The sequence below is a fragment of the Megascapheus bottae genome, chromosome 18, assembly GCF_031878675.1.
Source record: "Megascapheus bottae isolate mThoBot1 chromosome 18, mThoBot2.hap1, whole genome shotgun sequence".
NCBI lineage: Eukaryota > Metazoa > Chordata > Mammalia > Rodentia > Geomyidae > Megascapheus > Megascapheus bottae.
Window position 1 is genome coordinate 25,435,731 of NC_143526.1, and position 143,233 is coordinate 25,578,963.

The 143,233-nt window shown below is 43.9% G+C and overlaps 3 protein-coding genes across 6 annotated transcripts; 2 read left to right on the top strand and 1 right to left on the bottom strand.

Annotated features, from left to right (window-relative positions):
• Positions 1 to 19,890: 19,890 nt before the first annotated feature.
• Cds2 (CDP-diacylglycerol synthase 2) lies at positions 19,891 to 60,965 on the bottom strand. Its single transcript, XM_090352030.1, has 13 exons — positions 60,897 to 60,965; positions 37,379 to 37,515; positions 36,008 to 36,104; positions 35,283 to 35,380; positions 32,870 to 33,009; positions 31,476 to 31,534; positions 29,600 to 29,682; positions 27,205 to 27,292; positions 26,293 to 26,361; positions 25,346 to 25,498; positions 23,343 to 23,462; positions 22,587 to 22,690; positions 19,891 to 22,329 (listed from the first exon to the last, which is right to left on the bottom strand). The coding sequence occupies exons 1-13, from the start codon at positions 60,951 to 60,953 to the stop codon at positions 22,197 to 22,199; spliced, it is 1,338 nt and encodes a 445-aa protein (XP_090208156.1). The 5' UTR covers positions 60,954 to 60,965; the 3' UTR covers positions 19,891 to 22,196.
• A 7,506-nt stretch (positions 60,966 to 68,471) lies between these two features.
• Pcna (proliferating cell nuclear antigen) lies at positions 68,472 to 73,365 on the top strand. Its single transcript, XM_090352031.1, has 6 exons — positions 68,472 to 68,850; positions 69,887 to 69,984; positions 70,109 to 70,176; positions 71,378 to 71,572; positions 72,780 to 72,903; positions 72,988 to 73,365. The coding sequence occupies exons 1-6, from the start codon at positions 68,630 to 68,632 to the stop codon at positions 73,065 to 73,067; spliced, it is 786 nt and encodes a 261-aa protein (XP_090208157.1). The 5' UTR covers positions 68,472 to 68,629; the 3' UTR covers positions 73,068 to 73,365.
• A 1,545-nt stretch (positions 73,366 to 74,910) lies between these two features.
• Tmem230 (transmembrane protein 230) lies at positions 74,911 to 84,575 on the top strand. 4 transcript variants are annotated; one of them, XM_090352034.1, is made up of 5 exons: positions 74,924 to 75,179; positions 75,214 to 75,255; positions 78,313 to 78,429; positions 80,319 to 80,441; positions 82,926 to 84,575. In XM_090352034.1, exons 3-5 carry the CDS (start codon positions 78,331 to 78,333, stop codon positions 83,064 to 83,066), a joined length of 363 nt encoding a protein of 120 aa, XP_090208160.1. In that variant the 5' UTR covers positions 74,924 to 75,179; positions 75,214 to 75,255; positions 78,313 to 78,330; the 3' UTR covers positions 83,067 to 84,575. The 4 variants fall into 4 exon arrangements, with proteins under 4 accessions (XP_090208161.1, XP_090208160.1, XP_090208159.1 ...); XM_090352033.1 differs by having other exon boundaries at positions 74,925 to 75,179; positions 78,309 to 78,429; XM_090352035.1 differs by lacking the exon at positions 75,214 to 75,255 and having other exon boundaries at positions 74,911 to 75,016; positions 78,309 to 78,429.
• The last annotated feature ends 58,658 nt before the right edge of the window (positions 84,576 to 143,233 follow it).

The window sequence follows — 143,233 nt, forward strand, 5'->3', positions numbered from 1 at the left end:
CCCTCCAAAAAGAGAAAGCTTAACTGCAAATGAAAATCGGTTGGGAATTAGAATTGATTCTAATCTCTTGAGTTCAAACCTTGTTTGTCCTAAGCCATCACTTAGGACACTAGCTGAATAAAACCATATGGTCTGAGATTTAAATTGGCCAACCTTTCACTCCTTACAGCATCTTTGCCACCCCTCCTTCCTACCCGAGTCTGCCACTTTGACATACACTGAAGCCCCTATGAAAGGAAGGTCTGCCATGGCACACACGCGTTCTAACCAAACCACACTTTCTGGGAAACATATGTCTCTGCGGAATAGCTCTTTCCCCTCATTTCAAAGCCTGAAAGCTACAGCTCATCTGCTCTACGGAGTTGCTACCATTAGAAGAAAACCACCCATTCTTCCACACTGCAGACTAAAAAAGAGAATTGCCCCTTGGCTAAGACTAATTGAGCCTTTATGTGGCAATTTCAAAGCCTTTCAAAGGGACCTAGCTTTGCAGAACCGAGGGAACTGTTACTCAAAAGCACTGTTAGTTTCTTCTTTCCCCAACCCCAGAGTGTACAACATGAGCCAGAGGATTGGGACAAAAAAAAAGAAAGAAGAAAGAAAAGAAAAGAAAAGAAGAGATCACTCACATAAAGTGGAAAGTTCAACTCCACTGAGAAAACGTCTTGAGAATCATGAGCCTGAAGGAAAATGTTATTCTGCCTCCTGTAGGTTTTGGACTGTCTCTGACAATTACCGGCTAGTCCTTGGAGAGAGAGAGAGACGTAAGGGAGAAGGAGGAGGTTAGAAGAGAGGGAAAGAGGGGGCCAGAGGAGGGAGAAGACCGGACAGTAAGACAGTCACATGGTTTTCCATTTGATCCAACCTCACTCCTTGGAAACCATGAAAGACTACTTCACTTTGAGGCTTGATCCCTGGGTCTTGCTCTTATATGGCCCTCATTTATTCCCTCTCCTTCTGCCTCTACCACCTCCATCCCCACTGTCTCAGCAAACCAAACCACCATGTTAGGATCCCCATTGTCTTCATTTTTTCTCCAAGTGACAGACACAGTCTTAGTAAGAAATGAATTCAGAGAGGAGCCCATGTCACATGCCTGTAATACTAGCTATTCAAGAAGCTGAGATCTAAGTCAGCCTGGGCAGGAAAGTCCAGGAGCCTCTTATCTCCAATGATAAAGACAAGTGAAAAAGATAAATAAAGAGTTGTGACTCCAGTGGTAGAGTGCCACCTTTGCGCAAAAAAGTTAATGGACAGTACCCAGGTACTAAGTTGAAGGCCCAGGACTGGCCTCACTTGGTTCAAATGAGAAGACCTGAGTGAAGGTACTTTTTCTGATGGTGTGGGTGGGCTTAAAGGAACCAACAATGAGTGATCTGACTTTCAAATACTGACAGAGGCCAGTATTACTGCCATTGTGACTGTGTAGTAGGGGATGGGGGTACAGGAGCCATCCTAGAAGAATAGACCACCATCAGGTAAGTGGTAGAAAGTGTTCCTCCCCCTCCATTTGCCCTTCATCCTTGAATAACACTCATTGGTCCAAACCAAATAGAGTCCTTGTCAGGACAGCCATCCATAGAGTCATCCTCTAGGGTAGATCAGGACAGAGAATGCGCCTGAGTCAGAAGAGAGGTGGCAGACACAGCAAACAACCCTTACCTTAGGGCTGGCCCTTCATTTCATCTCCCCCAAATCCAGACTCAGGCTGTCTGGCCTCCCCATAGAGAAGGTTCTCTTAAATCTTCATGAGATGCCCATCTGGTCTCATGATGTCTCAGAGAACACGTTGTTATTCCACGTACTTAGGTGTGTGAGTTACACATTCCATTCCTCAGAGTGGTGAGATGGACAAAAATGGGGTTTTCTGGCACTTGTCCAGTGCCAAGAGCTATGGAGAAAGGACCGAGAGCTCATGTTTCCTCGATCCCCACCCATGGGAGATTCCCAGGGGAGACTCAGGTGGATGAGACAGGAAAGGGAAGAAAGAGCACAGGAATGCCGGGCCTCCGATGCTGGGGACAGAAGGAGATGATCTCTTCTCTCCTTACAGAGGGTTCTCAACAGAGCTGAATGGCTCTGCAGCATTGATAAGAAGAGCTACAGTCAAGACCATGAAACCACACCAGCCAGGCTCACACTTCTCATCTGTCCAGGCCAGCACAGGATGCCAGCCCTGCCTGAACTCATGATTACTCAGACTTTCATGTGTTCTTTAATGCTTCCTGTATTCTTGGCTCCACCCTTTGTATTATTTATTTATTTATTTATTTATTTGCCAGTCCTGGGCTTGAGCTCAGGGCCTGAGCAGCACTGTCCTTGGACTTTCTCAAGGCTAGAGCTCTACCACTTGAGTCTCAGCACCACTTCCAGCTTTTTTCTATGTATATGGTACCGAGGAATCAAACCCGGGTCTTCATGCATGCTAGGCAAGCACTTTAACCACTAGGCCAAACTCCCGGCCCCTGTATTGTTTATTTTTATAGGTTTATTTATGTCATTCCCATGGGTCCTTGTTATCCCATAGTCCCAATTTCATGTTCATTGCCAATTTAGTGACTTTCAAAAATACAATTACCATAACAACTCTTACACACACACACACACACACACACACAAAATCACAGGCTGGCCTCATTGTTGAACAGTACCAACTGCCAAGTGTCCTTCCTTAAAAGACACCCTGGTAAAGAAGGGGACAGCTTGCTTGTGTGTTAACGCTGAGACTCAAGCCCAAGACTCAACTCACTTACCATACTCAAATTATATATAGGCTCAGATAGGCCTCTGGCTGGCCTTCTGAGGCATAACTCACTCCTAGTCCCATTTTGAACACCTGGACACTAGTCATATGACTAAGTAAAGGGTCAAAAGTGGGACCTCTGAATATACAGACATGGTGACCAAGCCTAGAGCAAAAATGAGTGCCGTAGGTCACAGGACAAAAAGTTACAGTTAGGTAAGATGAATCAATCTATAGATCTTCCACCCAGCAATATGATTATAGTTAACAATAGTGCATCATATGGTGAAAATCTATGGAATACGTTTTAAATGCTCATATAACACACATACACAGGCAAAATGGTACCCATTTTTAAGAATCTTTTCACCATGTCTATGTGTATTAAAACCTCATGTACTGGCTCACTCTTGCCTGTAATGGCTAGCTATTATGGAAGGTTGATATCTGAGGATTGCAGTTTGAAGCCAGGCTGGACTGGAAAGTCCCTGAGACTTTTATTTTCAATTACCCACTATAAGCCAGAAAATGGCCTTGTAGCTCAAGTGGTAGAGTGATAGCCTTGAGCAAAACAGCTCAGGAACAGTGCCCAGTCCTTGAATTCAAGCCCCAGGACAAGTATACACACACACACACACACACACACACACACACACACACACACACACCACAAACATGTTCAAGCTGAGTGGCAGAAAATGCTTGTAATTGCAGCACTAAGGAATCTGAGGCAGGAGGATGCTGAGTTTGAAGTCAGTCTAGGCTACATAGTGAGATCCTTGCTCTAAAACCAATCAAGCTGGACACAGTAGCTCACGCCTGTAATCCTAGCTACTCAGGAGGCTGAGATCTGAGGATAAGGTTCAAAGCCAGCCCAGGCACAAAAGGACCTGAGACTCTTATCTCCAATTAACTTCTAGAAAACAGGATGTGGGGCTTGGCTCAAGGGTAGGGCGGTAGCCTTGAGCTAAAGAGCTCAGAGACAGTGCCCAAGCCGAGTTCAAGCCCCATAACTCTCTCAAAAAAAGAAAAAAAAAAAAAGAAGAAAACCTCTCAAGTATATCTAAGTATATCTTAAATGTACACAATTTTTTAAAAGGTGAGACATGAACCCAGAGTTATCTGATTCTAAAATACACGAGTAGCTTAATAATAAATTTAGAGTCTGTTATGAAAATCACTTTAAAAAATCTCCAGGTAACTGAGTGCTGGTGGCTCATGCCTATAATCCTAGCTAACTACTCAGGAGGCTGAGATATGAAGATCAGGGTTCAAAGCAGCCCAGGCAGAAAAGTCCATGAGACTCTTAGTTTTAATTAATCACCAAAAAAGCAGGAAGTAGAGCTGTGGCTTCAATGGTAGGACCCTAGCCATAAGCAAAATAGTTGAGGGACAATGCCCAGGCCCTGAGTTCAAGCCCTAAACACACACACACACACACACACACACACACACACACACCAAATATAGAAACATTGGAGATCACCATACCAATCTCCAGGGAAACATGCTCTGATAGATTCTTCCCACCCCAACAAGAAATCTGAGGTCATGGGCATATCTTCCTGAGATTCAAAATGAGCTTGGCCAGCCAGGAGCCAATGGCTTATGCCTGTAATCCTAGCTACTCAGGAGGCTGAGAGCTGAGGATCAAGGTTCAAAGCCAGCCCGAGCACTAAAGTCCATGAGACTCTTATCTCCAATTAACCACCAGAAAACTGGACACAGCACTGTGGCTTAATTCGGCAGTAGCCTGGAAGAGGCGGAAGAGCTCAGAGACAGCGCCCAGGCCCAGAGTTCAAGTCCTACAACTGACAAAAAAAAGAAAGAAAGAAAGAAAGAAAGAAAGAAAGAAAGAAAGAAAGAAAGAAAGAAAGAAAGAAAGAAAGAAGAAGGAGGGAGGAGGGAGGGAGGGAGGGAGGGAGGAGGAGAAAAAGAAAGAAAGAAGGAAAGGAAGGAAGGAAGGAAGGAAGAAGGAAGGAAGGAAGGAAGGAAGAATACAAATTCAATACACTATTTACCTAGTTTTCTCCAATGATAATTTTATTTTTTTCCAATGATAATTTTAATTTTTAAAATTTATTTATTGGCAGTACTGGGATTTAAACTAAGGTCCTTGTGCTTGGTAGGTTGGCAACTCCACTACTTGAGCCACACCTCCAGCCCTTTTTTCTTTGGTTCTTCCACTTGAGACAAACCTCTGCTTCTGGCTATTCTGGTAGTGTATTGGAGATAAGAGTCTCAGGAACTTTGCTGCCTGGGCTGGCTTGAACCATGATCCTCAGCTCTTAGCCTCCTGAGTAGTTAGGATTACAGGCATGAGCCACCAGCGCCCGGCTTTCCTCCAGCCCTTTTGCCTTTTGGCTTAGGCAATGTTCCTGAGCTTCTTTGGCTCAAGGCTAGTGCTCTACAACTTGAGTCCATGTCCAGCTTTTTTGGTGGTTTTTGTTGGAGATAAGAGTCTTATGGACTTTCCTGCTTGGGCTGGGCTTTGAACCTCAATCCTCAGATGTCAACATCTTAAGAAGCTAGGATGATAGGGGTGAGGCCACCAATGCCAGATAATTCTCTCTCTCTCTCTGTCTCTCTCTGTCTCTGTGTCTCTCTCTGTGTCTCTGTCTCTGTCTCTCTGTCTGTCTGTGTCTGTCTCTCTCTCTCTCTCTCTCTCTCTCTCTCTCTCTCTCTCTCTCTCTCTCTCTCTCTCTCTCTCTCTCTCTCTCTCTCTCTCTCTCTCTCTCTCTCTCTCTCTCTCTCTCTCTCTCTCTCTCTCTCTCTGTCTGCCTAGAATGCTTGGACCATGAACCATCTGGGATGCTTCCCACCTAGCTAGGGTGATGTGTCAATCAGCATACTTGGCTTTTGCTGTCAAGATAGGAGTCTCCCAAACGTTTCCCCTCAGAGCTCCTGGAAGTCTCATTGTTTCTCTGGCACCAGATTTCTGCATGGGAACTAGGAGTGCCTTGGAGCTTCTGATTACACATGCTATTACAGCTGCCAGTTTATACACACACACACACACACACACACACACACACACACACACACACACACACACACATCAGGTCACCTCCTTCCCTGACCTAACACAGTCTCATCCAAATATATCCTCAGCCCCCAGTTTAAGTAATATCTTAATAGAACGTTTAAGTCCCTTTTATTCAGTCATCACTGACATGGCTGGCTGCTCTGGGAGATCCAGTGCTCACAGTTAGCACCCAGTTCAAATTCCCAGTCTCCTTTCAGTGAGTTTCAACTACCTCCACCAACCGCCTTGATTTCCTTGGGTGTTTTGCTTCTGGACTTCCTTCCCCTTTGAATCCTTTCTGTCATTGATCAATTCTAGTCCCAGCCTCTGCACTCTTTTCACAGAAGTTGCAACATTTGCCTTATTTATAAAGGGAAACAGTGTAACCCATCTTTAAGTTAGAAGTTCTTGTAAGAACTTTGCCAGAAAAGTAGTCCCTGGTCTATGACCCAACGGAGAGTGCCTTTTCTACCATATAGTCTCACCCCTACCTCCTCTCGGCTCCCCCGCCCAAAGCAGGTGACCCTGCATAGCCCCTGAAGCTTTGCTTTGTTTTCATTTTGTTCCTTCATTTTGTGTTTTATCAGACACTGGGTTTTTTTTTTTTGTTCTGGAAGTTATTACCGTGGAGACTAATCTTATCTCATTCATCTTTCCCTTTCATGGCTCATTAAAAATTAGTCTTTCATCTTAGGACTGGCATGAACTACAATAAATACCCTGAGCTTGGGTATGTTAGGAACATCTGTTCTCAAACTACCTGTATGATTTGCTTCAATGTTTGCTTAATCCCCAGCAGTATCTTCTAGTACCTTCCACCAGATATAAAATTGTAGCTGCATTTAATGTAGCCACTTCCTTGCTTCCAGCAGATGCAGACAAGTCTTACAGAGTACTGTGTGGCTTTCCAGCATTCACCCTCAAATCTCAAGAGACAGCGAGGATTACAGGCTTAAGCCGCCATGACTACCTTTAATTTTTTTAAATAGGTTAAAGAACTGTAAAGTAAGCACTCAGGACTCCCTGGGGGAGGAGAAGGTGAGATCCACCCACCACAGCGCAGAACTAGTCCGTGTACACTACAGGTGTGGCAGGCTGCATTTCCTTCCAGAGCCCAGATGGTGGCGTGCAGATGTGAAGCCTGCTGAATGCAGGCCAAGCTTTGAGCTAGTGTGAAGTGGGGCCAGGGCACATCCTTGCCTGAAGATTAGAATACCAAATCACCGCACAGCCATGCTGCAGAGGCTTGTAATCATTTTCTGGGGCTGCCACACCAAGTACCACAGACAGACCAGGTGCCTTATAACAAGAACTTGCTCATAGTCTTGGAGGCTGCAAGTGGAAATGGAGGTGTGGGGTCCCCCATCCCTCACCTCTCCCCTCCTCCCTGGGTGCTGGTTATGGTGATCCTTGGTGTTCTTGGACTTGCAGATGCGCCACTCTCTCTTCTCACAAGGACACCTGTCACATCAGAGTCAACATATCAGCTTCTAGTATGCCCTCCTCCTATCTAACTACATCTGCAATCAATCACCAGATTTCAGATACAGTCATGTGATTACTCTTTATTGGGGAGGGATGAAGCAGTACTGAGATTTGAACTCAGGGCCTCCCACTTGGTAGGCAGATGCTCTATCATTTGAGCCATTAGGGGCCTCACATTTTACCTGGATCAGACTCAGATCACAAGCTTTTCCACAAGCTCCAAACCTCCCACAGAGCTTGGATTACGGGTATGTAACCCACACCTCAGTTATTGCTTGAGATGGGGATTCATGATTCATTCACATTTTTTTTTTGCCTATGCTGGCCTCAAACTGAGATCCTCCTTATCTCTACCTCCTGATTAGCTGGGAGTGTAGATATGAATCACTAAGACCACATCCGTTAAGTTCCAAGTGGTTGAACTTCAGTCAAGCTTGTGGGGGAAGACGATTCAACCCATGATTCCTTGTGGGAGGTGTGACTAAGGCCTTTCCGAGAACTTACATTTTATGTGTCAATGAATGAGGCATGCAACCAGAAAGACAATAAAACCAAGAAGAGACTCCTGTGTGTCATATGGCTTTGTCACGTGGCTGTCCATGGGGAGGATGTTGACTGGAGATGTCATCCTGACTTCCCATTCTGCTGTCAGATTTTTCTTCATTTATAGCCATGGTACGTGCTGGGTTCCAGGCTGTTGTAAAGTCAGAATTGTGTGAATGCAAATCTGCCACCAAACAGCTTGAAGAAGTGATGGATGTTCACAAGAGAATCAACCAAGAACTGAAAAGGGTTCCTGATGAGTGCATTGGGTGACTTCTTTGATATGCACAGGATTGGGTGAAATCCCTTGAAAGCAGAGAGTGAGGGGGCTTGGGGTACTTATGATTTACTGAGGGGGATGAGGGAAGGAGCTGAGCAAGACTATGGTAGCAGCAGGGTTCTTGGGAAGGGAGGAGGATGCTCTCGAGTTGTACTGCAGAGTTGTGGGGCGCTGTGAGCCTCAGTAAATGAGAGAGGCCTGTTCATCCACATTCTATCCATACCATTCATCTAATCAATGACACCAAGGCTAACAATGTGTATGCAGGAGAATAAAAAACAAACTGTCAAGTTCAAGTGAATGCTTACGTTGACTGGCAATTTGAAATACAATAATTTTTGTTCAATCCTGAGGCTTGAACTCAGAGCTTGGGCACTGGGCCTGAACTTGTTTTTGTTCAAGGCTAGTGCTCTACCACTTGTGCCATAGCCCTACCTTTGGCTTTTTGTGGTTAGAGATCAGAGTCTCATGAATTTTCCTACTCCAGCCATCCTGGAACTGCCATCCTTAGATCTCAGCCTCTGTAGCTAGGATTATAGGCATGAACCACCAGTGCCCCCACATAAGCCAATTTTTAAAATAAGAAGAGTCTGCATCCTATCCTTTAGGGAAATTTCCAGGCAGAATGAGGGTTTTTTTGGTCTTTTTTTTTTGTCTTGTATCTCTGTCATGATTCATGTGATCAACCGAGTATGATTTGCCCCAAATGCAAAAGCACTTTTCAGTGCTGGCACTCAGCTTTCTTAGTGAGTCATGAGTGGATGGAACCCAATGTGCTGTGGAAATCACACTTTAACTGCTCGCAGTCTGAATAATTGCTCAAACTCAGAGGAGTGTTTCTCCAAGTGTCTTGATAAATTGGGTTGGTAAAGAATGTGAAGAGCTTTGTGGGCACAGCTAAGAGAGAGAGTGCCATGAGAACGCTGAGGAGAAAAGAAACAATTCAAGCTTTCTGCATAGGAATTTTGGCATTGTCTGCTGGGCCATAGGGGACAAACGGTGAAGGTTGATGAAAAGGAAGCAGGAGGAAAGGGGTGCCAGCCACGTGAGGAATGAAATGATTGGTAGGACATGTCTAGTTATGGATGGGAGGATAAGGTAAGATCTTCTACCCATCCCAAATGAGAGGAAGCTAACCAGGAAATGAGATCCTTACTAGGTGACTGTGCCGAAATCCTGGAGGCTGCCTCTTAGATGACTTCCCCAAAAGCTGAGCCTGAGCTGGTCATTTGCATATATGCAAAGTGTGATACCAGAAGCACTGGGATATGAATGACAGGAAGTCAACTGAATGACAAGGAGAAATAAAGAGGACTCTGGCAACTGCGGTCCAATCTTGCTAGGTTAATTCTGGGAGCTAGTGTAGAACATATCAGCTCCAAGGCCCCTCTCCTGGTTCATGGTTGAATTTTTGTGTGTATGCAAGTCCTGGGGCTTGAACTCAGGGCTGAGGAGCTGTGTCTGTTTTTTATTGTGGTGTTATTGTTGTTGTTTACTCAAGGTTAGTGCTCTACCACTTGAACCACAGATCCACTTCTGGCTTTTTTGGTGATTAGATAGAGATAAGAGACTCAGGGGTTTGTCTGCTGGGCTGGCTTTGAACTGTGATTCTCAGATCTCAACTTCCTGAGTAGCTAAGATTATAGATAGCTGGCTCACAAGAGAACATTGGTTTTTGCCCATTTTTCTATATTTGTTGACATGATAGTAAAGTTTAATATATTCATTGATGTATCTGTTAATAAACCAAACTTATATTCCAGGGCTCATCCTACCAATAGTACACCATCATCAATGTTAAATATTTTTGAACAGGGGCCGGGAGTTTGGCTTAGTGGTAGAGTGCTTGCCTTGCACGAAGACCTGGGTTCAATTCCTTGGTACCCCACATACATAGCAAAAAGCTGGAAGTGGTGCTCAGGCTCAAGGGGTAGCCTTGAGAAAGCCCAAGGATAGTGCTCAAGCCCTGAGCCCAAGCCCAGGACTGGCAAAAAAATATATTTTTGAACATATGAGTTATATAAATGATTCTGGTATATTAAGATTACCTTGCCTAGTGATGCTGTAGTGATCTTAGTTTGTGTCTGTGTATTTTAAGATCTTCACATATCATCTAACAAGACATTCTGCAGAACTTATGGCCACTGTTAAGCAATGAGTGATTTATATGTGTATACACACATACATATATATGTACACTTGCACTCTAATGGATTTTGTTTGAAGGTATTTTTGTTAGGGTTTTTTGTGTTTCTATAGATGAGCTACTGGTTTAGTTTGCCTGTGATGCATATGTCTGGTTTGGGGTTTTTTTTTGTGTGTGTTTTGTTTTGTTTTGTTTTTTGCCAGTCCTGGGCTTGAGCTCAAGGCCTAAGCACTATCCTTGGACTTTCTCAAGGCTAGAGCTCTACCACTTGAGCCTCAGCACCATTTCCGGCTTTTTTTTTTTCTATGTATGTGGTACCGAGGAATCGAACCCAGGTCTTCGTGCATGCTAGGCAAGCACTCTACCACTAGGCCAAACTCCCGGCCCCCCATATGTCTGGTTTTAAGATCAGCACCATACTAGCATTTGTGAATGCACTGTAAATTCTCATTCTCTTCCTCTCTCTTCTCCTTCTTGATAGTACTGGGGTTTCAATTCAAGGCTTTTACACTTCCTAGGTAAGTGCTTGACCATTTGATCCACAGTTTTCTATTTTCTAGAAACATTTGTAAAGAATTATTAGTAGTTTTTCATTATGTATTTAGGATACATAAAAAGTTCTAGGATGGCAGTTATTTGGGAAGTATATCACTAATTTAATTGTCAGATTTTCTGTTTCTTCAATAGTAAATTTCAGTAGTTTGTTCCTTTCTAGGACTTCGTGTACTTTATGCTAACTCACTAGCTTCCAGTTGTTTGAAAATTCCCTTACAGATCTTTTTATATCTGCAAATGTGGTCATAGTCATGATGTTCTCTCTCTCATGACTGTAGCGATTTAAATCTTGCCTTTTTTATAGTTATTCTAGCTAAAAGCCTTACTTTTTAGATGATCTTTTTAAAGAACTAAACTTTCAGTTTTATGAGGCTAGAGACATGGTTCAGAGAGTAGAGTACCAACTTTGGAAGAAAAGTGTCACATCTTGAGTTCAAGTCTCCATTCTAGAAGGAAAAGCCACCAAACTTCATGTTGCTAATTTTCTCTTATGTTCTTTATTCTGTCTCATTGATTTCTTCTCTCTCTTTCCCTCCCTCCCTCCCCCTCCACATGTGCTACTTGGAATTGACTATTCTAATGGTAGTAATATAATACTGCAAAATTATATTTCTAAAATACCATTTCATTTTTGCTAGCTTACATAATTGCACAAGGGGAGGGGAGTTTATTGTGATATTCCATGTGGTCAACTCTTTTAAGTCTCAGGCTTCAGGTAACTTAAAAGACAACCTGATAATGAAGTAAGTTATTGCCAAGACAGGCATGGTGGGGCTTGCTTGTAATTCCAGCACAAAGAAAGCAGTGGTAGAAGGCTGGAGAGTTTAAGGCCAGCCAGGGCTACAGAGTGACTTCAGGGGCATGCTGAGCTACATAGTAAGGTTCTGTATCAGGAAATAGGGTGAGGGAAAAGAGGGAAGGAAGGAGGAGAGAGGAGGGGAGAAAGGGAGCGAGAGTGGGAGGAAGAAAAGTGGGGAGGAAGGAAACTGGAACTGTAGTTCAAGTGGTATAGTACCAGCCTACCAAATCCAAAGTCTTGAACTCAAATCTCATTACTATCAAAAATAAAAAGCATTGGGGCCAGGTGTGATGGCTCATGCCCATAATTCTAGCTACTCAGGAGGCTAAGATCTGAGGATCAAGGTTCAAAGCCAGCCTGGACACTAAACTCCATGAGACTCTTATCTCCAATTAACCATCAGAAAACTGGAAGTGGCGCTGTGGCTCAAGGGGCAGTAGCCTTGAACTGAAGAGCTCAGGGACAGCGTCCTGGCCCAGAGTTCAAGCCCCATGATCAATAATAAAAATAAAAATAAAATAAAAAAAGGTCAGGAGTTTGGACTAGTGGTAGAGTGCTGGCCTAGCATACACAAAGACCCAGGTTCAATTCCTCGGTACCACATACACAGATAAAGCCGGAAATGGTGCTGTGACTCAAGTGGCAGAGCTCTAGCCTTGAGAAAGCCCAAGGACAGTGCTCAGGCCCTGAGTGCAAACCCCAGGACTGGCAAAATAAATAAATAAATAAATAAATAAATAAATAAAATAATTACCAAGGTTGCTAGTTTGCTCATCTTTATGGAGCAAGTATTTACACTCAGGACACAGTTTGTCAGAAAAGGAAGGACACATGCTGTTTCTTCAGCATTCTTTGCAATAGGCATGTACTAGCAGTCTTCAGGGTGATCAGTGGTAATTTGGTATCATTATGAATTCACATATTTCAAAATAATTGCTATTTTTGAATTCATTACAGTTATTACCCTTATTGATATTCCAAGTGTCTTGTCTTTGGGAGCAACTCCTGATTGGGTCTGAATCATTTTGACAAGATCTGCTGAATTATTTTTAATAGTTTTCCTTGCAGTTGTTTGAGTGTGTCTACAGTAACAGATAACAGCCCTTGATCTGATAAAAATTCCCCAAGGTTTGACTGGTAGCTGTGGAGTGTTTGGAGTGCACAGCTAGTTGTGTAATGGCTCAGAGACAGTGAGGCCCAAAGCCATGGCTTCCTCCCCACACATAATGAAAGCATCTAGGAAGTGGTAGGAAAAGCGCACGTGCACTTGTGTATACGAACACACACAGACACACACACACACACACACACACACACACACACAATCAGGCCAGAGGGTGAATGAAGTTGGGGGAAAGGATATTGACAACAGTTATTTAAAGATGTAAGAAGCTTTATCTCAGTCCTTCATAAACTAACTTATTTAATCTACAATAATTACATAGGATAAGTACTGTATTTTTTTACCCTTCTTTTTTCACAACTGTAGACACTGAAACACAGAAAGGTTAATTAACCTGCCCAAGGCCACACAGCCAGATAGTGGTAAGAAGTCTGGAACTGGCCTCCGATACTTCCCCAGCCAAAGCTGAATAGAACCATTCATCACTTGTGGGTTTGTTAGGGGTCCCAGAACCTGTTGGGACTCTGAGCAAAGCCAGAAATACTCAGCCAGCATTCCAGTGCCCAAGGTAAGTAAACTCAACCATGGTTAAACTATATTCCTTCCCCCTTTGTTCGTAAGCACACCCTGGCTTTGTTGATGCCCATTCCCCCACAGTCCTGAGAAATTCACTTCCCTCACAAGACAGCAAGCACCAGGAACTTTGCACATTTCCTCTTTTCTGTTCTCTGGTCAGTCCTGTGGCTTGAACTCTGGGCCTGGGTCCCTGAGCTCTTGTAGCGCTCTACTTGAACCACAGTGCCACTTCCAGTTTCCATTATTCCTACTTCATTCACCAACGAAGAGGTTGAGCAATTATTGTGTCCAAGGTCACATTAAGAATGATGAACCAGGAGCCACAGTCATCTCCCTCACTCTTGATCCACCACTGCCCCCTGCTGGACCTATAGTAGCACTGCCTCCTGGCTGTGCGGGGCAGGACATTTTACCTAAGCTTTTGAAACTCAGGACTTGGGAGTAGGGAGGTTTCCATTCTCTGTTGGATGGAAGGCAGAGAAGACAGGAGGATGGATAGTTCTTGCTCTCTAAGACTCTCCAAGGTTATTCAAATGTCACCAGTCAAAAATACATACATTAAGGTAGGCACTAGTGGCTCACACCTATAATGGCCTCTCTGGAGGCTGAGATATGAGGACTGAAGTTGAAAGTCATCCTGCACATAAAAGTCCATAAGACTGTGCATGTGTGTGTGTGTGTGCATGTGTGTGTACACGCGCACATGCACATGTGCACGCCAGTCCTGGGGCTTGAACTCAGGACCTTGAGCTTCTTTTTGCTCAAGGCTAGCACTCTACTACTTGAGCCACAGTGCATTTCTAGCTTTTTCCATTTATGTGGTACTGGGGAACCAAACCCAAGAATTCATGCATGCTAGGCAAGCACTCTATCACTAAGCCACATTCCCGGCCCACCCTTAAGAATCTTATCTCCAATAACTACCCAAAAAGCAAGATGTGAAGCTGTGATTCAAGTGCTAGAGTACTATCCCTAGCAAGAAAAGGCTTAGGGACAGTTGTCAGGTTCCAGAACTAGGGTGCATATGCATACATACACACACACACACACACACACACACACACACACACACACACACACACACACACACAGCCAAGCAACAGTAGGTCTCACACCTGTAATTCTATTTCAAGGTCTGCAACTACACTGAATCAAGGTATGCCCATGTATACACAAGAGACCCCATCTCAACCAAAGCAGAGCAGGATGGTTCTGTCATCCTACCTGCATGTGAAGCTGAGATTGGGGATCACCATTTCAAGGGTAGATATACAAGGACCCAGTAGGAGTTACACAGGCTGAGAGAGAGAGCTGGAAAAAAGAAATCAAGCAGGAAAACGTCCAATGCTAAAGCCAGGGAATGAGGGCAGACACAAACAAAGAAGGAATGGGCACAATGAGAACATGGTTGATTGTGGGGGTCAGATACCCTACCCATCTCATGATGGCATCAGAAATGACATTAAGAGTCTGAACTTTAACCTAAATGCTAGGATTACAGGCAGGCACCTCCAGCCTCCAAAACATGGCACCTATCTTTAATCCTAGCACTTGGGAGGCAGGGGCAGTAGAATTAGGAGTTTGAGACCAGCCTGAGCTGCAGAGTGAAAACTTACTTTGCTATGCCCAAGTCTCAGGATGACCACCAAGAGACCACCGAGAGTCAGACATTCCGAAATGCAAAAGCAAGGCTTTTTTCAGGCGGGCTGTCAGCTCGGGCCTCTGTCCTACCCTCTCATACAGCAGGAGCCTAGGAGAAGCCCCGAACAGCTTTTCTACAGGTCTTTTAAAGACAAAGACTACAGATTTACATCAACACAGCAATCAGCTACTGGAGTGAGATAAGGTAGGGGTTAGGGACAGTTCAGGGCAGTGGAAGCTAACGGGAGGTTCCCATGCCAGTAGAGTCCTAATTAACTGTCTGAGGGTAGTTTTATGGCTTTAGAAAACAAATGCCATCCCTTAATTTTATTTTTTTTATTTTTTTTTGCCAGTCCTGGGCTTGAGCACAGGGCCTGAGCACTGTCCTTGGACTTTCTCAAGGCTAGAGCTCTACCACTTGAGCCTCAACACCACTTCTGGCTTTTTTCTATGTATGTGGTGCCGAGGAATCGAACCCGGGTCTTCGTGCATGCTAGGAAGGCACTCTACTACTAGTCCAAACTCCCGGCCCCATCCCTTAATTTTAACACAGACAGGTCAGTTCCTGGGACTTAATGGCACCACAGTTCTGTTTCTTTAATTTGTGCACTTTTGGGTCATTCATAGTTTATATAAACAACAAGATGGTTGCTGCTTCAGAATGGGGGCGCTTTTTAGCTCTTCAACCTTAGACAAAAACTTCCCCTCCTACCATTAGAAAAACAAATCAACACTCAGTACCTAGAATTTAATGTTTATTTGTATATTAGGAACATTCAGGTATATAAATAAGGTAAATACTTTCCAATGTACAATGTAACACATTCTTACACTGCATTGAAAAAGCTGCATGTGTTGCTCAGCACTAATCAGAAGACTACAGAGAAAGATCAGCTGTGGCAAACACCAATTTAGTGAAACACCAAGTTAGAGAGATGGCACAACAGGAGGGTCCAAGTACAGGGAAGACCAGAAAGGCAGAAGGAATCCACACTCTCAGGAATTGCTTCCAGGTCACCTATGCCCTGTCAGTGAGAGAACAGCTGAATTCATCATGTCCCCTCCACAAAAAAAAAAGGGCAGGGGGGTTGGGGGGGAGGGAAATGGGTACCAAGACATGTGAAAGGGTATCAATGTATGTGAATTAATGCACCTTCTATCTGGCAAATCTCATGTAACCCTTTTACTAATTACAATAAAAAAAAAAAAAGGCAGAGAAATCACCCATCACCCGGATGCCCTGACCTGTGTGCCCCACAGCGCCCCTCTCTGCTTTTTTTTGGAAGGGATTAAGCATAAATAAAAATTAAAGTTTGGTAACCGCATCAATTCCTAGAAAATAATTCACAAGCCTCCAATCTCCCAGGATGGGATTGGAGCTATTTCTTGGTCCCCACATCCACATGAGATTTGGACCAGCAAGCCCTCAGCTCTGAGTCTGTCTTGGGCTATAGGACTCCTGGTCCCCTCCTCTGCCCATTCCTTCCTCCTGGTGCACGGCCCACATGCCCTTCTGGTTTCTCAGGCCTTCATTGGACAACTGCTGCCTCTATTCTCTGACTAGCTCTCTTGCCTCAAAGTCCTTTGGTTTGGGGTCCCTGATGCCTGTGCAGCTCATTTCCTTTGTAGTCCACCCCACACACTCAGTGTGGCAGGCACAGAAATGCATGTGCACATTCTGTCCACTCAAAAAAATCATTTTGAACTCTGCTTCCACCTCTATATTGGTGTTCCTTCGAGAAAAGCCAGCAAAACCAGTACATGAACTGAAGAAGGGAGACAAAGGTGCTCCAGTAGCCAAGGCTGGCAATGGCTGTGCGGAGGAATGCAGCAATTTCACATGGTATACATTACCAAGTGACAAAATCTTCATGGTGAGGGGCACAAACTAAGCCCTCTGGCAGCAGAGCCCCTGCCTAAGCAGCGGCAGTGCCAGCCAGTCTCATGTGTAGAATCCCCACCCAGTGTAGAGATTCCCCATCTCCAGATAAAGTCTGGCCTGGGTCTACTGGGTGGCACAGCAAGGAAGTGCCAGGGCTGGCAAACTCAGGTCCAGAAGGGCAAAAGGAAGTCCAGAGCAGGGCCAAGCTTGGGCTCTCACAGCTGATGCTTATTAAAATTGCCCACCATTGCTGGACGCGGCGGCTCAGGCCTATAATCCTAGCTACTCCGGAGGCTGAGATCTGAGGATAAAGGCTCAAAAGGGCCTGAGACTCTTATCTCCAATTAACCTCTAGAAAACAGGAAGTGGGGCTTGGCTCAAGGGTAGGGCAGTAGCCTTGAGCTGAAGAACTCAGGGACAGCGCCCCATGACCCACCAAAAAAAAAAAAAATCCTACCATCCCCTTACTCACTTCCTTATCTCTATCTTCTAAAGGAACTGAAGGGGAGAGTGGCGTTTTAATTCTAGCAATGGACCTTTCAGACTTGCTACTTCCCAGGAAATAGAGCAGTAGTTCTAATCTACTGGTACTCCAACTGACCTAAGAATTCGTGCGTCTTTCAGCAGAAGGAAGAATCCGTGTGTGTGTGTGTGTGTGTGTGTGTGTGTGTGTGTGTGTGTGTGTATTCTCCAAGTCCAATCTCTGTTCAACCGAGTTATAAATGAATGATCTATTATTCACCCCTCACTCGGCAATCACCCATCTCATCTGTGCTGACCTGGAACCGGATAGACAGTACTCACATCATCTGTCCTCCACGGGCACCTGATATAACCTGTTCACACTTGGAAGCAAACAGCATCCAGTGCAAGGTTGTGGGCAGAGCTTTTAGGCTTCTGGTTGCTGTGCTCATTTCAGAGCAGGTCTGTTCTTGGCATCTGAAAACTTTCACCTGTTAAGTGAAGCTGCTGGTTTCTGAAACCATGCACATATGTAAGGTACCATGTGTGGTCTATGGTGTGTGTGTGGGGGTACAGTTTGTCCCAAGGAAAAGTCACAAGTAGCCCTCACTGACCACAGGGCAGAGGCACCACCAAGCAAGAGAAGCAGCAACCTCCTTCCTGTGGGTGGTCCAGACCATGGACACACAAAGTGGGCAAGACTCAGGTAAGGCCCTCCCTCTGTACAGAGAATTTCCCAGCATCCTCCTGCCCTCTCCCCTTTGGTCAGGCTGGCCTATAGGTAGATGGTCTCTCAGAATACTGTGGCTGTTTTCCAAACTATGAACACTGGGCTGTGTGCAGGGCATTGGCAGTGTAGCAGCTGAGACCCAGTCTCTGGCATTTCACCAGTGTGGGTCAAACTACCAGCTGAGTTCAACAGAAATAACAAATCATTTATTGAGTGCTTACTATGTGCCAGACATTGTGCTAAACATCTCCATTATCTCATGAGTGCTTATGCCCAGCTGAAGCACAGCTGGAAGCTAACAGTAGCCTTGTAATGCCACCCAGAACTAGGGCATTCTAAGCCTGCAGCCTGTCTTCTTAACCATTGCCTTTAGCCTCCTTCCTAGAACCTCACTTTCCTCATCTATAATATCAGGATGATACCCCATATCAAAGATGTTTTCCAGATTAAAAAGGGTACCATACGCAAACCCTTAGCACTATGCCTGGCACATATTAAGCACTGTATGATTGCAGTCATTACTGAACACACTGCTGGTATGTCGTTGGTAGAGTAGATAAAGATCCTGCAGACACAGCTGAAGAAGGGGAGTTGGTGGCTTCAAACAACCAATGTATTTGAAACTCACTGGCCATAAAACTCCAGAGTTCACATATTCTCACTATTTCACAAACCATCCACCTCCTAAAACCTACACAGTATACTCCTGCACTGCCCACTACACTAAGAGTTTGTACCAGCTGCTCTTTGAAGCCCCATGCTCCTAACAGGTTAAGAATCCACCGGCGCTGTCTTGTGAAGCTTCTGTAAGACAGTGACCTGGGCATGTTCCCCTCCTTGGTCCTTCCTCCTCATCCTGACCTGTCAAGAGCAGGCACCTGTTCAAGTGAAGTCACCCTCTCATCTCCATGCCCACGTTATTAAGCACATGTGCAAAAAGTACTCGGATGTGAGTTTCTCTGAAAGACAAAAGTCAAGAGTGCCGGGATATTGATGACACAAGGAGAGGTTACAGCAGTGATCTACGACACTACCTTGGGTAGTGAGATGAAAATCCCCGCCGCTAGCTGTGTTAGGAACCCAGTCCCTGCAGTAGTGTCCTATGTAGGACTCTATACCCCTGGGTCATTCACAACCTCCCCAACCCAATTCTGTCAACAGCACAGGTAGACTTGAGACTGCCAGGGGCTCACTGGACTCACTCCAGATAACCAAGGGAATTAGACTCCTGTCAATCTAGCAGCTCTCCTAGATCCAATCACAGAACCTATGTAGTTTCCCTTAAAATATACTTCTAGCAATATCCTGCATAATACAGGGTGTTTCAGGGAAGGAAAGAAAAGCCCAGTGGTGGTAAAATACCATAAAAATAACTTCCAAGTCTAACTGTAAAAGGTTAGAAGTTACATTTCACCCTTCTGAAGATAGACTAGTTCACATATTTTATAGAACTACATTTTAAATGTGGTGAGATGAGAATGAGTACAAGATTCAGAATCTGGGACCAGCAAAACTAATGAACATAAGAGCCAGCAGCTCTGGGTGGAGTCTCTTTCAGACGTCAAACACAGATGTGCACTTTCTGATGCCAGAGGTGTTTAAGAAGGGAAGACCTGATGCCTTGTGAGTAGTCATGAGCAGATCTCAGCAGAGGCGCCGGGGCTCCCCACACTTCCATGACCAGCTGTGGTCTCCGGGACCCCTTTGTTTAGCTCCAGTTCTAACAGCAACTGAAGATCCAACCTGGCTGACTCCTGAGCTGAGGGGGTGTGAGCTCTCACTACCTCACCCGCCCTAGGAAAGCTCTCTCTAAAGAAGGATCGCCCCGTATCTCTGAAAACACAAACAGGAAACATAAAGCCATGTTTGGAAGTAAACTAAATTCATGACAAAAGAGGGCACAAGGTTTCAGTCATATTTTATTTCTGACCAAAAGAAGGGGTGGGGGAAGGCTTCCTAAAGGAAGATATGCAGATTACTAAGGTGTGCATGGGTGCATGTCAGGAATCTCGTTTCAGGACTGCAAATGGTGAACACTGCTGTACGGACACAAGGTGGTGCTGCTCTCCTGTCTATTTGACTAGCATATTATTCTTTTCTTCGGGAGAAAGCATTCCAGATCAAAATAATAAAATCCAAGCTGCTTCTCTGACCTCTTACTGGTAGCTCTAATGAGCATCCAGTTTAGTTTCCCAAGATACCCTGCCACCAATCACTTCCACAAAAGATCACAAATCTCAGAGGCTACTGCTAGACTCCTCCCTCTTACACGTAGCCCTGTTCAGGTTTAGGTACGCTACTAGTCCCTAGAAGACCTGTTCTCAAGGATCCCATTAGATGGGGGAGCAGGTGCCCATCTGGGTCAAGTTGGTGAGCCAAGTTCATTCTCTCGTCAGAAAATTATAGTCCCATGGTTAATCACTGTTTAAGGATTCTTGATGAGACACTGACTCATCCTGGCGATGACACATGGAAAAGGGTTTCCTTTTAGGGTTCCCCCTTAAGGAGCTCCAAATCACAGAAATTTGTTCTGCAGGATCATGGACTACTAAAATTAAAAGACAGCCCAGAACAGGGGACCCTGAAAAGGATGCTTTCTCCCCAAGCCGAACGGAAACCCTTGGCAATCATGTGTGTTTTTAGGGGCCTTGGACCTGAAAAGCAAAGCTATGAGGCTGAAATGGAAGTAAAGACTCAGAGGAAAAGAAGCTGTTTCCATTCCCACCTGTGCAGGAAATTGTGCAGGGACAGGAAAGCCGGGGTCCTGCCAGGCTCAGCCCTCTGAGGAGGCTTCCCCAGTCCAAGCTGACGGTGACCTTTCAAAGAGGCTAACGTAAAACAAAAACACCACAAAGCAGCGCTTGACCAAGGTGCTCAATCAAGTATTTACACCTTCACTGACCACAGAAACACCTGTGGCATGGTGGGTGAACATGTTTGGGCTCCAGGTTCTCTCTCCCATGCTCAGCTGCTCACTGGCCAAAGAATGATTCTGTGTTCCCAAGTCAACTGCCCCCTACAATTAGGAAGGAAGGAAAATAAATCACAGCTTACACAAACAACATAACCAGGTCCCCCAGTAAGATACAAACTACATTTAAACTAATCACATTATATAAAAAGTATACATTTAATTTTCTGAATAACCAAGCCTCTTCTAAGGTTGGGTTGGCCAAAGTTTTAAGCAGGATTTGTAGATTCAGTGGAGAAATCATGGTACAACTGAAATTCACTGTAAGAAATAAATGACTTTTAAAACAAAACATACAGACACATACTCGCCTTGAGAGCAATATACACAAACACAGCAGCGACATGGATGTTCAGGCAAAGGGTACGTGAACAAAAAGCCCCCTGTTCCTTGCCCCCTGGGGAAAGCCCCCAAAGGCATCCACAGCAGCATGTCTACAGCACAAATGCAAACGGCCTCCAGCCTCATCCCTGAAAAACACAGTTCACTGGACTGCCCTCCAGGAGACCAGGGTGCCTAAACCATGGGAAAGGGTTTGGGTACAGTGCACTCCACTGGATACCTTTGAAATATTACAGTCTTTTCCTCCAGACTATTATAAATATTTCTTCGTGCTTTCTGAAAACTTTCAGTCTGCGAGGAAAGAAGATGAAATCATACTAAGAAGGCAGAGCGAATGCACCCTGTGCAGGATTTCAGTGTGGACAGTACCCACCTGCTTACTAAACCTCCACCCTCGAGCCTTCACGAGGCCACCCTCCCTAGCTTCTGGGAGAAGCTGCTGAGCGCAGCAAAGACATGGAACCCCTGTATTCCAGCACAGGGGGAGAGCCCCAGAACAAGCGGAACACAGATGAACATCCACTCTGATACAATGGATGTGGGCTCAAACCACCAAGCAGACACCCTGAGCTAGACAACAATCTTATATAGGTTGCTCGATGATAGTTTAAAAAATCCAAATAGTTTTTACCTCCGTGACTTCTTTCCAAATTAGAGCTATAGTTGACTCACAATTCAAATCATGAACACATACATATATTGTATATACAGGGTTTTCTTTTTAAACCCACAAATAAAAAACACCCTACCAAAAAAAAAAAAAAAGAAAGAAAGAAAGAAAGAAAAGAAAAAGATGAGTTGAAGCTTGCTGTCTAAGAAACCGCAGCTGGGCTTGCCTGGGGGCCTGGCCCCACACTCAGTCCTGCCCCTGCTCCGCTGGCCTTGCATGGCCCCTACTCGTCCTCGGTGGTGGCTGTCAGAATCCCCTTATCGGTCAGATGAGACTTGAGTGTGTTGAAGATGTGGAGCTGCTGGTCTGGCCGCAAAGTGAGGAACTGCTGGATCAGTTTGCTGGGGTTAGGGCCCCTATAACAGAACATAAAGAAACAGCCCTGAGCGGGGTCCAGAGACGTCAAGGGCCTGACTAGCCAAGCAGCTCTCTCATCTTTGGATTCTCTACTAGTGAAGGGCAGAAGGGGACAGCCTATAAGCAGTAACAACTGAGAACCACCATGTTCAGTATCTGAGATGGTTGTCACTTGAAGTTGCATGTAGATACCAATTCTAGAATTGTATCATACTTCAACGTCTACCAAGTTGGGTCAGGTGGAAAAAAATTATACCTGATAAAACTGGCGATGTACACATTGACAAAGGTGGCCATCAGATACTGGCAATCAAAGCGGTCCATGATGCCTCCATGTCCAGGAATGGTATTGGCGAAGTCCTATTGGAGACAAGAGGAAGAAGTGAGCCTGGGCTCAGCCAATGACCAAATCACAACCTGTTGGGGTGTCCAGCTGCTGTGCTGGGAAGCTGAAGGCAATTCAAAACACTGAATCAAAGCCAGGCACGGTGGCTCATGCCTGTAATCCTAGCTACTCGGAAGGATAAGATCTGAGGATCAAGGTTCAAGGCACAAAAGGACCTGAGACTCTCCAATTAACCACCAGAAAATGGGAAGTAGAGCTTGGCTCAGGGGTAGGGAGTAGCCTAGAGCTGAAGACCTCAGGGACAACACCCAGGTCCAGGGGTAGGGTGGTAGCCTTGAGCTGAAGAACTCAAGGACAGCACCCAGGCCAAGTTCAAGCCCCATGACTCACAAAAACAAAACAAAACACTGAATCAAACGGATAAGGCTTATGGCAGGACATGAACTTAATATACTACAAACTGTTCTGAAGATACAAAACTTTAGTCAACTGAAAACCAATCATTAGATTTTTTTGGCAACAATGTTCAACCTCCATTTAGTGCTTGAGTCAAGAAGAATCCACATAGCCTGGTGTTGTGAATGGTGGCTAAATGGGGTATGGAGTAGGGGTTGGGGGTGCAAGGATGAGGCAGCGAAAGAGAGGAATAAAAGAGGAAAATCCTACTTTGATTTTAAAGGCTCTTTTAAATCCACTTGCGAAGAACCCTCCGAAGGGGCCAATGAGCGAGGCAAACGTGGAAAGGGCAATGCTGTGAATCTGGAAGGGGTACATCCGGACTGTTTTCTGGAGAGAAAGTAAAGTCAAAGTCAAAGTGTGTACAAGTCCAAGCTTACTCTGTGAACAGAAATAACTCTTCCTTGTTTTGGTTTGTGAGACAGGGTCTTGTTAGCTACCTAGGCTGGACTCACTCACTATGTAGTTTTCTACAGGAGTGTACCATCATGCCCCGCTTCAGAAATAACTCCTGAGTTTTTCTTTCCTTTCCTCCCTTTCTCTTTCCTTTTCTCCCTTTTCCTTTTCTTTCCTTTCTTCTTCTCTCCCCTTTCCTCTCATTTCCCCTCTCCCCTCCTTTCCTTCCTTCCCTTTCTTTCTTCCTCTCTCTTTCTCTGGTTGTTTTGTTTTCAGCAGTACTGGGGTTGAACTCAGAGCTTGTCTGTGCTTGGCAGATGCTCCATCAATGGAGCTATGACCCCGACCCCAGCGCCTGCATTTTGACTTTGTGCTGCTACTGAGGCTTGAAGTCCAGAATTCATGTTCACTTGGTATTCCTGCTCACAGATGGCACTCTGCCACTGAGGTCACATTTTTAGCCTGACTTTTTGCTGGCTAACTGGAGGCAAGGCCAGCCTCACTTTTTGCTGGATAATTAGAGATAGCGTCTCATAGGTTTTCCTCAGCTAGCTTTTGAAACTGAACCTTCTGAGTCACTAGGACTACAGGTGTACCACCAGTGCCCAACCAGTGGTCGTTTCTTAAAAATTAAGAGCAATGTGGAATATGAAATGCTCTGAGTTCTAATGATCTTTTTACATTCTCTCACATTAAAATCCATTGGTCTTCATGCACTCTTGAATGAAACAATGTATAGATAACTTAGAACAGTTTATTGGATTATACAAATTACTGAAATGTGGACATGTTTTCATTATTCAATGTCACTGGCAGAAATCAGAATTGCATGTAAGTACCAGCAAACTGACAAGCTCACAGTGGTAGATACAAGCCTCCCAAAATTCTAAGTTTTACTTGAAAGCCAAATTTTATTATTGGTAATAATTGCTGTCAGTCATTTCCTTGAAGTGATGGATCGCTTCATTATTTTCAAGAAAAATGTCAAAACCAGTTCCCTTTTTAAGTAAAAATTATGTTCCTAGAGAAAAGCAACTAATAAGCAGCTAGTTCTGATGACAACTCAAATGCCTCCACAAACTTTTCCCTTGAGCACCCACTCTACTTCATTTCAGCATTTGCCAGAAAGGCTTCATGCATACTTCCCATTTCAGTACAGAGTATTAAAATGACATGATTCATCAAGGACATTCATAAGAGTGCTTGGGTGGGGGGGGGGGGGGACCTGAGGCAGGCACTGCCCTGATAGTCCAGGTGGTAACCAGGGCCTCAGCTCACACCCACAAGCCACATCTTCACCCACCATGGCTTCCATGTCATCACAATATTGTCATGAAGCAGCTGGGACCTCGTGGACTCCTCTAAAGGGGACTCAAAGCACTCTAGGAACCCATAAAATACACCTCACAAAGCACTGGCCTAGGGGCCGGGAGTTTGGCCTGGTGGTAGAGTGCTTGCCTAGCATACACAAAGACCTGGGTTCGATTCCTTGGTATCATATACAGAGAAAAAAGCCTGAAATGGTGTTGTGGCTCAAGTGTAGAGCTCTAGCCTTGAGAAAGCCCAAGGACAGTACTCAGGCCCTGAGCTAAAAGCCCAGGACTGACAAAAAAAAAAAAAAAAAAAGCACTGGCCTAAATGAAGCAACGACGTAAGTGGTGAAGAGCGCATTCTAACTTTACCCTGACCTGCTTGAACAATTAGGCTGACAGCTTCGGGAAAGAGGAAGCTAGTGTTTTAGAGAGCCGGTGGCAAGGGCAGGGCCTGCTCTTTGCAGTCACTATCCCACCTCTTTGCCCTATGTGAGTGACACATACCCAGCCAATGACTGACTGGATCACCCCAGGAATGTTGTACTCCTGCAGGCGGAACAGGTCAGAGGGCTCACAGTCCACCGTAAAGCTGTTGGTGTCGTTGTTATACTCCACAGGACAGACGAAGCATCTGTATCCAGACATCACATAGGATAGCTGAGGATGAAGAACAAAGAGGCTGACAATGAGACAAGTTGCTGCTAGCCAGCCAGAAAAGCTAACACCACCTAAGCTCACTGCAACCTATGGGCTAAATCATCAACACATGAATTTTACTTGAATTTCTTTTTAAAATAAAAGACACGTGTGTCCACCAGTCTCACAGTCATGTACCTAGACATATAAACTTTCAAAGAATCCAGAAAAAACCTGAAGGAATTTAAGGAAAGAACTGTAAGATATTTAGGAGTGCTGGCCCGTTCTCTAAACCCACTGACAATGGAAAAGGCCATGGGAATGGTATGATGAAAGCAGTCAGTCGGAGGAAGAATCCTGGACAGTAATAAAGTCCTGGAGGTCAGCACTAAGGGGCAGGCAGACCACACTAGAAAGGGGGAAGATTGCCTGAGGATCAGAAGTAGAGAGTGGTGTCCTTGGAAGAGCTGGTCCACCTCTAAGAAGGTCACAGCAAGAAAAGTCTGGGCTGCAGTAGCATCTTTCATTTCAGAGGCCATTCACCTTGATCATGAAATACTGAAGGCCAGGGCAAGATACTGAGTGTCTGCTGGGTGTCACCATGTCTAGGCATGATAGGGACGATAAAGTACACAGAGCTGCTGCTCTTGAAAACTGGTGGCCAAAACTGGAGCTGTCATGCCAACTCTGGGTTCATGCTCCTCTTTGGAACAAAGTCACCAGTTAGCAGGACAGTGACCTTGGCCTGAGAGGACATTCTTGCCCTGCTGGGAGGCCTCTGTCCACTTCCCCACCAGCCAGGAGCCACCACCTACCAAAAGGCCAAACACCACAGTAGCAAAGAAGCCCCCAATGAAGCCTTCCCAGGTCTTCTTCGGAGAGAGCTGTGGACAGAGAGAATGTTGTTAGCAAAGGCCGTTTCAGAAGCTCTGGCTTTTCAATGATTACTTTTACTGCTATCATTAAACTTCCAGTTAAAACTCCCGGCCCTCCCGCCCAAATTCAGCTTCCTGTTCCTCACCTTCCACCTTTTGAATTCCTTTGTTTCGAATGTCATTTTTTCTATTGTAAAACTACATAATAACCGAATGGTAACACTTAAAATCAGATCAAAACCCCCAAATAACCTCTATTTTGTTAATTTCTTTTAATGTGAATAGTTGTTAAATGTTCTCCTTTGACCTTCCTTTCTTTTCTCACTATGTGGCCCTGACTGGTCTGAAATTTCCAGTCGTGCTGTGCTGCCTGAGTGTTGGGATTACAGGTGTAGACCCCCTCAACTGGCTTTTCATTTGGCTTTTTTCTTATAATCGGCATACTATCAGTCTTCCCCAAGAGTGATATGAAGACATGGACACAGTTCCTCTGTCAAGATGACCCAGTCATACAGAAAGCATTTCTGCCCAGTGCGGTGGCTCACACCTGTAGTCCTAGCTACTCAGGAGGCTGAGATCTTTGAGCCACAAAGCCAGCTCAGGCACTAACGTTTGTAAGACTCTTAGCTCCAGTTAATCATCAGAAAACTGAAAGTGGTGTTGTGGCTTAAGGGGTAGGGTGGTAGCCTTGAGCTGAAGAGCTCAGGAACAGCACGCAGGCCCACGAGAAAGAGAGAAAGAGAGAGAGAGAGACAGAAAGGGAGAGAGGGAGAAAGGGAAGGGAAGGGAGAGAGAGGGGGGGGGGGGGGAGAGACAGACCTCCCCTTGTGGTGATTCTTGTGAGTCACGTACCTTGATGAGTGGAGTCCGACCAAAGAAAAAGCCAAACATATAAGCCATGATGTCATTACAGATGACACAAGAAATGGGAACAATAAACCTAGGAAATAAATGGAAGTGAAGATCAACTCTACCAAGATGTTAATAGCTCAGAAGTCTACTATGCTATGCCACTCACAAATTACAGTACCAAAAAAAAAGTCATAATATAGCCCATTAAATACATTAAAAAGCCAAAAAAAGCTATATTCAGTAGCTGACACACTGAAGTATACATATAGCTGTTCACTTGAGTACTAGATAAAAATGGAAGTAGAGGGCCCGGGAGTTTGGCCTAGTGGTAGAGTGCTTGCCTAGCATGCACAAAGACCCAGGTTTGATTCCTCGGTACCACATACATAGAAAAAAGCCAGAAATGGTGCTGAGGCTCAAGTGGTAGAGTGCTAGCCTTGAGAAAGTCCAAGGACAGTGCTCAAACCCTGAGCCCAAGCCCAGGACTGGCAAAAAAAAAAAAAAAAAAAAAAAAAAAGGAAGTAGAATTTTACAAATGTCCTCTGCTGATTTCCTAAAATATGCATGTTGCATATTTTGGATTTTGGTGCTTAATTGGAGATAAGATAAACTATAAAAGGATAATAGATAAACTATAAAAGGAAGAAAATGTTAAGTATCCCTTCTTTTTTCTATTGCTATCTCATTTCCAAGAATATCTATCCCAATTTTCTTCTTCTAGTACTTCCTTCCTCACTACTGATAATGTATTGCACACATTCTTCTGTGTTATCACTTATCTTTGTCACTGCTCAAGCACTAGTTGCCTTCTTTTCCTTAGGATGACCTGGAGAGGAAAACTCCTTATCCAGCTATATTGTTTTCCTTGCTAGCTCCTCTATTAATCTGATCTCCCCACTTGTACCAGCTCTTTCCTCTCCTCAACCTCTAATATTTTCTAAAGTTCTTCTATTATAGTTTAATGCCTTAAAGATAAATCTTGACTTCCTGGCCCAACAGTTGCAGATATTTTCTAACTTCCTGTCTGAGAGATGGATTTAGAGAATCTGTACCTTTCTCACCTCCCAATCTCTGTATTAAGGTTCCTGGACCAAGTTTGTTCTATAATTATGATTATGTCCTCATTAGAAATTTTAATCAGTCAATTATGAATCAAGTGATTAATCTGTCCCTAAATGTGAGGACTCTAAACAAGTTACTCTAAGAAATATCTAACAGGGAAGTGGTGCTATGGCTCAAGGGGTAGGGCAGTACCCTTGAGCTGAAGAGCTCAGGGACAGCGCCCAGGCAGAGAGAAAGAAAAGAAAAGAAAGGAAGGAAGGAAGGGAAGAAAGAAGGAAGGAAGGGAGGAAGGAAGACAGACCTACCTAACAGAAAGAAAGAAACAAAGAAAAGAAAGAAAGACAGACAGACAGACCTACCTAACAGAGGGGCCGGAAGCATGGCCTAGTGGTAGAGTGCTCTCCTAGCATGCATGAAGCAAGCCCTGGGTTCGATTCCTCAGTACCACATACACAGAAAAAGCCAGACGTGGAGCCATGGTTCAAGTGGCAGAGCATTATCTTTGAGCAAAAAGTATCCAAGGATAGTGCCCAGACCCTAAGTCTGAGCAACAGAACTGGCCAAAAACAAAAAAGAAAAAAAAAGAAAGAAATATCTAACAGGGCTGGGCACTGGTGGCTCACAACTATAATCCTAGCTACTCAGGAGGTTGAGATCTAAGGATCACAGTTCAAAGCCAGACTGAACAGGAAAGTCTACAAAACACTCAAATTACCAAAAAAGTTGAAAATGGAGCTGTGACCCAAGTGGCAGAGTGCTAGCATTGAACAACAACAAAAAAAAAACCTTAAGGACAGAGACCAGGACTCTCGCACACACAAAAGACACACCCTACATAGTGGTAGTACATTTTCCTTTTACACATTGTCAAATTCTATTTGCTAATACTCTAATTCAAACGGTTTATAAATCACCAAAAAAGAAACAGATTCTCGCTCCTTCTTAACTTTGGTATAACAAGAGTTATCACACTCAACTATTAACCTACTTAGTCCTGCTTATTTTTCTAGATATGAAATTTACAGTTTTAAGAGCTCTTTTGTAAGTTATTGAACTATTCAAATTTGCTTCTGTGTATTTTAGCATTTACAACTGGCTAAGAAAGCCTGCCCATTTCCTCTGGAGTTTCTATGTTACCAGATAGTTGCATATACTCTTTTTTACTTAGAGTTTAGGCCCCATCCCAGACCTACTGAATTGGCCATCTGTTGTAACTAACAACTAGCCTGCAGGGGATTCTGAGGGGCTGCAGGTAAAAAGCAGTGACTTGGAAGGCACGCAGGGGTTCTAGCCACAAAATGAAAGAGAAAAGTATTCCATTTGCATCACTCACCAGATCATTCCTTCAAACAGGTTGTGGATAACAAGATGTGATTGGGTTACAACAATCAGTAATGTTACATGGGTCCAGCCAAACTGCAAAACAAAAACAAAAACAAAAACTGTTATCTCTAAACTAAGTTCAAAGATCAAAAGAATAAATAGAAGATCAAAGAGAATAAATAGCTGGGTGCTAGTGGATCACGCCTGAAATCCTAGCTACTCAGGAGGCAGAGATCTGAGAATCACAGTTCAAAGCTAGTCCGGGCATGAAAATCTGTGAGACATTTTTTTTTTTTCCTGTCAGATGTGGGGCTCGAACTCTAAGCCTGGGAACTGTCCCTGAGCTCTTCAGCTCAAGGCTATCACCCTATCCCATGAACCACAGAGCCACTTGCCACTTCCCGTTTTCTGTGGTTAATTGGAGATAAGAGTCTTATGGACTTTCATGCCCAGGCTGGCACGTGATCCTCAGATTTCAGCCTACTGAAGTAGCTAGGATTACAGGTGTGAGCCACTGGCACTCTGCTGTGAGACTCTTCTCTCCAATTAACCACCAGAAAATTAGGAGCAGTGCAGTGGCTCCGTACTAGAGCACTAGTCTTGAACAAAAGAGCTCAGGGATGGTGCCAAGGCCCTGATTTCAAGCCCTACAACTAACCCTCCCCCCCCCCAAAAAAGAAATCAAAAAAACAAACAGAATACTGGTAATAAATAGGAAACAATACTTTTGTATATGACTTAAAGTAAAAAGATGCAAACCAGGCTTCAAAAAGGAATACTTTGTCACTATTCCCATCCCCAATAAAAGCAGAACCATATAGTCTGCTATATAGTTCTTTAATGCTCTGAATCCTGTGTATTTTCAATTTTCTTAGTTTTTATTGAGTTCCTGAGGCACTCAGGAGATGTTCTCAAGTTGAGATAGAGATGACCAGAAAAGTAATGATGAATCAGATAGAGGATCTGTAGATAATATCTAACACTGTAGCTTATGCCTTATCTTTCAGAGGCTTGGTGGAGAGATTGCACTGGCATGAGTTAAGTAACCTTGGCTAGTCTATGTGGATATAGAGCCACCAACCTAAATGGGCAGTCTTCTTTCCTGATGTAAGATATAGATGCTTACAGAGCAAACCATAAGCCAAGAGTTTGTTCTTTGTTTTTGTCAGTCTTGGGGCCTGGACACATCCCTGAGCTTTTATACTCAAGGCTAGACTCTACCACTTTGAGCCACAGCTCCACTTCTCATTTTCTGGTAGTTAACTGGAGATAAAGAGTCTCACGGACTTTCCTGCTTAGGCTGACTTTGAGCCAAGATCCTCAGATCTCAGCCTCCTGAGTAGTTAGGATTACAAGCATGAGCAACCACTGCCCAGCTAGGCCAAGAATTTTGTTGTCACAAACTATTCAGTTTATGCAGATTTTCAAGTAAATTAGGAATTCGGGCAGGGCCAGGCACTGGTGTCACACACCTGTAATCCTAGTTACTCAGGAGTCTGAGATCTAAAAACGTCCATGAAACTCTTTTTTCCCCCCTATAATGGAAGCATTGTTAGCTTCTATTTTTTTTATTTTTCTAATTTATTTTTTATTGTAATGTATAGAGGGGTTATAGTTATGTTCACCAGATAGTAAGTACATTACTTCTCATACATTGATACCCCTTCTCCATGAGACTCTTATCACCAATTAACCATGCACATATACACACTCTAGCTCAAGTGCTAGAGTACTAGTGGTAGAGTACTTAGCTTGAGCCAAAGAAGCTCAGAGATAGTGCCCAGACATACAGCTCAAATCACAGGACTAGTATATGCATGTGTACACATGTATGCATACACATGCATATACATGCATACGCATACACACACACACACACACCTTACCATGTAGAACTGCAGCCGATAATGTTTCTTGACTAAACTCAATACAAACATGCAGAATCCTAGATGAAGAAGCAGACAGGTAAAATGATTTCACACTCTGTCCTCTTTCTGTCATTTCCTTAACTGTGTTAAGTCATCTTTTGACTGATGCTTTTGCAGCTGTTAACTGTGCATAATTTAAAAACCCAGAGAAGAACTAGTCATCCAGATAAGCAGTCAGAAGGAAAAACTGTTACAACAGCCCAGACTACAAAAGGGCTAGTAGAGACTCAGAAAGACTAAGTTCCTGGTCCTCTGAGGTTACCATTTTGTCAAACCCAAATCCACTACCATTTCCACCACAGTGCAGTGCCTCTCAAGGATGTGGCTAAGAGGACTCCACTAAAGATGACCCAGGTCTACATGATTCTTTGCCAGTCACACTCAATCTTTACCCAGGACAAGACCATGCTCAAGCCTAGGTGGCACAGATAACCAACCCCACAAGTGCACTATTTCCCTGCCCCCTCACTCTGCCCTGGCCAGGTTCCCATTTCTCTTAACAAAGAGCTGCTCATTAAGAAAGAGTTATTCATGTGGGGGTCTGGTGGCTCATGTCTGTAATCCTAGCTTCTCAGGAGGCTGATCTCTAAGGATAACAAACAGTTCAAAGCTAAAGTTGTGAAAGAAAGTGTGTGAGACTCTTATCTCTAATCTCCAGAAAACCAGAAGTGGCACTGTGTCTCAAAGTGGGAGAGTAAAAAGAATTCAGGGACAGAGCTTATGCCCCAAATTCAAGCCCCAAGATTGACCAAAAACAATAAATAAGGAAGAGAGGCAGTAAGTTTGGCCTAGTGGTAAGAGTGCTTGCCTAGCATACACAAAGATCCAGGTTCAATTCCTTGGTATCACATACACAGAAAAAGCCAAAAGGGTTGGGGATGGTGGCTCACGCTTATATTCCTAGCTACTCAGGAGGCTGAGATCTGAGGATCAAGGTTCAAAGCCAGACTAGGCACTCTTATCTCCAATTAATCATTAGAGATAGGGCAGTGGGGCTGTGGTTCAAGGGTAGGGCAGTGGCCTGAGCTGAAGAGCTCAGGGACAGCACCCAGGCCCAGAGTTCAAGCCCCATGACCCACAAAAAAACAAAAAAGGAAAAGCCAGAAGTGGTGCTCAACTGGTAGAGCACTAGGCCTTGAGAAAGCCCAAGGATAGTGCTCAGGCCTTGAGTTCAAACTCTAGGACTAGCGCACAAAAAAAAAAAAAAAAAAAAAAAAAAAGCTATCAGCTTATTCTCTGGCATGGTCAGAATTAACAACAGAAAACTGACCTAACCATGGAATTTTCCAACTGCTCACGAGACAGATAAAAACAATAACAATGACAGAACCAGTGAAACATTTATTGCTTACCTGTTAGATAGAGAGTAAAGGAAATGAACCGGTGGTATTTACTGAGAATCCGTAAAGGCTCCTCTCTCTGGACCAGAGTGAAAAAATAGTCCGTCACTGTCTCACCATAGAAGAAATAGTTCACGCACAGGAGAAAGTACCTGGAAATGAAGAGAAGGCACTGGGTGGGAACACACGCACATTCCTCGATAAGGCCATCAGTCCACCCTGCCTCAAGACTCTGACAGCTTGAAGGTGGACTGGCAAACTGGTTTTCTGCTTCCCCTCTGACATCACTGCTCTAAAAGACTGTCTTGAATTCACACCTGTCATTCACTCACCGTTTAGCAAATATGGGACTCAGTTGTTGCCCCAATTATGGCATTTCCACCATACCTAACCTCAGAATGCTCCCAAATGTGCCTTGCCTTGCAGCTCTTCCCAAAGGAACCTTCCACCCCTACTTACAAAAGAATACATGCAGCTAGACATGATGATGATTCAAACCTGCATTCCTCTACAGGAGGTAGAGTAGATCACTATTCAAGGACAGCATGTTTGAGAAAAGGTCACAAAATTCTACCTTAACCAATGATTAAAAGGAGATCTGCGCCTCTCCTCCCAGCTATAGTAGAAGCACAACAGCTGTGTCATCCTAGCAACACGGGGGAAGAACAAATAGGAAAATGACAGGCAGTCCAGGCAGAGCCAGGTATAAAGTAAGACCCATCTGGAAAATAACTCTAAAAGGAGCTGGAAGAAGCAGTACAAGTGGTAGAGTACTTACCTAGCAAGTATGAGGCCCCGAGTTCAAATCCCAATCCCTTCTCAGGGGAAAAAAAATAGTTTACTCTGGCTTTGCCACTAACTGCTCTGCTTGGCCTTTTCCTTGCCTGGAACATCAGCTTTGTATCCTCTTTCATGTGTTCAAATATCATTTTCTTCAAAAAAGATCTCTGCATGATTTCACATGCTGTCTACTTCTCCCACATTTGTTTTTCACCAAGTAGGACTTGGTCATTTTTTCTGTTGTTGTTAGGGTCATGTGGGGCTTGAACTCTGGGCCTGGGCTCTGTCCCTGAGTTTTTCAGCTCAAGGCTACCAGCTCTACCACTTGAGCTACATCACCACTGCTGGTTTTCTGGTGGTTAACTGGAGATAAGGATCTCACAGACTTTAAGTACCTGGACTGGCTTTGAACTGAGATTCTCAGATCTTAACTTCTTCAGTAGCTAGGATTACAGGCATGAGCCACCAGTGCCTGGCCAAGGACTTGCTCATTTCACTAAGTGATTAGCTGGACTCCATCTCACAGCCTCTCCCTCTTTCAGAAGCCTGACTCACCTACACTTGCTCACTAAGAATTTGCTCACTTGCTCACTTTTGGTACTAAGTCTACATTTAATGCTTCCTCTCCTCCATTAAAGTTCCGTGACAGGAAAATCTGAGCATCATAACCCTTGGCAGCGAGGCCGTACAGGGCCGTCCCCTCCCTCAGTAAGGATCCTGGGGAGAATAAAGAGCTTCTACCTCCTGTCTTTCTTTCTTTTTTTGTTTTTCTTGGTCAGTCATGGGACTTGAACTGTAGGCCTGGGTGCTGTCCCTGAGCTGTAGAACAGCCATGAAAGAAACCTGGGGCCAGTGTAGGTCCATCTGTAGGCTAGGAAGTAGCCTGTGCCATTGAATGATAGGGAATCGCTGTGAGAAGGGTATGACTGGCCTTTCTATAAGCATGCCTGCTCCCTTGCTCATGGTCAGGGTGCAGGGCTATCCCACACTACTGTCTAGCCCACTAAGTCATAACTCAATCCCTGTATCCCAGAACAGTGGGACAAAAAGATCTGCGTTTGCCCCAGTCTTCTCCAGACTATGCACTGCTCTGCTCATGTGTCACCACATGAAAGCCGGGTGGCCAACAGAGCAGTTTCAGATCAGGAAGGGGTCTTGGACATTGTCTGTGGTGTAGACAATGTCCAAGACCATCCTGCCTACACTGGATGCCAACCAACCCCAAGGAATGGGGGCTCCAACACCACAGACTGAGCTAGTAGTCAAGTTCCAAAAGGCAACACCAGCATCCAAACCTGATAACCCAAGAGGACTCTCGTGGGATGCAAGAAAAACACACTCCTCTCCTCTAGAAGACATTGGTGATAGAGGATAAATAATACCCCTTCCCCAGGATTCTAACCAATCCTAATATCAAGATAAATCTGATCACAAACACAGCCCATCTGTTTTATTCTAAGGAAGACTGAAGATTCCCCAGTAGTTGCTAAAGACACCACACAGTCTGGCCTATGACAGACTCAGGCTCAAAGGTGCTGTGCTAGTCTATGGTGATCACCAAACCTCATTCACCACTACTATAAATACTTGCCACAAGACACATCATCTAGTCAAATATGATGCCCTGTGGGGCCAAACAGCTTACCAACTGAGAGTCCTGAACCAGGGCAGGTCATAGGAGTGGTAGACATTATAGCCAATAGTGATAATCTCATGGAAACACTTAATCTGAACACACATCACCTGTAAGACAGAAAAAGTGGAGAGCTTTTGTGATGGGTGGAAAGAGAAACTAGATCACAGGTCTTCAAGAAAAACTGTGCAAGAAAAAAAAATCAGCCCTGCAATGACTCTTTTCCCCTCTTCTTTCCTTTCTAATATCATCCTACTAGTAAATGCAACCTTTTATGTCAGGGAACATTCTCTCTCATAATAAAATGCACAGTCCTGATATTTTGATTAACTTTAGTCTAGAACCATCCAGGAATCAACTAAATCCCTTTTGACTTTGGGGTACAAATATATGAAAGGCCTCAAATGATTTGCTTAGCATTCAGCTGTTGTCATGTAGCCCTGTCTGTGATACTGGGAAGAATGAAAACGGCTGTGGATGGTGGCTTCTCAATGAGGGCTCACTAAGCCTGTGGGAGAGGCTCCAGGAAAACAACAGCCACAGCACCACTTTCTGAACAAGAGACATCTTTACAAATAGATGTCAGGGATACTCCAGTTGGCTACTAACAGGTAAGAGGTCACAGGCTGTCTGAGAGATGTGTCCTGAGGAACCTGGAACACAAACCAACTTGACAACTGGCACCGATGACAACTCATCCAGCAAGAAAGGTTTAAAAGGCATGCAGTGGCACTTACAATCATCATTAACACCATTGGTCCCAGGTAAATGATTATGAAGAAAAATGCAATCATGGCCATTGTCAGGATGCCTCTCACCCACCAGTTCTTCCATCTAGGTAAGAGAGTAATAACATAAGGAGAAAAATAGTTAGGGGCCCAGAAAAAACTGAAAAACAAAAACAAAGGAAGTGGCTCTCTGGGAGACCAGAAGGCCTAACACGCAGTCCTTTCCAGAGCTTCTCCTTCACCATGACATACACCATCGCATGCTGGCTGCAGTGGGGCCAGTAGCAACTGTGCCTCTCCATAACCAAACTCAGCACATATTCCATGCCCCCACAGAAAAACAGACCCAGCTTCTCTGTTAGGGGAAAGTACTGGGGAAAACAAAAGCATGGGGAAAAAAAAAAGACTACAGATAATATTTTTTTCCTGCAGAAGAATTCATTATTACAGTGACAACAGTTTTACAGCAGCCATCATAAATAGGGAGAAGGTGCTTAAATAAGGACTTACTTTTAACTCACCCAACCCCCAATATAACTGCTTCATTTGATTTTTAAGAAGTTTTCATGGGAGTTTGGCCTAGTGGTAGAGTGCTTGCCTAGCATGCACGAAGACCAAGGTTCAATTCCTCAGCACCATAAACATAGAAAAAGGCACAAGTGGTGCTGAAGCTCAAGTGGTAGAGCTCTAGCCTTGAGAAAGCCTAAGGGCAGTGCTCAGACCCTGAGCTCAAGCTCAGGACTGACCAAAAAAAAAAAAAAAGGTTTCATCAAAATGGTATATTTTTTTCCTAATCGACACATACATAGGATTTTGCTGAAGAAATGGAAAACACTAGCCACACAGCTCAGAAATGCTGTAGCTAAGAATCAAGGACTGTGGGTCTAGACTCAATCCCCATAACCACTGTGCATACAGTCTCACAAAGGTCCGGCAGGGGCCAGGAGCATGGCTTAGTGGTAGAGTGCTTGCCTAGCATGCATGAAGCCCTGGGTTCAATTCCTCAGTACTGTAAACACAGAAATAATCGGAAGTGGTGCTATGGCTCAAGTGCTAGAGCACTAGCCTTGAGAAAGCCCCAGGACTGGCAAAAAAAAAAAAAAAGGCGGGTGGGGGGGTGGAGGGGTCAGCTAGGAGGCATACACAGGAACACTGTAACACTGTTTCAAATAATGCTTTGGTCATTTCTATTACATAACACAGCAGGTGTTAAAAGGAACAGTTTCTCAAGAGCTAATTCACCCAAGTGACATAGTTTCTAGATAACTAAAAGAACAGTTCACCATGGATATATGTGCAAGTGGTAAAATCCAGCCTTGAACCAGAAACCCTCACCCCCAAGTCATCCCTGGCCCTTGGGCCCCAAGCCAGGTTAGTCACCTTGAAGACAGGTTGGAAAGGGCCCTGTTGAGGACCTCAGGGGTGTCATCTACTGAAGTTGGTGGAGGAGCTGATTCTGCTCGGCCCTCACTGTCTGATGCAGTCTCTCCATCAATTTTGGCTTCCGATTCTGACTCCTATATGGCAGAAACAGAGATAAGGAAAACATTAAAAAAAAAAAATCCAAGTCAGGCACGGTGGCTCACACCTGTAATCCTAGCTAGTCAGGAGGTTGAGATCTGAGGATTGCGGTTCTAAGCCAGCCCAGGGCACGAAAATCTGTGAGACTCTTCTCTCCAATTAACCACTAAAAAACTGGAAGTGACGCTGTGGTGTAAGTGGTAGAGCACTACCCTTGAGCTGAAGAGCTCAGAGACAGTGCCAGACCCAGAGTTCAAGCCCCACAACCAACAAAAAATAAATAAAAAATAAAATAAACAAGTCCTCCCAGCCTAGATTCACTAAACCCTCAAACCTTTTCTCTTTCAGCACTAACCACAATGGGGACTTTTTCATAACTGTCTCCCTAACTGACCATATACTCCCTAAAAATGGAACCATGCTATCTTATTCTTATTTCCCCATTCCACAGCAAAATGCTTCCTACTGGGGGAGGGAGGGAAGGCAAGAGGGATTAATCCTGTACATGTTAAAAAGCAACTCAGACTCATGGAAGGGCTCTTTCTAAATTATGACAAGACACTAATGTAGCAGGCCTTAGCTAGTGAGGACTGCTGGTACAAGATGGTTGGTTTGGTAAAAGCCTACTGAAAGAGCCTCACTAGGAAGGAAAAAGCCACAGCTAGGCCAGATGGCTCTGACAAGGTGTGCTCACCTTATGACAGGGCTCATTAAGGGTCCTCTTCAACAACCATAGAAATTACTGGGGGGAGGGGGGCGGCACAGGTCTAAGGAACCTTGAACATAAGCTCCACCCCATTCCGTAAAGAGAGAGAACCAAACTCTGCTCAGGGCCAACCTACTCCACCATACCAGCCAAGTTCTGAAACCCAGGCACACCTCCAGAATTGCCCCCTCTCTACATGAAATGAAGACCAGACATTCAGAACAGTGTTTTGTTCTTGACTTTTTGTTGTTGTTGTTGTTGTAGGTCATGGGGCTTGCACTGGCCTGGGCACAGTCCCTGAGCTCTTCAGCTCAAGGCTACCATCTTACTCCTGGCCTGGGCGTTGTCCCTGAGCTCTTCAGCCCAAAGCTACCACCCTACCCTTGAGCCAAGCCCCACTTCCCATTTTCTAGAGGTTAACTGGAGATAAGAGTCCCAGGTCCTTTTGTGCCAGGGCTGGCTCTGAACCTTGATCCTCATATCTCAGCCTCCTGAGTATAGCTAGATTACAGGTGTGAGCCACCACGCCCGGCTTACTCTTGATTTTAGCATTTACCGTCATACCCCACTGGCAACAACCAATAATACAAGGTAATAATGCTTCCCAACATCTAGCCATGATGGCTAAACCTAAAGGCTTCAAAATGTAACAGCTGGACACTGCAAAGCTCCCGTGGATGTGCTTTAAGAGCATCTTAAACACAGCCTGAGCACAGCAGGGGAAAGGGCATTCACTCACACACAGAAAAGGCCCAGCACACAGTTATTTTTAACTTATCCATCCTGTTGTCAAGGAAACAAGTCCTCAGGCAGGGAAGGGCAAGAACACAGCCTGAAGCTTGGGGGAGGAGGGTGTGAAGCTCCAGCTTCATGTTAAGAGGTTTTCTGAATTTTCCAAGGAGCTTTTATGAACTGTGAACCCAGCTTTATGTCCCCCATATCTTGATTCCATATACCTGCACATCTTGAATGAAGCACAAAGCAGAAGAGAACTGCCACAAGCACACCATAATTACTGTTTTCATAGATCTCAAGGTGATGATGACAAGACTAATAAGTGAAGTAAGAACCCTGAGGAAAGTCTGAAAGATTAATTTCTTAGGTTTTACCTGTCCTTAAGAGAGTCACCTACCCTCATCCACTCCTGAATAGGCCAGAGGCACCCTCTGAGCCAAAGAATAGCAATTAAACACACCACTTCCTTCCCACAGATGAGACAAACCAAACAGGCTGAAAGAGTGAAGCCCTGTAAGGAGAAAGGGCAAAGCAGAGGAGGGAGGCAAGCCAGCGCGTCAGCCCCTGATACATGTAGAGCAGGCCTGGGGAACAGAAAACTCCAGAGAACACCAGAGACCTGTGGTTTGGGCCCCTCCCCAGCCCATCAGCAAAAGCTGGATCAAGGAAGCTCAGCGCTGGCAGTAGCTTCTGCAGTGGGTCTAATGTGAGAGCAAAGTCCAAAGTCCAGCAGTCCCATGTTAGGTCCAGCCACTCTCTCCCACAGGCCAAACAGTGACATGTTTTCCCATAGAAGCCTTGGGAGGTACAACTCCAAGGTACAGACAGTGGCCTTGGGTTAAAACACAAGAGTTGGACACAGAAATGAGAAATGTATGTAAGCATCATTAAAATCATGTCACAGGGGCCGGGAGTTTGGCCTAGTGGTAAGAGTGCTGGCTTAGCATGCATAAAGACCCAGGTTCGATTCCTCGGTACCACATATATAGAAAGAAGCTGGAAATGGTGCTGTGGCTCAAGTGATAGGGCTCTAGCCTTGAGAAAGTCCAAGGACAGTACTCAGGCCCAGAGTTCAAGGCCCAGGACTGGCAAAAATAAAACAAAACAAAACAATTGTGTCACAGGTAGAGAGGGCCTTGTTGACCATTTGTTTTAGGATAGCCTGTAGCTTCTGGCTATTCTTTTCAAGCTTATTACAGGCACTGTCTGCCTGGAGGGGCAGTTTGACCTTCGGTAACAAGATGCTAGTGAATTTTGCTCTTCCAGAAGCCCAAGGTGATTACAAATAGACTACAGGAGAGAATGGCTTAAATCGAAGGACTCAGATATATGTGGGAGAACTGAGTATCCAGTTTTTTCTTGCTTTTAATTTGCATCCCCTTCCCCCCCCCCCCCAAAAAAAAAAAACAGCTTAAAGAAGGAGGCTGTGACCTGGAAACCCAAGTTCTTGCTTATAAGAAAAATGGCACATTCTGGATCACAAATCAGAGACACTGAGCATATCCAGCAGTTTGTTACTTCTGTGGATAGCAAGACAGGCAGGAATCTAAGCCAGCTTTCTGCAGGCAACAACAACAGCCAGTCTAAGAAGTAGGACCCAGGGACAGCTCTGATGCTTATCATACTCAGAGCATAAGCTCCTTTTTCCACTTTCCTGGTAGGCAGATATTAGGGGAGTTGAGTTGAAAGCAGTCAAATGCAACAAGGGTAGAAATCTGTGAAAACTGAAAAGGTACTGAACATGGTAAACTACCCACACAGAGGACACCAGCACACAGAAGACCATTACATACCTACCCTCAGGCAACCTAGGCGCCCTTTTCTAGTCTGACTGACAACTAAATTACTTTAGCCCAGCATGTGCCTGCCTGGCTTCCTTTTTCACACAGGCAGTCTCAGTTCAAACTCAGCTCTGTCTCAGCTGAGAGCTAATGTGTGAAGTGGTGTCTGACACAAGAAGTCTATCTGTTAAAGCAACAGAGCCCTAGACTGCTCTGTGAAGTGGTGGGAGGAAATATCATAGCTTATTTCTACTTATATTTTCCTTCCCTTCTATGCTTTGCAATGCACACATCGGTGCACTTACATAACTTACATAGGTATCTGTAAAGTGGGGCACATGGCAAAACAAAATATATTCGTCTGGCATAGTGATTTCTCATTGCACCAAGAGCAGGGCCTAGAACATAGAAAATACCCAAAGATTTGCTGAACAATGGCTGAATGAGCTAATGAATTCTTTAGATCCAAGTACCTAGATTGTACTGAGAGTTTCACATCACCTATCTCAACTGCTAGCTCGAGTACCTGACTCTGCTCCTGCTTCCCTTGCTCCTTTAGGCTCTGCCCTGCAGTAGAAGGGGATGGGTGGCTGGTAGGAGGGCTAGCACAGGAGCCAGCACAGAGTAGCTAGAAAAGGCCTTGTATTTACTCTATCAAGACTGTCTCCTAGCTGCTCTCAAGACCCTCCTTCTTCTTTCCTTTCCAAGTCACAAGACCCACCAGATGCTGAGCAGGGAAGGAACCCCCCCCACACACACACACACCACCTCAGATTCTAACTCACCCAATGCCCATCCTCCCACAGTTCCTGAGCCATTCCCAAGGGGATGGTGATGCTAGGGTAAACAGGAAATAGTGCTTGCTTGCTCTAAAAGGAAGGGATAAAAAGCTCCTGCTGAGGTTCCTTTCCTCTCAGTTCCCGGAGATGCTATCGTTTTTTTTTTTTTTTTTAGAAAAAAAAAAAAAAAAAGGGTAAAAGGCACTTAGAGTAATAATACATGGAAAGGTACCAAGAACCCAGCAAAAGCCATTAAGTACTTTTAGAGAGACTCACACTTAAAAAACTTCTGGTCAACCTCCCCTGACTCAACACTGAAGGAAGGAAAAGGGGAATGGAGACGTGATGACGACACAGGGTGGGACAGAGGACAATATGTGGAGTGTTTTTGGAGTGTTTTTGGTGTCTGGGCCCCTGAAAAGGGACCTTGCTCCGCCCACTGTAGCCTATATGTACTGTTACTCTCTGAAATGAAATCATACTGTATGTCTTTCCACTCATCCTAAATGTTTGCCCTGACTTAACAAAAGCAGCAGCCATTTGAAGCTCTCCTTGTGACATACTCAGCCCTTCCTTTTATAAAGTATAGCTGTGGTGGGCCAGGAATCCTTCCCACTGTGTTATCTGGCCTTTAGGCAGGCAGACCTAGCCCTATGCACACCTCACTTCTTTACCATATGCCAACTCCACTTTGTATCCACCAAACTGTAGACATTAATATTCCTTTTGTGTGTGCCTACTAGGAGCTCAAAGCTGGGAAAGGAAGTGAGTGGTACGCTCCATTAGAATCTTATCCTTGTTCTCTCCATCTTGTTCACTGGCTGGTTATGCTCCCAATCCAGTTCACCCTTCACACATTTCATTTAGGGACTCTAACTTCCTATTTTTGTACTGCTTTATATGCAAACCTATATCTGGAACAAAGGCATTAGTCTGAGGCTAACCTTTATGCCATCTTAAGCCTAGTAGCCAGCTCTCAGGGCAATCAACTCCCCTGCTTAAGCCAGATCCCTTCAAGAGGAATTGCCAGGAAAGAGAGAATTCTCAGCAATCACTAAGAACTTCTATATTGCAAAAATGAAAAGGCCTAGTAGGTTTCCATCTGAGGTTTTTGTTTATTTGGTTGGTTATAGGGCATGAACTCAGGGCCTGGGCACTGGTCCTGAACTTTTCTGCTCAAGGCTACCACTCTACCACTTGAGCCACAGCGTCACCTCCAGTTTTCTGGTGGTTAATAGGAGATAAGAGTCTCACAGACGGGCCAGGAGTTTGGCCTAGTGCTTGCCTAGCATGCATGAAGACCCGGGTTCGATTCCTCGGTACCACATACATAGAAAAAAGCCAGAAGTGGTGCTGAGGCTCAAGTGGTAGAGCTCTAGCCTTGAGAAAGTCCAAGGACAGTGCTCAGGCCCTGAGCTCAAGCCCAGGACTGGCAAAAAAAAAAAAAAAAAAAAAAAAAAGAGTCTCACAGACTTTCGTGCCCTGGCTGTAGTTAGAATTACAAATGTGAGCCCCGGTACTTCCATCTGAGTTTTTACAAGGAAAAAGAAATAACTATCTGGGCACTGGTGGAAAAAAAAAAAAAAAAGCCAGATGCCGTGGCTCACGCCTATAGTCCTAGCTACTCAGGAGGCTGAGACCTGAAGATATCGATTCAAAGGCAGCCCTGGCACTAAAGAACATGAGACTCTTATCCCCAATTAACCATTAGAAAAACGAGAAGTGGGGCTGAGACTCAAGGGGTAGGGTGCTAGCCTTGAGCTCAGGGATAGCACCCACGCCCAGAGTTCAAGCCCCATGACCCATGATAGAGGGAAAAAAAAAAAACAAAAAACAAAAAACAAAAACCCAAACCAATGGCACTGTGGCTCAAAGTGGTATAGTGCTAGCCTTCAGCAGAAATGCTTAGGGTCATGCCCAGGGCCTGAGTTTAAAACAAACAACAACAAAAAGAGTCTTACAGACTTTCCTGGCTGACTTTGAACTGCAATCCTCAAATATCAGCCTTCTGAATAGCTATGATTACAGATATGTGCCACTGGCACGCTGCAAATTTCCATTGTTTTAAAGCACTCAAATTGTGATAATGTTAGAGCAGTCCCAGAAGGCTGGTACACCATCCTTCTCACCCACTTTCTCTCTTCTGATGAAGTACCCACATGATATAGGTACTTCCCCCATACAATATCGATTCAGCGGGCACTTTCAATAATTACAATGCCAACACCATCCCAAGTAGGAACTGCCTGTCCATCTTTGTTTACTTTGAGAGCTTTAATGTTTCTTTTTTAATCAAATTCATTAACATCTTTCTGCAAAGCCTAGAACACTGGTTTGCCAGCATCTGTGAGGAAAAGCAACTGATGACTAGAAGCACTGCATGTTCATTCTTCTAGAAGCCACAGAATCCAGGAACTTCACCTCCCAACAACACTAATGTATCCCTAGGAATAATGAATAAGTAGGCAGAATGAAGCCTTTCGGAATTTTAATAGTTTGATCTTGCCCTAGAGAATGCATAGATTTTTACATTTCCACTTATTTCCTTTGAATGATGGGAGATACTCCAGAAGCATCTGTCCACATCTGAGCCAAGTGTTAGCTTCAGAGCCCTTTCAGATGCTAACACTTGAAACTCCACTCATATTGAAATACACCAAGCCAAGCATGGTGGTAAGCACCTGTAGTTATAATTGAATGTATGTGTTCAGGACTCTACTAAGCAACATCATGAGGTCAAGTCAAAAATAGAAGCATCTGCTTCATTCTGTGTAACAGCTCAAGCACCTGACATCATTATGCATTTTCCCATCTCCCCATAAGATCATGAATTTCACATAGAAGAGACCTGATTTACTGCCACATCCCAATGGCTGATAACTGCCTGGTACAAAGCTGCCTTAAGAATCTTAAGGAAGTGGAGCTGTGGCTCAAGTGGTAGAGCGCCAGCTTGAGTGAAGAGCTCAGGGACAGCACCCAGGCCCAGAGTTCAAGCCCCACAACCAGCCAAAAGAAAAAGAATCCTTCCAAGTTGCCTCTTTCCCACTCTTGTACCAAGAGTTTAGCCTGACCTAAACATTAAAAGTCAACAAACATTTCAGAGCTTGAAACAATGTCCTGTCTCAGTACTAGAGCAGAAATGTCTGGGCACACAGGCTGTGGGACAACAGGCCCAGCCACTGGCAGCTTATCTACTCCAGGAGGTTCTGGTGGGAGCAGTGACATCTTAACCAGAAGACTTTAGGAATGCAGAATAGCTCAACACTGAGGCCTAAGTCTGGAGTGAGCAGAAATCTCTCCATAGGCAAAGCCTACAGTCAAGAGAAGGCACTGAAAATCAGCTTTACGACAAATGTGGAGAGCTGTGCACACATGACACTTGTCACATCTAGTTCTATACATGTCCCTGCAGTTTCGTGCTGTTAGGAGGAATCTAGCGGGTGAATGCATGAAAGTTTCCAAGCCACACACCACAGCAGAGTAGTTTTCTCAGTCATATTCATGAACAGAAAACAGAAATATTCTCGTTCTTAAGAATGGTTAACATCAAGAAGTCGCTAAACCTACATTACTTAATGAATACTGATCTTGTACACACATTAAGAGGGGCTACAAAACTAGAAAGAAAACAAAAACAGTTACAAATGACTTTCTAAAGACACTCCTCAGGAAAAAGGAAAAACAACACAAGCTGTATGGTCTTGTGAGAAATCAAGTCATTTCTGGACTTCACATTTTTTGTGGGGGGGGAAGGACTTCACATTTTTCATCTTAACTGAAAAAATATGAAATTAAAAATAACTTTTTAAAAAAGAGAACAGCTGGGGCCGGGAGTTTGGCCTAGTGGTTAAAGTGCTTGCCTAGCAAGCACGAAGATCTGGGTTTGACTCCTTGGTACCACATACATAGCAAAAAGCCAGAAGTGGTGCTGTGGCTCAAGTGGTAGAGTCCTAGCCTTGAGAAAATCCAGGGACAGTGCTCAGGCCCTGAGCCCAAGACCAGGACTGGCAAAAAAAAAAAAAAAGCGAATAGCTATGTTAGGGGCCCAGAGGTTGGCCTAGTGGTAGAGTGCTTGCCTAACATGCATGAAGACCAGGGTTCTATTCCTCAGTAGCATATACATAAAAAAAAAAAAAGGCCAGAAGTGATGTTGTAGCTCAAGTGAGAGAGCTCTAGCCTTGAGAAAGCTCAAGGATAGTGCTCAGGCCTTGAGTTCAAGCCAGGACTGGCTTGATTGTGATTGTGATTTGAAGCCAGCCCAGCAAGAAAAATCAGTGAGACTCTTGTCTTCAATTAACCATCAAAAGCCAGAAATGGAACTATAGCTCACGTGGTAAAATGCTAGACTTGAGCAAAAAACCTCAAGGATAGCACCCAGGCCCTGGGTTGAAGCCCCAGGACTGGCACAGAGAGAGAGAGGGAAAGGGAGAGGGAGAGGGAGAGAGAGAGGGAGAGGGAGAGGGAGAGGAAGAAGGAGAGAGAGAGAGAGAGGGAAAGGGAGAGGGAGAGGAAGAGGGAGAGAGAGAGAGAGGGAGGGAGAGGGAGAGGGAGGGAGGGAGAGGGAGGGAGGGAGAGGGAGAGGGAGGGAGAGGGAGGGAGGGAGAGGGAGGGAGGGAGAGGGAGGGAGAGGGAGAGGGAGGGAGAGGGAGAGGGAGGGAGGGAGAGGGAGATGCAAAAAGACTAAAACTACAAATGGAGAATATTGTACAGCATATAACAAAAGGTTCTACTTTAATAATAGTAACAGCAACAACAACTCTTCTAAGTAAATAAATGTAAGTATGATAGGTCAGAACATCAGAACCAAGAATTAAGAGAATTCCGCCAAGATCTAGGAAACAAGATGTGTAACCCTGTCTAATGAAAGTCCTTATAAAAGAGTGCTATCTGTGGAAGAAATTCTCAGTTACAAGTTCTCAAAATAGTCATTCCCCTGGTGGCACATTTTCTACAGACCACTAGCTGCAAATTAAAATTTCTCTATTCAGAGAATTCTCTGGAACAGAAAGGAGATGAAATGGCAATTGTTCAAGAGAGAGCAAGGGTGTTTGGCTGATAGCCCTGTATGATAACAAAGCTCACATAACTCCTGCACTCCCAACATGACTGGAGAGGACAGATATCAACCCACTGCACAGATCAGATGGGAGAAACCAATCTTAAGTAGCTAAAAGATCAGCAATAAAGAAGGCTCTTGAGCACCTCCACTATCCTCACACTACAAGTACCATAGGATTCTATCAACCTATAGGTGAACAGCTAGAAGAGAGCCATGATCTATGCCTTCAGAGCTAAGTCTATGGGAAAAAAAATCAGACACTGCTGGAACTCTGGTCAGTCAGCTGAGACAGACCTATTTCTCAACCATATCCTTTGATTATTTTTCCACCAAAATCCTCTGACTTTGAAGGCTATCCAGTGAGCTGTATTTACAAATAACTGACTCACTTCCCAGGGAGAACAGCCTCAGTAAGCTGTTAAGCAAACCATGGCATTAGCATCATCAGGTCTTCAGGTAACACCACACCTAGGTTTTTATCCCAGCCCTAAGGTATCTGACACCTTCAGCAAGTTACTGTTGCAATATCTAGGAAATGCACACTTCTGCTAGGAAGCCAGAAAGGAACCACCTTCAGGATAATTCATATCCTAAGAGGTCTTCTTAAAGCAGAACCGCTTGTGGTTCTGGCCTGAAAAGTCTTTTCACATAATTTCTTTAGAATTCAAAATTATCACTTTAGATATTGAGAGGCTACAAAGATAAAACTTAGAAAATGAGAGACATAGAACTGAAGGCTGAGTTTTTCTCTCTACTTTTATAAAAGTGAGACTGGGCTTATGGGGGATGCTCTGAGATAAAGCCACTGCATAGCTATCTTCTGTATACCAACATTTATATACTGCACACCAGGACTTCTTTTGTTTTTGGTGGTCATGGGACTTGAACTCAGCCTGAGGGCTGTCCCTGAGCTCTTCAGCTCAAGGCTAGTGCTCTACCACTTTGAGCCACAGCACCACTTCTGGTTTTCTGGTGGTTAACTGGAGGTGTCTCACGGACTTTTGTGCCTGGACTGGTTTTGAATGGTGATCCTCAGATCTCATTTTCCTAAGTATCTAGGATTACAGGTGTGAGCTACCAGTGCCAGTTTTACACCAAGACTCTCTCCCACCCCCAGTTCTGAGGCTTGAACTCAGGGCCTGAGCACTATCCTTGGGCTTTCTCAAGGCTAGTGCTCTACCACTTAAGCCATAGCATCACTTCTGGCTTTTTCTGTGTATGTGGTACGGAGGTATTAAACTCATACATGCTAGGCAAACACTCTACCACAAGGCCTTGCTCTTGATCCCACACCAAGACTCTTAGGGACTGTTGTTTCACTGAGGAACAGTCAGGGACTATTCCTGTACCCAATATCCTTTGCCATCTCCAATCCTGCAAACAGCTCACCCTTCCCCTTCCAAAGAATAAATCCCAAGTCACTGTGGGAAGTACACAAGTGTCTAATACTTATTCTTCTGGACAATTCCAGGGCATGTGATGCTCATCTTTTCCTCATTCTCAAAACCTTCTAGGCTTTGGCAGCATACCACTCTTTCCCACTCCTTCAATGGTCTCCCACCTTGACCTTGACTATTTTTCTCCTCTCCTCCTTACTTACGCACCATCAAACCCAAGCACTTCCCTGTGGCGCATTGTTAACTCCTGTTCTGAGGCTACAGGCCACGGCCTGGGATTCTCATGCATCACTGATCAAGAGGAAGCACTTTTACCTTCACCACCCCACAAACCAAACCAAGAAAGAAAACAAACAATAACAAAGTATGGAAACTCCCTGCTTCGGCACTGTAATATCAACTTGGTATCCCTAAACTCAAAATCTCCAGGCTTTGACCTCAATATAGCAGGGAGTGTCAATGAGTACCCGTAATGAAACTATGGTCCTTTTTTTCTTGGGGGGGGGTTAACTCGTTTGAACTTAGGGAGTTGGCACTGTCCTTGAGCTTTTTCCCTCAAGGTTAGTGTTATACCACGTTAAGTCACAGTGCCATTTCTGGTTTTCTGCTGGTTATTGGAGATAAGAGCCCAGCTGAAACTATGGTCTTAGACAGAAATAATTGGTAGGGGACAAGTTTTTTGAAGAACTAGCTGGGCTCTGGAGGCTCATACCTGAAATCCTAGCTGCTTAAGAGGCTGGGCTATGAGGACTGTGGTTCAAAGGAAACCTGGGCAAGAAAGTCAGTGAGGCTCTTACCTTCAATTAATCACAGAAAAAGCCAGAAGTGGGGCTGTGGGCTCAAGTGGTAGAATGCAAGTCATAAGCAAAAGGAACTCAGGGACAGTGTCCAGGCCCAGTGTTTGAGCCCCAGAACTGGCAAAAAAAGAAACACACACACACACACACACACACACAGGAGCTGAGAAAATAAAATAAATGCAGTTTAAGTGTGTGCTTCTGGAAAATGTGGAGAAAATAGAGCTTTGTTTTCTATAACCCTGGAGAAACTAATGACCACTGTCTGACACACCAAATGATGGATGTAAGCAAGAAGTGAAAATCCCAAGCAAACTGAAGGTCTATACAATGAAACAAGCTTGTAAGTTGCATCAGACCCATCTACAGAAAACATGGCCATTCTTATTGGAAAAAGAAAGGAAGCAAAAAAGACTGGAGGCATAACTCAAGTGGTAAATCACATGCTTTAGCAAACATAAAGTCCTGAGTTCAAAACCCAGTAATACAAAAAGAAAGAAGGAGTAAAAGAGGGGAGGGGAAGCAAATTTGAGACAAAGTGAGTTTGCAATGATGGGACGCTAGGAATGCTTGCTAATGACTGAAACCACAGGACAGAGAGGATACAGCTCTGAGAGCTACTCACTGAGAAAGGAGTCCAGAATCCATGACCGTTGTCCCCTAAATGTTAGGAATCCAAGAACAAGGAGAGTTCAGGTCCCAAAGGCTCTTTTAAAAACTCAGCAAAGATGCCGGGTGCAATGGCACCCTCCTAGCTACTCAGGAGGCTGAGATCTGAGGATCAAGGTTCAAAGCCAGCCCAAGCACAAGGACCTGAGACTCTTATCACCAACTGACTACTAGAAAACAGGAAGTGTGGCTTGGCTCAAGGGTAGGGCCTTGAGCTGGAGAGCTCAAGGACAACATCCAGGCCCAGGAGTAGGGCAGTATCCTTGAGCTGAAGAGCTCAGGAACAGCACCCAGGCCGAGTACAAGCCCCATGACCCACAAAAAAAAAAAAAAAAAACCTCAGCAAAGAGGGTCGGGAGTGTAACCTACTAACAGAGTGCTTGCCTAGCGTGCATGAAGCCCTAGGTTCCATTCCTAGGTAGCATATACACAGAAAAAGCCAGAAGTGGCGGTGTGGCTCAAGACTGCTAGCCTTGAGCAAAAAGACACTGTACAAGGAAAATGCCCAAGCCCTGAGTTCAAGTCCCACAACCGGGGGGAAAAAAACAACAATAAAACACTCAGCAAAGTCTCTAGAGAAGCCTCAAGATGGCCCTGAGGGAAGCATAATATAAAGAAGTGAAGCTGATGCAAAGGCATGAAGAAAGGACTTCTGATCCTGGCAGGGAATGTCCTTCATAGATAGCAGCACTCTGGAGCACCACAGCCTGGCATGGGACGTGCTGCTCGTGAGAAACAGATAGGAGGAAAGAGGTCTCAGAGGGTGCCCTTTCCTCCCTTGAAATTCCAAACCAGTTGCTGCCTAGCTAACATGCTGAAGTTTAAATTTCTTTAGAAGGTCAGACAATTTTGCAGGCCCAATGCCATCCCTATTGTTGGGCAAACGATCTAAGGACAAAGATCAGTGATTGGCACAGGGAGCTGGCTAACAGGCATAGTGTGGGAGCACCTCACTACCTCCCCCAACCAAAGAGCCAGCACGTGACAAGACTTGGAAGGCAGAGACTGCTCAATGCCAGGAACAAATCAGTATTCATTCAACAAGACCCTGACAAAACTAACAGTTGCAAGTTAGTGTCTGTCCCTTTTCCAAACCAGAAGAATGGTTGGCTGTACTTTATCACCCATATAGCTTCGAGGACCAGGCAAGGCCTGAACACTGTCATAGTATGTAAGTTGTCAAGCTGTGTGGATGATATTTTTTTGGGGGGGTGGAGGGTCAGTCGTCGGACTTGAACTCTGGGCCTAGCCACTGTCCCTGAGTTCTTCAGTTCAAAACTGCTGCCCTGCTCCTTGAGCCACAGCGCCACTTCCAGTTTTCTAGTGGTTAATTGGAGATAAGAGTCTCACGGACTTTAGTGCCTGGGCTGGCTTTGAACCCCAATCCTCAGATCTCAGCCTCCTGAGTAGCTAGGATTACAGGCATGAGTCACCGTACCCGGCTGTGAGGATGATTTTTATACTCCAATTATGTGATTCTAGAAATGATTCAAAAGGGTAAAAATTGGAACATTAACCAAAACTGCTTCCAACAGCTTAAAGAATTATTATTTGCTACAGTGAATTTTTTTACAAGATTCATTTTAAAAGAATTTCTCAGGCCGGGAGCATGGCCTAGTGGTAAAGTGCTTGCCTAGCATGGACGAAGACCCAGGATTGATTCCTTGGTACTATATACACAGATACACAGGAAAAGCCAAAAATGGTGATGTGGCTCAAGTGGTAGAGCTCTAGCCCTGAGAAAGCCCAAAGACAGTGCTTAGGCCCTGAGTTCAACCCCCCCCCCCCAAAAAAAAAAATTCTCGCCAGGCACTGGTGGCTCACACTTGTAATCCTAGCTACTCAGGAAACTGAGATCTAGAGCCAGCTGGGACAGAAAGTCCCAATGAGACCCTTATCTCCAATTAGTCACTCTCAAAGTGGCAGAATGCTAGCCTTGAACAAAAGAGATCAGGGATAGCACCCAGGCCTAGAGTTCAAGCCCCCAAATCAACAACAAAAAAGAATTTCTGGGGCAAGGAGTTTGACCTACTGGTAGAGTACTTGCCTAGCATTCATGAAGCCCTGGGTTCAATTCCTTGGTACTACATACTCAAAAAAAGCTGGAAGTGGTGTTGTGGCTCAAGTGGTAGAACTCTAGCCTTGAAAAAGCCCAAGGACAGTGTTCAGGCCTTGAGTTCAAGCCCCAGGACCAAAAAAAAAAAAAGAATTTCTCAGCTGGGTATGGTAAGGACCACCTGTAATCCCAGTACTTGAAAAGTGGAGACAGAAGGATTAGTTCAAGGCCAACACGTGCTATATAGCCAGACCCTATCTCATAAAAATGGGGGTAGGGAGACTGGGAGTGTGGCTTAGGGGTAGAGTGCTTACCTAGCATGCATGAAGCCCTGGGTTGGATTCCTCAGTACCACATAAACAGAAAAGGCCGGGAAGTGGCGCTGTGGCTCAAGTGGTAGAGCACTAGCCTTGAGCAAAAGAAGCTCAGGCCCTGAGTTTGAGGCCTGGTCAAAAAAGAAAAAGTCTAAGACTACAGCTCAGTAGTAGAACACAAGTTTAGCCATAGGTTTGATCCTCATCACTGCAGAAACAAAAACCCAACAAAGCACGAAACACAAAGAAACAAAATGAAGATTACTGGAAATCTTCATGAGCACTGTCATGTGGCCTTGCTCAGAGACACAGACACTGCATACAGCTTGCTGGAGAAAGGGAAGGTTCTCAAATATGGAGCAGTACTAGACCAAATGCTTCTAACACCAAGTGTCATCACCCAAAGGACATGTCTTCCAGGCAGCTGCTCAAGCTACTCCAAAGCACACAAGCACATCTTGTGCTCTCGGGAATTCCACTCAAGGATGCAAGGATGCTCCCATGACCACCATACTCTACCCAAATGATTCGACAGACCCACGGAAACTTTTGATATTTGACATTCTAAAAGAATTACACAAGAAAAATAGGCAATATGTGGGCTTTTTTATTTCAAAATTAATCAGTGCAGAGGGTTTTTTTTTGTGTTTTGTTGTGGTTGTTGTTATTTGTATTGATAGTGCGGGGGTTTAGCAAGTGATCTACTACATCTCCAGTAGAACGGCAGAGGCTTTTAAAAATCGGTGAGTTAATTCTAAATTCTTGAAGGCAGTATTCTATAGTATGAGAGGGGGAAAAAAGAGACAAAAATTAGGAGATCTGTTTTTATCTAAGCATCTATGTAAGCTTGAGCAAGAAAGTTAAACTCAGCTGAGCACTGGCGGCTCACAGGAGGCTGAGATCTGAGTTTGAAGCTACCCCAGGCAGGAAAGTCTGTGAAACTTTTTTTTTTTTTTTTGGCCAGTCCTTGGGCTTGAACTCAGGGCCTGGGTACTGAGCTTCTTTTGCTTAAGGCTAGTGCTCTACCATATGAGCCACAGCGACACTTCTGGCTTTTTCTGTTTATGTAGTACTAAAGGCTTCATGCATGCTATGCAAGCACTCTACCACTGAGCCACATTCCTAGCTCCCAGGAAACTCATGTCCAATAAACCACCTGAAAAAAGCTGGAAGGAGAGCTGTGGCTCACAGTAATAGAGTGAAAGCCTTGAGCAAAAAAGCTTGGAGAGTTCAGGCCCTGAGTTCAAGCCCTAGGACCAGAATACAAGAAAAAAAGAAAAAGAAAGTAAGTTCTCTGGGTTGTGGTATACATATCTATAAGTTCCTTCTAATCCTAGCATTTAACAGGAGCAGTTTAGCTGTGCGTGTGCGCATGTGCCTGCCTTGTTTAAACTGACCCCAGTCTCTGAGCTTTCCTTTTTGCACAAAGCTAGCACACTACCACTTAAGCCACAGCTCTACTTCCAGCATTTTTTGGCAGTTAACCAAAGATAACAGTCTCACCAACTTTCCTGACAAGACTGCAATACCCAGATCTCAGCCTCCTGAGTAGCTAGGATTACAGGCTACCAGCACCTGGCTTCAATGTTAAAAAAAAAAAAAAAAAAGAAAGAAAGAAAAGAAACAATGCATTCCATGTGCATCTCAAAAAATAACTCTCTCTCTCTCTCTCTCTCTCTCTCTCTCTATATATATATATATATATATACACACACACACACACACTTTTTTGTGTGTGTGTGTGTGTGTGTGTGTGTGTGTGTGTGTGTGTGTGTGTGTGTGTGTGTGTGGTGTCGGTCACAGGGGTTGAACTCAGGGCCTAGGAATTCTCCCTGAGCTTTTTTTGCTCATGACTAGCACTCTATCACTTAGACCCACACTGCCACTCTCCAGTTTTGTGGTAGTTAATTGGAGATAAAGATTCTCAGACTTTCCTACCCGGGCTAGCATTTCACCGTGATCCTCAGATCTCAGCCTCCTACACAGCTAGGGCTTCAGTCAAGAACCACCAGTGCCCAGGTATAATTCTTTTTTTTTTTTTTTAGTCAGTCTTGGTGCTTAAACTCTGGGCCTGGGTGCTGCCCCTGAGCACTTCAACTCAAGGCTAACACTCTACCACTTGAGCCACAGCTCCACTTCCAGTTTTCTGGCTGGCAGTTATTTGGTGGTAAGAGTCTCAGGAACTTTTTGTGCCGGGGCTGGCTTTGAGCTGCAATCCTCACATCTCAGCCTCCTTGAGTAGCTAGGGTTACAGGTGTGGGCTACCAGTGCCCAGCGCCCAGGTATAATTCTTATCTATTTATTTATTTATTTTTCCTAGTCCTGGGGCTTGAACTCAGGGCCTGGGCACTGTCCTTAGACACTTTTTGCTCGAGGCTAGCACTCTGCCACTTGAGCCACAGCGCCCCTTCAGCTTTTTCTGTGTCTGTGGTTTCAGGGGAAAAGGGTATTACAGTTAGTGCTCCCTAAGAAGATAATTACACATAGTGATGCCCAGTGATCCTTTGAAAAATTAAGGCCTGTCATCAGGAAAAATTCATCAGAAAAATGAATTGAAGTCAGGTCACAGAAGGCCGAGCACTTTCTAAAACTTTCCTTAAAAGGTAATGAATATGAGATTACTTCAAACAATTCCATCTTCACCACTGAAATCTATTTCAACCAGCAGCAACAATCACTGCCATGGCATTACAGCGTAACATACTCTGCCTTAGGTGTAATATACATAGAAACTACTCAAATGCCCAATGAAGCACATTTTTATTATCGCTCTCCCAGTTTAGAGGTCCTTAAACTTAAAGAAATGATCTGCTCAAGACTATACAGCCAGTAAGAGTCAGAGCCCAGAACCGAAGTGGACCTCATAAACACTTAAGGTTCTGATCTTAATTAGTGTCTTCAGTTAAAATGTAAATTATTTGGGGGCTGGAGCATGGCCTAGTGGTAGCATGCTTGCCTAGCATACATGAAACCTAGGTTCGCTTCCTTGGTACACCATACACAGAAAAAGCCAGAAGTGGTGCTACGGCTTAAGTGGTAGAACGCTAACCTAGAGAAAGCCCAAGGCCAGTGCCCAGGCCCTGAATTCAAGCCCCAGGACTGAGGGAAAAAATTAATTCTTTTTAGCTGGGTATGGTGGCACACCCTGTATACAAAGCCCTTAGAAGTGGTAGGTAAAAGGGCTAGGAATTTGGCCTAGTGATAATAGTGCTTGCCTAGCATACACGAAGACCCAGGTTCAATTCCTCAGTACCACATACATAGAAAAAGCTGGAAATGGTGCTGTGGCTCAAGTGGTAGAGTTCTAGTCTTGAGAACCCAAGGACAGTGCTTAGGCCCTGAGTTAATGCCCCAGGACTGGCAAAATAAAGAAGTGGTAAATGGGAGTTTTGAGGACAGCCTGGGCTACACTGTGAGACTGTGTCTCAAAAAAAAATTAGCAATACTCAGGAGGCTGAGATCTGAGGATCAAGGTTCAAAGCCAGCCTGGGCACAAAAGGACCTGAGATTCTTATCTCCAATTAACCTCCAAAAAACCAGAAGTGGGACTTGGCTCAAAGGGAGGGCAGCAGCCTTGAGCTCAAGAGCTCAGGGACATCACCCAGTCCAAGTTCAAGGCCCATAACCAACAACAACAACAACAAAAATTAGCAAGATGCCCTATGCAGTCATGTGCTCTCTTTCCATACTGGTTTTATCAATTCACTATAGAAGCTTCAAAATAGTGAAACTAATAATCAGTTCTATGTGTGTGCACATTCTGTGTGTGTGCGCAAATTCGTGTGCCTTTAAATGAAACCAAGGGCCTAAGCACTGTCCCTTAGCTTTTTTGCTAAAGGCTAGTAGTCCTACCACTTGAGCCACAGCTCTACTTCTAGATTTCTGGTGGTTAACTAAAGGTAAGAATCCCTCAGGAAGTGGAGCTGTGGCTCAACGTGGTAGAGCACTAGCTTTGAGCTAAAGAGCTCAGGGACAGTGCCCAGGCCCAGAGTTCAAGCCCCAAAACCAACAAAGAAGATAACCTCAACAATGAGCTCTAATTGGGGCTGGCAGTGTGGCCTAGTGGTAGAATGCTTGCCTAACATGTATGAAGCATGGGGTTCGATTCCTCAGTACCACATATACAGATACACAGAAAAAAACAGAAGTGGTGCTGTGGCTCAAGTGATAGAGCACCAGCCTTCAGAAATTTCAAGGACAATCAATGCTCATGCCCTGAGTTCCAAGCCCTAGGACTAGGGGGGAAAAAATCTCTCAGGCTTGGCCACACGTGGGTGGCTCATGCCTGTAATCCTAGCTGCTCAGCAGGCTGAGATCTGAGGATCCATATTCAAAGCCAGCTGAGACAGAAAAATCAGTGGCATTTTCATCTCTGATTAAATACCAGAAAACCAGAAGTGGAGGCTCAAAGTGGGCAAAGCACTAGCCTTGAGCAAAAAAACCTTAGGAACATTGCCTGAACCTTGAGTTAAAGCCTTACAACCACCACCAACAACAACAAAAAAGAATCTTCAGCTTTTCTTGCCTAGTCAGGCTTTGAACCCCAATCCTCAGATCTCAAAATCGCTAGAATTATAGGCATGAGCCTTTGGTACTCAGCTAAAGCTCTAATATTAAGAGTACTTCAGCATCTAACCTTCTAATTAACTTCAAAGACAAAACAAAATTAAAATGACAATTCAGTTAAGTTTTAAAGATATGGACCTATTTTGTGACTGGTGTTTAATTTAGGGTTTTTTTTGGGGGGGGCAGTTCTGCAGGGCTGGGGGTGGAACCCAGGGCCTCATTAATGAAAACATGCTGTTCTACCTCTAAGCTACAACTCCTCATCCCCCCCCAAGATATTAATCTTTTGATCCAGATTCATCCTTCTTGTTTCCTAAATGTCACTGGAAAAACATGGTTGAACAAGAAGGTGATCCCTCCTAAGACTTAAATTCCAACTTTCTTAGTTTGGCAACTCTGCTGTGCATTGGGACTTTAAAATTATAAGCACAGATCTCAGAAGAGAACATTCCCTTTATTAGCAACCGGCTTTAAAAATTCCATCTAGGACGCTAAATATAACAAAAATAGCTCCTCACTTTCATAAGTAAACACATTTTCCAGATTATTTTGATATTAGTGATCATCTATGAACAAAGCAGGTCTGTCATAGCAGTCAAGCAACTGTAGCATTTTGAGGAATCTTTCAACTGTGTCCTAGCATTTTAAAAGAATCAACTTAAGAGGGTAGGGGGAGGGAAAGGAGGATAAAAACATGAGAAGAGGTATTAATGTGTGAGAAGTAATGCACCCACTATCTGGCAAATGTAACTGTAAACCCATCTATATATTACCCCAACAATAAATTTTTTTTAAAAAAAGGAACATTAAAAAATAAAAAATAAATAAAAATTGTCTCTGGATTCTTCTATTATAAAGTAAGCTAATTCTCATTTCATAAATCATGTCCCTAAGAAGACATAGTTCAATGGAACTGCTATTTGTAATGTTTTTAGATAGTAACAAAAGGATATTGACAAAGCAAGAATTATAAGGGTAGATTTTTCTCCAAAGTAGGAAATATAAGTCCAATTTTTTGAATTATACAGACACAATTCATTAAAGGCAAATAATGTATTTCACAATTTTTAATGTACCTTTACTAAAAATTGCATATATGACCATTTAGATACACTAAATAAGGGAATAAAGGACTAACTGCTTTCTTCTGAGCTAATGATCCACAAGAGACTAACAAAATGGATAGCTGCTGTATTTTAGGAACAGCCTGCACCTAGCAGAACTCACAACAACATCCTTTGGTTGTAGAGGTGGTTTTAAGTGCAGACATATTAAGACACCTTTGGTTGGACAGCTCCTCATGTCCCCCCTACCTAAAACACAATTGGCAAAGTAAGAATCAGTCTGTAGGAGAGGAAATGAGAATAAGTGATAGGGTCATTCTAATCGAAGTACACTATATGCATATGTGAAAGGCTATGGTGAAACCCCTTTAAACAAATAACATATACTTTAAAAAATAAATGACAGGGCTGTAAAACAGGGCCTGTGAGGGAAGGTTAATATGGTTACTTTATGTATATGTACAAAAATAGAATAAAGCTCAAGACTGGTTTATGAAGAAGGGCAGGAGGATGAAGGAAAGTGATAGAGAGAATGTGTGTGATCAAAAGTACATTGCAGGCCGGGAGTTTGGCCTAGTGGTTAAAGTGCTTGCCTAGCATGCATGAAGACCCGGGTTCGATTCCTCGGTACCACATATAGAAAAAAAGCCGGAAGTGGTGCTGAGGCTCAAGTGGTAGAGCTCCAGCCTTGAGAAAATCCAAGGACAGTGCTCAGGCCCTGAGCTCAAGCCCAGGACTGGCAAAAAAAAAAAAAAAAAAAAGTACATTGCAGGGGCCAGGAGTTTGGCCTAGTGGTAGAGTGCTTGCCTAGCATGCACGAAGATCCGGTTTGATTCCTCAGTACCACATACATAGCAAAAAGCAGAAAGTGGTGCTGAGGCTCAAGTGGTACAGTGCTAGCCTTGAGAAAGACCAAGGACAGTGCTCAAGCCCTGAGCCCAAGCCCAGGACTGGCAAAAAAAAAAAAAAAAGTACATTGCATTCATAAACAGACATGTTAAAACATACAACTAGTCCATGCTAATTACTGTAGAAAACAAAAAAATCAACTTTTACTTTATCTTTGGGGAATGGACTCAAAGGTTTAGGTGATGAAGGTAAAATTATTTCACCTCATAAACTCATGGCTGTTGGTGTTTTGCTGTTAGCCATCTCTAATTTGTGGGTGTTTGTAGGTGTGGGGGGGGATGGGAACCAGCTTAGTGCTGTCCCTGAACTTTATTTTTTTCTTTCTCAAAGCTAATATTCTACCACATGAGCCACCCTCCACTTCTCATTTTTTAGTGATTAATTGGAGAGGAAAATCCCATAGACTCCTGCTCAGGCTGGCTTGGAGCCTCAATCCTCAGATCTCAGCCTCGTGAGTAGGTAAGGTCACAGGCATGAGCCACTGGCTCCCAGCTGCCATGTCTAATTATTATAAATAGCTTCAAATTTTTAAAGAAGTATAAAGGTGGGCACGGTGGCTCACATCTGTAATCCTAGCTACTCGGGAAGCTGAGATCTGAGGATCACAGTTCAAAGGTAGCCAGGGCACAAAAGTCCAAATTCTGTGAGACTCATCTCCAATTAACCACCAGAAAATCAGAAGTAGTGCTGTGGCTCAAGTGGTAGAGAGCTAGCCTTAAACTAAAGAGCTCAAGGACAGTGCTCAGGTCCCACAACCAAAAAAGAAAAGCACAGACCATCAGCTATCACTAGTCTGTTCTCACAATTTTCGATCCAGAGAGTCTCAGTAACAAGTACAATCTCACCCTAACATGATCTAACATGGTAAGATCTTCAAACACCTGAACTCATCAGTCATAAGCAGGGTTGGGTAGAGATCTCCCAGGCCACACTAGAATATTCTGTCTGACTTCAAAATACCTCATTTGTGTAAGGCACTCTCCTCTGTGCCTTAGCTCTACATTTAAACATATTCTAAAAAGCAGTATTGCAGTTCCCCCTGGATGATCCACTATCGACAGCAGTAACACAAAGTTGTTTGAAATCCCACTGTCAGTCTGAGGCAAGGAGTTCATGCCTAACACCCTAGCTACTAGGCGTCTAATGTCTAAGGGTCATGGATTGAAGCCAACCATAGGCAGGAAAGTCATCAAAGTCTTAGCTCCAGTTAGTCACCCGAAAGTCAAAAGTAGATCTGTGGCTCAAGTAGAAGAGTTCTGGCCTTGAGAAAAAAAGCTGAGGAACAGACAAAGCACCCAGGGCCCGAGTTCAAGCTCCAGAACCAATAAACACAAACAAACACACACACACACACACACACACTCACAATCCTTCCTACTGAAACTGCTCGGGTGACATCCTGTCATCACATCTTGTGCTTGCTTCCTTCCTTCCTGACTCTCCCTAGCTCTCTTTAAATAGTAATCAAAAGAAACAGACTTCATAAGCAGGTGTTGTGGGGCCTGGTATAAGGCAATCGGGATTTGTGGAGAAAGACGATCCTGAGCTCCAGCAAAACATCAATCAAGTGTCAATGTGGTGAATGATCCTCCAATGTCACAGACAAGACATTCTGACTGTTACTGGAAATCTATGCATTTGTCACAAGAACATGTAAGCCAAAGACAGCATGTGCAGGTCATCATTTGGCAACTTCAGGGTTAATGGGTTTCCATCATTCTGGCCCAGACTCTGCCTGTCTATTCAATACAACAAATACGATGCTCCTGGCCACTGCTGAAAACACAAAAACTATCACAAAGAGCCAAACCTTGATGACGGCATCCGATGCCCACTGCAACCCAAACACACAAAACCTTGCCGTGTGCCCCTCCCCCACACTCCCCACCTCACCCACCCCACCCCCCCGTAATTGGCTGTGTTCCTATCAAGATGGCCTCCCTACCATCCTCCTTCACCCCACCGATGCCCACACTGGGCGCAGGAACCATGCCCACCATTGGGAGAGAAAGATCCTCCCCAACACCTGCTGACTAACGGGGCTGGCTCACTGCCTGAGTCAAGGAACCCCTGGGGTCATGGCCAGCGGATTTAACTTCCAAGGAGGGGTTCAAATCTCCCAGGAGACAAATCCAATGGCCTTGATCCCCCCACACACCCAAGTAATAAGAACCACCATAGCATTCATCTCAATGATCACAACGGCATTTGTAAAGGGGGATGCAAAGTCGTACTCCGAGGCATATTGAGGCGTCACACTCAGGACCCGCCTGGAGAGGGGAGCCCCCCCCACTCCGCCCCGGGAGCAAGCTAGCCAAGCACCATCCCAGCGCGCCCCTCTCTGCGCTCCCCCGCCCCTCCCGCCGCAGATGTCATCAACTCCGACCCAGAGCGCGTCCGCCGCCCGGGAACTGTGGACCCCCGGCACCCGAGGCCCCAGCCCGGTCCCCCGCGCGGCGGGACCCCAGGGTCGGAGGCGAGGCTGGCCCGCCTCACGCTCCCTCCCCCCGCCCTCCCCCGCCACCCCTACCCGAGCCGCGCCCACCTTGTCCTCCGGAGGAGCATCGGGCTCCCGGACCACCCTCTGCCTCAACTCCGTCATGCTGGAGACCTCGGCGCGGGCCAGCAACGCAGACGCCAGAACGGGCAGCTCGGCGCCGCGCGGCGGAGCTCTAGGGCCGGGTCCCAACGGCGCGCGCGGCTCCGCAGGGGCCCTTCCGCCGCCCGGCAGCCGATCTCACAGCCCGGCCCTGCCCGGAGTCGCCGCCGCCGCCCTCTCGCCCGAACACAGTGTACACCCCACAGGCTCGGCTGCTCGCTCCTCCTCCTCCTCCGGCTCCTCCTCCTCCTTCTCCTCCTCCTCCTCCTCCTCCAGGGAAGAGGGCTCGCAGCGAGCGCGCAGGCGCGCCGCCGCCATGTCCGCCGGGGCTATCCGCCAATGGCGCGAATACCAGAGCGAGGCGGGGCGATGGGGGCGGTACGGAGAGAGAGGAAGAGAAGCGCATTGGGTAATAAAGTGAGGAGGGCGGGGAAAAAGCGTGTTTCCGAAAGAGATTAGCCAATGGGAGTTCCCGTCAGGTCGCGGGTAGCTGCCGCGAGTTCCCAGCGCTCTGGAGGTTGCTGAGGGTGAGAGGCGCCACCCAGAGGTCTAGCCTGCTGCGTACGTGTTGTCTTCATCTGTCAGGAGGGTTTGTCAGACCGGAATTTTTTTTTTGTGTGGGGGAAGGGGCAGTCCTGGGACTTGAACTCAGAGCCTGGGCACTGTCCTTGAGCATTCTTTCTCAAGGCCAGTGCTCTACCACTTGAGCCACAGCACCAGTCCTGGCTCTTTTCTATGTATGTGGTATCAAGGAATTCAACCCAGGGCTTCATGCATGCTAGGCAAGCACTCTAATACTAGGTCACACTCCCTCAGACCCTAAATTTAAACACCTGATTAAATCTGGGCACCAAAGCCAGGCGCGGTGGCTCACGCCTGTAATCCCAGCTACTCAGGAGGCTGAGATCTGAGGATCAAGGTTCAAAGCCAGCCAGCGCACTAAAGCCCATGAGACTCTTATCTCCAATTAATCACTAGAATACAGGAAGTGGAGCTGTGGCTCTAGGGATAAGCTGGTAGCCTTGAGCTGAAGAGCACAGGGACAGCGCCTAGGCCCAGAGTTCAAGCCCCATGTCTCACATACAAAAATAAATAATAAAATAAAAACGGCACCAGTAACTCACACTTGTAGTCCTAGCTATTTAGGAAGGTAAAATCTGAAGATCACGACTAAACCCAGCCGGCACAGGAAAGTCTGTGAGACTCAACTCCACTTAATCACTAAGAGAAGTAGTGTTGTGATTCAAGTGGCAGAACACCAGACTTGAGCACAAAAGCTCAGGAACAGCACCCAGGCCTTGAGTACAAGACCTAAAACTAGCACCAAATGAAAAAAGGACAAATCTGATTCTTTCCCATCATCTGCTCATTTTAGTGGTAGGTGTCTTTACTAACAACTTTCTGTGGTAATTGATGATGTTTCAGTATCATTATGGTTCACGTATTTTTTAAAAACTAATTATTTTTCAAAAAACATATTTTTCAATCAATTGCAGTTATTGCCCTTATTGATGTTCAAAATGCCCTGTCTTTGGAAGTCTCACAAAAGACAAGAGGAAGATATGAATCCAGCTGTGGAGGCTCTTGCCTGTAATCCCAGCACTGATCCTTCTGAAGACAGAAGTATGACAAATTGGAGGCCAGCCCGGACTACCCAGGCCAGGCTGAGCAATGTAGGTAGATACTGTCTCAAAATCAAACTTAAAATAAGGGGAAAGGAGAGGATTGCAGAAGATCACATAAAGAATGAAACCGAAATTCAAGATTCCTTGCTTTGTTAGGCTGTAACTGTTAGTAATTACTGAATGCTAATGATGTGTCAGGCCTGGAGCTCAGTAATAGCTGTAGTTAATCTCATTGAATCCACATATTACTTGAAAACGGATATAATTTTCATTTTACAAATAACATCACAATATTTTAACTTTTTTTTGTTCTAGTGTTCCAGGTGCTGACCACAGTATTTCCAACTAGGGGTGGGGGGGTGCAAACTCATGCACATATGCCTGCTCCTGGAGGTTGAAATCAGGGCCTGGTCACTACCTCTGAGTTTTATTCAAGGCTAGTGCTCTACCACCACAGCTCCACTTACAGCTTTTTTTCTCTTTTAACTTAATTTGGAGATAAGAAGATCACAGACTTTCCTACCCAGGCTGGCTTCAAATGTTGATCCTCAAATCTCAGCCGCCTGAGTAACTAGGATTATAGGCTAGTCACCAGTGCCCTGCTCTTTCCTACTTCTTTTATTGAGAACATTTTCATTAACATTCATCAAACATCTTTCCTACTTTTTTTTTTTTGCCAGTCCTGGGCTTGAGCTCAGGGCCTGAGCACTGTCCTTGGACTTTCTCAAGGCTAGATCTCTACCACTTGAGTCTCAGCACCACTTCTGGCTTTTTTCTATGTATGTGGTACCGAGGAATCGAACCCGGGTCTTCATGCATGCTAGGCAAGCACTTTAACCACTAGGCCAAACTCCCGGCCCGCCATCTTTCCTATTTCTAAGCAATGCCTCAAGAGTCCTCTATCCTTACCGTGTGTGTGTGTGTGTGTGTGTGTGTGTTTGTGTGCGCGCGCGCGCGCTGCGCGCGAGAGAGAGAGAGAGAGAGAGAGAGAGAGAGAGAGAGAGAGAGAGAGAGAGAGAGAGAGAGAGAGAGAGAGAGAGAGAGAGAGAGAGAAGACACATAGAGACAGAGAGATTGGGAGGGTATGAACTCAGGGCCTGGACACTGTCCCTCAGGTAGGTTTGTTGTCATTTTGGGATTGTTGTTGTTGTTCAAGGTTAGCATTCTAACCCCTTTGCTTCTGGCTTTTTGGAGTTGAGTCTCACAGACTTTCCTTCTCAGGCTGCCTTTGGACCAAGATCATTTCACAGCCTCCTAAGAAGCTAAGATTATAGGTATGCACCACTTAACAGTGGTTTTGTTTTACTTACCACATTTCAGTTCAACCATGTGAGACATTTTCAAAGAGGAGGTGCAATTTCCTTTCCACAATTTTAATCTGGTCTGGGTTTAGGGTAATTACTGAGCTTTCTGGAAGGGCACTATATATTCATGATTTTATGATTAGATTCTCAAGTTCTTGTAACAGTGTATCAAAGTAACAGGAAAACAGATTTGGAAGAGCCCTAAACTCTGAATTTCATCCTATTTAACAACATTGACTAAATACATGGCTGAGGGTGTAATCACCAACATACAAAAAAAGGAAAAAAAAATCAACCAGCTCCCAGAACCAAATCAGATTCTGAGGATTCAGGCTAACGTTATGATCAAACAGCATTTATACAAAAAAAAAAAAGAGAGAAAAAAAACTCAAGTTTGGTCTCTTGGGCACAGTGCTATTGCCTGATCCAAATTTATGGCCTTCTACAAAATCTTCATACTATCAGTTTGAGTTGTGTTCTTTGCCAGTGAAACCTAAATTGTACTTGTCAGTGCAGTGCTTTGGGCATATTGAAGCTTAAAAACATATGTGGTCCTATAGCCACAGGGGGCAAATAGACTGGTAGCTAGGTGAGGCTGTTTGGGGAAATGAGGAGGTTGTGCTGGGAATGCTTAAGGAGCCAGAAAGAGGCCAGGAGAGGCAAAGTAGGACCTGTCAGATTTTTTGTTTTTATTTATTTATTTTTTTTGCCAGTCCTGGGCTTAAGCTCAGGGCCTGAGGACTGTCCTTGGACTTTCTCAAGGCTAGAACTCTACCACTTGAGCCTCAGCACCACTTCTGGCTTTTTCTAAGTATATGGTACCAAGGAATCGAACCTGGGTCTTCGTGCATGCTAGGCAAGCACTCTACCACTAGCCAAACTCCCAGCCCTTTTTTCTTTTATTTTTTTGCTAGTCCTGGACTTGAGCTCAAGGCTTGAGCACTGTCCTTGGACTTTCTCAAGGCTAGAGCTCTACTACTTGAGCCTCAGCACCACTTCTGGCTTTTTTTCTATGTATGTGGTACCCTGGAATCAAACCTGGGTCTTCATGCATGCTAGGCAAGCACTCTACCAATAGGCCAAACTCCCCACCCAAGTTTTTTGGAAGAGTTGAAGGACAAAATATGCAAATTCCTGGCCTAAAAGTATTATAAATTCAGTATTTCCTCAACTCCCACAAAATAGCAAGCTGTTCTGAGTCCTCCTCCTGGGCAAGCAGGAATTACCTGCCTCTAATCTCATGTGTCCTCCCAATCTAGGTTGGAGTAAGTCAGCCAAAAGGGCCAGAGCCTGCACAGCCATTTTGGGGCCACTGATAGACTGTGTACATGATAACAATGGTCTTGTTAGATCATAGGAGAGTTGAAAAATTCCCAACATATCTGATGCCATCATTGTCCTAATGTCTCGTGCATCATGTTCTCCCTGTGTGTTGCTCCTGGTGTAAACCAGCATACCACACTATGAACAGTATTCAATTATGAACAGTATATAACATGTGATAATAAATGGATATTGGTCTATATATTTAAAATAACCATGTAGTCTTTCTTCACATTTTGCGACGAGTCTATATGTTTACAAGACCATAGCGAGATTTCATATTTATGAAAATACCTGTGTGTGTGTGTGTGTGTGTGTGTGTGTGTGTGTGTAGGTACCAGGGCTTGAACTCAGGGCCTTGATGGAGCTTTATCACTTGAATCAAGCCTTCAGTGTGATAGTTTTTTGGGGGGGCTGATTAGAGACTGAGTCTCTACGAGTGTTCTAAGTTGATTTCACCCTTGATCCTCCATCCTCCTAAGTAGCTAGGATGAATAGCTCTGAGATCCCAGCTTCTTGCTATGCATTTCCTTTCTTATTGAGTTACAGTCATTGAGACGATACTTTTTTGAAGGGGTGATACTGGGATTTGATCCAAGGTCTCTGGCTTTTAGCTAGTTATTTTGTAGATTGAGTCTTGAGAATGTTTTTGTCCAGGTTGGCTTTAAACTGAGGTCCTCCAAATCTCAGCCTTCTAAGTAGCTGGGATTGCAAGTGTATGCCACTGGCATGTGGCTTGAATTTTAATTCCTCATCTGGAATTTGTTGAATAGATATTTGGAAGCATCTATAGCTTTATTCTCTAAAAGTTAGAGCAAAATTTATTTTCCTATTGAATAGTAGTACTTTTATTAGCTATTATCAGAGATTCTCATAAAATACAAATTGAGGGAGGAGGGGGATTTTAAAAGGGGTGAGATTGATTTGAATGTATGTAAATCTGTGTGGAAACATAACTATGAAATCTCCATCTGGATAATTAATGTTGACTAACTTTATAAAAAAAATTCTTTTGAAGGCGGGGAGTTTGGCCTAGTGGCAGTGTGCTTGCCTAGCATGCATGAAGGCTGGGATTCGATTCCTTGTTACCACATACATAGAAAAAACTGGAAATGGTGCTGTGGCTCAAGTGGTAGAGCTCTAGCCTTGAGAAAGCCCAGGGATAGTAGTCAAGCCCTGAGTTCAAGTCCCAGGACTGGCAAAAAAGAAAAAAAAAAAAAAGCTTTGGATTACTTACCCTTGCATGCTTTGCTTTCTCTCTACTGCTGTGAGACTGGCTCCATAGCTCATGTCTAAGCAAGCATTCTAGGACTAAGTTATGAGGAGCTAAAAAAAGTCTCCCCCCTCATTCTGAGGCAGTAACCATCTTGCTGTTTATATAAATTATGAGTGACCCAAAAGCACACATAAATTAAAGAAACAGAATTTTGGTGCCCATAAGTCCCAAGAACTGACCTGTCTGTGTTAAAATTGATCAGAACTGGTGTAAATTCCAGGGATGGTATTTGTTTTCTAAGCCATAAAACTACCCTCAGACAACTAATTAGGACTCTACTGGCCTGGGAACCTCCAATCGCCCTGGAATGTCCCTCAACCCCCCCCCCACCTTATCTTACTCAGACACCTAGTTGCTGTAAATCTGAGGTCTTTGCCTTTAAAAGCCCTGTAAAATTTCAGGAAGGGGCTTCCTCCTAAGCTTTGCTGTGTCGGGGTGTAGGACAGAGGCCCGGGCTGTAGTCTGCCTGAATAAAGCCTTGCTTTTGCATTTCGGAAAGTCTGACTCTCGGTGGTCTTCTTGGTGGTCATCTCACGACTTGGGCATTACAGTTACATCCCCAGCCCAAATACCAATCTATTTAATCATATTCTCAGCATAGAATCTTTCCTTTTCCCCTCTACAAAAAGCTAACTTCAAGCCAGGGGCTGTAGTTCACACCTGTAATCCTACCTACTCAGCAGGCTGAGATCTGAGGATCGCAGTTCAAAACCAGCTGGGGCACTAAAGTCCCTGAGACTCTTATGTCCAATTAACCACTAGAAAAACGGAAGTGGCGCTGTGGCTCAAGGGGTAGGACCTTGAGCTGAAGAGCTCAAGGACAGCACCCAGGCCAAGAGTTCAAGCCCCACGAGGGAAGGAAGGAAGAAAGAAAGAAGGAGAGATTAAGTGTACTTTATGAGCTGTTTTGTATTTATGTAATACCGGTATTTAAAATTCGTATATAGAAGCCAGGTGCTGATGGCCTGTAAACTTAGCTCCTCATCTGAGGATCACGGTTCAAAGCCATCAAAGTCTCTGAGACTCTTCAATTAACCACCAGAAAACTGGAAGTGGCACTGTGACTCAGAGTGGTAGAACACTACCTTTGAGCTGAAGAACTCAGGGACAGGGCCCAGGTGCAGAGTTCAAGCCCCAAGACTGACCAAAAAAAAAAAAAAAAAAATCTGTGGGCAGTGGCAGGTACGGGATGGACAAAAAAAGAAAAAAAACCTGTATATAGAATGTAAGAGTTTTAGGTTGGAGGTGTTACATAGAGTGTTCAGATCTGATACTGGGATTTGGGATGGGGACCTCGGGACTGTTTCTCTCTCCCTCTCCCTCCCCCTCCCCCCTCTTTCTCTCTCTCCCTCTCCCTCTCCCTCTCTCTCTCTCTCTCTCTCTGCCAGCCTTGGCACTTTACTAGTTGGAGGTAAGTCTCACAGATTTTCCCTGCCCGGCCTGCCTTGGAACCGCGATATCCTCCGATCTCAGCCTCCTGAGTAGGTGGGATTACAGAAGTGAGCCACCTGCCCCCGCGCCGGCCTGATTACTTTTAAGGGAACTGAACACCGACATGAAAAGCAAAAATAAAGTGCGTATTTAAGCAACTGTTCTCTGCTACCGAGCGTCTTCTTCCGGTTCGTTTCCATTTCACTTTCTCTCTCCTAGGCAGAACATGCTAGGAGGTGGGAGATACCACAAGGCTACCAGATCTCGGTGATCTGGCTAAACGCGGCCCGCAGGACTAAGGGGAAGAAGGAAGGGTGCAGACCTAGGAAAGAGGGCAAAGCACGAGAGCGGCCAGACAGAGCCCGACAGGCCTTGGACCGCTGAACTCATGTCCCGCCCTGCCCGTACGCTCCTCCTCCAACGAACACTCATCCTCCAATTGTTGGTTCGGTAGGGCGGGCCTTGTGCGAACCAGGGACGCGATTGGTCCTAGAGTTCCTTCGCTTAGAAGGTAGGCGGAGTCGGCGTGATGACGTAAAGCACGGGGCGCAGGGGCGGGAAGCGCGCGTTTGTGGGAGCCGCGGCATTAAACGGTTGCCGGCGCGGCGAGTGGTTGTGTCCCCGACTCTCATCAGATTCTCGCCTCCCGGAGCCCCGCGAAGCCTAAGCCATCTAGGCCTCACTCCTCTTCTGTGTAGCTGTCGTTGCGGATCCACCACCATGTTCGAGGCGCGCTTGGTCCAGGGCTCCATCCTGAAGAAGGTGCTGGAGGCGCTCAAGGACCTCATCAACGAGGCCTGCTGGGACATCAGCTCCGGAGGCGTGAACCTCCAGAGCATGGACTCGTCACACGTCTCCTTGGTGCAGCTCACCCTGCGCTCCGAAGGCTTCGACACGTATCGCTGCGACCGCAACCTAGCCATGGGCGTGAACCTCACCAGGTGAGCTGCGGGGCGGTGGGGTTCCGGGCTCTGGCGCCCCGCCAGCGCCGGCTCTTGGCGGGAGTACGTCCGACCCGGGCTCCCATTGGCTGGCGAGGGCCATCCGCGCTTTCTCATTGGCCCGCGCTTCCGGAGGCGGGGCCCAGCGGAGCCCGCGGTTCCCAAAAAGCCCGCGCTGGCAACCGCGGGGACCGGCCCTTTTCCGCGCCAAAGTCACAAAGCGCGTGATGGCGGAGGAAAAAGGCTACCTCTGTGTTCTTAGCTCATTAAAATGCTAGCAGTCTTGGGTGGCAAACCTTAATGTGCCCCGATGAAAATGTGTACCCCCCCCCCCGTCACCATATATAGGATCACTAGTTTGTTTCCAGTCTTTCAGTTATTGGGAGTCACATAAGCATCTTAGGATTCTTATCCAGGGCAATGGCTTTCACTTAAGGCATCACCACCCAACTAGTATACCTATTTGTAAGAAAGCTGTCACCTGTCACCTGTAATCCAGCACCGGAGAGGCTGCGGCCAGAGGTTGGTCCCTTTAATGCCAGCCTGAGTTCTGACCAAGACCATGTTTCAAAAACAAGGTGTGGGGGAGTGCCGTTATGACATTATGTGCGTGTTTAATACATTTACTTTTGTTTTCTTGACCCTGTGTGTGTGTGTGAGTGTGAGTGTGACCGGGGTGAGGGGGGCTAGTACTGAACTTGGTGACCTGGCAGAAAAACTGCTGAAGCATACCTCCAGATCATTTTTGGTCTAATATCACAGCCCGATAGTTTAGTTCACCTGCTGAAGGGATTTGGTATTCAGAAAGTACTCTTCGTTGATACCCGAAGGTGCAGTTGCTGTCTGTATTTTGTTTAAATGCCACTGCTTGCATTCATTTCAAAATCGTCGAACCCATGTACACCTTTTCCCCCAACAGTACTTGTACTCTTCTCACTAGTTCCTCCCACAGATGAAAATGGTCATTTCTAATTGTCTGGAAATCTAGATCTTGAGCAGCTGATGTTGATTTTAAACCCTGTATTTTGTGTTCCAGCATGTCCAAAATATTAAAGTGTGCTGGCAATGAAGACATCATTACACTAAGAGCTGAAGATAATGCAGACACCTTGGCACTAGTGTTTGAAGCACCAAGTAAGTGGTACCCTTTTAATGGATTTTCGTTACAGAAATGTGTGTTTCTGATAGTTTTTGGAGGGCTATAAAGTAGCTATGAACACATGCTTTTCTTCAGTTAACATCTGCTTTCTTTTGGTAGATCAAGAGAAAGTTTCAGACTACGAAATGAAGTTAATGGATTTAGATGTTGAACAACTTGGAATTCCAGTGAGTATCAGTTTCTAATTGAGGAATGTACTATGCAGATATCCGACTGATGATTAAAAGCCTGTAGGGAGGGAAAGTGGGAGAAAAACATGAGAAGGTGTATCAATGTTCAAGAAGTATTGTACCCACTACCTGAGAAAAGCAACTGTAACCCCTCTACATGATCCTGACAAATACATAGATATTTAAAGCCTATGTTCTGACAGCTTTTGGTAGACTATCTGCTGCATGTTTCAAAGTAGGCTTTTAGTATTTTGAGTGGCGCATGTCATTTCATGAAACTACAGGATTCTAAAGAAATCAACAAGCTGGGCTCAATGGCTCATGCTGTAATCCTAGCTACTTAGGAGGCTGAGATTTGACGATCGAGGTTCAAAGCCAGCCTGGGCACTAAAGTCCATGAGCCTTATCTCCAATTAACCACTAGAAAACCAGAAGTGGCGCTGTGGCTCAAGGGGTAGAGTGGTAACCTTGAGCTGAAGAGCTCAGGAAAAACACCTAGGCCCAGAGTTCAAGCCCCACCACCAACAAAAAAGAAAAGATAGCAAGAGAAATTGTTGCTAACTGCCTGTTTGCATTGCCTTTCCAGGCAAGTTTAAATTCTTTTTTCTTTTTTGTAGAATGTTTTTTGTATTATGGGTTGTTATGAAGTTGCGTTAGGAGAAATTAAGGCTCTTATTAACATTAAAGGAGAGGGGAAACATTGGGATGGTTGGGATGTTCAAATACCTAAGGCGTCCGTTTCTTTTAGAAAACAGGTGGGTGTGCTTGTACCAGCACTTCTGTCATACCCTAATGAACTCTTGATTAGGCTGTACAGAATGGCAAGGATGCTCTTGTTATTGGATAGTTGAAGGTGTTCAGAGATTATGAGACAAATTTACAGTAATTAAAAAAAAAATTATTGCTTTTGTGTTGGGGAGGAGGGCAGTACCAGAGCTTGTGCTCAAAGCCTCACACTTGGCTCAGCTTGCTTTACAGCTGGTGTCCTGCTGCTTGAGCCATGCCTCCAGTCCAGCTTTTGTTGCAGGTTAATTGGAGGTTGGAGTTTTACAGTCTTTCTATTTGGGATGGCTTTGAACTGAGCTCAAGATTTCAGCCTTCTGGGTAGCTAGAATTACTTGTAGCTATGAGCCACTGAGGTATTGCATCTTAGCAGATCTTTTTCAGCAAATTAGTCTTAAAATGTTTCATTTTCTAGGAACAAGAGTACAGCTGTGTGGTAAAGATGCCTTCTGGTGAATTTGCACGTATATGCCGAGACCTCAGTCATATTGGGGATGCTGTTGTAATATCCTGTGCAAAAGATGGAGTGAAATTTTCTGCAAGTGGAGAACTTGGAAATGGAAATATTAAGTTGTCACAAACAAGTAATGTTGATAAAGAGGAAGAAGCTGTAAGTAGCATACTTCTATGTAAATTTAAAAAATGCAGACCATTGGTGCTACTGTTTAGCACTAGGTTATTTGCTAATATCAAAGAATAATCAGTTGCATTGCAAGTAATTGGAAAGTTAGAAGATTCTATTCGATTCTGCAAGTGATTTATCATCTATTTTAAAATGATATCTGAAATGGGAGTATACATACACTCTTTTTATAAAACAGAACATTAAATTTGTGGATTAAACCTGCAGGTGTTCTTAGGTTTTTATTAATATTTGACTTTTGCCAGTCCTTGGGCTTTCTCAAGTCTAGAGCTCTACCACTTTAGCCACAGCACCTCTTCCAGCCTTTTCTGTATATGTGGTACCAACGAATCAAACCCAGGGCTTTCTGCATGCTAGGCAAGCACTCTACCACTAGGCCATGCTCCCGGCCCCTTTGTTTTTTATTTGCCAGTCCTGGGTCTTGAACTTAGGACCTGAGCACTGTCCTTGGGCTTTCTCAAGGCTAGTACTCTACCACTTAAGCCACAGCACTACTTCTGGCTTTTTCTGTGTATATGGTACTCCGGAATCGAACCCAAGGCTTCATGCATGTTAGGCAAACACTACACTCCTGGCCCAAGAATTAAAATTTAAATGATAGGGATCCTCATTAAGGCTAGAAAATAGCCAGGTGCCCAGTGGCTCGTGCCTATAATCCTAGCTACTCAGGATGCTGAGAGCTGAGTGTTATAGCTTGAAGCCAGCCCTGACAGAAAAATTTATCAGACTCTTAATCTCCAACTGATTACCCACCCCCCCCAAAGAAAAAAACAGAAATGGAGCTCTGGCTCAAGTAGTAGAACACTAACCTTGAGCACAAAAGCTCAGGGGCAGCACCCAAACCCTAAGGTTTAACTTGAAAAATACACTCCCTTAAAGTCTGAATTTCATAGTGTGATTAGGATTAAATAATGATAGGATCATCAGAATTAAATATAGTATCATTCACCTTGTTTAGCACATTATATGAAATTTATTAGCAGTCAAGAAGAGTAGCTTTTTCTATTACATATACTTGGTTATTTGAATACAATTCATAGAGGAAAGAGACTAATGCTTGTTTTTATTTTCTTCAAAGTTTAATTGCACCCTGTAGTAAAGGGGTTGTGTGTGCTTTCTAATGTATATTATGAATTAAAAGGAATGATATAATGAATCTTATTTTCTCCTGTAGGTTACCATAGAGATGAATGAGCCAGTTCAACTAACTTTTGCACTGAGATATCTGAACTTCTTTACAAAAGCTACTCCACTGTCTCCTACAGTTACACTCAGTATGTCTGCTGATGTACCTCTTGGTAAGATATATAGTAAGTTTGAACATTGTTTTTTAGGTAGTATATGTGACACTCCTCAGTAATGAATGTAATGTTTTCTTTCAGTTGTAGAGTATAAAATTGCTGACATGGGACATTTGAAGTACTATTTGGCTCCCAAGATTGAGGATGAAGGAGGATCGTAAGCAGTTATAAAATCTAAGAAAATAAAATCAGCCTTTGAGAACAGCTTCGAGACAGCATCACCTACTGAAGTCTTATCTGTCACCAAGTTTGTATCTGAGTACATATGTAGATACTGCTTTGTAAATAACCTATTTTCTGCTCCATTTCTCTACAATTTGTTTAAAGATTAAAATCCAAAGTTAAATCTTGTTAACCTAGAAATACTTTTGCCTTACTTAGAAATACTCCTGGTGATTTTTGTATAACAAAAGGATCTTAAGTGTTTTCCAATTTAAATAAAGTTGCCTAAATTTCAAATGCCACTGGACAGTGCCTTCATTTGGTCCTTGACCGCTTTTGTGTAAATGTACTTTTTTCCATTTTAGAGAAACTTGGTGTAAATACTGCATTATGGACCTAACAAAGTATTTCAAGTACAGGAAGCGACCAGTTGGATGAGCTCATTACCAAACTTTTTTTTTTTTTTTTTTTTGGTCGGTTGTGGGATTTGAACTCTGGGCCTGGGCACTTTCCCTGAGCTCTTCAGCTCAAGCTACTGCCCTACCCCTTGAGCCACAACACCACTTCCAGTTTTCTGGTGTTTAATTGGAGACAAGAGTTTCCTGAACTTTTTAGTGCTCCGGCTGACTTTGAACCTTTATCTCAGCCTGCTCCATATAGCTAGGATTACAGGCGTGAGCCACCTCAACCCAGCATGTTTTGCTTTGCTTTGTTATTGTTTGCTGTTGTAGAACTGAGGACCAAATTCAGGGCCTTGTGATCGCCAGGCAAATATTCTTCCACTGAGCTAAATCCTCAACCCTCCAAACTTATTTTTCTATTCTCTCTCCAAATAGATTGAATAGGGAACAATAGAATAAATCACGGGGTTTTTTTTTGGTCATTTTAGCAAGATTAACTCAGAGGCTTAATGCACCCCAAGTCTCATGAGCAAGAGTCTAGAAAGCTTTGGTAGGTCTGTAATAAATGCAACATTTTTTGGAGGTTGTCTAACAAGAATGCTTATTTGGGGGCCGGGAGTTTGGCCTAGTGGTAGAGTGCCTAGCATGCACAAAGACCCAGGTTCCATTCCACTCTACCACACATAGAAAAAAGCTGGAAGTGGAGCTCTGGCTCAAGTGGTAGAGCTCTAGCCTCGAGAAAAAAATCCAAAGACAGTTCTCAGGCCCTGAGTTCAAGCCCCACGACTGGCAAGAAAAAGGAAAAAAAAATGCTTATGAGAGAGGGGGGGGGGGGTTAGGAGCGTAGCCTAGCATGTACAAAGCCCAGAGTTCAATTCCTCAGTACCACATTCACAAAAAACGCCAAAAGTGGCGCTGTGGCTCAAGGTGGCAGAGCGCTAGCCTTGAGCAAAATGTGTCCAAGGACAGTGCCCAGGACTGGCAGAATAACCCTCATCCAACTGTACTTGATATACACGGTACCTTAACACCTCATCTCTCAAAAAGTGTGTGCTTAAGAACATCCCTTCTGGGCAGACCTCAACCTGGGGAGGCCTAATGACCAGAAGAGGGAAAGCACAAGGAACGAGGCCACACCAGTGGATCAGATCACCATTAGATGCCTTCGCTTCTAGGAGCTCCACAGCCTCGGCCCCGCAAAGTTAGGAAGCAACTTCCTGGCACGGCCCGACTACGACCCAGGTAAGGCAGGGACCCGAGACACCCACCCGCCAGCCGCAGCAGAAAGGGCTCCTGAACCTTCGATGCCGCCACGCAGACAAGCCCCAACATGTCCCGAAAGACGCCAACCCTCGCCACCGCTCTTCCGGTGGCTTACCCAGAAAGCTAGGAGAAACCGTCGCTTCCCGTGACGCCACTTCCGGCGCGCCTCCGCCCGCACGTGACTTCCGGCGGCAGGCTGCTCTGGCTCTGGCGTCGGCGCGGCAGTTGGGCGGGCGCCGCGGGCGGTGCGTGACATGCATCCCGGGCCGCCTCTGTTGGCAACGGTGAGCGAGTTCCCCGCGCGCGGTCGGCCTGGCGCGGCGCTCCGGTAAAGCGGCCGTGTAGCGGGTCGGAGTGGACGCGCCTTCCCGGAAACAACTCTTGAGGCCTCGGTGTGAAGCGTGCGCCTGCGTAGGCACATCGGCCTCGCCCAAAAGCCAGTTTTGCTTGTGTTACGTCTCAGTTCGCGTTGGGTCATCTTTTTAAGTCCCTGGCAACCTCTGGAGACTGGCAGGAAAATAGTGTATGTAAAGGCTCTTATTGCTAGGCACTGCCCCAGGCGCTTTCCTGATGCGTGCGTGAATGAGTGAGTGTCCGGGGCTTGAACTCAGAGCCTGGCCCCCGCCGTCCGTTAGCTCTTGGGCTCAAGCACCCTACCACTTGAGCCACAACTCCACTTCTGGCTTTGAGGTGACTAATTGCAGATAAGAGTCTCACGGACTCTTACCTGGGCTGGCTGTGAACCACAGTCCTCAAATCTTACCTTTCTGAGTAGCTAGGGTTACAGGCTTGAGCCCCTCTAGGGGTTTCCTGATGCGTTGATACTTCTTTGATAGCATTCAGGTGCTGATAATTCTGGCGTTACGCTTGGCTGGCAAAAAGTTGGTTGGAAATTTGGACTGATACTTCAAAAATACTCTTAGGTGTTGAGTTTTTTTGTTTTTTTTGCTAAGAAGAATCATGTCTCCCTCATTGGGATTTTCTTTTTTGATATGTGTGTACATACAGCGAGTGGGACAGTATGTTAACCTTTTTTTTAAGTTAAGTCAGGTGTGATTAAATGTCCTAAAAATCTCATGTAGTGGCCTTTGTAAGTGATTACAACACAGAAATTTAACAGTACATCTTGTTGTTTCTTTTTTTGTTTTTGTGCTGGTCCTGGGGTTTAAACTCAGGCCCTGGCTGCTGTCCCTGAGGGTTTTGTTTTGTTCTCACTGTTCATGCTCAACCACATCAGCCACAGATATACTTCTGGCTTTGTGTGTGTGTCTGTGTGATTAATTGGAAATAAGAGAATCATGGACTTAACTGGTTGTACTGGCTTCTAGTGGCTGCAGCCAAATCTCAGTCTTGTGAGTAGTTAGGATTATGGCCTGAGCTACCAGTGCTTGGCTTGAACCCCTTTTAGAAAAGGGATTAGCACTATCAGACTTCTCTTCCCTCTTGACTTCTGGATCAGTACATAATTAACCAAACAGGGACAGGAGCAGTTAGCATTAATTCTTTAGTAGTGTTAATAATATTAGCAACAGTAGCAGCTTGCTAATTTTTGGAGTTGCTTAGAAAGCACAGTAGTGCCTGGCACATAAGCAAAACTACTGCCATTATGATGATGTTCATCAGAATTAGGCCAAAGAAAAGTCTGTCTTTGTTTTATTATTCTATGCTCTAATTGAAGTACTTCATTTTCTTTATGCTAAGTCATTGTTTTAAAATCTTACCTGCTCAGACTTTTATTCAGTGTTTTTTTGTTTGTTTTTTATTTTTTCCCTTAATCTTGAGGCTTACACTCAAGAGTCTGGGCACTGTCCCTGAGCTTCTTTTGCTCAAGACTAGGGCTCTGCCACTTGAGCCTCAATGCCACTTCTGATGTTTTTTTTGTTTTTTGGGTGTGTGTGTCTGTGTGTTTGTGTGTGTATAAGTGGTACTGAGGAACTTTTGGCTTCATGCATGCCAGGTAAACACTCTACCACTAAGCCACATTCCCAGCCCTCCAGTGCTTTTTATGTAGCTACACAGTCTAGAAGGTAAAATTGTTTTTGGTTGAGACAGAAAGGCAAGCATATCTGAAGTTACTAGTACAATATTCATAGCTAGGAGGTGATACAAATATACAAGAACCTCTGCAGATCCTTTGCATTAAAAGGATAATGTCAGCTGAGTGAGTTGATGTGTCCCACCCATAATTGTAGCCACTCAGAAATCTGAGATCTTAGGACCATGGTTCAAAACCAGAGATTTCTCTGTAATTACCGGCAAAAAGCTGGAACTGGAGGTATGTTTTAAGTGAGAATGACAGCTTTGAGTGGAAAAGTAAGGGAGAGTGTCCTGGACCTGCATTCAAGCTATTACTAGTGTAGATGGTGCAGCCTGGCATCCTAGCTTCAGAGGAGACTTGAAATTGGAGTTCTGCAGATCCAGACCAGCCTCAGGCAGAAAAATCAGGAAGACACTGCAATGGAAGAAATCAGAGAATGGTCATGGCACCTACCTGTCATCCCGGCTATTGTGGGAAATTTAAAATAGGTTGTTACCGTCCAGGTATATCCCTGGGTAAGAAGTGGGACCCTAGCTCAAAATAACTGGCGTATAATGGATCTAAAGGTATGCCTTAGTGTACTAGCACTTGCCTAGCTAAGACACAGTGATGAGTTCAAACCACAGTACTGTCAGAAAAATGGGGGAAGGGGAATTGAAGTCCCTTGAGAAGAAACAGGCATAACTGATAAGAATGTGTTCCATTCCTCATGCTTCCTGGCAACCACAAAGTTGCAGAATATATACTCTTAGGGAGGGGAAGGGAAAAGGTAGCACTGTAGTGGAGCTAATAAAATTCATACTTTGGATGCCAGTGTCCTCAAGCCTGTAATCATAGCTACTCAGGAGACTGAGAACTGAGGATCTGATTCAAAGCCAGCCCAGGCATGAAAGTCCATGAGATTCTTATTTCCAATTAACTACCAGAAAACCAGAAGTGGTACTGTGGCTCAAAGTGATAGAGCTAGCTTTGAGCTGAAGAGCTCAGGGACAATGCCTGGGCCCAGAGTTCAAGCCCCACAATCGACAAAAAAAAAAAAAGAATCATACTTTTTATCAAATGATCTGGATTAAAGACTCCACTTGTTCAGCTAGCTACTCTGTGTCTTTGGGAGAAGTAAGATGGAACAGTGATGGCAAAAATAGGGGCCAGGAGTTTGGCTTAGTGGTAGAGTGCTTGCCTAGCATTCACAAAGACCCAGGTTGATTTCTCAATACCACAAACAGAAAAAGGTGGAAGTGGTGCCGTGGCTCAAATGGTAGAGTGCTGGCCTTGAGAAGCCCAAGGACGGTGCCCTGAGTTCAAGCCCCAGGACTGACAAAAATAAAAAACTGAGTATAGTTCTTGGTGAATGTCTTGGCTGTCATTGTTAGCATTGGGGACAAACCAGAGTACATAGGAATTAAGGTTTTCACTGTGTTGAAACAGTGAGACTTAGGTTTTGAGATACAATGTGACAAGTTAGGTCAGAACTCCTAAAGTCATTGGCTGTAATATGCTATTGTCACCTACAGAAAACAGACATCTTTTTGTTGCAGACAGTAGCTGTGTCATCGTGTTATGATGCCGTCTCGTACCAACCTAGCTACTGGAATCCCCAGTAGTAAAGTAAAATACTCACGGCTTTCCAGCACAGATGATGGCTACATTGACCTTCAGGTAAGTGCAAATGAGAAATGACAAAACTTCCTGGCTATGTTTTTCTTGAGGTCTTAGTGGGAAGACCTTTCTAGGTGGAAGTCTGGGTAATTTCATTGGAAATTAGAGGGAGCAATAAGAAACAACTTCATCTAGTCTCTTTTGGCTCTATCTTGGTGAAGGGGACATTAGTAGAACCAATTTCAACATTATCCATTTCCAATTTTTATTTGTAAAGCCAAAAATTTGTAACTTTATTTAATTTATCTAGAATAAACATAAATTTTGTTTTAAGTACTATGATTTACACTTCAGTCAAAGTCAGTTCATCTTTTAAGGGAGAAACTAACTGCTAAAGCCAGCAGATTCTGGGAATCTTCCTTCTTTCCTGATGTCCTGAGATCCAATTTATTAAAGGTATTTTTTTTGTGACAAACAGTAAGTAAAACAATATTAAGTTTATATCCTATTTGGACCATTATTTATGAAACAGTAGTAAAGTGTCTCCTTTGCTTACTTTCCCTTAGAATAGGATATTCTAGGTGGAACTAGAACTAAGGATGAAGTAGCAGGAACCTATTCTTTTAAATAGAAACAAATCAATGTCCTTTGTACTCTTTGGTCTTTTACCTGAGAGAGAGATAAAAATAGAACCAGGAAGCTTTTTGCCAGTTAAGTCAGATTTAGCCATGAGCCAAGCCTTAGAAAATTTGTCCCTAAATCTTATAAATTGAACATGTTCATAAAGCAAATTTTTTTAAAGAGCTGAGAACATCGGTTTCTAAACTTTGACTGTATGCTAACCTAATTTTCAGTGGCAGAAGTCATTTAGCTTATTTACCATTACCTGATCTCCATAGATCCCTACAGATAGCCATGTGCCAGATACTTTACTAAATATTTGCCTAATAAACAAATGACCATAAAGTGGTTCCAGAAGTTTCTTGGTCTAAGGAAAGAGATTAGAGCTGAGTGTGGCAGCTCGTGCCTGTAATCCTAGCCTGGGCATAAAAGTCCATGAGACTCTTATCTCTAGTTAACCATCAGAAAACCAGAAGTGGCTCTATAGCTGAAAGTGGTAGATCACTAGCCTTGGGCTGAAGAGCTCAGCGACAGTGCCCAAGCCCCTCAACTGATACAAAAAAAGAGAGAGATATTAGAACCATTTCATGGAGTAACTACAGTTAGAGGATAGCTGTTGCCTGTTATTTTGCTCTCTCCCCAGAGGTGTATGTGCTGGATGCTAAGACGCTCAAAGTATGCAATTTGGTTATCTTCCTTGCTTTAAGGTGTTTTTGTGTCTTTTATTTATTAGCATATATTAGTTGCATAAAGGGTATTTTATGATGATAGCAATGTATCCCACCAACTTTAACACTCCCCCATCCCATTCTCTGCACCTCCCTCTCCCTGTACTTCCCTCTCCCCTTTCTCCTGTCTTTCTTCTCCTTCCTGTCAACTGACTGCACTCAGCCTTGAACTGTGGGCCTCACACACTTGATAATTTTTTCACTCTAGGCTAGGACTTGCCCACTTGAGCAATACCTCCATTTTCAGGTTTTTGCTAGTTAATTGGAGATAAATCTCATGTATGTGCCTGGGCTGACTTTGAAATGTCTCAGTCTCCTGATATCTGATCTTGGCCTGCTAAGTAGGTTTATATGCTTAAGCCACTGGTGCCCAGATCCACTTCCTCTTCGTAAACCAATTTTAAAGGATTCCATTATTCTGTTATTATACATGCAGATATACTAACTGGACCATATTCTTCACCCACCCTCTTTGTTTTCCTCCTTTCCACAGGAGGTTCCCTTCCTCTTACCCCCATCCAAATTTGTTCTTAATGGTTTAGTTATTTACTTAATGTTCTTTGTTCTTTTTGTTTTGTTTTGTTCTTGTTTCTCTTCCAGTTTAAGAAAAGCCCGCCTAAGATCCCTTATAAGGCCATTGCACTTGCCACAGTGCTGTTTTTGATTGGAGCTTTTCTCATTATCATAGGCTCCCTCCTGCTGTCAGGCTACATCAGCAAAGGGGTAAGCTAAAGGGTATGTGGGAATGTGCTGTCAGATCTTTAAAATGTGAGCCACAATTGTATTTATATCTGGCATAGCAGATTCTAGAATGAAGAAGAAAAAGCAACTTTTAAAATGATGTAGTTGTACAAAGAGGTTACAATTCTGTAAAGAAGAAAAACACTTTGTTCTGTGATAAAACATTTCTTCTTCTATTGAGCAACAAATTTCTCCATTCCTATGAGGCGGGTGTTAGGTAGAGGAAATTGGTCTGAGATTATTGGGCAGTTCCCTACTGTCAAAGTTTAGAGTAGCAACGTAGAGTTGGGCATACAGGATCCCTGATTTGTAATGGTCTGTAGCTGGAGAAGCATGCTGTTATTGCAACTTTGCAACAGCACCAACATATTGTTCAGTATTTGGGAACGAATAACAGTCTTAAATAAGTGTGGAACCTCATAAATTGGTTCCTTCTGACTTTGTTTTGGTAGCGTTCTGTTGAGCTTCAGCATTATAACCTAGAAACTTAGTGTGTAGTCAGTGGTTCTTTCTCTCAGATTCTTTCTTTTTTTTTTTTTTGCCAGTCCTGGGCTTGAGCTCAGGCCTGAGCACTGTCCTTGGACTTTCTCAAGGCTAGAGCTCTACCACTTGAGCCTCAGCACCACTTCCAGCTTTTTTCTATGTATGTGGTACTGAGGAATCGAACCCGGGTCTTCATGCATGCTAGGCAAGCACTTTAACCACTAGGCCAAACTCCCGGTCCCTCTCAGATTCTTTCTATATATACTGTATCTTCAGTTGTCTTGAACTGATTCTGATCATAATTCATGTCCATAACATAGCAACAAAACAGTTTATTATGTAAACTTTCACATATCTGTACACTTTAAAAAAATGAAAAAGAGGCGGGAGTTTAGCCTAGGGGTAGAGTGCTTGCCTAGCATGCCCAAAGACCCGGGTTCAATTCCTTGGTATCACATACATAGAAAAAGTTGAAAGTGGTGCTGTGGCTCAAGTGATAGAGCTCTAGACTTGAGAGAGCCCAAAGACAGGGGGTGGGGGGAGGGGGGGGGGGGAGAGAGAGAGAGAGAGAGAGAGAGAGAGAGAGAGAGGGGCAGGGGGAGGGAGGGAGAGAGAAAGCTATGTAGCCAATTAGGGGCAGTTAATTTGTGGTGCATCCATTATATTACTAAACAAATGAAGAGTTCTTAATATGAGTGCTTATTATCAAAGAGACAAATAAGACAGTTTTTGTGTGTGTATATGCCAGTACTGAATATCAGAACTCAGGACCTCATGCTTTTGCTTAGTTTTTCATTCAAGGTTGACTTTCTACCACTTGAGCCATAGTTCCACTTTTTTTTGTTGTTTTTTGGTCAGTTGTGGGGCTTGGACTCTTGGCTTGGGCATTGTCTCTGAGCTCTTCAGCTCAAGGCTACTGCCCTACTCGTAGAGCCACGGTGCTACTTGCACTTTTCTAGTGGTTAATTGGAGATGAGTCTCACAGTCTTTAGTGCCTGGGTTGCCTTTGAACCAAGATCCTCAGATAAAGCCTCCTGAGTAGCTAGGATTACAGGAGTGAGCCATGGTGCCCGGCTCACAGTTCTACTTTTGTCTAGTCTTTTGATGATTAATTGGAGATGAGTCTCACATTTGTCTGTCTGCCTAGCTTTGAATCATGATCTTCAAATCTCAGCCTCCCAAGTAGCTAGGATTACTAACATGAGCCACTAGTGGCCTGGCTCAACATTAAGCACTTTAATAGTCATGTGTAGCTAGTTGTGCGCCCAGCACTGGTGGTCCATGCCTATAGCTACTCAGGAGGCTAAAATCTGAGGATCAGGGTTGGATGCTAGCCCAGACAGGAAAGTCCATGAGACCTTTAGGTCCAGTTAACCAACAAGCCAGGAGTAAAGTTGTACCACAGTAAGTGGTATAGCACTAGCCTTGAGCAAAAAAAAGTTCAGAGACAGTGCCCAGACTCCTGAGTTCAAGCCCAAGGACCAACACATGCCCACACACATGCACACATACATACGTGCATACAAACACAGGCACGCAGAAGACGTATCTCCATTAACTACTAGAAATGTAGAAATGGCACTGTGACTCAAGGGGTGGAGTGGTAGCCTTGAGCTGAAGAGCTCGGGGACAGTGCCCAGACCCAGAGTTCAAGCCCCATGACCGAAAAAAGAAAAAAAGAATAGATATTTTTTCTTTTTTATAATTTTTAGTACTTTGCATTTTGTATTCACTTGAATTGGATGTGGGCTGGTTCAGAGAATGTTTGCCTAATATGTTAAGTCATGCTTTCTATTCTGAACACTGGGTGGAGAGACTAAGAAAAATAAGTTTCCAGCTCATAATTGAGAACAAGAGAGGTGTATACCTTTAATCTTGACAGTGTCCTAGGCCAAGAAAATATTTATAACAGTGTAAAATACTGATGTGTATGGATTGGGTGTAATTAAAACCATATTAATGTTTTTCATCTTCTGCCACCAGGGGGCAGACCGGGCCGTTCCTGTCTTGATAATTGGTATTCTGGTGTTCCTGCCGGGATTTTACCATTTGCGCATTGCCTACTATGCATCCAAAGGCTACCGGGGTTACTCCTATGATGACATCCCAGACTTTGATGACTAGCATTCATCTCAGCCCTGAGGAGAAGAGTCACAGTGTGACTGCACCCAGCTTTAAGACATTGAACAGAAACTGTGGCTAAGCACTGAGAAATTCCGCACTTTGCAGATGTTTACCAAAACAATGGCCAGATTCTAGAGTCCATCACAAAAATGTTCACTAAGCTTGCAATGAGCTAATTAGGACATGCTCTGTTCTTCATCTCCCAGCCCTGGCAAAGCTCAAGTTTTTCCACATGAATAGGTATCATGGAAGAGTAGTAAGGTTAATTGTCTGGTAAAGCAGGAGATTATTCTGTAGTGGAAAGTATTACCACTACAACCCTGAGAGAGGTGAACATCTCTTAAATAGTCTTCATTGTTGATTTTTTTCTTATAGCAAATGGAAAAATGTAGTGTGTCTAACTTCTTATTACTAAGTTATTTTTAAAATACCTTAGACATTATATCCCCTACATTTCTCTCTACTTTCATATTCTGGTGAAAAAAAAAAAAACCAACACATGGTAAAAAACCACCAATAATTTTTTTTTTCCTCATCGACAGCAGCCATGACTTTTTAAATAGCAGGCTATGTTTTCAAAATGTTAAATACTTTCTCTGATAACCAGTCACTTGGCAAGCTCTGAACTAATTTCCAACATAATTTGGCTCATTTTATTCTATGGAGATCAAGATGTTCTTTATATCCTTCCTTTAAGGACTGGACTTTTGGCTGTAATGAGAAATGTAGATGGGTGATTACATTTAGAGTTTATAAACCTATTGCTAACACTTGCTACTATGATGTCATTCTGCTAAAGATTGCAATATTTGGCCTATATTCCTGGAAGATTAGATTGCTTTTTAAGTTGATTCTGTTTTCTAGCTTGTAAAAAAACTGACTTTTATTCAAAAGAAAATGTCAAAATCGAAATTCTAGACTTAAGTGAGCTTGAAGCAGTTTTCAAAAAACATTTTAATGATTTTATGGTATCTTTGATCCTAGTACCAAAGACTTTTTTTTTTTTTTGCCAGTCCTGGGCTTGAGCTCAGGGCCTGGGCACAGTTCTTGGATTTTCTCAAGGCTAGAATCCTACCATTTGAGCCACAGCACCACTTCCAGCTTTTTCTATGTATGTGGTACTGAAGACTCAAACCCAAGTCTTCATGCCTGCTAGGCAAGCACTCTACCACTAGGCCAAATGCTTGGCCCCAGTAATGAAGACTTTTGTAGGTAATTGACATGAATCAGACTTTCCAGTGAATCTTGTACTCTGAGATTGGGGGCTTGGACAGCTAGAAGCCTAGACAGGCCGTCACTGATACTTGAAAGGCTGAGAGTAGGTAGGACAAGGTTTAAGTGAACTTTTGGTTGTGTTACACTCTAGACATGTACTCAGCATTCCTGGGGAGCCATTGAGGAGGCAGTTGCAGTGCAGAACTCTGGACTATAGAAGTTAGTCTTTGGGCAGTTATCTTCAGAGCCATAAAGTTGGTTGAGATCACCAGTTACTTCAGTGAGTGTATATGGGGAAGAAAGAGGACTTGGAAAACAAAGGACACAAAGTGACTCAAAACAGCCTGTGAGTTTGGGTGCATTTGGTAATGGAAAGAAAATCCAAGACTCAAGTGCTCTGAAGTTCTTGAGCCTTGAAAATAAAAATGTGAAGTGGCATATAGTAATATATAAAAAGTTTTGTTGGGCAGTGCTTTCAAGGATAGCTCAGTCTGGGTATTTTTAGTTGGCTTTAGTTTATTTGGTAAACATAATGCTAATGCTAGTAAGAAAATTCAAAGCTGAATACTAGTACTAGTTGCCCATGCCTATAATCCTAGCTACTTAGGAGGCTGAGATCTGAGGATGGCAGTTCAAAGCTAGCCCAGACAAGAAAGACCATGAGACTCTTACCTCCAGTTAACCACCAGAAAACTGGAAGTGATGCTGTGACTCAAGTGGTAGAATGCTAGCCTTGAGCAAAAAAGCTCAGGGACAGGGCCCAGGACCTGAGTTCAAACACCACCACTGAAAGCATGGGATGTAGAAAATGAACATCTGCTTCTCTATCTTGCTTTCAAAGGTTGTCCAATTCTTCATTAATAGTATTAAACATATTTCTTTAAAGTACATATACACACACACACACACACACACACACACACATACACGAGAGAGATGCTAGTGATGTAATTCCACCTTCTCAAGAGGCTGAGATCTGAGGATGGCAGTTGGAAGCCACCTTGGGCAGACAAATCTAAAAGACTCTTAATCTCTAATTAACCAGCAAAATGTCAGAAGTAGAGGTATAGCTCAAATGGTAGAGCAGTAGCCTTGAACAGAAGGAAGACCTGAGTTTATACCCCAGCATCCACACTCACACAAAGGGCCCTTGAATAGGTTTTTGTCCCTCACCCCTTTATTGTATAGCTTTATATATACAAGGAGTTGGCAACATTTTTTTTTCTTTTTTACTTTTTAGCATTGGGAGTCAAACTCAGGACCTAATACATGCTAAAATTTTTTACCATAGTTCCATCCTTAGCAACATTCTATGTTTTTCTTAAAAAAACAACAAAAAAACCCCACTACTGGTCTTTGAACCTAGGACCGTATGCTTGCTAGGCAGGTGCTCTACTAATGAGCCATGCTTCCAGCCCTAGCCACATTCTGAGTATTACTTTTCATCCTGTGCATACACATGTAGTTTTAGGATCCTAGAACATTGCCCCTTAGAATAACCATTGCTCTATTCAGATATACTAGAAATCCCATTTCACTTGGCAGTACTGCAGAAGTATCTTTTAACAGTATGGTGGCACACACCTGTAATTGTAGCTAACTGACAGGCTGAGATGAGACAGGATTAAGGTTCAAACCTACCCTGAGCAAAAAAAAAAAATTTTGATGCTCCCCTCCCCCATCTCATCTAATAGCTAAACACAATGGTACACACTTGTAATCTCAGCTACATAGGAGGATTAAGGTCCAGGCAACTTGAGCAAAATGTGAGACCCTGTTTCAAAAATAACCAGAGCCAAGAGTTTGCCTCAGTGATAGAGGGTTTGCCTAGCATGCACAAAGACCCAGGTTTAATTCCTCAGTACCAAATACGTAGAAAAAGGCTGGAAGTGGTGTTGTGGCTCAAGGGGTTGAACTTTAGCCTTGAGAAAGCCCAAGGACAGTGCTCAGATCCTGAGTTCAAGCCCCAGGACTGGCAAAAAAATAACCAGAGCTAACCAGTCGCCAGACACAGTAGCTCATGCCAGTAATCCTAGCTAGTCAGGAGGCTGAGATCTGAGGATGGCAGTTCAAAGCCAGTGAGGACACTAGAGAGCAAGAGACTCCAATCAATCACTAGAAAACTGGGAAGTGGTGCTGTGGCTCCAGGGGTAGGGTGGTAGCCTGCAGCTGAAGAGCTCAGGGACAATGCCCAGGCCCAGAGTTCAAGCCCCGTGACCCACAAAAAAAACTGCCCAAGCTGGGGCTGGGAGTTTCGCCTAGGGGTGGACTGCTTGCCTAGAATGCACAAAGACCCAGACCTGGGTTCAATTCCTCAGTACCACATACATAGAAAAAGCCGGAAATTGGCGTTGTGGCTCAAGTGGTAGAACACGATCCTTGAAAAGCCCTGGGATAGTGCTCAACTGAACCCAGGACTGGCAAAAAATAATGACCACAGCTGCTAGGAGCTGGGAGCTCATGCCTGTAATCCTAGCTACTCAGAAGGCTGAGATCTGAGGAGCTCAGTTCAAAGCCAGCCCGGGCATGGAAGTCTATGAGACATCTCCAATTGACCACCAAAAAACTGGAAGTGGTACTGTGATTCAAGTAGTAGAGAACTAGCCTTGTGCTGAAGACCTCAGGGACAGCACCTAGGCCCAGAATTCAAGTCCTTAACGACAACAGTACTGGAAAAGGGAAAGTATCTTATTAAGCCAAATTCAGATTGTGGCTTCTATGCACTGACTGTAATTATATTCTTGGGTGCTTTATAGAAAATACCTAAATTTCCAATAAAAGTGAAGGTTTTGGGCCCCTTTGTCAGTGGTTGTGCAAAATACTGTTATTACATATTCTATATCATTTAATCTTTAGGAAAATGCTTAGTTAAGATTTCTAGTTGTAAATGGGGTATTTGGGACTCAAATAGTTGAGTGTGTTTAGAGGCTGAGCAATTAAATGGGGGAGGGGCATGGACAGGAGTAGTAGGGACCAAAGTCAACTGACAAATGGGTATTTGCCCAAAAGCAGCACCCTCTGTTAAAACTGTTGGCTAAATGTATTTGTGGCAACACAATTGACAATTGTGCTTATTGGTCATTTCCAAGGCTGCAAACCAGCTCTAGCTGCTTCAGCTTCGTATGAGGAATCCAGATCCATTACCACTGATCTCTTCCATTCTGCTGGGAAGTAGTAGGTACTAGAGGCCCAATAGGAAAAGATGCCACTTGGTGTTTGACATGTTTTGAAAAATATCTGTTCTTTTGCAATATGGACAGGTGGAGTGGTTTAATGTAATTCAGACCTTGCTAAATGGACCTCCATCAACTGCCTAGCAGGCCAGGTATTCAAATAATTGCTGCCTGGTTAGTCAACCCAGGATTCCGAGTCTATGCCCAGCAGCTAGTATAGAAGAACTTTAAATTAGTGGTGTGTGCCAGGAGAACCTGGTAAAGGGATCATTAGTGGCTCACTGCAGATCTTTGAAGATCCATTTTCTAGGTCAGTCTTCTATAGTTGCTAAATTTCTATTTTTATTTTATTGATTTTGTGGGTCATGGGGTTTGAATTCTGGGCCTAGGCACTGTCCCAAGCTCTTCAGCTCAAGACTACTGCCCTGCCCTGCCCTTGAGTCATAGTACCACTTCCTGTTTTCTAGTAGTTAACTGGAGATAAAAATTTCATGTTCTTTAGTGCCCAGCCTGGCTTTGAACCATGATCCTCAGATCTCAGCCTCCTAAGTAGCTAAGATTATAGGTGTGAGCCACCATGCCCAGCTTAAATTCCTTTCTTGAGGCTCTTCTTCTAGGTCTGAATCTAGAAGAGGTATGTGCTTCTTGAGTTACTGCATGGGTGGGCAGAGCACTGACTCATTAGCCATAAAGTATTGAACAAATTATCTCTGGAGCCTTGATTGTTTTATAAAGTTGGGATAACTAGTTCTTAACCTTAGGGAGTAATTAAAATAAAATGAAACAGTTCTGAAGGGGGCTTCTGCATACAGAGCCTGGCACATGGTAGGGCATTTAGTAAATGAAGTTTCTGTTGCAAATCACTTGGCATTGAGGGAGCAAGGACTTGTGTGAGGCAGAGGAAGATGGCAGAGAGCCCATCTGCTGTCCCTGGGGCCATCCTGAGGAACCTGCTGTTCCAAGTGGAAGAACCCCAGAGCCAGAAGCTAGCTTAGGCAGGGCTTGCTTCCTAGGTAAATTTATAGAATGATGAGAGGAGATACTGGCCCTTTGCCAGTATGTAGCTGTATCTGAGTGGCTATGTGTTCTAGTCCTCAGGCAGCAAGACCACAGAGCATCCTAGTGTGTTCAGAGAACTGCAAGCAGATTCTTGCTAATTAGGTACTGGCGCAAGATCAGACCTAGAACATGTTCTTTCCTCTGTTCACTGCATATTCTACCCTCTACTTTGCTTCATCTTGCCCCTTGCAACTCAGGCTGTATTATAGAGTCCGGCAGCATGAGTATCACTTGAGAGTTTGTTAGAAATGGAGCATCTTAGGCCTGCCTGGTAAGTCAGAACCTGCATTGTAACAAGTCCAGTGCATTCATTGTACTGCCTGACAAGGCTGGTTTGGGTACTCTGTCACCTGCTCCCTTTCTTCATTCTTGGTCTGGATCTCCTTCAGTAGCCAAGGTATAGACTCTGTGATTTTCATTTACCCTGACTGGAAAAGAGTCATTGGCAGTGCCCCACTAAGAAGGCTTCACGCAAAGGGCAGGGAAACCATACAGAAATACTTTTTCAGTAGTGAGAAAGACAGGAGTCCCAAGGGTAGGGAAGATCCATAGCAGAAAAGGGGCATGCTTGAGTTCCCAAAGGCCAAGGAAAGGAGGCAATGTGCAATTTATGGCCCAGTGGGAAGGACAGGCTTTTGTTTCCATTTCTATGTGAGACAGACTTGGTACCTCACAAGGTTACCTCTGTCATTGGAGGTGGTGGATTTCCTCATACCAGTAATTGGTATCTTCATGCTTTTATCCAGCTCACTAGAAATGCTCTCAATCGGTGGGATAAAGTCTCTTGGCCAAGGTACTAATCCTCTGAAGAGAGGTTCTCTGAGTAGAATTAATAGTATCTGTAGAAACTCCGCAGAGATAGGGGCAGCAGCTGAATCACCAGCTGCTTGGAGGATTTGTGGCCTGGCAGAGTAGAGGGGAACAGTGCCTACAAGCTATACTGGGTATTGGGAAGTAGGAGTGGACAGGAGACGCCTGGGGCAAGTCAGGCCATTGTCCTTGTTTCTGTGGTCTGTGATTTTTTTTTTTTTTAATTACTGTTTCCTTTTCCAGTTCTGGGAAGAGTCTAGCACAGGCTAGGCTCTTAACACTGAGCCATATCTCCAGCCCTAAGATCTATAATATTAAGACTTCAGAGCTTACAGATGGGGCATTTGCTAAGAGCAAAATGTTTTCTCATAGGCCTATCAGTTTTTCTATGTAGCTATTATAAATAGAACTGCTTTCTTTTTCTTCTTTTTTTTCTTTTTTCTTCAGCTCAAGGCTGCCCTACCCCTTCAGCCATGGCTTTGCTTCCTGTTTTAATTGGAGATAATGTTCTTTAGTGCGTAGGCAGGCTTTGAACTGTGATCCTCAGATCTCAGCCTCCTGAGTAGCTAGGATTATAGGCGTAAGCCACTGCGACTGTCTCAGTACTCTTTTCTTTTTTTTTTTAATTGTAATGTATAGAGGGATCATAGTTACATTCACCAGACAGAGAGGGTCAGAACTGTTTTCTTGAAATCAACATAAACATTGCTGTCTTCTATGTTGATTTTGTATCTTGCAACTTTACTGAATTTGTTTAGTTCCATTGGGTTGTTTTTTGTTGTTTGTTTCTAAGGAAAGCAGTTTTTAGACTTTTCTGTCTCTAAGATCATGCCATCTATAAATAAGGACCATTTTATTTCCTTTTTCTGATTTAGATTCCTTTTTCTTGCCTAATTACGATGGCTAAGATTATAACACATAGCAGGGCTAAGAAGGATGCCCTTTTCTCATTATGAATTATAAAAAAATCTCAACTTTTCTTCATTAAGTACACTATTAACTAAGGTTCATCATATATGGTTTTTATTGTATTGAAGTAATTCTATACCTAACTCCTTGAGAGTTTTACCATAAAAGGATGCTGAATTCTAGTCCTTAGGACTGACTATCAAATGCTCTTCTACATTTATTAAGGCAATCATGTTTTTGTTTTTGTTTTTTTTTGCCAGTCCTGGGCTTGAGCTCAGGGCCTGAGCACTGTCCTTGGGTTTTTTCTCAAGGCTAGAGCTCCACCACTTGAGCCTCAGCACCACTTCCGGCTTTTTTCTATGTATGTGGTACCGAGGAATCGAACCTGGGTCTTCATGCATGCTAGGCAAGCACTTGAACCACTAGGCCAAACTCCCGGCCCAAGGCAATCATGTTTTTTGTCCTTCATTCTATTATTTTTTTATTTTTTGCTAGTCATCGGGCTTTAACTCGGGGCCTTGAGTTTTTTCAGGGCTTGGGCTCCACCACTTGAGCCACAGCACCACTTCTGGCTTTTTCTGGGTATGTGGTACTGAAGAATTGAACCAAGGGCTTCATGCATGCTAGGCAAGCTTTTTACCACTAGGCCCCACTCTCAGCTCTCCATTTGCTTATGATAAGCCAGGAATGTGAGAAAATGGCAAGTATTTCTCTTTATTTGTTTATTTTTGCCAGTCCTGGAGCTTGAACTCAGGGCCTGAACATTGTCCTTGGACACATTTTGCTCAAGGCTAGAGTGCTCTACTACTTGAGCCACAGCACCACTTTTGGCTTTTTCTGTATATGTGGAACCAGGGCTTTGTGCATGTTGGGCCAGCACTCTTACCACTAGGCTACTCTCCTGGCCCCTATTTCTCCATTTAATGAGTAGTAAAACCTCAGTAAGACTAAAAGAGCCATTGGGTAGCTGTGGCTCACACCTGTAATCCTAGCTACTCAGGAGACTGAGATATGAGGATGACAGTTTGAAGCCACCCTGGGCAGAAAAGTCTGTGAGAAGCTTATCTCCAGTTAACCACCACAAAAAAATGGAGCTGTCTCAAGTGATAGAGTGCTAGCCTTAATAATTTTTTTAAAAAATTCAGGGACAGCATCCAGGCCTTGAGTTCAAGTCCTATGACCTGCAGACCTGTAGGCTCCTCTAAGATCTTTCACTGTGCTACTACCTAGGTTGTTTCTCCCACCTGCAGCAGTAAGCAAGAAAGTCATTTCCAGTAGTTTTAATCTTAACCAGATTTTTCAATGAAAAAGTTATCTTCCTAGTGTACAGAGATTAGGACAGGTCTTATGAAGTCACATTGAACATACATTTACCTACCAAGCTCCAGGTCACTGAAACTTGGAGCTAGAAAATGCTTTGGGATAAAATAATCTCATCATAAAAATAAGCTTAAACATTAACCAAAAAAGTAGAAAGCAGAACTTTGAAGTCAGTTCTATCTTGATAAATTAGGTCTTTCACGTGTCTTAACTATTACAAATCACAGCATTAATCTAACCTTGGTTTTATCTCCAGACTTTGATTTGAATTTTCATGCTTATTCACCTTGACTCCTACCTAAGTTTATCCATTATTTTTTTTTTTTTGTTGGTCATGGGACTTGAACTCTGGGCCTAGTGCTGTCCCTGAGCTCTTCAGCTCAAGGCTACCACGCTACCTCAGGGTCTGGGCATTGTCCCTGAGCTCTTCGGCTCAAGGCTTCTGCTCTACCCCTTGAGCCACAGTGCCATTTCTAGTTTCTGGTGATTAATTGGAGATAATAGTCTCACAAACATTTTAGTGCCCAAGCTGGCTTTGAACCGAAATCCTTAGATCTCAGCCTCCTGAGTAGCTAAGAGTACAGGCATGAGCCACTGCACCCGGCTCCATGAAATATTTTTTGAGCACCTTCTTTGGATATAGCATTTTGCTAGATATCAAAAAGGAATTGTAGCGGATAGAGTACTAGCCAGTGAGCCAAAGTAGCCTCAGATACTGAGTTCAAGTTCCGGATTCAGACCAAAAAAAAAGTGTGGGGACTGTATACCTGTCTCCTCGAATTTTGCAACATACACAGTGATAAAAGCTCATAAAATTCAACAAATGTTAATACAAATAAATGAGTAATTTTTACTCTGGTAAGTGGATTGCTGGATTGGTCTGTAACGGTCTCTGTTAGAGTTAACACTATTTCATGGGCAAGTAGGGAGCAGAGACTCTGGGCTGACACATATCTGGTAATTGATGGTCTTGTCTAGAGCCCACATCTGGGCATTGAAATAGTTGAAGGTCAAGGTTGAGCAAACAACACATGATTAGGTGTACTAAGGCTACTGCTTAGAAGTGAGCCATGATGTTTTTCTTTTCTAAATTATCAAGTGCACATTTATTTTTGACATTTAGGTCATTTCATTCTTCATATACTGAGATCAGACATTCTATCTTAAACATCTAAAGTGTATTTCATAAGGTTACACAACTTAAAACAATACAGATGTTTACAGTGAACATTTAACTTAAGTTTCAGTTACTGATAAGATGGTTAACTGCAAGAATTACCTAGATAAGAAAAAAGTGTTTCACTATAAGTGGTGGTAAACTGCACAAAAAAATCTCACAATGAACTTTATGATGTTTTCTACAGGAGGATGTAACTACCTTAGTCTTGGGAAAAAGAATTCAACATTATAAATTTAAAGTGTAAATACATATGAGTCCATAAATTTAAAGTATAACTTCGTATGAATTAAAGGACCACATTTAAACCACATAATCTCTTGTGAAAACTATATTTAAAAAAAAAAGATGTACTTTTTGAATAAAACCAGCTGATTTTTCCTTTTTCCCTTACCAGAAACTTTTGATGCTTTTTAAGATTTTGGTTCCCAGGAGACCTTCTTTATTTTTTTATTTTTTGGCCAGCTGTGGAGCTTGAACTGAGTCTGAATACAGCTCCTAACCTTTTCTTGCCCAAGGCTATCACCTTACCACTTTGAGACACAGCTCTAACTTCTGTTTTTTAGGCAGTTAAATTGAGATGAGAGTCTCCTGGTTTTTCTTTCTCCAGGCTGGCTTCAAACAGTGATCCTCAGATCTCAGTTTCTTGAGAAGCCTGGGCTATTTTCTTATCCTTCCTTTCTGTTCTCCTGCCTGAGTCCCCAATAGAATCTCTGTGCTAGAACCCATGTTCCCTCCTCCCTTTGAGCCTTCCAGATAGGACCTTAGTTCTGCCTAGTCCCCACTACCACATGCAGATGATAGGCTCAGCACCAGAAGCATTGCCTTGCTGCTCGGACCTCCTATCACAGGGCAGGTATCATGCCTGCACTTATTAGACCTTTTCACATGTGTCTGCTACCTACTCAAGACAAAGGATAAGCACTGCTTCACTTTTTAATCCTTGTCTCCCATGGAAACCCCTTTCTTTCTTTTAAATTGTTTTATGCCAGATTCCATGGTTCATGCCTGCAGTCCTAGCTACTCAGGATGCTGAGATCTGAGGATCATGGTTCAATGCCAACTTTGGCACTAAAGTCTGTGAGACTCCAGTTAATCACCAGAAAAGCAGAAGTGGCTCTGGCTCAAGGAGTAGAGCAGTAGCCTTGAGCTAAAGAGCTTAGGGACAATTCCCAGGCCCAGAGGTAGTGTGGTAGCCTTGAGCTGAAGAACTTAGCACCCAGGCCCAGAGTCCAAGCCCCATAACAAAACAAAACAAAACAAAAAATTGTGTTAGCACTAATTCCATGTAGAAATTAAGCAATATATCAAGCTGGGCGATGGTGGCTCATACCTGTAATCTCAGGAGGCAAAGATCTGAGGATTGTGATTCAAAGCTAGCCAGAGGAAAGAAGTCCATGAGACAGTTATCTCCAATAAACTACTCAGACAAAGCCAGAGGTGGAACTGTGGCTCAAATAGTAGAGCACTTTCCTTGAGCAAAAGAAGCTCACTGGCACGCGCGCCACACACACACACACACACAGAGCAAAATATCCTCACTCCTCTAGATTTTTTCTTTTTGCCAGTCCTGGGCTTAAGCTCAGGGCCTGAGGACTGTCCTTGGCTGTTCTCAAGGCTAGAACTTTACCACTTGAGCCTCAGCACCACTTCTGCCTCAGCACCACTTCTGGCTTTTTCTAAGCATGTGGTACCAAGGAATCGAACCCGGGTCTTTGTGCATGCTAGGCAAGCACTCTACCACTAGGCCAAACTCCCAGCCCTCCTCTGGATTCTATAACTACCTCTGTAGAGTATACAAAGACAGACCTGGCAAAGATTAGATCCTGAGATTCAAAACCCTAGAGTAACTAACCATCTGGAGTAAGGCCAAAAGGTGTGATTGTCTGTTGTCCAGGAAAGCAGAGGCCGTGGGGCATCTGGAGACAGACAGTGTTGGGTGTTTCTGCTACCCATGTCATTTTCATCACATTGAAAAGCAGTATTATATAAAGTTGAACCAAGCCAAATATTCAAATGTCTTATTAATGTCTGATACCTTGTTCCAGAAAGAAAGAATAGATAAATATATATAGATACATACTTTTTTTTTTTTTTTAACCAGTCCTGGGGCTTGGACTCAGGGCCTGAGCACTGTCCTTGGACTTTCTCAAGGCTAGAGCTCTACCACTTGAGTCTCAGCACCACTTCTTTTTTCTTTGAATGTGGTACTGAGGAATTGAACCCGGGTCTTCGTGCATGCTAGGCAAGCACTCTACCAGTAGGCCAAACTCCCGGCCCAGATTCACACTTTTAAAACTCCTCATTGTAGATGTTGGGTGCCAGTGGCTCACTCCTATAACCCAAGCTACTCAAAAGGCTAAGATCTGAGGATGGTGGTTTGAAGCCAGCCCACGCAAGAAGACTGTAAGACTCTAATCTCCAGTAAACTACTGGAAACAGAAGTGGAGCTGTGGCTCAAGTAGAAGAGTGCCATCCTTGAGCAAAAAGCTCAGGGACAGTACCTAGGCACCGAGTTCAAAAGTCTAGTACCAGGGGCCAGGAGTTTGGCCTAGTGGTTAAAGTGCTTGCCTAGCATGCATGAAGACCCGGGTTCGATTCCTTGGTACCACATACATAGAAAAAAGCCGGAAGTGGTGCTGAGGCTCAAGTGGTAGAGCTCTAGCCTTGAGAAAGTCCAAGGACAGTGCTCAGGCCCTGAGCTCAAGCCCAGGACTGGCAAAAAAAAAAACAAAAAACAACAAAAAAAGTCTAGTACCAGTAAAATTAAAATTGGAAAAAAACCAAAAAACAAAACCTGTTCATTGTAAGAACACAATACATCTGGAAATGTAGCTCTGGGTTCAATCCTCGGTGCTACAAAATATTCAAATATTTATACAAAGCAGAAATATAGTTTAAACCATCATTATAAAATATGAGAGTTAAGGACATACTTTCCAAACAATAGGACATGAACATCCTGATCATACTGAACAGCTCCAGCACTGTGGTGACAGAGCCAGTAAGCCCTGAGCACTGCACTTCTTGGCAGGACTTCTTGGCTAGGAGGTTATCAAGGAGGACAAGAGGGAAGATTTTAGGCATGAGATCATGGAGGTCCTCCATCCTGGCCTGTCCTCGACCTAGGTATCTTGCCTTTCTCCTCATTCAGCTCATCCTCTAAACCAAGTAAATAAGATGAAAGCACAGCTTTCTAGAAGATGAAGAAAGACAGGAAAGCTCTATCACAACTCTTGACACTGGACAGAAGCAGGATCTTGTAGATAAAGAGGAGAGGAGGAACTCATGAAAAAGAGCACAAGAAAGTAGAGTGGAAGAATTGAAAGAGTTGCTACCAGTAATAGAAAATTTGTATGAAGGAGTAATGTTTATGGGAGATTAAAGGTCCTGGGAGGGGAGAAGGACAATCTGGAATCTAAGAATGGTACTGTCAGCCGGGCACCATGGCTCATGCCTGTAATCCTAGCTACTCAGGAGACTGAGATCTGAGGATCAAGGTTCAAAGCCAGCCCCAGCACAAAAGGACTGGAGACTCTTATCGCCACTTAACCTCTAGAAAAGGGAAAGTGAGGCTTGGCTCAAGGGTAGGGTGGTAGCCTAGAGCTGCAGAGCTCAGGGATAGTGCCCAGGCTGAGTTCAGGCCCCATGACCCACAAAAAATAAAATTAAAAATTCAGGAGGGATGCTCCATAACAGAATATTTTGCTTAACTGTTCGGTAAGGTTTGCTAAAGGGAGACTGATACATGGTTCAAGCAGAAAAGAGTTTATGGGAGGGAAATCAAATTGCTGGCCCCCACAGCAGAAGCAGGGCCTGGGGAAGCTCTCACTGTCAGAAGGAAACATCACCAGGGCGGCTCAGGAAGTGACTTTAGTGGATAAGGAAGTGACCTCAGAATCTGGGGTCCTTTGCTGACTCACAGTCAGGTGATTGACAGTAGGTAATTACTGGTTTCTGGAAGGTGATTTCTGGTAAGACTACTACTTTTCACCAAGAACTGTATCCCAGACAGACCTAACAATTTCAACCTTATTCCTAATATTTATGTGGGCATTTAGAAATTAAATGGTCTGTGCATTAATTTTTGCAGTGTTGGGAGTTGAACTCAGGACCTTATGCATGCTAGACAAATGCTATACCACTGAGCTACACCATGAGCCCAAACAAAGTTTTGTTTTTTTTTTTTAATGAGAAAATATAAATTGGGCTGGAAAGTAGCTAGTGGTAGAGTGCTTGCCTAGCATGCATGAAGCTCTGAGTCCAATTCTTCAGTACCATAGGAAAAAGCCAAAAGTGGTGCTATTGTTCAAGTGGTAGAGTGCCTTAAGCAAAATAAGCTTGCAGGGTGCGGTGGCTCATGCCTGTAATCCTAGCTACTCAGGAGGCTAAAATCTGAGGATCATGGTTCAAAGCCAGCCCAGCCACTAAAGACTGTGAGATTAATCTTCAATTAACCACTAGCAAATGGGAAGTGGCACTATGGTTAAAGGGGTAGGGCGGTAGCTTTGAATTGAAGAGCTCAGGGACAGCACCCAGGCCCAGAGTTCAAGCCCCAAGACTGAAAAAAAAGAAAAGAAAAAAAAAAAAAAAGGAGGTGACTCTGATTAAGACTATACTAAAAAAAAATGGACATGAACAAGTACTTAACAATAATAAAACAAAATACAGTTTCAACCAACTTTAAATAGATGGGCTTTGCCTTAACATCATTCAGACTGAAGAAATAATAACATATACAACAATAAAATACCAGTTATATTTCCAGTAAAATTAGAAACAAGGTAAAAAGTGTATGCTAATGTTTGTCATTCTGGTGAAACCAAAACAGACATGATTTTCACTCCACACACCAAGTTTGAGAGAAATAAGGTTTTCTAGTGTGTGTGTGTGTGTGTGTGTGTGTGTGTGTGTGTTTTCTTTTTTTCTTATTTTTGGTTGGCTGTGGGCTTGAACTCTGGACTTGGGCATTGTCCCTGAGCTCTTTAGCTCATGGCTAGCGCTCTACCACTTGAGCCACAGCACCACTTCTGGCTTTCTGGCGGTTTAATTGAAGATAAGAGGCTTTCAGACTGTTATGCCTGGGCTGGCTTTGAACCGTAATCCTCAGATCTCAGCCTGCTGAGTATTTAGGATTACAGGCGGGAGCCACCATTGCCCGGCATATGTTTCTATTCCTTTAAAAAAAGCTCCATTGAATTTCCGTCATGAGTCACCATTCTTCCAGGTGATGGAAATTTACTCGTGGTCATTTAGAGTATTCCCCTCCTGGCCAGCATTCCCATCATCTCTGGAGGCAGAGGTGTCACACAGTGCTAAGGGCCCCAGAGAAGGGAAGCAGCTGACTCTTGAGTGTTCCCTCTGGCATTGCTAAAATTGTCTCTTCTAGTCTTCAGGTGTTGGTACATAAAGATAGCTGCTGTGTGGTTCTTTGTTCCTAGTTGTGCATTTTCTTTCTTTGCTTTGCTGAGATCAAGGCCAAGGCCTTATGTGTGCTAGGTAGCTGCTCCACCAGTAAGTCCCCTCTGTGTCATTCTTTCCTAGACTCTATACACAGGTGGAAGCTTAAGAGGTGTTGGTGCTTATTTGGTGGGAGTTTCCAAAGATCTTCCCTGCCCCCAGGTTCCTCTGAACACAGGTCAAAAACTATTTTGCTATTGTCCCCGTGAACCAGTTACACCCGTACTTTTTCATTTCCCTCCGAAATAATACATCGTGCTGTGTTCTCCACACTGAGAAGAAAAAAGCATAGGCCTCATTAGATTTCCCAGATTGTCAGGAATATTTTATTTTCCTGCTGGTAGTTCTGCCCTCTCAGTGTCCATTATTGCCACGTAGGGGCTCCTGGCACATAGGAAGAGGATGTAGGGACGAGTAAGTTCCATTTTACTTCTCTGGGTCATGGATTTATATTTTTCATATGTGCATTGTTTAGTGAGTTCTATTTGCCATTTTGTGTCCTTGCATATTGTGACATCTAGAAATGTGGCTGTTTGCAACGCACAGCTCAGGAACCAGTCATGGTCCAGGAGCTCCAATGTAATCTGATATATGAGATATGAGGTTGGTTGCTTCATCATCATTGTCCCAAAATCTGATTAAGACCTTACAACTTCCTTTTCCTTCCCATTCTGCTCTGTCACCCTAAGCCAGTGGACATAGACACCACAGCCTCTGCAAAGCCAGGAGATCAACAGTCATGAGGTCTCAGAAAATAGTGGAAATGAAAATGTTAGCAGCTAGCATAACAAATGTTGCTCTTTCTATAGAAATGAGAAGTATAAAACCAGCTAGGAAGAAATGAGAGACAAGTTGTGATTTGTAAGTAAATTGATCGAACAAAATTAGGGGAAAAAATATTTTAAAGCAGTTGAAACAATAAGAGAATGACTATTATAAGGATATGGGGGCCGGGAGTAGACCTATGGTAGAGTGCCTGCCAAGCATGCACAAAGCTCTGGATTTGATTCCTCGGTACCACATATACAGAAAAGCCAAAGTGGTACTGTGGCTCAAATGGTAGAGCATTAGCCTTGAGAAAAACCCAAGGACAGTGCCCAGGCCCTGAGTTCAAGCCCCAGGACTGGCAGAGAAAATAAAAGAAAAGAAAGAAAGAAAGAAAAAAGCAAGCAAGCAAGCTGGGTGTTGGTAACTCATTTCTGTAATCCTATATAATGAGGGAAGGGTGAGTGTCTGAGATTTTAGGATAAACACTTAAAGCCAGCCCAATCAAGTAGTCCCTAAGACAATCTCCAACTCACCAGCAAAAAGCCAGAAATGGAGCTGTGGTTCAAGTGGTTCCAGTCTTAAGCAAAAAAGCTCAAGGATAGTACTCAGGCCGAGTTTAAGCTCTAGTATACCACAAATTAATAACAACAACAATAAATTGCATAGGATGAATAGGAGGGTACTTGACAAAAGTGATTCTTAAATCTAGCTAGGAAAAAAAAAACTCTCAAAGGAGACTTTTGAGGGAATTTTTACCCATGTTGATATTAAATGACATTGTAAAGCTATAGTAGTTAAAAACCAGGTGATGTTACATAGGTAGACTGTCCCCAATAGATACCTAAATATCAATAGAAGTTTAGCATTTATTTTTCTTTTTTTAATTTTATTTTATTGTGGGGCCGGGAGTTTGGCCTAGTGGTAGAGTGCTTGCCTAGCATGCACGAAGACCCAGATTCCATTCCTCGGTACCACATATATACATAGAAAAGCTGGAAGTGGTGCTATGGCTCAAGTGGTAGAACACTAGCCTTAAGAAAGCCCAAGGACAGTGCTCAGGCCCTGAGTTCAAGCCCCAACACATAAAAATATTTTGTTATAAATAAAATATTTTGTTTTATGTTTATAAGATAATTATTTTATATGTATAAAATTATTTATGTTACAGTTACATAGGTAAGATAATGAGTACATTTCTTGTCCAACAATATTACCTGCTCCCTCATTTTCTCCCATTTTCCTTCCCCCACACTTCCCTTCCTCCCAAGTTGTAATAAAATCACTAGGAAAAGCTGAGCGCCAGTGGGTAAATCTATATTCCTAGCTCCTCAAGAGGCTGAGATCTGAGGATTATTGTTCGAAGCCATCCCAGGCAGAAAAGGCCATGCGATTCTCCAATAAACTACTCAGAAAAGGCTGGAAGTGGAGCTGTTGCTCAAGTCGTAAAGCACTAACTAGCCTTGAGTGTAGGCTCTTGAGTTCAAGCCTGAAGACCTGCAAAAAAAAAAAAAAAAAAAAGGGAGGAAAGAAGGAAGGAAAGAAATCACTAGGAAAAGGATAGCTTGATTGTTCAATAAATTATATTAGAATAATTCCTTCATAAATGTGACCACTTCTCCTTGACCAAATTTGAACTGTATTTCCTAGTGCCTTAAAGATGATGTGGCCATATGACCAACTCTGACCAATGAAATGAGGTCAGGTGACATGTCTCTTTCAAGAAGCCTCAAAAACCAGGGCAGAATTTCCCTTGTTTCATTTTCCTGCCACGTTCTGGCAAGAGGGGATGATGTATGACAGAGCCTTCAGAAGACCTTAATGAACAGAAGGGGGGGAGAGGGAAAGAGAGAGTCCGAGAGAGAAACTGAGAGATCCTTGTTCTTTTAAGCCACTGAGCTTGTGGGTTTCTATCATTCAGCACAACCCAGCCTCCCCTGACTGTTACAGCCTCCATCTCTCATTTCGTAATTGTCAGAGGACCAATCAAACACACCAATATATTAGAAACATGAATCATCAGTGCTTGCTGGGAGAAGGTACTCTGAGTGATAAAAAATACTGCAGAAAAAGGACTGTGTGTCATGTGCAGGACTGTCTGTGCAATCCATAGGTGATACCAAACACCACACATAAATAAATGGTCTCTTACTTTTAAAAATCATCTCAAACTCCAAGACAGAGGCAGAGCATGAAGCATTCTAAGCATAGCTTCTCATAGGACCACACAGGCCACACACTCAAGATGCTGGCTGGGGCTGTATATAATTGATGTATTGACATTCTTTCTTATCTACTTCAGATTATAAGTCCCCAGACTCTTGAGATTGAGGTCTGTGGTCTACTCATGACATCATTTCTCAGATGTCTTCTTATCCCTGATTCTGACTTACTTTTCTTCTTAATTCTTACTACTATCTGTCATAGAATAGTTAACTCGCTTACTTATTCATGTACATCCCTCTACTGTCTTGGTAATTGTTTGCCTGTCAGATAGCTGTAACTAAGTAAATATTTATTGAGAGACTAAATGAATTTAAAGACTGTCAATCAAACCGGCACTGGTGGCTCATGCCTGTAATCCTGGCTACTGAGGATGCTGAGATCTAAGGATTGTGGTTAGAAGCCAGCCCAGGTAGGAAAGTCCATGAGATTCTCATCCCCACAAAAAGCTAAAGGTAGAGCTGTGGCTCCAGTGATAAAGTACCAGCTTTGAGCAAAAAAATCTCAGAGAGAGAGTGCCAGGCCCTGAGTTCAAGCCCCAAAACCAGTAAAAAAAAAAAAACAAAGAAGAAGAAGAAGGAGGAGGAGGAGGAGGGGGAGGAGGAGGAAAGGAGGAAGGAAGAGAAGGAGGGAAAGAGAAAGAGGGAGAAAAATATAAAGGAAGAAAGAAAACCAATCAGAGAATATATCATACCACCTATGGGATCTAGTACTGGTAGACAACAATATCTGCCTCAGAACACTTCTTGTCCATAAAGGAATTTGCTTGGGATATCCTTGAAACCCTGACAGTTCCAAAATATGATCTTCAACATATCATGAGACTAGAATCCAGTAGGGAAAACACTTCCTCATTTTTTATGCTCCAGAACAAAACAAACGAGTGCCTCATACATACTACGCAAATGTTTTACCACCGATCGTACACTAGCCTTTTTTCATTTTCATTTATCTTTGTATGTATGTCAGGCCAAGCGCTTGAACTTATGGCAGGGCCTGGGTGCTGTCCCTGAGCTTTTGTGCTCAAGGAAGACCAGTACACTTTCACTTGAGCCACAACTCCATTTCTGTTTTTTGGGGGGTTTTTTGGTGATTAATTGGAGATAAGGGTCTTATCAACTTGACTGCCTAGGGGAACAATGATCCTCAGTCTCGGCCCCCTGAATAGCTGGCATTACTGGCTTGAGCCACCAGCACCTGGCTTTCTTTCTCCATTTCGAACTCAACTTTATGGAGATAATTTATGTATTCCACAGCATACATAGTTTAATATATCACTAGATTGATTTAGATGCATGAATACATCTACATTCCACATGATTTTTTTTGTGTGTTGTTAGAAATTGAATTCAGGGCCTCATACATACTGGTCAATTCTGAGCTACAGCCTTAGCCTCCTACTTAATTTTTCTTAACTGTAGCAGAAGAAGAAGAAGAAGAAGAAGAAGAAGAAGAAGAAGAAGAAGAAGGAGGAGGAGGAGGAGGAGGAGGAGGAGGAGGAGGAGGAGCAGCAGCAGCAGCAGCAGCAGCAGCAGCAGCAGGAGGAGGAGGAGCAGCAGCAGCAGCAGCAGCAGCAGCAGCAAGCTGGGTGTGGTGGCTCATGCCTGTAATCCTAGCTATTCAGGACACTGAGATCTGAGGATCAAGATTCAAAGCCAACTAAAGACCGTGACACTCTTATCTCCAATCAGCCACTAGAAAATGGTAAGTGGGGCTGAGGATCAAGGGTAGGGTGGTAGCCTTGAGCTGAAGAGCTCTGGGGCATGGTTCAAGCCCCATGACCCACACAAAAAAAGAAGTTACATAATATTAAATATAAGTATCTTACCCATTTTTAAATGGAAAAAAGAGCAGTGTTCAGGGCATTCACTTTATTGTGCAAGAGGTTTCTAGAACTTTTTCATCTTGCAAAACAACCTCTCTACACAATACTATTTCCCTCTCCTCTTCCCTAGGGTAGAGATTCTTTTTGTTTCACCCTCATAAATGGAGCATTAAGGATATTTAAAGAACCTCTTAAAATGATCTCAAAATAGGGCCACTTCCATGAAGAGCCAACAAATCAGAGTGAATGTTTCACACACACACCTTTGGATGCAGAGAATTTGGGCCCTCTTACACTGGAATTAGAATTTGGGCCCTCTTACACTGGAATTCCCAGGGTTCATGTGACATGAGCAGAATTGTCACATCATTGCTGCCAGACATTGCCTCCCTTCCCAGATGGCCTGAGGACAGCACCAGTAGTTCCAGATTGCATTCTTGATCCTTTGCAGACTTCTCTTCCTGAGGCTTCCAAGGAGTCTTTTCTCTGGAAACCTAAACAGATGCCTTTTCAAGTCTCTGCTCAATCCATTTGGGTTCCCTGGCCACCATGGCCAGATAATGCATCTGTTTCAGGGAAGTGAATCTGGATGACCATGCTACCTTGCCTCTATCTCTCAGTTAATCGGACTGAGTCGGGAGGCTGGAGCTAGATCCTCAGAATGTTCAAGTACAAGGCCCACCAGAACAAAGGTACTCCCTTACCACCCCAGGGAGAGCAGAGCCAGACCAGACAATGTTATCTCCAATTAACCACCCAAAATCAGAAAGTAACCCTGTAGTTCAAGTAATAGAGCACTAGCCTTGAGCAAAAGAAGCTCAGAGACAGTACTACTCAAGGCCTTCACACACACACACACACACACACACACACACACACACACACACACACACACACACACACGCATGCACACAGCTCCAGGAACCAAGTGCCTGTAGCTCATGCCTCCTAGTTATTCAGGAATCTGAGACCTGGAGGATTGAAAGCCAGCCTGGACAGGAAAGTCTGAGAGGCTCCATCTCCAATTAACTAGCAAAAGTCAGGTCTGGAAGCTGGGTGTGGTGGCTCACATGTGTAATCCTAGCTACACAGGAGGCTGAGACCTGAGGATCACAGGTCAAAGCCAGCTTGGGCAGTGGCCTTCAGCTGAAGAGCTCAGGGTCAACGCCCAAGCCCTGAGTTCAAAATCTAGGACTGACAAAAAAAATCAGGGCTGTAGTTATGGCTCAAGTGGTAGAGTACCAGCCATATGCAAGAAAGCAGACCAAGCTTAAGACCCTGAGTTCAAGCCCGGGTACTAACACACACACACACACACACACACACACACACACACACACACCAGGATTTGGGTACTAACACACACACACACACACACACACACCAGGATTTGGGTACTAACACACACACACACACACCAGGATTTGGGAGACGGGTGGGAGGAGTACAAGTGAGGGGCTAACCTGGACTACATAACAAGACTGTATGAAAAATAAAAAGAGGGCCAGGATGTACCATAATTACCATTTTAAATAAAAATTAAGACATCCCTACAGTTGAATTCCCAGGACCTCTGTAGCCTGGTACCTTCTCTCTCACTATTTGTTAGCCTAGGCTCCCTTTCATTGTATCTGGTGGTACCTATAAATTATTGACCTCCTTTCCTTTGACTCCTGGACTTTGGAGTGATTAAGGGGCCTTTGAAAATATCACAGAGTTGTGCAGAATGGGTGAGGTCTAAGGAGTATTCTATGTACTGTAGATGTTCCTGTCAGAGCAGTGGATGGCCAAGATTCATTCACTTCATGTAGGCTAAATGTGAGGCTCTTTTGCCTCCTTAAATGAGGAAATAGGAGTATGAATGAATCAGTGCTTTTTGTGTTTACTTTCTGGCCTGATTTCCTGTAGCAAGACCCAGAAAACCTTCATGTCAGCATAAAATTGCTCTAATGAACTCAGAGACCAAACCTTGGGCTCTGGGTTTGAAACAATCATAGATCCAGCATCAAGACAAACATTATCCTTACTTTACTGATCCAAATTCTCAATTTTTAGTGCTTATTTTCCATACTCATTTTTTTTGTGGGGGAGGAGGGGTGGGTTATGGGGCTTGAACTCAGCCTGGGCACTGTCCCTGAGCTCTTCAGCTCAAGGCTACTGTCCTACCCCTGGGCCTGGGCATTGTCCCTGAGCTCTTCAGCCCAAGGCTACCACCTTACCCTTGAGTCAAGCCCCACTTCCTATTTTCTAGAGGTTAATTAGAGCTAAGAGTCTCAGGTCCTTTTGTGCCTGGGCTGGCTTTGAACCTTGATCCTCAGATCTCAGCCTCCTGAGTAGCTAAGATTACAGGCATGAGCCACTGTGCCCAGCTGCACACTCATTTCTTTCTATCCAACTTGTACCTTAAAAAAAAATAATGATAATAATGATGGGCCAGGAGCATGGCCTCGTGGTAGAGTGCTTGTCTAGCATGCATGAAGCCCTGAAGCCCTGGGTTCAATTCCCTGTTACCACATGCATAGAAAAAGCCAGAAGTCACTGAGCATGTTGTTTCAGTGCTCAGGCCCTAAGTTCAAGCCCCAGGACTGGCAAAAAAAAAAAAAAAAAATCCAGCCGGGTGCAGTAGCTCACGCATATAGTCCTAGCTACTCAGAAAGTTGAGATCTGAGGATCACAGTTCAAAGCCAGCTTGGGCACTAAAGACAGTGAGACTCTTAGGGCTGGGAGTTTGTCCTAGTGGTAGATGCTTGCCTAGCATGCACAAAGACTCAGGGTTGATTCCTCAGTACCACATAGGTAGTTCTGTGGCTCGCTCAAGTGGTGAGAAAGTCCAAGGACAGTGCTCAGGCCCTGAGTTCAAGCCCAGGACTGGCAAAAAGACAAACAAACAAACAAAAAATAGAATACATTTAGCTAGGCAGCTCCACTACTCAAGTCACACTACATCTCTTGACATATTTAACATTTTTCAGCCCTCTCAACGTTCTATCCCAGCCTTATCAAGAAAAAGTCTATCTACCATACAAATATTTTTGAGTTTACATGATAAGTAAATGATCTCATCTAGGCATTTCTTTTATGTATTTTTGAAATATATTTTACTTGAAATGCACATGTTGATGCATATGTATACATATATATGCATATATATACATATAGAGAGAGTTATGAATCTGTATCTCTTGAGAGATGTATTCAAGTTCTCATCTCCAGCTCCACACTGCCACCCTGATTTCTGTATCTATGTTATATGCATGAAGATGAGTCTGGTTCTAAAAATGTAACAGAGGAGCGTCCCCTGCTAAAACTATATCTTATCCATTCTTTCCTCTTTATTAGTAACAAAACCATAAAAATCTTGGCTCAATCATCTTGGCTAAACATAACTACTAATATAAAAATTCTATTTCCCAGTATCCCTTGTGATAAAGTATGGTCATGTGACTAAGCCTTGACTGGTGGAATGTAGTAGAAGGTGTGTGAGGGTAGAAGTGGGGTAGGATGCTCCTTATACAGGAAACTATCTTTAACAATGTCTGTCTAGTGTGTTATATGATAACTGGAACTGTAGTCTGGCTTTTGCCATCATGAAGAGGTCTTGATGGACAATAGGACAGAAAGGTAAGAGCCAGGACACCCACACCTGACACATTCCCATTTCAAAATCTTATATTTACCCAAATACTGGTGGCTCTTGCTTGTAATGCTAGCTTCCCAGGAGGCTGAGATCTGAGGATCATGGTTTGAAGTCAGCCTGGGCAGGAAAGCCCACAAGACTTATCTCTAACTACCACAAAAATCAGAAATGGAGCTGTGGCACATTGTGGTAGAGCATTCACCTTGAGAACAAAAGCTCAGAGATAGTACCCAGGCCCTGAACTCAAGTTCCAGGACCAACACACAGAAACAAACCAAAGAACAACAACAACAACAACAACAATAATAATAAATCTGTGTTTTCTCCAACATTGTGGAAACTTAACCAGGTAGATACTGTGAGAGTTTGGATATACTGACCCTTCATCCCACATATAATTCTCTCTCTCTCTCTCTCTCTCTCTCTCTCTCTCTCTCTCTCTCTCTCTCTCTCTCTCTCTCTCTCTCTCTCTCTCTCACCAGTCCTAGGCCTTAAACTCGTTAGAGCTCTACCACTTTAGCCCCAACACCACTTCCATCTTTTTTCTATGTATGTCATACCAAGGAATCAAGTCCTGGTCTTCATTCATGCTGGGCAAGCACTCTACCACTAGGACAAACTTCAGCTCCCCACACACAATCTCAAGCAAGTACAAGTGATCAATGGATAAACATCTCCATCAGGCCATTCTGAAACATCTAGAAGACTTTCCAGAAGGCCCCAATAGGACTGACCTTGTGTCCCACAGAGATTCTCCTTCCTTCCCTGTTTCTTCTTGGAATTAATTCCAAAAAACCTAAACTCAGAATATACTTTTATGGAACCCCAAACTGAGATAGGGTTCAATAATAGCTTCATTTGGATATCCACAGGAGGAGAGAACTTGCATGTTATGAATTGACAACAGTGGACTCCACAGATTGAGTCAGGATACAGGAAACAAATAGATTAGTGGAAGATGAACACGCTCATGTCTACAAGAGGTGATTGATGCTGAGAGCTGTCTTAAGTGACTGACATTCAAGTTATAACTTCATGAACAGATGGAACATCATCAGTTCCCTTGGATGTTTAGAAGTTTTTACTTTTTAGGTTTCTTTTTTTTTCTTTGTTTTTGTGCTGGTCTTGGGACTTGAACTTACAGCCTGCACTCTTATCCCTGAGCTTCTTTTGCTCATGGATCATTCTACACTTGAGCCACAGCTTCATTTCTAGTTCTTTTAGTAGTTTACTGGAGATAAGAGTCTTTCCGAATTTCCAGCTGGGGCTAGCCTTATTTTTAAAGAAATTTTCTCTGTGCTGGAAATGGTGGCTCACACCTGTAATCTGAGCTACTCAGGGGCTAAGATCTGAGGATTACTGTTCAAAGCCAGCCCACACAGTAAAGTCCCTGAGACTCTTACTTCTAATTAACCAGAAGTAGAGCTGTGGCTCAGAGTGGTAGAGTGCTAGCTTTGAGTGTAAAAGCTCAGGGACAGTACTCAGGCTCTGAGTTCAAGCCACACAACCAACAACAACAACAACAAAAAGAAAAATGGAAAAGAAGAAGAAAGAAAAAAAGAAAGAACAGAAAGGAATGTTCTATACTTCTGGATCATTCCTTTACTGGGATGCACTGGAATCCTAGGGGAAAGACAGCACCTTTCAAAGAAGAGTGACTCAGCCAGCCTGGACAGTAGAATGGCCCAAGGCCAGACCTTGGGCCACTTGGCTGGCCAGTACCAGCTCCACCCAGAAGGAGGCAAGCCAGTGTGGCAATGATGTGTCACCTCCTTAGTTTACCGGACTTGGCTGGCCTGACCATGACTAAGCAAGTTTGAGAGGTTTCCCACTCTAGGCCAGTGTGACTGTGTGGGCCAAAGAGAGCCAGAGGGTGGTGAGGGCTGTACAGATGCCAGGGCTGAGACTTTGTGGTAGCTCTTTGGTCAGTGTTGAATAGCTCAGTTCTACTTCTCTAGTCTCCCCAGAAATGAGGATCTACAATGCAGCCCCTCTCCTCTGTCATGGCACTGCCCCTCTCCAGGAAAACTCTAGTCTTACATACAGTTTTGGTCTCCAGCATGGCAGGAGTGTGTCTTCAATATCCCAATAAGGAGTCAGAACCTGCGGTAGGTAAGTCAATTCTTGCCCTCATTTTCCCCCAGGACAAGAGTCTTATCATTAGACAGGCCCCAGCTTTAACTTGATTATTCTAGAGGCATATTCACTGCGAAACTGATAGCGCTTCAGAGTAGTCAAGGGACACATCCAGGACACACTCACTGTGCTAGTCCTCAGCAATCATTAGAGCAACTTTGCTACTGGTAACAACAATAACAAACAATAACAGCAAACAATAGCAAACTGTTAGTGAAGTTAGATTATGGAAATTCTGGCTGGACAACTAGTCTACCTCTCAGCCAGCCCCCGAGCTAGTGATGTCTCATTAGTTATGCATCATTTCCATTCATTAGATGTTATTCTACGTCATAGATCTTATTCTGATAATAAGACAAAAGTTACTCTCCTTTTTTTTTCTTTTTTTACTTTTTGCATGTGCCCATTAGATGGATATGTGTGTGTGTGTGTGTGTGTGTGTGTGTGTGTGTGTGTGTGTGTGTGTTTGTTTTTTGTTTTGCCAGTCCTGTGGCTTGAGCTCATGGCCTGAGCACTGTCCTTGGGCTTTCCTCAAGCCCAGTGCTCTACCACTTGAGCCACAGCACCACTTCTGGTTTCTCTATGTATGTGGTACTAAGGACTCAAACCCAGGTTTTCATGCATGCTAGGCAAGCACTTTAACACTAGGCCACACTCCTATCCCCCTCCCTTTTTTTTTTTTTTTTAAATCAGGCATGGGGCTTGAACTCCGGGCCTTGGGTCCTGTCCCTGAGCTTTTCAGCTCAAGGCTACTGCCCTACCTCTGGGCCTAGGTGTTATCCCTGAGCTCTTCTGCTCAAGGATACCACCCTACTCCTTGAGCCATAGCCCCACTTCCTGTTTCTAGTGGTTAATTGTAGATAAGAGTCTCATGGTCTTTAGTGCCCAGGCTGGTTTTTGAGCCGTAGTCCTCAGATCTCAACCTCCTGAGTAGCTAGGATTACAGGCATGAGCCATTGTGCCCAGCTTCCTAGCCCCCTTTTAAATAATTTTAATCCTTTAAAAATTAATTGTTTTTTAAGGAAAAGCTATCATAGTGAGTCTAACACCTTGTACTTGCTGAGCACATGAAATATCCCTGAACTTCAAACCCAGTCTTCTTCTTTAGGTGATTCATTCCTGTAGGCTCAGTTGTGCAAGAGGAGTGCTTGAATTCAGAATTTCAAAAACAACCTGGACAATGTAGTATGACTCTATCTTAAAAAGGAAAAAATAAAAAATAAAAAAGGCCAGTGCTGGTGGCTCACACCTGTAATCCTAACTACTCAGGAAGCTGAGATCTGAGAATCTCCGCCCAAAGCCAATCAGAGCAAGAAAGTCCATGAGATTCTTATCTTTAATAAACTATTCAAAAAAAAAGTTTGAAGTGATGCTGTGACTCAAGTGGTAGAGTGGTAGCCCTGAACACAGAGAGACTTAGGGACAGCTCAGATTCAAGCCTCAGGTCTGACAAAGAAAGAAAGAGGTGGGTGGGGAAGGGAGGAAGGGAGGAAAAAGGGCATCATATTTTTTTATTTTTAAACTTTTGAAATTTATTGCTATAAAATCATGTGTAGTTTTTTAATCTGTTGAGTATATATTTTGGTCTTTCTTATTCTTATAGATGTGCCTGTTAGAATGACTATCATCAGAAATAGGAAAGAGGCGACATTTCCCCAGTTGACATGGCCATGCATGGCTATCTAATGCAAAGGACCATTGGGTTGAAACCTTACAAGATTCAAATAATACATGAATCTGGATATACACTTATCACACTTCTTTTTTCTTTTTGGTCAGTCATGGGCTTGTACTCTGGGGCTTGGGCACTGTCCCTGAGCTCTTCAGCTCAAGGCTATTGGTCTACCACTTGAGCCACAGCATCACTTCTGGATTTCTGGTGGTTAATTGGAGATTAGGAGTGTCAGGGACTTCTATGCCCCAGCTGACTTTGAACTGTGATCCTCAGATCTCAGCCTCCTGAGTAGCTAGGATTACAGTTATGAGCCATTGGCACCCGGCTTAGTTTTATTTTTTTCCCAAATCACTTTTTTTCTTTTTGCTGATTCTGGGGCTTGAACTCAGAGTCTGAGCACTGTCCTTGGGCTTTTTCCTTAAGGCTAGCGCTCTACTACTTGAGCCACAACACCACTTCCAGCTTTTCTATATATGTGGTACCAAGGAATCGAACCTGGGTCTTTGTGCATGTTAGGCAAAAGACTCTACTACTATGCCAAACTCCTGTCCCTTTTTTGTTGTTGTTGTTGGGATTTGAACTCAGGGCCTAGGCACTGTCCCTGAGCTCATGACTGCCATCATACCCCTTAAGCGACAGCACCACTTCTAGTTTTCTGATGGTTATTTGGAGATAAAAGTCGCATGGACTTTTTAATGCTTGGGCTGGCTTTGAACCTCGATCCTCAGATCTCACCCTCCTAAGTAGCTAAGACTACAGGTGTGAGCCACTGCACTGGGCTACAAATCACTTTTAAACATATGGAATAGGACAGGGGCAAAGATAGATTTGCACAGAGCACTTTTGAAGGAGGTTTAAGTAGGACTGGAGATATGTCCAAATAGTAGAGCACTTGACTAGCAAGTGCCCCTGGTTTCAAGTCCCACTAGCTCCAAACCAAGGAAGAATGTTTAAGTAAAAAGTATTTGACAAATGTATACATCTTCTTGATTAAGTATATGAGGACATCTTAAATTCAGGTATACTTCATTATATAAGGGAGTTGAGATTTGAAATTTGGCTTATACCAGTGGATACTATATAAGGATGTAGGCTTTCTATCATTGGAATCCATGGATATATTGAAATGACTTTTCCTTTTTAAAATTTTACTTTTTTGATTGGGAGGGGATGGAGGAGGAAAATGGAGACAAAGCATGAGAAGGGATATCTGGCAAATGTAACTGTAATCCTTCTCTACCCCAACCAAAAAAAAAAATTACTTTTTGTTGCGCTATGGATTGAACCCAGGACCTTGAGCATTCTAGGCAACTGCTCTACCATGGAGCTATGTTTCCAACCCTGAAGAAAAGTGTTCTTTTTGTTTGCTTGGTTGGTTGGTTGTTTCTGTTTTTGTGGGTTCTTGGGGCTTGAACTTGGCCTGGGCGCAGTCCCTGAGCTCTTCAGCTCAAGGCTACCTCCCTACCCTTGAGCCAAGCCCCACTTCCCATTTTCTAGAGGTTAATTCAATAAGTCTCAGGTCCTGTTGTGCCTGGGCTGGCTTTCAACCTTGATCCTCAGAACTCAGCCTCCTGAGTAGCTAGGATTACAGGAGTGAGCCACTGTGCCTGGCCTGAAAAAAGTTTGTTGTTGGTTTTTTTTAGGACTGAAAGTTTGGCCTGGTGGTAGCATGCTTGCTACCAAAGACCTGGGTTCAATTCCTCGGTACTGGAAAAATAGAAAAAGCTAGAATTGGTGTTGTGGCTCAAGTGATAGAGCACTGGCCTTGAGGAAAAGTCCAAGGACAGTGCTCAGGCTCTGAGTTCAAGCCCCAGGGCTGGTTTAAAAAAAGTTTTTAGGGCCAGGAGTTTGGCCTAGGGGTAGAGTGCTTGCCTAGAATGCACGAAGACCTGGGTTTGATTCCTCGGTACCACATACATAGAAAAAAACTGGAAGTGGTGTTGTGGCTCTAGTGGTAGAGCTCTAGCCTTGAGAAAGCCCAAGGACAGTGTTCAGGCCCTGAGTTCAAGCCCCAAGACTGGCAAAAAAAAAAAAAAAGATTAAAAAACAAAGTTGTATATGGGCTGGCCTTGTAGTTTAAGCAATAGAGTGCTAGCTCATCATACAGGATAAGCAGGAGCACAGAAAGAGAAGGACAAAGGGTGAGCAAATGCAGCAGTGGTGCTCACTAGACATATGTTGAAAATGAACTATAGAACTTGTGGGGTAAGATGGGAGGAAAAAAAGGGAATGAGAAAGGGAAGGGGTGACATTGTGCAAAAAGAAATATACTCTTGGAGGAGGAGTTTAGCATGTGATAGAGTGCTTGCTTTGCATGCACAAAGGCCCAGATTCGATTCCTGGTACTAGATACATAGAAAAAGCCAGAAGTGGTGCTGTGATTCAAGTGGTGGAGCTCTAGTCTTGAGAAAGACCAAGGACAGTGTCCAGGCCTGAGTTCAAGCCCTAGGATTGGCAAAAAAAAAAAAAGAAAAGAAAAAGAAATATACTCTTTTACCTGACTTGTATAATAGTAACCCCTCTGTACAATAATAATTTACAATAATAATACAAAGTTAAAAAGTAAAATAAATTATATGATTGCTTGAATTGCTGATGGGAGACTGGAAGTTTCTCTCCTCCTTTTGGTCATTGAATAAATTTTCCCACATTTGGGGTTTAGGAGCAGCTTCAAAGATATCACATAGGGTCTACTAGTTTTGGGTTAATTGCCTCAGCCTATTTCCTGCTATAAAAGAATTATCTGAGCCAGGTGCTGGTGGCTCACAAGAGTAATCCTAGCTACTCAGGAAGCTGGGATCTGATGATCAGGGTTCAAAGACAGAAAGTTCATGGGACTCTTACCTCCACTAAACTATTCAGAAAAAGCTGGAAGTGATGCTATGGCTCAAGTGGTAGAGTGGTAACCTTGAGCACAAAGAGGCTCAGGAACAGTGCCGAGGCCTTGAGGTCAAGCCCCAGGACCTGAAAGAAAAAAGAATACTTGAGACTCTATAAGTGAATGAGGGAGAAAAGTCAGAGGTTGACTTATCTAATTGTTCTGGATGCTAAAAAGCCTAAGAACAGGAGTCCATGACTGGTTGGTGTCTGTGGAAGAACTCAGAGTAGGAATGGAAGAAAATGGCTGTGTGCAAAGAGGCAAAATGGGACAGGTGGCATGCTTCATGAATAACCTACTCTGAAGAACATGTGCTCTAAGAACAAGAGCCATCTCACCGCTTGACCTGACCTGAATCTATCTATCCAGGATGACTCTGTTCCCTGCCCAAATCACCTCTTGCCACAACCACCTCCCAACATTTCTTCTTTGAGGAATTAAGTTTCCACGGTCAAACAAGCCAAAACTCTTGTGTTCTTTTCTTTTCCTCCCCCACCCCCCAACCCCACCTTCACCTTTTTGTACTGGAGATTGGACTTGAGGCCTATACTTGTTAGGCAGGCACTTTATCAAGTGGGCTACACACTCAGAACATTTAGTTATTCTAAGATACAGTGTGTGTGTGTGTGTGTGTGTGTGTGTGTGTGTGTGTGTGTGGTTCTGGGGTTTGAACTCAGAGCCTAGACCCTCTCCCTAAAGTTTTTTTTTGCTCAAGGCTAGTGCTCTGTCACTTGAGCTACAGCTCTACTTACAGCTTTTTTTGGTGTTTAACTGGAGATAAGAGTCTCACAGACCTGCTTGGACTGGCTTCGAACTACTATCTTCAGAGCTCAGCCTCCAGTGGCTTGAGCCATTGGTATCCAGCTGTTTGTGCAAATTTTAGTTTAAACATGACTAGACATTTTGAGTGTTTGTCAAAGCACACGGTACCAATTCTGCTTTTCTCACTAGAAGCTAATCTGAAATAAGAGTCTCATGGATTTCCTGCCTATGTCATCTTTCAGCCACAATCCTCAGATCTCAGCCTCTTGGGTAACTAGAACTACAGGCATGAGCCACCAGTGTACAGCCCTGAATAGTTTTTCCTTTTTTTTTTTTGCCAGTCCTGGGCTTGAACTCAGGGCCTGAGCACTGTCCTGGGACTTTCTTAAGGCTAGAGCTCTACCACTTGAGCCTCCACACCACTTACAACTTTTTTCTATGTTTGTGATACCGAGGAATCGAACTCAGGTCTTCGTGTGTGCTAGGCAAGCACTGTACCACTAAGCCAAACTCCCAGCCAGCCCAGAATAGTTTTAATCCAAACCAAAATATATTCCTAACAATATTACGAAAAGACACTCTGGAAAAAAACAGGCTGGGAAAGAGTTGAAAATACTTCTATTTAATTTAGTGATTGTAGGAACAGAGAGGGGGATACAGATTTAAGGCCATTACAAAGATAGAGGAGACAAAATACAGTGATAATGTAGCTTTTTTCCTTCCATTCCTAGATTTTAGGGTTAAAAATAGAATAATACTAAAAGAATTGTAAAACAACACAATCTTAAATCACAATCTCTAGAAGCAGAGCTGAACAGGTATTTTGGTCTGCATGACTTATTGGGGTGAGGTTCTTAGGAAAAGGAAACACACAGAAGCCAGGTTGGGAGAGAAATTGAACAGGGTATGTGTGTTTTTTGTTTTTCTAGCCTTAGAATGATTCCACAGACCCAGGCACTGGTGGCTCACAACTGTAATCCTAGCTGCTTAGAATGCTGATATTTGAGAATGGGGATTCAAAGCCAACCCAGGCAGAAAATTCCCTGAAACTTTTTTTTTTTTTTTTTTTTTTGTGGGTCATGGAGCTTGAACTCGGCCTGGATGCTGTCCCTGAGCTCTTCAGCTCAAGGCTACTGCCCTACCCTTGAACCAAGCACCACTTCCCATTTTCTAGAAGTTAATTGGAGATAAGAGTCTCAGGTCCATTTGTGCCTGGGATGGCTTTGAACCTTGATCCTCAGATCTCAGCTTCCTGAGTAGGATTACAGGCATGAGCCACTGTGCCTGGCTCCCTGAAACTCTTATTTCCAGTTAACCACCTAAAAGCCAGAAGTGGAGCTGTGGTTTAAGTAGTAAGAGTGCTAACCTTGAGGGAAAAAAAATAAAACCTCAGTGACAATGCCCTGGCCCCAAGTTCAAGCCCTAAGAATGGCACAAAAATTATATGCACAAAAAAATTATATGCCCTAACCATTCCAGTGACTTAGAATGTGACTCTATTAGAGAGGGAAGCAAATTGAAATGAAATTCTTAGCATGGCCTTTTACTGTAGTGTGACTGATTGTCTTTATAAGAAAAAAAGGGACTGGGGCAGGAGTTTGGCCTAGTGGTAAGAGTGCTTGCCTAGCATGCACAAAGACCTGGGTTCAATTCCTTGGTACCACATACATAGAAAAAGCCAGAAGTGGTGCTGTGGCTCAAGTGGTAGAGCTCTAGCCTTGATAAAGCCCAAGGACAGTGCTCAAGCCCCGAGTTCAAGCCCCAGGACTGTTACCCAAAAAAAGAAAGAAAAAGAATGGGAAATGCAAAATATCATGGAGAACAGTACCCACCACCAAGGAAGTAGAATGTGCCACTGTGTTCTTTAAAAAAAAGATGGGGCTTGGAGTTTGACCTAGTGGTAGAGCGCTTGCCTAGTATGCACGAAGACTGGAGTGGATTTCTCAGTACCACATACATCAAAAAAAACCTGGAAGTGGTGCTGAGGCTCAAGTGGTAGAGCTCTAGCCTTGAGAAAGTCCAAGGACAGTGCTCAGACCCTGAGCAAAGAAAGGACTGGCAAAGAAAGAAGGAAAGAAAGAAAGAAAAAGAGAACTGTGAGTTTAGCCTAGTGGTAGAGTGCTTGCCTAGCATGCATGAAGACCTGGGTTCGATTCCTCGGTACCACAAACATAGAAAAAGCCAGAAGTGGTGCTATAGCTCAAGTGGTAGAGCTCTAGCTTTGAGAAAGCCCAAGGACTATGCCAGGACCTGAGGTGAAGCCCCAGGACAGGAAAGAAAGAACGAAAGAAGGAAAGAAAGAAAGGAAAGGAAGAAAGAAAGAAGGAATCCAGGATACTCAGAGAGACAGCAGACATTTGCATATATAGAGAGAAGACATCAATAGTAAAAGTGAGATGGCCATCTTCGGACCAAAGAGAGAGGCCTCAGAAGAAATCAACCCTGCTGGTATCCTAACCTTGAACTTGGAGCTTTCTTGAACTTGGAGCTTCCAGAATGGTGAGTCAATGAAGCTCTGACAGCCTAAGAGAACTAAGAGAGCAGGTCCTCAGGATTGAGAAGGCACTCCCAAGCCTCATTTCTTCTCATGCTCTTCAGGCAAACCATTTTTTTTTCCTTCCCCCACTGTCAACATCCTCTTTATTGGGAGCTCCAGGGCTAATTATAAGAAGCAACTAATTTATTTGGATGAGATGCCAGCTGCCTGTCTTGCAAAGAAGCCAGCCAACTTTCCTAACCTCTATTAACAGTTCTGGCATCTTAGTGGAAGGAGTACAATAGCCAAGCGATTTATGGTTCTTCAGCAATAAACCATCAGGTAAAATTGCCTGTGTTGCTGTATTGCAACCTTTGACCTAGCCCTGATAGTCAATTGTAATGACTGAGGGGATTTGTGCGCTCTTGTCTTGTCTATAAAGAGCTTAAGAATCGTTTTCATGATCTTCACTGAAAGGCAGATCAATCAGAAAGGAAAGGAGGCTCACTGAGTTGGCTAAGCTTTCCAGATGAGATTTTAATTTATAGGACAATCATTAAGGTTAATGTCTCTTGATGGCCAATTTTCCTTTTAATGCTAGATTCTTTTCCACTTGCAACAGTATCTCTGTTGATCCAGTTTCCATATAACAACAGCACTCCTTTAACTTTCCAATTTGCTGGAACAATTAATTTCCAACCAACACACCAAGTCTAATAAGTTTATTATTTAGAGCTTTGTAGGTTTAACTACTGTAAGAACTTTGGTTATTTTTTTTTTCCTCTCTATAAAATCAAGAGCTATTGGAATGTATTGGTTTGAGTGGGTTGCCATAACAAAACACCACAGATTAAATGGTTCAAACAACAGAAATGTATTGGCTCATTATTTTGGAGACCAGAAGTTCATGGTCAGGATATCCTTTAGGTTGGATTTTTCTATAGCTTTAGCTTGGACTGATTACCTTCTCCCCGAGTCTTTGTATGGGCTTCCATTAGATTTGTCTATTTCTTTTCTTCTCCTTCTCTCTCTCTCTGGGGCTTGATCTCAGGGCCTGAACATTGTCCTTGGGCTTTCTTCAAGACTAGAGCTCTACCACTTGAGCCACAGCATCACTTCTGGCTTTTCCTATGTATGTGATACTGAGTAATCAAACCTAGGTCTTTGTGCATGCTAGGCAAGCACTCTATCACTAGGCCAAACTCCTGGTCCCTTCTTTTCTTTTTTACATTTATTTATTTATTTATTTATTTATTTATTCATTCATTCATTCATTCATTCATTCATTCATTCGGTCCTGGGGTTTGAACCCTGGGCTTGAGTGTTGTCCCTGAGCTCTTCACCTCAAGGCTAGTGCTCTACCACGTTCAGCCACAGCACTACTTCCAGTTTTCTGGTGGTTAATTGGAGACATGAGTCTCATGAACTTTCCTGCCCTAGCTGGCTTTGAACCACAATTCTCAGATCTCAGCCTCAGCCTCCTGAGTAGCTGGAATTACAGGTGTGAGCCACTGGCACCCAGCTGTCTATTTATTGTTTTTTAGTTTCTTTCTTTCACTCTTCCTTTCTTTATTCCTCTCCCTCTCCCCCCCTCCTTGGTGTATTGGTACTGAGGCCTGAACTGAGGGTCTCCTGCTCAGCATTTTGGTCATAGCTGGTGCTGTTCTCCTTGAGCCATATCACTTTCTCCACTTCCCCCATGGTACTTGCTGCCTATGTCCAATTTTCCTCTTTCTGTAAGCACAGCAGCCATATTGCATTAGGCTCCAATCAAAATACCTAACTTTACCTGTGTCTTTAAAGAGTCTCCCTTCAGATATAGTCATATTTTGAGATTTTGTTTTTTGCAAGTCCTGGGCTTGAACTCAGGGCCTGGGCACTGTCCGTGAGCACTTTTGCTCAAGGCTAGTACTCTGCCTCTTGAGCCACAGCACCACTTCTGGCTTTTTTCTGTGTATGTAGGACCGAGGAATCAAACCCAGGGTTTTGTGCATGATAGGCAAGTACACTACCACTAGGTCACACTCCTTGGCCCTTGATATTTTTTGGCAAAAAGACAAGGGAAAGAGAGAGAGAGAGAGAGAGAGAGAGAGAGAGAGAGAGAGAGAGAGAGAGAGAGAGAGAGAGAGAGAGAGAGAGAGAGAGAAGGAGAGAAAGGTTTGACAGTACTGGAACTTGAACTCAGAAGATCATGTTCCCTTTGCATATTCTATCCCCCCAGTCACACCTCTATTTCTGGCTTTTTTGCTAGTAAATTAGAAATAAGAGTCTCTCAGAGTTGGGGATTTAGCTCAGCAGAAGAGCCCTTGCCTGGCAAGTGCAAGGCCCTGAGTTGGGTCCTCAGCTCTGGGGGGAAAAAAGGCTCTCAGATTTGGCTACCCAGATTGGCTCTCAGACCAGTCATCTATGCCTATAATCTTCCTATCTATGCCTCCTACATAGCTTGGGCTACAGACAAGTACCATCATGCCCAGATTGTTGATTGAAATGGTAGGTCTCACTAAATGTTTGTTCATGCTGGTCTTAAATTTAGCTCTCCATTGCTACCTACCAAGTGTCTGGGGTGACAGACAGGAGCTACCCCAGTTGGCTTAGAAATGGTTTTCTACTGGACTGAAGTAGGGAAATAGTTTTGAAAAACACATGGTAAGATGATTTCCATGGGAGCTCCAAAAGGACCCAACGAAGACTTGAAACAAAACCAATTCAGAATGTCTCTGTGCCAACTAGAAATCTCCTGGAGTAGTTTCCAGCCAAGGTGGTGTCTGTAAATCGCCTGCGTGATGCTTTACGACTATGGAGGCCTGGGACCTGGTATAGCCACTTGCTATAATCACAGCTACCTGAATGGCTGAGATAAGAATGGTTGCAGTTCGAGGCCAGCCTAGGCTAAAAAAGACAAAAAAAGAATGTTAGAAAGACTTTGTCTCAAAGAACAAAGCCCAGCCAGGTGCCCGTGGCCCATGGCTCAAATCCTAACTACACAGGAGGCTGAGATCTGAAGGTAATGATTCAAAGTCAGCCCGGGTAGAAAGTCTAGGAGACTCATCTCAAATTAATCAGCAGAAAACTGGAAACGGCACTGAGTTCAGGCCCCATAACTGACCAAAAAAAAAAAAAAAAAGCCAAGTGTGGCAACATGTACCTATAACCCTAGCGATTGGGTTATGTCATTGTCTGAGGCATGCCCAGGCAAAAGCATGGTACTTTATCTGAAAAATAATCAAAGCAGAAAGTGGCTCAAACAATAGAGTACTTGCTTTGCAAATATAAGGCCTAGAATTAAAAACCTGCTCCAAAGCCAGGCACAGTGGCTCATGCCTATAATCCTAGCTACTCAGGAGGCTGAGATCTGAGGATCAAGGTTCAAAGCCAGCCTGGGCACTAAAGAACATGCAACTCTTATCTCCATTTAATCACTAGAAAACAGGAAGTAGGGCTGGGGCTCAAGAGGTAGGGCAGTAGCCTTGAGCTGCAGAGCTCAAGCACAGAGTTCAAGGCCCATGACCCACAAAAACAAGAACAAAATCAAAGAAACAACAACAACAACAACAAAATACCCTGCTACAAGCTCCTCAAGATAGAGCCCAAATGAAAATCTTAAAATAAATAATACAACCACTGAGACCTTGTCCCCATCACCAGAGGCTGTAGTAGAAGTGGCGTGCAAGTATGCCTGAGCTTCATCCTTAGTATGTCCCCAGTGTGTTCCCCACAGCTGGCCTTGCCGGAAAGCGTCCCCATGTCTCCTTGGAAACTCTCTGTCACCTTACAAGACTGTTGTTTGCTTTCCTAATACAGGACCCACTGAGGCACAAAAAGATGAAATGTTTGTCACAAAGACCCCTGTGACCTCCAGAGCCTATGCCTCTTACCACAGTGCTGTGCTTCCAGGACCTCTTGGAAGTCTCTGCCACAACCAGGGTCAAAGTTCCCCTGGGCAGCAAAGATATTTCATTACCTCAACTTCCCCCATACTGGTCCAGGTGCCAAGGTTAGAGTTGATAGACACCAAAGGAAATCCATCCAGGAATGAGTTTTAGGCTCCTGGGGAAGCTTCTCCAAGACGCCTCTTGCCTGACAAGTTGTAATCATCACACTAAGTTTCCTTGCAGAGATGTTTAAGTGAGGGTGCATTGCAGGTGCCTTACACTTCAATGAGAACTGAAATCAGTATGAAAACAATGAGGATCACATCATGTCAAAAGAGTTGAACAGAAAATAGGAAAACAAAAGGATGGCAGGACAAAAGAAAAAAAGACAAGAAACAAGAAAAATGATAGCAAGTAAAAAGGCTGGGAGTGGGTGGTTTGTCAGTGCAGATCAAAGATAAAATGATGAGTACAAGGTGATACTTTGCATGGAAGAGAGAAGGCCAGTAAAGATGATGAAACAGAATAAGACCAGCCTAAAATACTCTAGACCCAGGTTAAGCATTTACAATTGTTCCACGTCCCAGAAGAAGGGACTTTCCATTTAGCGTTTTAGTCCCTGGCCCTTGACTCTGATCAGAGTAAGTGTTAAGTTGCTTAAAAAGAAAAAAGAAAAGAAAAAAAAGCGGGGGGAGGGGGGGCGGGAAAGGTTGAGAATGCTATGAAAGAGTGACACCAATCACAATGGTAAGAAAAACTTGGCAGAGCTTTATTGAGTAGGCAAGCAAGAAGCTGGAAGGCACATTCTAACAGTGTGGGTGCTTGAAGGGAGACACACTAAGTTTTTTGACATCAGGGGGCATATACTATAAAAGGCAGGTCAAAATGCTTTTAGGGTATTTTTCTTTGTTCTCACACCCAGCACATAGAACCACTCTTGGTATTACCCTTTCATCATTTGGGCTCAGACTGACCTGATCATTAAACTTTGATTATTATGTTTGAGTATTCCTTCAAAGAAGGGATACAGACTGTCATACGTTGGTTTTTGTTTGTTTTGTGTGTGGCAGTCCTGGAGTTTGAACTCAGGTCCTGACCATTGTTCCTGAGCGTTTTTTTTTTTTTTTTTTTTTTCTGTGGGTCATAGGGCTTGAACGCTGGGCCTGGGCACTGTCCCTGAGCTTTTCAGCTCTAGACTACAGTCCTACTCCTTGGCCTGGGCATTGTCCCTGAGCTTTTCAGCTCAAGGCTACTGCCCTACCCTTGAACCAAGCCTCACTTCCCCTTTTCTAGAGGTTAATTGGAGATAAGAGTCTCAGGTCCTTTTGTGCCTGGGCGGGCTTGATCCTCAGAGCTCAGCCCCCTGAGTAGCTTGGATTACAGGCGTGAACTGCTGTGCCTGCTGTGCTGTCCCTGAGCTTTTTTTGCTAAAGATTATTTCTCTACTACTTAAGCCACAGCTCCACTTCCAGCTTTTTTTTTTCTTTTAAGTAATTTATTGGAAATAAGAGTCTCATGGACTTTCCTGGCTGGCTGGCTTTGAACCATGATCCTTAGATCTCAGCCTTCTGAGTAGCTAGGATTACAAACGTAAGCCACCTGAACCCCTGCTCTGCCATACATATTTTTTTTTTTGAGTTGGGGCGGGGGGGGGGGGAAGTCCTGGGGCTTGGACTCTGGGTCTGAGCACTGTCCTTGGGCTTTGTCAAGGCTAATGCTCTATTACTTGAGCTACAGCACCACTTCCAGGGCTTCATGCATCCTGGGCAAGCATTCTACCACTAGGCCACATTCCTGGCCCCTCTGCCATACATTTTTTTTTTCTTTAGCATCTCAGATATTCTCATTGAATTGTTTCAAAGCAAAAGACAGTTAACTAGAACATAAATCTATAAGTAAATTAGTCTGCCTCTGTAGATGGCAGCATTTGTAAACCATCTAAAGCAAAACCATGGTCCTCTGGTCATGTTTTGAGAAATGACTCCCTTCATATGGTTTCCTATCTGTGTATGTATTTTCCAGATTCTGCCATACATTTTTAAGACAGACGTCCATCTTTGTTCTAGGAAGAGTCATTTTCCCAAGTATTTGCTTTTCCATGATACATACCTTCCTTGTTGATGTCTTGCTTAGTTTTTCAGAGCAAAGTAATTATTTGTGCTGGCAGGCAGGGTCAGATGGAGAAAGCTTCTCTTGCTTTTTAAAAATTTTCCTTGTACTAATATTGCAGCTTAAGAAGGAGAGTAAGGGTTAAAGCAAAAAAGATAGTGTTCCTATGTTTCTAAATACAGTATGGAATTCCTGGCTGCTGTTTACCACACCTCCTTTTCCCTAATCTATCCTACCTCAAAAATGAAGGCTGAGACTTACAGCTGCAGCACAAAGAAGGTTAACAAAGCCTGGAAAGATAAAATCTGGAATCAAACCTTTGGCATCCAAAGTTAAGCATAAAAAGATAGGGAGGAGGTTAAAAGCTAGAGAGTTTAAAAAATCCCAACAGAGATCACCAGGGAGAGGCTGAAAGAGGGTTTTCAGGCCAGGCCAAGCTTCTTACTGTCCCAAAATAGCTCCCTCGGTATCCACAGCCTCTGTGGAATGAGTCTCCTGTGGAGTCTTCTGAGATGGGTTTTTTATCTTCTACCTCAAGAGGCCTGAGATTGAGTTTTCTAGACCACTACTTTACAAAGAGGGGCCCTGGAGGCAGCAGCACCCCATCTTCAGGGCTGGTTAGCAAAGCAGACCTCAGACCTTCCCTGACAATCGCAGTCCCTTGAATCAGCAACCAGTGTGTATGCAGGCTTGCCAAATGCTGCTTTAGAAATGTACTGCTTGCTGGGTGCTGGTGGCTCATACTTGTAGTCCTACCTACTCTGGAGGCTGAGATCTGAGGATCACAGTTCAAAGCCAGCTTGGGCATGAAAGTCCTTTAGACTCTTAACTCCAGTTAATCACCAGAAAACTGGAAGTGGCACTGTGGCTCAAAATGACAGAGTGCTAGCCTTGAGCTAAAGAGCTCAGGGAGAGCATCCAGGCCCTGAGTTCAAGCCCCACAACTGACCCTCCCTCCCCCCACCAAAAAAAATTGGAATGAAATATCACTGCTCTTTATTTTTCATTCATTCATTCGTTCGTTCGTTCATTCGTTTCTACCTGGCTTTACAAGGTATGAACTCAGGGCCTGGGCTCTGTCCTTGAGCTTTTTTTCTTTTTCTTTTTGCTCAAGACTGGCTCTCTACTACTTTAGCCACCATACTTTCTTTTCTAATTAGAGGTAAGAGTCTCAGACTTTTCTACCTTGGTTGGCTTTTGCATTACTATCCTCAGATCTCAGCCTTGTGTGTAGCTACTATTATAGGTATGAGTCCCAACTTCTGGCCTTTCTTTTACTTTTAATTATTGCATCTGTCACCTTGCTGTTACTAAGACTAAATGCCCAAGATAAACAACAGAAAAGGACTGAGTTGTGAGTTGGCTCACAACTATGGAAGTTTAAGTTTCTTGGGCTTGTGGGCACTGGGCCTTGATCAAGTAGAACATGAAGGTGAGTGGAGAGGTCTTAGTCGGGGGGAGGCTGTTTACCTCACAGCTGTTAGAAAGCACAAGAAAGGACTGGGAATATGGCCAACTGGTAGAGTGCTTGCCTAGCATGTAGGAAGCACTGCGTTCAAGTCCTAAGTACCATGTTAACAGAGAAAGCCAGAAGTGGCACTGTGGCTCCAGTGGTGGAGTGCTAGCTTTGAGCAAAAGATGTTCAGGGACAGTGCCCAGGCCCAGAGTTCAAGCCCCAGGAGTGGCAAAAAAAAAAAAAAAAAAAAAGAAGGAAGAAAGGGATAGATACCATTGGCTCACACCTCTAATTCCAGCTACTCAGGAGGCTGAGATCTGCGGATCAAGGTTTGAAGCCAGCCCAGGTAGGAAAGTTCACGAAACTTTTTTTTCCAATAGCCACCAAAAAGCTAGAAGAGGAGCTATGGCTCAAGTGGTAGAGATCTAGCCTTGAGCACAAAACTCAGGAGCATGGCCCAGGCCCTGAGTTCAAACCCTAGGAAGGAAACAACAACAACAACAAAATCACAGAGAAAGCTGTACAAGCACAAGCAGCTCAAGCCTGTAATCCTAGCTTACTCAAAAGAGAGATCTGAAAATAGTAGCTCAAAGCAAGACTAGAGAGGGAAGAAAATCCATGAGACACTTATTTTCAATTAACCAGAAATATACAGGGCTAGAGGTGAAATTTTGAAAAAGGCAGGCAACGCTGGGAGTTTGGCCTAATGGTAGAGTGCTTGCCTTGCATGCACGAAGACCCGGGTTCTATTCCTCGGTACCACATACATAGGAAAAAAGCTGGAAGTGGTGCTGAGGCTCAAGTGGTAGAGCTCTAGGCTTGAGAAAGTCCAAGGACAGTGCTCAGGCCCTGAGCTCAAGCCCAAGACTGGCAAAAAAAAAAAAAAAAAAATGAAAAAGGCAAGCAAGAATGTAAAGCCTTGAGTTCAAACCCCTGTACAATTTTTTTTTTTTTTTTTGTGGGTCATGGAGCTTGAACTCGGCCTGGGTGTTGTCCCTGAGCTCTTCAGCTCAAGGCTACTGTCCTATCCCTGGGCCTGGACACTGTCCCTGAGCTCTACAGCTCAATGCTACCACCCTACCCTTGAGCTAAGCCCCACTTCCCCTTTTCTAGAGGTTAATTAGAGATAAGAGTCTCAGGTCCTTTTGTGCCTGGGCTGGCTTTGAACCTTGATCCTCAGATCTCAGCCTCCTGAATTGCTAGGATTACAGGTATGAGCCACCATGCCTGGCTAATTTTTTTTTTTAACAGACAAAATTGTGTGTAGCTGGGCCTGGGTGGCTCATACCTAGCTATGCAGGAGACTGAGATCTGAAGATTGTGGTTCCATGTCAGCCTGCGAAGAAAAGCCCCTGAGATTCTTCTCTCTAGTTAACCACCAGAAAACCAGAAGTGGAGCTGATGCTCAAAGAAATAGAATGGTAGCCTTGAGCAAAGGAGCTCAGAGACAGCTCTCAGGCCCTGAAGTCCCAAGACTAATACAAACAAAGCAAACCTGTATGTGTAAATTCTATCCAACACAGTATTTTCGGGAAGTGGTCTTACCAGTGCTCCAGTGCTGTGACTTGAACTATTCCTGGCTGCTGTCCCTGAGCTTTTTTTTTTTTTTTCCTCAACCTTAGTGCTCTACTACTTGATCCACAGCTCCACTTCTGGCTTTTTTAGTAGTTAGTTGGAGATAAGAATCTCAGGAGGGCTGGGAGTTTGGCCTAATGGTAGAGTGCTTGCCTAGCATGCACAAAGACCCAGATTCCTTGGTACCACATACATAAAAAAAAAAAAAAAAAAGCTAGAAGTGGTGCTGTGGCTCAAGTGGTAGAGCTCTAGCCCTGAGAAAGTCCAAGGAAAGGGCTCAGGCACTGAGTTCAAGCCCCAGGACTGGAAAAAAAGAAAAAGAAAGAATCTCAGGAATTTTCCTACCCTGGCTGGCTTCAAAGTGGGATCCTCAGATCTCAGTCTCCCGAATAGAAGTACAGGTGTGAGAAATCTAGCCTGACTCAACATAGTATTTAAAAAGTCTGAGTACATGGTAGAATGACTAAATGTAGACATGCATTATCTCATTTTAAAAGTCAGTTTGTATTGAGAACACTGTATATTTACCTCCTGCCAACATTTCAGGAATGCAGTGGATTAATTATAGTCTCTGGTGTCCATAGCTCTCTTGGGACCTACTCTTCCCATCCAGGTGAGATTTTTGCACCCTTACATATTACCAGTTCCTCCCCCTTCCCCATTCCATTCTACTCCATTTCTACAAGATCAACTTTTTTTTTTTTTTTTTTTTTTTTTTAGATTCCACATAGGAATGAGATCATACAGTTTTTTTGTCCTTCTTTTTTTAATGGTGAAAAGAAGTGTATATTTAGAATTCGCCAGCTGGGCTCAGTTTAGATGATTCCAATTTTGTTGGCAGCATGCAAAGCAGGCTAATCAGAAGCTAGTGGAGGTAACATGGCCTTCTCCTTGTTAGGCCTAGTCAAAGGCTTGACCTTGGCCACATCAATGTCACAGTACTTCTTCACAACCTTTTTCCGACTGGTGGCTTCTTGTTTTTTGTTTGTTTGTTTGGGGGTTTTTTTGGAGGGAGGGAGGAGGTTTTTTGGTTTGCCAGTACTGGGGCTTGAACTCAGGGCCTGGGCACTGTCCCTGAGCTTCTCTCTCTCTCTCTCTCTCTCTCTGTCTCTCTCTGTCTCTCTGTCTCTGTCTCTCTCTCTCTCTCTCTCTCGTTCTCTCTCACTCTCTCTCTTTTGCCAGTCCTGGGGCTTCAACTCAGGGCCTGGGCACTGTCCTTGGGCTTTCTCAAGGATGGCACTCTACCACTTGAGCCACACAGCACCATGTCCAGCTTTTTTCTGTATATATGGTACCAAGGAATCAAACCCAGGGCTTCATGCATGCTAGGCAGCACTCTACCACTAGGCCAAACTCCTGGTCTCCTTCTAGCATTTTAGTGGAGCTAAGAGTCTTACAGACCTTCCTGCCCAGGCTGGCTTTAAACCATGATCCTTAGATCTCAACATCCTGACTATGTAGGATTATCATACGTTGCTGTCCTCTAGTTTCACGCTGACTGAGTGGTGAGGGAACTTGATAAGGACTAGTGGTCACCTCTGGTTTACTTGGGGCATTATTCCTAGGGTATTGGGGCTACCTCTGGAGTGACTGAGCCTTGGGCTGCTGAAAGATGGATGGTGTGTGTGTGTCTGTGTGTGTGTGTGTGTGTGTGTGTGTGTGTGTGTGTGTGTGTGTGTGTGTATACATGTGTGGTCACATCCTATGAGCACCATCTTTTTTTGTTTTGTTTTGTTTTGTTTGTGGGTCATAGGGCTTGAACTCGGCCTGAGCCTTGTCCCTGAGCTCTTCAGCTCAAGGCTACTGCCCTATTCTCAGCAAGCCCCACTGCCCATTTTTTCTAGAGGTTAATTGGAGATAAGAGTCTCTGGTCCTTTTGTGCCCAGGCTGGCTTTGAACCTTGATCCTCAGATCTCAGCCTCCTGAGTAGCTAGGATTTTGTGGCTATGAATGTCTTTCAGCCCTTCTTGGCCTTCAGAACCTTGGTTTTGGTTTAGAGCTTAGAAGAGGAAGTAGTTTTCTTTTCAGGAACCACCTTGGTAACAAAACAAAAAACAATAAATAAAAAAACAATGGATTTTGTTGTTGTTGTTGTTCTTTTCTTGGAGGTATCAGTACTTGAACTTAGGGTTTCACAATTGCCAAGTTGGCTCTTTACCACTTGAACCATGCCCTCAGCCCTGATTTTCGCTGCTTATTTTGGAGCCTGAGACTTGAGAGTTGTTTTGCCTAGATTGGCTTGGTACCTTCATCGTTTGGATATCCATTTCCTGAGAAACTAGGAGGACAGGTGTGCGCCACTAGCCCTGGACTAAAAAACAAACAAAAAGGGGTTATCTTTCTTTCTGTGCTTTGCTTACTTCAGCATGTTTTTGCAAATGACAATCTTTTCTTCTGTTTTATGGCCAAATAACATTTCTTGTGTTTTATATACATTTTCCCCAATGTTGGAGTTTGAAGCCAGAACCTTGTTTTTATATAGCAACTTAGGCATCCAGTAGGGGATTGGAGGCTTACACCTAGAATACTAGCTAGCCAAGAAGCTGAGATCTCAGAATCCTGATTTGAAGCTAGTCTGGGAAGGAAAATACAGGAGACTTATTATCTCCAATAAACTACCAGAAAGCCAGAAGCAGAGCTATGGCTCAAGTAGCAGGGCACTTGCCTTTTGAGTGAAAAAAACTCATTATCAGTGCATACACCCTGAATTCAAGCCCTGGGACTGGCGTAATAATGATAGGTGTTTGTTATGTTGTTTTCTGTGCTTTTATATTCTGAGATATTCTATACATAAATAGTTACTTGGAAGGCATTTAAAGCTTTTAGTCTTCCTACAAAGAGTATTGATATATTAGCTCTGTTCTTCTCTGATTTGAGCTTTAAAATCTAGTAAGGGCTAGGAGTGTGGTCTAGTGGTAGAGTGCTTGCCTAGCATGCATGACACCTTTGGTTTGATTCCTTGGTGCCATATACACAGAAAAACCTGGAAGTATTGCTATGGCTCAAATGGTAGAGTGCTAGTCCCGAGAAAGGCCTGAGAAAGGACAGGCCTTACATTCAAGTCCCAGGACTGGCAAAACAAACAAATCTAGTGAGGTGGGCTGGGTGCTGGTGGCTAATGCCTAATTCTAGCTCCTTAGAAGACTGAAATCTAAAGATCATGGTTTGAAGCCAGCCTGGGCAGGAAAGTTATTGAGACTCATATATCTCTAATTAACTACAAAAAAAGCAAGAGGTAAATCTGTGGCTCAAGTGGTAGAATGTTAGCCTTGGGGGAGGGGGGGAGAGGGAGAGCTTAGCAATAGTGTCCAGGCCCTGAGTTCAAGCCTTAGTACTGGCATAAACAAACAAAACAAACAAATACATTGACAGAGGCTATCTTTTTTTTTTTTCTGTTATCCAATGGTTTCTAACATTTCACCAATAACAATGAGATTTTTTTTTGTAAGTTTCCTAACAAGACTAAAAAGTAAGTAAAAATTCAATCTATTTCCAGCATGTTAGAATATGACAAATGCTATCTTTGCCTCATCTATATCTTGAACTGTTTTTTTTTTTTTTTTTTTTTTTTTTTTTTTTGTCAGTTGTCAGGCTTGAACTCTGTGCCTGGGCCTTGTCCCTGAGCTCTTCAGCTCAAGGCTACTACCCTATCCCTTGAGCCAAGGGCCACTTCTGGTTTTCTGGAGGGTAATTGGAGATAAGAGTCTCATGGACTATAGTGCTCGAGCTGGTTTTGAACCACGATCCTCAGATCTCAGCCTCCTGTATAGCTAGGATTAGAGTCTTGAGCCACTGTGCCCAGCATCTTGAACCTTCTGAGGTGTCTAAGTTCCCCATAAAAATGCCAGAATCAAGGGCCGGGAGCTTAGCTTAGTGGTAGAGTGCTTTGCCTTGGGTTCGATTCCTTGGTAGCACATATATAAAGCCAGACGTGGTGCTGTGGCTCAAGTTTAGAGGACCAGCTTTGAGAAAGCCCAAGGACAGTGCTTAGGTCCTGCGTTGCAGCTCCAGGACTAGGAAAAAAAAAAAAAAAGCCAGAATCAGCCTCTTTGTTCCTATTCCAACTTAAGTGGGATGACTTTATTTAGATGAAGTGCTGAGTGGTTCCAAGCTCAGTTTTCAAGCTAGGGCTTTCTCTTGGGAAGGAGAAGGGGAACAGCACTGTGCATTTGCCTGTCAGGTCCCCACCCTTGAGGTCAGAAGCACTTCCTTTGGGCCATCTCGTTTCTCCTCTACCAGGTCACTTTCTCTGTGAGTCCTTGGCCTATGAGACCTCACCACTTACCTTTGACCCCGCCTCTCAGGGAACCCACTTGAGGACTAAGTGCTTTTGTTTTTCTAAATCTGTGGAGATGATTGTATTTTTTTTTCTTCTTTAATCTGTACTGTGTAAATCATATTGCTACTTCTTAATGGTAAAATAATGAGCTTGTCTCCCTGGGATAAATACAACTTGGCAATGCTTAATTTTGCACACTGCTGTGTCTGATTCACTAATGTTTTATTCATAATTGTTGCATTTGTGGAAGTGAAACCAAACTGTTTCCTTCTTTTGCTGTTCTTTCTGGTTTGGTAGATCGGCTGCTGTCAGAAGCTGGTGACCAGCCTTCTACAATTCTTTTCCTTTCTCCTCTCTCTCTCTGCCTGTCTTGGAGACTTGAGCTCTGGGCCGGCGTACTGTCCATGGGCTCCTTTTGCTCAAGGCACTTGAACCACAGTGTCACATCTGGCTTTTTATGGGATTAATTGGAGATAAAAGGACCTTCCAGCTCTGGCTGGCTTCTAACCATGATCCTCAGATCTCATTCTTTTGAGTAGCAAGGATTACAGGTATAAGGCCAGCTCTGTGTGTGTGTGTGTGTGTGTGTGTGTGTGTGTGTGTGTGTGTGTGTGTGTGTGTCTACGTACGTACTGGCTTGAACTTAGGGCCCAGGTATTCTCCTTTAGCTTTCTCTACTCAAGGCTGACGTGGTACCCTTTGAACCAGAACTCCACTTCCAGCTTTTTGTAGATTAATTGGAAATAAGAGTTTCATGGACCTTTCTTACTGGACTGGCTTTCAACTGCCATCCTCAGATCTCAGCCTCATGAGTAGTTAGGATTACATTCATGAGCCACTGGTGCCTGCCTCAAATTGTTTCTTACTTTGCGTAAGATAAAGTTTTTGTTTTTGTTTTGTTTTGTTTTTTGTTGTTCCTGGCAAACCCCATATTCAAGCTGGGTGCCAGTAGCTCAAGTCTGTAATCCCAGCTACTCAGGAGGTTGAGATCTAAGGATCATAATTCAAAACCAGCCCAGGCATTAAAGTATGTGAGACTCTTCTCTCTCAATCACCAAAAACACTGCAAGTGTAGCTCGTGGTAAAGTGCTAGCCTTGAGCACAAAAGCTAAAGAATAGGGGCCGTGAGTTTGGCCTAGTGGTTAAAGTGCTTGCCTAGCATGCATGAAGACCCGGGTTCGATTCCTCAGTACCACATACATAGAAAAAAAGCCAGAAGTGGTGCTGAGGCTAAAGTGGTAGAGCTCTAGCCTTGAGAAAGTCCAAGGACAGTGCTCAGGCCCTGAGCTCAAGCCCAGGACTGGCAAAAAAAAAAAAAAAAAAAAAAAGGTAAAGAATAGCACCCAGGCCCAGAGTTCAAGTCCCAGAATCAGTTAAAAAAAAAAAAAAGCAAATGAAACTCAGATTCTGATTTATTACGGCATTAATTATATTCAGGTTTTCTACTCACATTTTACAATTTTTAGTGGTTGAAATGATTCCATATATTTGTCCAGTTTAATTTTCTAAATGAATAGTCTGACATATAGAGTTCAGAACTTTAGCAGTCGTTTAAATACTCAGAGCTTTTACTAGGTAGGTTCTCTACCACTTGAGCCATGCCACCAGCTAAGTTCAGAACTTTAGAAAAGCTACCAGCTTCTCTATGCTTATTGGAGTTGGGGGGAAAGGTGACAAAGAAAATACAGTTTTATTCCTCTCTAAAGAACTGCACCCTCAGAAAGACAAGAAAGGCATCATTGATATTTCCAGTAATCCCAACTTCTCATGGTAACTTTCAGAATCTCATGAAAGGATTGGAGGTTAGCTCCGTGGTAGAGTGCTTGTCTAGCATATGTGAGTCCCTGGGGTTGATCTCCAGCTCTGTAGAAGATAGAATAAAACTTTGTTAAATCACCAAGGACATTCTGAACAAGGGCCCACAAGATAGGCAAGAAAGACAAAATTGGCTTCATTTGAAAGTGAGTCCCATGCCAGGTGCCAGTGGTTCACGCCTGTAATCCTAGCTACTCAGGAGACTGAGACCTGAGGATTGGGGCTTGAAGCCAGCATGGGCAGAAAAGTCTCTTATCTACAATTAACCACTCAAAAAAAAAAAAAAAACGAAAGTGGTGTGGTTCAGGTGTGGAGCCTTCGCCTTGAGCACAGAGAGGCTCAGGGACAGCACGAGGCCCTGAGTTCAAGCCTTACTACCTACCAAAAAAAAAAAGAGGGGCCGGGAGTTTGGCCTAGTGGTAGAGTGCTTGCCTAGCATGCACGAAGACCCCGGTTCAATTCCTCGGTACCATATACATAGAAAAAAGCCAGAAATGGTGCTGAGGCTCAAGTGGTAGAGCTCTAGCTTTGAGAAAGTCCAAGGACAGTGCTCAGGCCCTGAGCTCAAGCCCAGGACTGGCAAAAAAAAAAAAAAAAAAAAAAAAGAGAAAGAAAGAAAAAAAGAAAAGAGGGGCCGGGAGTTTGGCCTAGTGGTTAAGGTGCTTGCCTAGCATGCATGAGGACCCGGGTTCGATTCCTCGGTACCACATACATAGAAAAAAGCCAGAAGTGGTGCTGAGGCTCAAGTGGTAGAGCTCTAGCCTTGAGAAAGTCCAAGGACAGTGCTCAGGCCCTGAGCTCAAGCCCAGGACTGGCAAAAAAAAAAGAAAAAAAGAAAAAAAGAAAAGAAAGCGAGTCCTAGCTTGGGCAGGGTAAGGTGGCTTCCCTGGGCCAGGTATGGAGATAAGTTGGGTTGCTTACTGCTCACCTGCTAACCTGGCAGAGGCTGGCATTACATGATAGAGACCTTGAGGCCAGGCAGCCAAGGGGTAAAACCTTGACCCTGGAGTCACCTAGTCTCCAGCCTTTTGTCAAATGCACCATTTTGGAGAGAAGTGCAGCTGGAGAAAATTGGGAAGCCAAAGGTGATTTCAGATGAAGCAGAGCCCCAACTTGAGTAAGAGAAGGGGATTGAAAGCATAGCTCAGCCTAATGAAAGGGAGTCCCTTAGTTCAAAACCCGGTGCCAGTTGAATGCTTGTGTCTCTTACTCACCAAGGAGCACAGAAGGATTGAGGTTCAAAACCAACCCTTGTAGCAAAGTCTGATAGATCTCTTCTTCAATTACCCAGCAAATTGCCAGATGCTGAACCGGAGGCATGGCTCAAGTGGGTAGAATGCCAGCGGAGCAGGAAAAATAAGAGCAGCTGGGCATCAGTGGCTCACATCTGTAATCCTAGCTACTCAGGAAGCTAAGATCTGAAGATCCCAGTTCAAAGCCAGCCTAGACAGAAGTCTGTCAGACTCTTATCTCCGATTAACCTCTAAAAAACAGGAAGTGGAGCTGCGGAGCAAGTGCTATCCTTCACCAAATATCTAAGGCACAGACAGCACCCAGTTCCTGAGTTCAATCTCCAGTACCAAGAAGGAAAGAAAAGAAGGAAGGAAGGAAAAGAGGAAGGGAGGAAGGAAAGATAAAAGAAAGAGAGAAAGAAAAAGGTTTGGGGCTGATGGACACAAATATACTTTTGTTGGTGGTTGGGGTCGTGGTTGTGGGCTTGAACTCCGGGCCTGAGTACTGTCCCTGAGCTCTTCAGCTCAAGGCTAATTCTCTGCCACTGAGTCACAGAGCCATGTCTGGTTTTCTGGTTGTTGGTTGGAGATAAGCGTCTCATGGATTTTTTTTTTTCCTGCAGAGGCTGGCTTTGAACCTGAGTAGCTAGGATTGCAGGTATGAGCCACCAGCACCCGGCATAGATGTACTTTTTTGTTTTACTACTTCTGAGCCTTGTTTTAAAAAATCAATTTGGTGCATAAGAACTCAGTCTAACAAAAGGGAATGTGTGTGTTAGGGTGGAAGTGTTCCCTGGAGGTGTTGAGTCTCAGACGTGAGTAGAGCGATAATGGGCTAGCCAGAATCGGAGGTACAGCTGCAAAAGTGTCCTTGGGAGGAAATTGCCCAGGATTTGGGAAATACAAGTTTTGCAGCTGTGTGACCTTGAGCAAGTTATTCAACATCCGAAGCCTTAGAAGACTGGAATGAGGTCTGTGCTTTTCGGTTGAGTTTGAAATTCCTGTGGGTTGGGTGAAGAATGTCAGGGTCTGGTTTCCCAAGGCCTGCTCTTCAGCTTCACTCCCCACTCCTATGACAGCTAACTTGTATACTGTGCACAGGGGAGGTGAGCCATGATGTGGCATGAGAGAAGCCAAGAGATTCTGCGATTCCAAATTTTTATAAAATCCCTAGGGGGAGGAAAAAGAGAAAGGGTACATTTTTTTAATTTTAATTTTTTAATTGCTATTATAGTGGTGATACACACAGAGGAGTTACAGTCAAGTAATGAGTATATTTCTTTTTGGACTATGTCACTCCTTCCCTTGCTCTTTCCTAGTTCAAGGCAAATAATTTTAATAAAAACATATCTACTCTCCTCAAATATGCATAATGTTTGAATTTTTTTGCCAGTCCTGGGTCTTTTCTGTGTATGTGATACTGAGGAATTGAACCCGGGACTTCATGTATGCTAGGCAAGCATTCTACCACTAGACCAAACTCCCAGTCCCTGATGTTTGGTTTTTTTATAAAATTATAAAAGAGCTGTAATCCTAACTACTCAGGAGACTGAGATCTGACGTCTGAGGTTCAAAGCCAGTGCAGGCAGTAAAGGCTAGACTCTTAGCTCCAATTAACCACTAGAAAACCAGAAGTAGAGCTGTGGTTCAAAGTGGTAGAGCACTAGCCTTGAGGAAAGCCCAAGAACAGTGCCTAGGCCCTGAGTTCAAGCACCAGAACTGGCAAAAGAAAAAAAAAGAAAGTGAAGCAGGTGCCAATGGCTCTTGCCTGTAATCCTAGCTACTCAGGAGGATGAGATCTGAGGATGGCCGTTGAAAGCTAACATGGGCAGAAAACTCCCTGTGAGATTTTTTTTATCTCCAATAAAGTACTCAAAAAAGAGCTGGAACTGTCCCTGGGCTCAAGTGGTAGATTACTAGCTCTGAGTACAAAGAGGCTCAGACATCACCCAGGCCCAGAGTTCAAGCCCCAGGACCTGGAAAAAAAATCAGGAAAGTAAAGGCAAAGGAAAAGAAGGAGGTCACCAATTTAGGTGTGCTTTCTCCAAAGACAAACTTCTCCTTTAACACTGTCTAACATTGACCAGGTTCCCAATTCTCTCATAGTGAAGACACAGGAAACAAAGTATTCCCAGCAGTGCGAGAGGAGGGGTATAAAAGTGAACTTGAATTTCCATCCCATAATTTGCCTTAGGCTAGCTTATGCAGGACATTTCCCAAGCTGGCCTAAGAAAGGACTCACCCAGAGTAAGTAGAATATGTACTGAGTTCTCTTCTCTCTCTTTTTCTCTCTTCTTTCTCTCTTCTGTCTCTCTCTTCTGTCTCTCTCTCTCTCTCTCTCTCTCTCTCTCTCTTTCTCTCTCTCTCTCTCATTTCTCATCAGGATCAATGCTATGATTATAATTTAAAACTACTCATTACTTGACTGTAGAACATAGCATTAATTTGCATATTGTGAGTTGCTTTGCATCTTTTAAACAACTTTATTGAAATAGTCTACCATGCACTTTACTTTTTTTTGTTGTCAGTTCTGGGGGTTGAATTCAAACCTGGGCACTGTCCCTGAGCTTTTTTGGTCAAGGCTAGCACTCTACCACTTGAGCCACAGTGCCACTTCTAGGTTTTTCTGTTTATGTGGTACTCAGGGCTCAGACCCAAGGCTTCGTGCATGCTAGGCACTAGGCCAATTCACCAGCCCAATTCACCCAATTGACTCTTTTTATAAAACAGACAATTCAAAGATGTTTCAGCATTTCACAAGGCAACCACTCATCTACTTCTGGTCTTTATGGATTTGCTATTCTGGATGGTTCTCATAAGTGGAATCAGACATGTGGCCATTTCCCCGATCTCTTCAGCTCAAGACTACTGCCCTACCCCTTGAGCCACAGTGCTACTTCTGGATTTCTGGTGACTAACTGGACGTAAGTAGTCTCTCAGACTTTAGTACCCCAGGCTGGCTTTGAACTGTGATCCTCAGAACTCATCCTCCTGAGTAGCTAGGGTTACAGGCGTGAACCACTGAGCCTGGCTGAGACAATCTTTTTAAATGGGCAAATGTCTTGAACTGTTCACAAGACAATATACAAACACAGTGAAGAGATACTTATAGGGAACATCATTGTCACTGACCAGATGCTTGAGGATTAGGATAGAGGAGGTAGGAGGGGGGGTCACAGCAAGAGTTAGGCCCTAGGTTCAAATTACAGTCCCACTGTGGGAAGACTGGGGATAACTCAGTAGTAGAACTGTTGCCTAGCATGTGTGGAAACTGTGATTCCCAGCAGCGCAGAAAGCCTCTCTCCCATAAGGTATTATTTTACCTTTGCCAAGATGGCTAAAAAGTAAAAGATGGACAATTTAGGGTTAGAGAGTGAACGTGGGTGACCCTTTAGGATTCTCTGGTAGTCCAGGGCTCAGGGGCAACCATTCAGTGATACCCTAGATCTAGGGAAAAAGGAGGAGCCAATGTTTAAAGAGAAGGCTGAACTGGGTTATATCTCAGTGATATAGGGCACATGCTTAGTTTGCTAGAGGCCCTGGTTTTTTTTTTTTTATATGCACACATTGTATTTATTTTCAAATCACTTCATTGCTTGTTAACAATAAGTTCATGTACATTCTGTTTGTGAAAACTATTAGGGGGTCCCACTTTACAATAGATCGTATAGGTTATCATATACAAAACCTTACTAAAGCAATAAATGAAGGCAATTAGCTGTGGCTCATGCCTGTAATCCCAGCTCCTTAGGAGACCTGAGGCTCACAGTTCTAAGCTACCTGGGGCAGGAAAGTCCATGAAATTATTTTTTTCCAGTTAAGCAGCAAAATGATGGACTGGAGGCATGGGCTCAAATGGAAGAGTGACAACCACGAGTGCGCGCATACACACACACACACACACACACACACACACACACACACACACACACGGGAAACTCATATACTCTTTCTGTATTGTACACCAATATCTAAGTAGAAAGCCAGTAAAACAGTTTTGAAGTTTTTTTCTTAATTTGATGGGTTTCATTCCTCTTGTTTTTTTTTTAATCTAAGCTGAATTTGAACCTCTGTCTTCTAAGTCTCAGCCTCCTGAGTAGCTAGAATTACAAATGTGAGCCACTTTATGAGCTCCATTTATTAACTGTTCAAAAGAGATTGATCTTTAACTAAAAACTTTCCATTGGTTGACATCCAGGATTTCGTTTAGGTTAATAGAATTTTTGAAAGCCAATCAAACCAGATATGATAAAGACAAGCACAAAGCTCTTGAGGAAAAAAGATATGTGTACAAAGTAAACAATTTTTACAACTACAGAGGTTCAGTTGCCAGTGATTCATATCTATATATTGAAATCGATGGGAAGATCCTGATCTAGTGCTTTAAAAAGGCCCTGGGTTTTATTCCACAATTTTTTCTTAAAAAGGGGGGGGGGTAGGGCTAGGAGTTTGGCCTAGTGGTAGAGTGCTTTCCTAGCATGCACGAAGACCTGGGTACAATTCCTAGATAACACATATATAGAAAAAGCTGGAAGTGGTGATTTGGCTCAAGTGGTAGGGTTCTCTCCTTGAGAAAGCCCAAGAAGAGTGCCCAGGCCCAGAGTCCAAGCCCCACGACCAGAAAAAAAAAAAAAAAAAAGGAAGGGAGGGGCTGGGAATATGCCCAAGTCCCGAGTTTAAGTTCCAGGATTGGCAAAAAAAAAAAAAAAAAAAAAAAAGGGAGGGAGAGAGAGGGAAGAAAAGAGGAAGAGAGAGGGACGGAGTGAATTAAAAAAAAAACAACAACACTTTATTTATTTATTTGCCAGTCCTGGGTACTGAACTCAGGGTCTGAGTGTAGTCCTTGGGCTTTCTCAAGGCTAGAGCTCTACCACTTGAGCCACAGCACCACTTCTAGCTTCTTCTTTTCTCTTTTTACTATGTATGTGGTAGAGGCAAGCACTCTACCACTAGGCCAACACCTGGCCCACTTCCGGCTTATTCTATATATGTGGTACCAAGAAATCAAACCCAGGTCTCTGTGAATGCTAGGCAAGCACTCTACCACTAGGCCAAACTCCCAGGCTATTTATCTAATTTTTATTGTTATTATGAAAGTGATGTACAAAGGATTTACAGTTCAGTAAGTTAGGTAAAGAAAGAGTACATTTCTTTTTTGACAATGTCACCAAAAAAATCACTTCTCTAATTGGCCATCCATCCATGGGTTCTACATCCTGGGGTTCAACCAGCTGTAAATCAAAAAGAAAACCCTAGTCAGGTGCCAGTGGCTCACACCTATAGTCCTAGCTACTCTGGAGAAGGACATCTGAGGACGGAAGTTTGAAGCTTACTGAGTCAGAAAAGTCTATTCGAAGCTAGGAATGTGGCTTAGTGGTAGAATGCTTGCCTAGCACGCAAGAACCCCTGAGTTTGATTCATCAGTATCATATAAACAGAAAAAGCCAGAAGTGGTGTTGTGGCTCTAGTTGTAGAGTGATAGCCTTGAGAAAACTCAAGGAGAGTTCTTAGGCCCTGAGTTCAATGGCACATAGACACAGACACACACACACACACACACACACACACACACACACACACACACACGCATACACACAAAGACAAATCTGCTTTCCCCAAGCTCTCAACCAGTTCATCCTAACAGCTTCAAGGCAGCTTTTTGAACCACGTGCTAATCTTTTTCACATCCTGCTTGGCCTAGATAACAGATGCCGCTGCTGAGAAAGCCACAGGCAGTCTCTAAATATACCTGAAAGCCGCTCGCAGTGCCTGCAGACCTCGGCAGTTCTGGTTCCGGGTGAGTGCAAATCTCCTTCCTGGTCAACTGAATTGAGGTCCAGAGTTGGGATGATAACTATGGAAAGGCCTCCTTGCTCTTAGAAAGAGAGCCTCAGGCAAAACAGTCCACATTCACTTGGGATTTCCAGTGAATGCACACAACACAGGGAATCACCGAGCCATCTAGTTAGGTTAACAGTTCAGAGGAGGAATGATGAAGAACTGTGGGGAATATTGAAGGACTTGGAGGAGTGGCTCAGAGATGGAATACCTGCTTAGCTAGTGCAAGGCCTTGGGTTGAAATCCCAGCACTGGATGGGGGCCCTTGAAGATGTCATTAAAACTATTCATCAAGTCGGGTGCCTAAAGCTCACACCTGTAATGCTAGCTAATCAGGAGGCTGAGATATGAGGATTGTGGTTCAAAGCCAGCCCAGGTACAAAAGTCCATGAGACAATTATCTCCAATTAACCACCAGAAAAACAGAATTGGTGCTGTGGCTTTAGTGGTAGAGTGCTGGCCTTGAGCTTAAGTGCTCAGGGACAGTGCCCAGGCCCAGGGTTCAAGCCCCACAACAGACCAATAAACCCCCTCCCAAACAGAAAACAACAACAAAACAACAACAACAAAACCAATTCATTAACACTAAGCGCGCCCCCCACCTCTGAGCTTCCTGTTAGAAGAAATTTGCTTTCCTTTTCTCCTTGTGTACTTTACTCCTTACACATAAGTCATAATTGAGATTCTGTTATTTTTAGCCATGACCAATCTAATTTGTTCATTTCATTTCATTTTATTTTGGTGACAGTATTGGGGCTTGAATTTAGGTCTTGGGTGCTGTCTTTTACTTTTCCCTTGAGGCTAACGCTCTAACCACTGGAGCCACAGATCCACTTGCTGCTTTTCTGTGTGATTTCTTGGAGATAAGAGTCTCACTAGACTTTTCTGCCTGAGCTGGCTTTGACCCATGATCCTCGGATCACAGATAACTGAGTAGGTAGGCTTTATTTATTTATTTTTGTTTAAGGCTAGTGCTCAGGCTGACTTTGAACTACAGCTATCGGATCGCAGCATCCTGAGTAGCTAGGATCACAGGTGTGAGCCATCAGCACCCAGCAAGTGCATCTTAGTGTTCTGGCTTCCAGCATTCCCTCTTCCTCTCTAGCCAATCCCCACTCATCTCCTGTGTCTGATAAGGGAGGAGACCCCAGAGCCTTTCCTCTTCTCCATCTAAACTCACACTATGGATGACCCTATTGAGTCCTTTGCCTTTTAATATTACACAGCGCTGATGGCTCCCACGAGCAAAACTCTAGCTCAGTCCTCCTCCTTGTGCTGAGTAAGTGAATATGGACACAGAAACCCAGCTGGTTACTTGTTGCTTGCCTCTTTTAGGGATGTCACAGATAGAAGTCTTCTAAGCTGTTCCCCTATCCCAACCTCTGTTCTCCTTCCCCACCTTGTATATTCAATGACCACTTGCCCACCTGGCAATCCAGTCTCCTAACCCTAAAAAACTGTCCTTGGTTCCTTTGTCCCTTTCATCTCCCACATAGAGCCCATTAGCAAACCCTGTCAGTACTCCATTACCTTCAAAGTGTGTTCTGTATTTGTCTGTATCAGTATCTCCATCTCCTGGCCCAGCCACTGTCTCAGCCAGAACTATTATAACTTCTCTTAGGCTATTTGCTTTATATTTAGCGCCAAAGATCCATTCTCCACTCAGCAACTGGAATGACCTTGTCTCCCTATCCCTTTCTCCCTTTCCTCTTCCTCATTCTTCTTCCTCCCTCCTCCTCCCCTCCTCCTTCTTCTTCTTGTTGGTTGTGGGGCTTGAACTCTGGGACTGGGCATGGTCCCTGAGCACTTCATCTCAAGGCTACTGTCCTACCCCTTGAGCCACAGCCACACTTCACTTTTCTAGTGATTAATTGGAGATACGTCTCGTAGACTTTAGTGCCCAGGCTGGCTTTGAACCGCAATCTTCAGATCTCAGCCTCCTTAGTAGCTAGGATTACAGGAATGAGCCACGTCACCTGGCCCTCATTCTCTTCCTATTTATTTATTTCTGAGACGGAGTCAGAGCTGGCTATGAACTTGCCTACTTTAGCCTTTGAGTTCTGGGGCTACAAGTGTGCAGCATAATATTCAGGGTAGTCTTAAAACATCAATGTGGTTGTGTCTCTCACTTTAAGAACCTTCCTAATCATTTTGAAGTCTCTCCTTTTTTTCCCCTGATAGCCCTGAGGCTTGAACTCAGGGCCTGAGCATTGTCCTTTGGCTTTCTTAAGGCTAGAGCTCTACCACTTGAGCCACATATCACTTCTGTTTTTTTCTATGTATGTGGTATGAAGGAATCGAACCCAGGTCTTCGTGCATGCTAGGCAAACACTCTTACCACTCTTACCAAAATTCTGGCCCCAATTTTGAAGTCTCTTTTTTTTTTTTTTTTTTTTTTGCCAGTCCTGGGCTTGAGCTCAGGGCCTGAGCACTGTCCTTGGATCTTCTCAAGGATAGAGCTCTACCACTTGAGTCTCAGCCCCACTTCCGGCTTTTTTTTTTTCTATGTATGTGGTACCGAGGAATTGAACCCGGGTCTTCATGCATGCTAGGCAAGCACTTTAACCACTAGACCAAACTCCGGGCCCCGAAGTCTCTTTTTTTTTTTTTTTTTTTTTTGCCAGTCCTGGGGCTTGAACTCAGGGCCTGAGCACTGTCCTTGGGCTTTCTCAAGGCTACAGCTCTACCACTTGAGCCACAGTATCATTTCTGTCTTTTTCTATGTTTATATGGTACCAAGGAATCGAACCTGTATCTTTGTGCATGCTAGGCAGGCATTCTACCACTAGGCCAAACTCTTGGCCCCTGAAGTATCTTATTATTTCTTTCTTTTCTTTTTTTTTTTTTTGTCGATTGTGGGGCTTAAACTCAGTTGCCTGGGCGCTGCCCCTGAGCTCTTCAGCTCAATGCTAGCACTCTACCACTTTCAGCCACAGTGCCATCTCTGGTTTTCTGGTAGTTGATTGGACATAAGAGTCTCACAGATGGCTGGGAGTTTGGCCTTGTGGTAGGGTGCTTGCCTAGCATGCAGGAAGACCCATGTTCGATTTCTTGTTACTACATACATAGAAAAAAGCTGGCAGTGATGCTGTAGTTCAAGTGGTAAAGCTCTAACCTTGAGAAAGCCCAAGGACAGTGTTCAGGCCCTGAGTTCAAGCCAGGACTGGCCAAAAAAAAAAAAATAAAAAAGTCTCACAGACTTTTGTGCCCCGTCTGGCTTTGAACCACAATCCTCAGATCTCGCCTTCTGAGTAGCTAGGATTATAGGTGTGAGCCACAGCCGTCTGGCACTTATTATTATTATTATTATTATTATTACTATTATTATTAGCACCTATCCTAATTTTTGTTGTTGTTGTTTATTTCTTGCTTGCCATCTTGGATCTTAGAACACAAGCTTAGTGAAAATCAGGAACCCAGCCAGGCCCCAATTCTGCATTGATTTCTATGTGATTATACTTCTTAATCTGAAGGCTCCACTGGGGGCAGATGAATGTCAATATTGTCACTGGCCCAGGGCCTGCCAGATAGCCTGGGACCAGAGAAGAGGGTAAGAGAGTACCAACTTATTTCAGATGAGTGAGTGACACAGCCAACACGCCGGTCACAAAGAAACTGAATTCCAAGTAACCTTCCATAGTTGGAGGCTTTATCAGCTAGATTAGGCTTCTTAGATTCATTTCTTCATTTGTCTAGGACTAGCCAAACCATTTACAGAAAAACACATTCATTTCAGTTATCTCATTTAATCCTCAGAAATCATCTACGTGGGAATGGGTTCAATAGAATTAAGTTTGCTTATTAAGAAATTTATCGAGGAATTTGTATACACAGTTTCCCCAAAGTTACCCAGAAAGGCAGTGGTAGGGAAAAGACTACTTTTTCTCTTTAAGCCTGCAATTATTCTAAGATTAAAGGAACATTCAAGATGGGCATAGTGGTATATACTTGAAAAATGGAGGATTTGAGGTCAACCTGAGCAATAGAAGGAGATCTACCTGTCTTAAAAGTAAGAATGTATAAATGCCAGCCTTATAAGCCTGGCATTGGTGGCAAATACCCCTAATCCTAGTTACAGAGGAGGTTGAGATCTGAGGATCATGATCATGGTTCAAAGCCAGTCCAGGCAGGAAAGTCTGTTAAGGTGCTTTTTATGGCCAGTCCTGGGCTTGAATTCAGGGCCTGATCACTGTCCTTGGGCTCTCTCAAGACTGGCACTCTACCATTTGAGCCACAGCACCCCTTCTGGCTTTTTCTGTGTATGTAGTACCAAAAGTCAAACCCAGGGATTCATGCATACTAGGCAAGCACTCTGTCAGTAAGCCATGCTTCTGGCCCTGTTAAGACTCTTATCTCCAAGTAACCAGCAGAAAACTAGAAATGGTCCTGTGGTTCAAAGTGGTAAACACGAGCCTTGAGAATAAAGCACAGGGACAGTGCCCAGACCTTGAATTCAAGTTACATCGCTGACATTCGTTCTCTGTCTGTCTG

Coding starts and splice junctions, on each gene's coding strand:
- Cds2 (XM_090352030.1), bottom strand. CDS start 60,953: ATGACGGAGTTGAGGCAGAGGGTGGTCCGGGAGCCCGATGCTCCTCCG. Junction 23,463..25,345: donor TCCAGTCAGTCATTGGCTGG/GTATGTGTCACT, acceptor CTTTCTCTCCAG/AAAACAGTCCGGATGTACCC. Junction 22,691..23,342: donor AAAGAGCCTTTAAAATCAAA/GTAGGATTTTCC, acceptor TGTCTCCAATAG/GACTTCGCCAATACCATTCC.
- Pcna (XM_090352031.1), top strand. CDS start 68,630: ATGTTCGAGGCGCGCTTGGTCCAGGGCTCCATCCTGAAGAAGGTGCTG. Junction 69,985..70,108: donor ACTAGTGTTTGAAGCACCAA/GTAAGTGGTACC, acceptor TTCTTTTGGTAG/ATCAAGAGAAAGTTTCAGAC. Junction 72,904..72,987: donor GTCTGCTGATGTACCTCTTG/GTAAGATATATA, acceptor GTTTTCTTTCAG/TTGTAGAGTATAAAATTGCT.
- Tmem230 (XM_090352032.1), top strand. CDS start 78,407: ATGATGGCTACATTGACCTTCAG. Junction 78,430..78,746: donor ATGGCTACATTGACCTTCAG/GTAAGTGCAAAT, acceptor TCATCTTTTAAG/GGAGAAACTAACTGCTAAAG. Junction 78,826..80,318: donor TGAGATCCAATTTATTAAAG/GTATTTTTTTTG, acceptor TTTCTCTTCCAG/TTTAAGAAAAGCCCGCCTAA.